This window comes from Nymphalis io, chromosome 18, assembly GCF_905147045.1.
Source record: "Nymphalis io chromosome 18, ilAglIoxx1.1, whole genome shotgun sequence".
NCBI lineage: Eukaryota > Metazoa > Arthropoda > Insecta > Lepidoptera > Nymphalidae > Nymphalis > Nymphalis io.
In genome coordinates, this window is record NC_065905.1 from 7,543,438 (window position 1) to 7,675,272 (window position 131,835).

A 131,835-nucleotide genomic window follows, 5' to 3' on the forward strand; every position below is an offset into this window, starting at 1 on the left:
TCATTAGGCCTTCCAAAACGATTTCCAATCAAAATCAGACTTTAATCGAACCACATACGGTCGAATACATATTACACTTCCAAAAACGTACATTACGGTCCCTCAAATACCAATTTCAAATACAATGCGCGCGATGTAACTTGGCCGGTTAGAAATTAGTAACGTTTGCGGACGGTACCTTAGGCTACAGATAATTACGCATATTTAAACGACATAAATCAAACCGGCCGACTTAGATTGCGCGTATTGTGTTGCCACCATTAGTCATCACAAACAATATATATTCGTGCAACCATTTCTTACTATATTTTCATATAATTTACTTAACAAGTCTATACCACTGATATGGGTGGATTGTGACAAGGTTCTAAAGCGTGTTACTTATTGAACTGTGCCACAAATATTATTATTCAATTTGATGTTTTATTTTAATCATAATAAGGCCTTAATTTATTAAGACAACATTTATAAGCAAGGTGATGTGATGATATTAAATACGATAGGACTTGCGTATTACAAAAACGTTAAAGATTAAACGATAGTTTCTTTCATTTTATACACAAAACAGACTATTACATTCCACAACATTCATGTGATGTTTATTTAATTTGAATTAAGAACGGAAAAAAAAAAACAATAATATGGAACAATCAACAGATACGGAAAAACTGAATTCGACTAAAAACTGTGTTATTTTACTTAAAAAAAACTCGGAAACATTAATTTATTTCGACGATTTTAACAATAAAAATTAAATATTAACATGGACAACATTTAGTTGCGTTTTTCGTTAACAAAAACACCACCAAATGTTGATATATGGATACTACTACTTTAAAAATTACAATTTCCATTTCAATCAATAATACGGCGGTCAAGGAACATAACGTGACCTACTTACAACCTGCATGTGTTTGACGAAATTCTGACACATGTTTATCTACCGTCCAGCAGCAGAGCAGCGTGGTGGAATAAGCTCCAATCCCTCTCCTAAAGAGAGGCCTGTACCCAGCAGGGGGACATTCAACTGCCGTTACTATCATTATTATCATTTAATCAATGTAAAAATCACACGGTTCTCGTATATATATAAAACATTAGTTTTTTTTATCAATTCATCCTATTACTTTCTTCACAATAATTTCAAATAATTTATAAATGTTTTTTTTTTTTGTTTATAATTATGATATAAATTTAGCAATTATCAACAAAAGTGAATAGAACCAGAAAGCCAGCCAGCTAGAGCCAATTAATATTTGTGCTTTTTATTTTTCCATAAATATATAAAATAATAATCATTATTCTTTATATATAATCTGTCTTCAAAATAAGAAAAAAAAAACAATTCTTAAATAAATGATATGATTCAAAAGTCTACAGTATATTATATATATTTAAATATAAATATATATATTTTAATATATAATTTAAATTAGATTTGATAGCTTTGAAGTGATGATCTTCCATTTAAAAAAATAATAGACCGTAAAATAAGGTTTCAAATATTATCGATATAATGCATGAATTATATTTTATATGCCAATACATAATTTTATATAATGACACACGAATACGTTAAATACATTTTAAATAATATTTAAAAATTAGTTTACAATAATGATGTATTTATTAAAATAAAACAAAATTACAACCAAATCAAAATAATTAACGGCCTTACATATAAAATTTTGTTTTGTTTAGTTAAACAGTTATTTCTCTGTCTAACATAGTTTATTTTACATTTGAAAGACAAAGACAGCTAATCATACTCTGAACAACATTATATAGTCAATTGCAATCACAGGAGGAGTAAAGACAAATAAACGCGATATCATTAGTCGATATCTCGAAAATGAAAAGTAAGTAGTTGAATGGATATATTATATACGAACGAAACCCGCGGCTTCGTCATAATTGAATTCTCTTTGTAAGGATAATCTTTTAAAATCAGCCATTTTAACGCACATAATGCCTATATGAATTATACACAAAAAATATTGAAATTATTAAAATGGCCGCCAACTCGCAAGAGGCAGTTATTTTGAAATTACAGATAGACATTTAAATTTTATTTATTTGTATAGAGTATGTGATATAGTGTGTATATATAAATCTAAGGTTTTTATCTTTACGCCTTCTACGATTCGAGAGAGTTATAGCCGTTTAACATGCGAATATCGTACAATCGATCGATCGATCTTACAATATTCCCTCCTTAGTATAATATAAGCAATACATGCTGGGAACATAACTTTATTTAAAACATTAAATATTAAACTGAGCTGTTCAATAATCGAATTATCGAAACACATCGAACTAAGTGAATATATATTGATTTGAAAGACAAACAATTACTTAAACGCCTTCAACAGATGTCAATAATAATCCGCCATTTTAGGTGATTGTGATTTTAAATACCGTAAGTTTTGAACTCTAGATGATGACATGCGAATATTAATAATCACTTCTCCCCTTGGCTTGGCTGTAGTCGGTTTAAAATTCGAATATGTTTTTCGACCAATTGGTTTCGAGTTCCCAGTTACGGTTTCAATCCAGGTCATCTGTCCGACTTGCCGGCATTGTGCAAATGGTTCGGCGCGTCCGCGAAAGCGAACTTCAGCCTGTACGCTTCCGCAACGAGCACGCTTATATTCGAATCCGTCCAATTTTGGGTCGGAACGTTTTGAAGAAGTATCATGAGCCCTTGGAAGTCCTTCTCTAATATCAATCTCTCTCTCCAATGTAGGAGGAACGCGGCACACACGTACAGTTGGAATGTCGCGAACCCGTCCGATTCGGCGAGGTAGGTGTCCCATAAACGTATTGTACAGGGTAACGGTATCTCCCTCGTTAGCAGATTGTTCATCCATCGGAATGAAAATTGGAGATAGTCGACTCCATGCTTCTGTAAGTGTTCGTGCAGCGGCAAATCTATACGTCTTATCAGTTCTTTCAGTTGGTTCACCTGTGGACAAGAATGGATCATGTTAATCAGTGACATATTGTTTTATAATAAAACCGTTCGGACCGAAACCCCCTACGGCGATAAACTCAGAAACTACCTATATAGACAGACAGCAGAGTGTTTCATGAGGAAGATTTTGGTAAATAATACATTAATATTTTTGTGTAAATTGGCTGAATATATAACAATAATTGTTGAAAATATTGGAAAAAATCATGACAAGAAACTTAGCAGTTGTTCTTACAGCTACTGAACTTGGATGTCTCGGAAAATCAAACAGTTTTTGATGACATCATACAGACCTTAGTAAGCTGAGCTTTATTAAATTTGATAAAACATTCTTTGCACGAGCCAAATATACGTTTGCTATTTTAGTTTATTTATTATTATAACAAGCGCAATCAATGTTGTCATCGTATCTGAACAAATTGGTCAGTAGAACTACATTTGATATTTATCAATCTCAGATGATAAAATAATGATAATATCAAATATGTCTTAAATTTATCGTTTATATGTATATAACAACACTTAATCATTAAGTGATAGTTTTAAAATGGTAACCTTATTTCATAGCCAATATGAAATATGCCAATATTTCATATATTTTAAAAAATTAATTTACATATTATATTTAGCCAATTATTTTTAAACAATCTAGTGTATAAAAGTATTATGATTCAAAAATTGTGTAAAGCATACGGCGCTGCGTTTAAACAAGTAATGTGAAACGTTATCTGAAGTGATACTCGTTCAATACTTAAGGTGAAGAGAATCTAAACGCCGAAGAGGGCACTGCACCAATTAAGCGATGGGTCATGCCAACTCTGCCGAGCATTAATCTGTTTCAAGGCAGGCGGTAAAAGGTAGCCTCATTAGGCTCCCATTTGGATGCGTTTAACTGCACCCTGTCATTCACTTCAACAAGCAGCACCTCTAATATGTCTAACAAGTAAATTCCACTCAAACTTCGAATAAGGCATATCATGCTTTATAAGTTTATACAGTTAATAAAAAAGCTTGAATAAGTTAATTGTATATTACTAGGTGCCCGATAAGACTTCAGTAACAGCCTGTAAATGTCCCACTGCTGGGCTAAGGCCTCCTCTCCCTTTTTGAGGAGAAGGTATGGAGTTTATTCCACCACGCTGCTTCAATGCGGGTTGGTGGAATACACATGAAATTAGACACATCCAGGTTTCCTGACGATGTTTTCCTTCACCGTATAGCTCGAGATGAATTATAATCACAAATTAAGCCCATGAAAATTCAGTGGTGATTGCCCGGGTTTGAACCCACGATCATCGATTAGGAATCACGAGTTCTTACCACTGGGCCATCTCGGTTTCTATATATTATATTTCGATAAGACTTCATAAATTCATAAAATTAATACAAAGATACCCCTCCCATTTTCTCTCCTCAAATTGATATTAATATTTCCAAAAATCTTTCCTTAGCGGATGCTTACTATGATATCTATTACCTATTTGGTAAATCTCAGCTTTTAAACTGAGTAGTTTTGGCTATGCGTTGATGGTCAGTCGGTTCAAATTATTTCATAAGTATTGATAATAATTAGTGAAATAAAGTAACTAATTAGTTTCTTGTTGGTAGAAAGTGATTAATAAAAAAAAACAACTACTGAGTTTCTTGTCAGTTCTACTATATAGAATCAATATTCCGAACCGAGTGTCAGCTTTTAATTTATTATATCTTTTAAAATGAAGATTATAAAGAGCTTATTCGAAAAGTATGTTTCATAGACTTCGTACTTTACTTTAAAACTGTGTAACACTTACTTTACTAAGGTGTACATAGAACCTTAAGATATAATTAATTTTCCATATAATTAAAAGTGACATTTGATTATGTAGCGGTAAGAAAATAAAAAGCACTAATACCTTGTACTGAATCCCCAGCTGTGCAAATATATAATTATCCTGTATACTATCTAGGAACTTAGATAGACACCAGAAGGAGTCTGCTTCTATGACGTCCCTTTGTTGTTCCGTCAGGCTATCCAGTGGAAAGTTGTCCAACTCCTTGCCTGGTGCTGCTTCTTGGAGGAACACCATAAAGAATGGTGTCACTAAGTCGTTGATACCTTGAACGTAGCCGGAGGCTGGATGTCGTATCGCCCATATGTACAAGATTCGTTCAAACATAACCTGAAAATAAATACATAAATATTGTAAATGTTAATATTTTTATTAGACAAAAAAACTACAAAACTATGTAATGTTAATGTTACATATAGCCTATTTGTATCAAAAGATTAGTAAGGGCAAATATACAATTTTGACATTGAAATGGTGCGATATCATTGATCGAGATCCTAAAATTTCTATAGTATATATTATGAATTAGTGAAAAAGTTAGCTAGTTGCCACATGTCATTGTTACGTGGGACATAACATCCATCACATGGTTAGTAAAGTCTTGTAAGAAATTCTGTATGCTATTTGCTAAAAGCTCTGCTATATTATGCACTACGAAAATTTCTTGGCATACATTTTTTTTATAATACTACATTATTTCACTTTACTAATTATATCTGCTTTAATTTTACTTCCGAAGTTCCGATAACAACTTTACCGACATTTAGAATGTCATATTTTCATGAATCCATAATGAATATTATAGGTAATTCCAGATCACAATCAAAGATATCACGTTAATTCAATGTCAAAGTTGTGTATTTGTTTTTACTTCTGTAGTTGGAATAGGATCTTCACTTAGCCTGTTCCAATTACCGGGGTAAAAACTGTTTCTTACAATTGGTTAGCCATCTGCCTTACAAATAATATAAGATGAAACCTGCCAATTTTGGGTATAGGAGTAAGATGTCACATTTATTCATCTGAACTCCGACAAATGGCCTAAATTGACTTTTATTACATTCTTATTATTAATGAAATTAATAGCATATATATTAAATGATTTTATCTAGCACTAGTTAGTGAATGTTACCTGTACTGTTATTTGTTGAAACAGAGCCACGAGTGGACTCATCCTGGGTATGTCTATGTGTATTTGTCTGTATGTGTCCTCTTCTCTTTCAGCGTCATAGTATTGCCGCACAAGATGCTTGTAGTCAGCTCTTTTCCTATCCAATGTTTCTGATCTTCTCTCAGCATTTGCTGGTAAATAGCCTGCTAGAAGACGCCACGTTACAGCTCTGGCCTGTAAGAATAATTAAAAATATTCTTCAAAATCAAATAATCAGTAAAAAAAATTCTAGACTATATGTAATAATAGCTCATCAGATTAGATAACAAGAACTTTTTTTTCCTTCCATTAATTTTATTGTAATTAATTAAATAATTTATATGTATATATAAATATCTATTACTAGGTTAAAAAATTATTTATTTTTATTTGAACCTAAAAAATCTACTCTTAGTAGATCGATAGAGAATTTAATACTTCCTTATAGTTACGAGCAAAAAATTTGACTTCAAAGGCATGAATAAAACTCCATAGAAATTTGTACTGTGTAACTTATAAATAAGTCATATAATAGCATGTATTATAACATTTACAAGTCAGAGAGAACATTCAAGGTTGTTACTGTAGTTGTACTTATTTCTAGAATATTAAGTGTGTATTAAAGATGATCATTAAAACAATAATTAATATTGAATTTAATAAAACTTAATATAATTTTAAAATAGAGGAATAATTTAATAAAGTCAAAGGTTATTCACCTACTATGCCTATAAACTTGTTTTTATATTGATTATAAATTATAGCTTGAACACTGTTTACTTTTATTCGTTAAATGACTCATCATTAAATAACAAATTATCATCACAATCACTGACCTTAGTTGGGATTCCAGACCAGCTTAGCTGTTTAAGTTCATTCAAGTCCAATACAGAACTTTCCAGGACTTGTTGAAACCTTTCCAATTTGGATTCACTGCTTTCTTCGCGGGATGTCAGTGCCGATAGTCTCACGGGACGAGGACGTCCCGGGTACCGCAATGGGCCTGAACTACCAGGAGCAACACCAATTTTACGCACTTCATTTTTTCTTACAGCAAGCGCCTCTTCCCTTGGTTTAATACTCTCACTCTCGACTTTGACGTCATTTTTGTTTACGTTCTTAGTACTATTCCGATGAGAATTTATAACATTTAAAGCTGCAGTCTGCGATATGGCTTTTGATATCTTTGTCTCCGCGATGCCGGAGATGATGTCGTCATCCCCCAAGTCCCAGGCATCATTCACGGACGCCTGGAATTGCTGATACGATGACCCCGACATAACCTCGCCTCGCTCAACCCTCTGACACGGTCTGCCCGGAACAGCTCGCTGTGGAGTCTTCCAGAACGTGTCAGCCGCCAATCCGTTCTTGTCATATTCGGCTTGGTCGCTTTCCATAATAACTTAGATCCAGAGACATTCTAAATAACTTAACTGAACAACAAAATATTACGAAGATGTTGATATGACATATCAATTGATCATAGACAACGATAGAACTATTTAATTTGTCAATTGTCATTTGTGTTTTACCACGACTTTAAAACAGATTATATAAGATTTGATGGTTTACTTATAGTTTACTATTTTATGAATTGCATGAATACTTATTATATTCTTTTACAGATTATTACTTCAATACATTTTAATGCAATGCAATGATACACAAATTAATATGTTTGACAAGCTTGACATTTATCGTAATAGTTAAAAGGTCATATTTGCTTAATTATAAATTTTATATTTATTTTATGATTAATTAATGTTTTTTTTTTTCAAAATTATTACAAAAGCTTATTCAAAACTCACATATGGCTTTCTTCAAAATGTTTTGATTTGTATTAGAATTAAAAAAACATTGTTTCCAGGTATCTTATTTAATCAATATCAGAATATTGTTACATCTTATTATATTTTCAACTAAAAATGGCGAGTCCTAACCCTGACCCAGATTTATCTTCCATGTTTATACGTAGAGGGGATGGTAAAACTTGCAAAAGTCCTACAAAATCGGAACCATCGTCCAGAAGAAACTCCCTAAAGAATATACCTGCAGAAGTAATAACGGTTAAAGACTTCTTCGACTTTATGAAAACTGCTTATCAAGTTTATGAACACTTGGAAGGCGATGAGGATGAGGGTAATAAAATAAACTGGGAGGAATTAACCAAGTTGACGGTAATCAACCATGTCATTGAACAGCAGGAGAGAGATCTTTTATATCAAACAGCGTTTACTGAACAAAAACCCATAACTAGTAAGAGTGATACAGCGATCGAAAGAAGGAATAGTGAAGAAAGGACTGATAAACGGTACAGTTGCAGCGAAATTGAAGGTAAGCCATAGACTAATTTTATTTTTTATAATTTAAAAACTAAATTCATAAGAAGGAACTGTTAATTTCAGGAAAAGGTCGTAGGCGCTCGTTACCTCGAGAAGCAAGAGTGGAAATGCTTGGAGTCTGGACGGAAGCGAATTTAAATTGCAAACTAAATGATGTATATACGTAAAATAATAATTGTTCATTTTTTTCTTCTTTTAAAGCTCTTTTACTAAGTATAAAGACCGCAATAAATACATTTTAATGTAATTTTCAGGTGATAAATGAAGGAATATTGGATTCTATCCTTCCTTATTTGGTTGGTTATAAGAAACCATCAAAAACGACTAGTGTGTATACTCCGATAATAAAGAAGACACCGTCAAATGTATCAACTGACGTTAAAAAACCAGCTAGTTTCGGAGGTAGGGTTGTTAATTGATAACTGATAATTATTGATGTTTTTTTTAATTGTTTAATTATTTATTGCTGTAGCCTTCGTGAATGAAAAAGAATCCAGAGATCGTCTAGGAAGGCGCAAGTCTTCTGTTGTTGCAGCACAAGAACGAAGTAACCAAAAACATGAGTAAGTTTTGATATTTTAAATCTATTTCTGAAATTGTGATTGTTTAAAAGTTATAAGTAGGTTTAGGGTTTAAAGTAATATAAGTTAAATGTAACTATTATTTAAATAATATTTTTATATACTTATTTATAATTTGAATATTCAATACAAATCCGATATGGTCTAGTGGCTAGGATACCTGGCTCTCACCCAGGAGGCTCGGGTTCGATTCCCGGTATCGGAATACATTTTATAAATGTATTTTTTTTGGTATGTAGAAAATTCATCATTTTAATAAATTATTATTCTCCAAGTGATAACATTTAAAAATGACGTGTGAAATAACTTTTTCGGGCTGGATAACGGATTCGGGATATCCAACTTCTTGATACCTGATTATTGTGTTTGAGTACCTATTATTTATAACGTTATGCGAGCTGGTGGGTTAGGAGTTGGTAAAGTTGAAGACAAACCACATTTTTTTTATTTCACATATTTGTACATTGCTTTGTTGATATATATATTTATAATACGTAGATATTTGGAATAAATGCAATATTATTACTTTTTAAGCCTAATTGTACTTACCACATTATATTTACTTTTCCAAATAGCATTTTTATATAAATAAAAATATAAATTAACAGAATGGCAATTGGGCCACCTGTATGATGATAATGGTAAGTAGTCTCCAACGCTCATAGACATTGTAAAGTAAAAAAAAAACTTACACTGGCTCACTTACCCTTCAAACCGAAACACATTAATACTAAGTATTGCTTTTTGGCGGTAGAACATGTGATGAGTGGGTGGTATCTTCATGAAAAAGGCTTGCTCTGTGCTGCCGTTAGTCAACCCGCCACCTTCATTTAAAATCCAGTTTTTGTAGCAACTGACCTCTATTTGCTCATGTTGCTCATTTATTCTTTTCAGTGGTGATGTCGAAATTCATGTTTGCGATGAGGTTAAAGGCTTGAAAAAGGATTTTAAATGTCCACAAAAGCTGCTGGTGTCTAAGATGGGTTATTTTGCGGACGTGACCGCCGGGCAGAGGTTGGAGGACATGGATATATCCGTGCACTGTGATATTCAGGTTGATAATTGAACATATTTGAATTATATTGTTTAATATTTTATAAATCATTAAAAAATAGAAACAAATAAAAATAACAGAAGTTTGTGTTTGTAGCGGGAACAATAACAATAGTGTTATAGTTTATGTTAGTATCATATTAAATAAACTGCAACCCCTACAAATATTGTATATAATCGTGAAGAAAATAATTTTAGACATAAAATGAATTGATACTTAAGAGATTAAAAATAATAGTTATTATTATTTCTATGGGGAATTCGTTTTTAGATCTTCGACTGGTTGATGCGATGGGTGAAGCGTGATACGATTCTGGTTGCTGACTGGCCGCTCCTGGACCCTCATAATGTTGTACCCATTCTCGTTTCAGCTTCGTTTCTGCAGGTTTGTCAAATATGCAAGGTTTGTTTAATATAACATTTACAATACAATTAATAGTCAATTTAACTATACCTTTGTTTTCATATGTTAACGATTATTTTTGGCCTTTAATCTTAACTACTAGAAAAAGATTTTGTATTGGGAAAATAATTTGCAAGATCACCTTCTTAGCGTAATATGAAAGTTATGATGATATTTGTATTATTATTATAGATGGAACCACTTCTGCACGACTGCCTCATCTATTGCCACGCCCACATGAATGATATCGTTAAAACTTCAACCAATCTGGCGTGCCTTAGTGATGCACTTTTGACTAGGTAAGGATAATAATTTGTTTTGTGCAGTGTAAGAGCATTATATAGATATTATTATCAAATTTGGAATCTACAGTCGCCTCTGCATAATCGGATACGGTAGACGTCACGTTCGAAAGTCATATTTTCGCAAAATTAGCCCCAGCAATGTTCTCAAGTATAATCATCAAATAAACTGCTGCTTGTAAAGCATTAAAACTAATGAGTATTTTTAAATTATTTTAACAAGTAGAGAGTTCTGCGTTAATCGTGAGCTCAAAATGTTATCTTCTTTAGCACTCAAATATTCGACGCCAACATCAGTCATTGTTTTACGTGAACAATTTCGTTGGATTTTTGAGCCTCAGCATTTGGGGCTGGAACAAGGAAAGGCAAAAAACTGCTTACTTCAACAAACTCTAAAAAACAATTGAGTAAAAGGAACGGCGAACCGCGAGTAAAATTTCTCTAATAATAACTGTAAACTTTTGAATCGCTCGAAGATCAGGGCCTTAACATTAGACATATTTCCTTCTAACTTCACTTACAACTCCTAGATTGGCCGCTATGTACACCAACGCCGAGTTAGAAGCTATCCGCGACCGCAAAGACAAGATACAATCCCGTTTGTATTGCAAAATGATCCTGTCTCTAGCTGAACCAGTGCCGGAGACTCTACGAGGACATTACGCAACTTTAGCCACACTCTTTAAATGCAGCAAGTAAGCAAGGGACGACTTTATTCTATAGTTGCTCGAAATAGTCACAATTAAATCTGCAGAGTTCCTGATAATAATCCTGTCTTATATAGTTGTTGCTTTTTAACAGTTCCTACTATGCCGCACATTATAAATTATTGTGTTATAAATGTTTAATTACGAATATTTAATATGTTCATTTTTGTTAAGCAGTCGATGACCTCTAACTTTAAGGTCCATATGTTTTGCCTCTGAATGCCCAATCATAATTATTATCTTCTCAACTCCAAATGCAGTCCAAATCTTGTTCTTTAACAGATGCAATAAATTGTTGGGTCGTCACATCGCGGAGCAGGTACCGTGTCAGCCTGCCAACATGCGCATAGACAGGCGCGGAAACGTTATTTCTACTCATACCAAGTTAGTACAACATGTAAAATATTTTTTTTTAGATCTTGATCTTTCGTTATTTGATTTTTATAAATTTGGTAATTATAATTTACTGAAAAGCAATTTATGTGAAGTGATCAAGGGCATAATCAAGCTTAACGATCTGACAAAACGAACACCCCTACTAGCAGATTTGATTAAATGCCTCAAGAATATATCTAATTTTTTCCTATTTATTTATTATAAAAACTTACATTCTCAGTGAATTTTTATTACATACCTATCTATATTCATCATAAACGTCTAACTCTAGGGACTTATCTTGGAGCCTTAATGAGTACATAACCTGGTTGTACGGTGAGCTGCGGTCGTGGCGACGCGTCTACTGGCGGCTGTGGGCAGATTGCCACTTTCTTCGCTGTCAACTGTGTGACTCATATTTTCCGGCATACCAGGTCAATGCACATCATCGGTACAATCTGTTCAACAGGATATTGAAAAGACGGTTTTGAAATTGGATTTATGTTGTAATAAATCCGACGCCATATGTGTTATTAGTGTCTGTCAAATTAAAAAAAAAATCGCATTATACAAATATTGGTGTAGTTATTCGCATATGCAATCAATTTGTGCTTTTATTGCAAGTGGTACATGTGCAGATGGAGTGGTGCTCGCAGCACGGTGAAGGCGCGCACGCTTTGGCCCTGGAGGGGCGCGCGCTGTCCGCCGCACGGCACGCGTGCTGCGGGGAGCGCGCCTACCGCTTCGAGACCATCCCTAGGAACACGGTCAGATATTTATGGTCAAAGAATGGAGATTTTATTTCCAGTGACCAGTGAATATAATAATAAATATTCTTCGGCTTTTAACAATCCATTCAGTTGCTAATACAAATCGGGTTAAAACTTTTAGACGATAGAATAAATTACTACAATTTTTTTTTAACATATTACGTAACAGCTGGTAATATGTACTAAAACACATCGATTCTATTCTCCAAACTCTTAAGTTACGTTATTAACTATGTCGCGTATAATATTTGTATTTCATGTTCCCTTTTAAGTTTTAAAGATAACTTTAATAAATTATTAAATCAATGAATGTCAATTTTTCTTGCGTAATAATCCCTTTTTTTGTATTTAATTTTAATCACTATTACCAACTGGTTGATTTTGTACATAATTGTTTAAAGTTATTAGTGAAAACTTGATTGGTATTATTTTATTTTTGTGTTATTGTACTGTATAATTACCGAAAAATTAATTAAATAAATAATAATCTAAAGATAAAATCAGGGTTGTCAGTTCCGCGAACACGTGCCGGACGAGCGGCTGGCTTCCGATGGAGCTGTAATGGAACTGTACAACAATTTCCGAGACATCATTGCCATGAGACCTCCTCAGCTAATGTTTCCAGAGAGGCTAACTAAGCTCGTACCAAGAGGTAAATCTGTACACTTTACAGTCCGTTCCAATTCGAAATGGTCCAGCTTATAATGAACGTGACTTTAACTGAAAAAGGCGGGTACAAATCGAGGTAAGCTCCAGGACGTTTGTCGTGATTGGCGGATAGAAAAACTTCTTGAGGAAACACGCTGGTGTCGAATTTGTTTTAATTTTTAAACTCGAAGCCTAAAAAAGCCGAGATGGCCCTGTGGTAAGAACGCGTGAATCTTAACCGATGATCGTGGGTTCAAACCCGGGCAAGCACCACTGAATTTTCATGTGCTTAATTTGTGATTATAATTCATCTCGTGCTTTACGGTGAAGGAAAACATCGTGAGGAAACCTGCATGTGTCTAATTTCACTGAAATTCTGCCACATGTGAATTCTACCAACCCGCATTGGAGTAGCGTGGTGGAATAAGCTCCAAACCTTCTCCTCAAAAAGAGGAGAGGAGGCCTTTAGCCCAGCAGTGGGACATTCACAGGCTGTTACGGTTACGGTTACGGTTTAAACTCGCTATTCTTAGGGGTTCTATCCAAGATCAATTTTTTTGATAAAAAGGTCACTCTAGGCTCTATTATGTATTAATATATAAAACTGTTTAAATATATATTTATTAATGATATAAGGACATATCACATAATATTCCCACCTCTCTGGCGTACTGCCAAATATATAGATACTTCTTCTTATAGGTTTTGTCACAGATATTAAGATAATTGCATAGACAGTAAATGAAATAACTGAGCATATTCCTAACACAAGTCAATCTTCTAAATGTTTAAACACACGAGGTATCGTATTAAACTACAATTCTACAGAAACCGGTGAAGATCCAAGCGGTCGTCTTCAGTGCAGGGAGGTGTTCTGGTGGGAGGGTATCCAGCTCGTACCATCTCGACAGCCGCTCGGCCTACTTGGTCGACTCTATACTAGCAACACCAAGTTCAACCGTGAGAATGACAGAATATTTATTTATTTAAGTGTTTGATGACTTGCTAATGACTTCTTGACAATAGTTATTTATCCATTGTCGATGAAAAAATAAATAGGATAAGAGATAAAAAAGGCTTTTATCGATTCGGTAATGATTTTAAAGCGTTTAGTTTTTTTTAAATAATTTTGTCGGTACAAATAGTCTGAGTTTTGGGATTAAAATATAAGTAGTATTTCAAAAAGCATTGAACCATGCATAATTATTGCTTATTTCAAATGTGTTTTTTTACATATTATCGTCATAAGCAAGTCGTCGCTGTAGTATAAATATTAATCTTAGGTAATTAGTTTACAAAGCCAATAGAAGACCGCTGTAAATACGCTCTCCACATTGGCAGACGTAGTTCCATTCATGACGCTTGTTGACAAAATTTCAGCCTCGTTTTTTGAGGTCTTTTTTCACGGCATTGCGATATAATTTTTTTTATTTATAAAGCTGAATATACTATTTTATTAATTATACGAAATCTATTGTATATGTCGTACCGATACTAAAAATTATGAGATTTTTTTAAGTTTTCTCACGGGAATGCATGTGAGAAAATACCTCTATTGATTGGTTCAAATTCAAAGATGGAGAGGATAATTGGAGATAATCCAGTAAGTATCACAGCGGATCATTTAGAGGCAAAGATGAAAGCTAGTTAATTCATAAAATATTACCATACCATTATACAAATAACACTAAACAACAATGCGATCATTGCAAGACAGCATTAGTACACGGATTGCGATAGAATAACGCATCCATCCATACCGAATCGTGCGCAGCGAACGCGCGTCCTGGCTCGCCCGTATTGGGTGTGGCTCGCACATCAGTGCAGTCGATCTCTGGGAATGGCTCGACTGTTACGTGCACGTCACCAGAAGTTCAGGAAGCGAAGCCAAAAACTCCAGTTAAGGAAGATAGCCCAAGAAAGGTAAGTCCGGCTCGAAGGACCATTCTGTGTTTAGATAGAAAATGCAACGGAAGAGTTATGATTAGAGATAAGTACTCGTATATTATTTATGTTCAAGGTTTCTATTCCTACTGCGTTTCTATGTCGAAAAGCATCATTAGTAATCTGTATTTAATTAAAATAGAAGAAAACATTACCTACACTTTTCTAAAGATCTTCAAAATAACCAATTACCAGAAACGCACTATGAAAAGTCATTTATGTCAAACGCACTTGTAGATTTTACAAAAAAACAACAAAACAAATACAACAGCAAAAACCCATATATTTGCTTTGAAAGTAGATAAAATATGCACAGAATCATGCTTTTCATAAAAACCATTTATCATTAAAACCTATTGTGTGATTGTATTTTTCACTTTATATAAGTTTGTAGACCCATTTGTGTTGTTAATGTCCTGTGTTGTTCAGTGTTCGTCACGAAGATTTATCTAAAGCTTAAAAAGTAGTTATAGTAACTTTTTAAATTACTATTGGGAATATTCATCGAACGTTATATTTATTTTCGGCATTTTAATAAAAAAATATTTTACCTATTGATGTGGACAATATCGATTTGATCAAGGTACGAACAGATTTTTGTTTCGCTTTTGCTGTGATGTCATTATTATGTCTGTGATTTCGATGAAAGCACAATAATTTTTTTACCCTAATTGTTATCAGAAAAATGTTAAGCTTTATGTTTTTTTATATTATTTTATAAATAGAGTGTTCATGAGAGAGTAATAAAGACAATAATTACCTTAATTAAACAACGATCTAATTTATATTTCAACTTGGCCGTGTTGCAAAGCAAGGCGCGGGCAGCGGCGAAGGTGGAGACGCTGAGTCTAGTGATTCCAGCGAACAGAGCTCGGACAGCGACCGCAGTGAGGAGGACGTGCCTCGACGCTCCCGTGCAAGAACCAGGGCCCCACCCCCGCCCCCAGCTTCTAGGAACAAGTGAGCTATGACTTAGGAATATTAAATAGATATTGATTAGAAAAGGGAAATCATAATTACTAAAAAAAAGGCATAACAGGGTTGCCAAATAGATTTAGCTAATATTCCTTAAAAATACCTATTTATAATAGAATTTAATATTGGTGTTAGTGCTCGTCGTGGTCGCGTGCAAGGTCGTGTGTGGGCGGCGACTCAGTCTGCGCGCAGCAACCAGGATGGACAGCGACGTTTCGAAGAACGCGCCGCGACACACATGCGCGCCGCACTCGCACGCAGGCACCAGCGTACCGCTCGCCATCGTGACCATCCTGGTCAGTTTTATGAATACAATAATTTTGTCAGCAAGGCATTCTTTTTCTCTGTAGGATACCTCCTATGACTGTAGAGCTAGCATATAAGACCAAAAATTTAGGTCTGGTAAATAACAAGCGATCATGTATTTCTGTTGAAAGATACGTGTGCATTAGAATGACAGATCAGCTTTAAAATATTACCAACATTTCAGAAAATGTGCTCTGAAATTAGGCAGTGTTTTAACTCCCGCGCCTCAGAAAGCATATAGGTAGGTAAAACCGATGGTCTTGCGAACTTTTGTCTTGTCAGATTTTCCGCCCCATCGGATTACAAGAGTGAAAGAATAGAGTACACTTCTGTTTGCGCACACCCAAGTTGCTAATCATCAACAGACTATAACGTGAACCATTCAATATCGTTTACTTAATGAATAATATATTTTATCTCAAGTATTATAACTTTTACTGAAATGAAACTTGGTGTAATATTTTTTATAAATACAAATATTAATCACCAATTCTGCCGCAGGCGGCGCATACGCGCGTCTGGAGGCGGAGTGGCGCGAGCGTCACGGCGCACGCGCTCGCCCCGCGGCCTCCGCGCGCGGCCGACCCGCACTCAAGTACAAGTGAACGTGCTTTCACGAGATTTAGAGAATTATGATCATTACACGATCTTAGTAGTGATGTTATTTGTTTCATTAAAACCCTTAATACAATTTAATCATGGCTGTATAGCTATTACATAGTAGTAACAGCCTGTGTATGTCCCACTGCTGGGCTAAAGGCCTCCTCCCCTCTTTTTGAGGAGAAATTTTGGAGCTTATTCCACCACGCTGCTCCAATGCGGGTTGGTGGAATACACATGTGGCAGAGTTTTAGTGAAATTAGACACATGCAGGTTTCCTCACGATGTTTTCCGTCACCGTAAAGCACGAGATGAATTAAATTCACAAATCAAGCACATGAAAATTCAGAGGTGCTTGCCTGGGTTTGAACCCACGGTCATCGGTTAAGATTCACGCGTTCTTACTACACGTATGTACATATGAGTATATAAATAAAGCACTAATATCATAAAGAGGTAAGTAAGTCTTGTTTGTTTTTCCGCATTTAGGAAACACTACTAATCCGCTTGATCTGGTTTTTTCAAATATAATATACACAATATTGAAGAGAAAACTTTGAAAGATTTGTAATCTAAAAGTGACCACAAATATCCGCGGCCAAGGATAAAATCGAGATTTACACTTACATTGCCGTCGACTCTTTAATAACTGACTTTTTTAATTTATTTCTTTCGCTTAACTGTATACAATTAGGTGGTACTTACACGAACACAATAAATAAGAATAACATAATTAATTGTATCATATTAGATGTAAATACAGCATGCAAAAATATTTAAAATAACACTCTAAGATGTTTGTTTTCATTACTTGCCGGAATTCTCTCAAAATATTTGTAATGTTATATTTAAAAAAATTAAGTATACCGTATCTTTTTTATGGGTGTAAACCTAAGATTAAATATTAATTTTGTCCAGCATTGCAAATGGTTAAACAAAGGACAATGTAGTTTCTATATCCGGTTGGTAGATACTTGCCTTTCACGCTGAAGGTTGTGGGTTCGATTCCCACCCAGGACAGACATTTGTGTGCATGAACATGTCTGTTTGTCCTGAGTCTGGGTGTAATTATCTATATAAGTATGTATTTACAAAAGAAAAGTAGTGTATATGTTGTATATCAGTTGTTTGGTTTCCATAGTACAAGCCCTGCATAGTTTGGGATCAGATGGCCGTGTGTGAATGTCCCAGGATATTAAATAAAATATATATATATCCGTTACACTTACACGATCATCGCATAATTTTTTTGCGCCTAGTTTTACTAAATGAGATTGGCCGTGAGTATTTAACGACAAAAACTTTCTTTATAAATACGTCATAAAAACTTGTTAACAGAATAATATATATTTAATAAATAACGTTGTGGGCTTGCCTTTGTAAAAGTTTTATTTTAAGATTTCTTTATATCTCAATATTTAATAAAGTAAAATTAAAGTTCACCTTAACAAAATTATGCCCACTATTATTATATACAAAAATATAAGATATGTATAAAGCAGGCGTAATATGCAGAGGTAGATTTTTTTTATTTTATTTCATATATACTAATTCGTTTGACGTTTAATTTTATATCATAATATGAAATACATTTAACTACTAACTCTTAAGTCGCAGGTCGCGTGCATTGCTCGAAACAATAAAACAGATAGTTTTAGTCAAAGTATTTTATTGGAGTTAACTAAAAGCGCAGACGGTGCGGGAACTGGCTTGAGCGGAGACCGAAGGCTGCCTTCAAGTAACCTCTGAGCACTTTCTTGTCTGTGCGTTTGCCGATGGCTTTGATTACTGCCTCGTCCACAAGCTTTTGGTCTGCTTTGCGTTGTTCAGATGGAACATATTTCTGGAAAACAGATATGTTTATTAAGTTAGATAAAAAATTATATGTGAAGTGTAAATGTTATCAAAAATATACATTTACTTTAGTTATAATTTGTAATAAGTCAACCGAAATTTCATTGACAAAAAATATGTTTTCATTAAAATAAATATTCAAACAAAATCATTTAATCATGATTGTAATTGCAATTTCAAAAACTTTGTAAAGATAATTGCAGTGGCCTATACAAACAACTTCACATTGAATGAGAGATCATCTCTTGATCAATTATGTTGTAAACAACCAATGGTATTCATTACTGATTCATGGCAAAAATTGTATTTTGAATATCACAATTAAAGTGGATAAGTTGTTCAGTGAAATAGTGTTGTATTATGTGAAATAAAGGTATATTAATCTAAAGTTTGTTCGTCTATACTCTTCATGCCATTGTAATATATAGATCAATCTGATTAACTAGAAGTTGCTGATATTTTGTTGATTTTAGTTATTTTCACACCAAAGAGATGATTTGCATAGTTTAATAATTAGTATCAACCAATTCAAAGTAGCATATTACTAGTTCACTAATACTATCAAGACTTTTCCAACAAAAACTTTACCTCTTTTTTGGTTGCGAAGATGTCTTCACCCTGCTTGCGCTTAACACTGCGCTTGGTGCTCTTCTTATTCTTCTTGAAGTAGGTGTCGTCAAGGTGTGCTGGTAGCTTGAAATCACCTAGATCCACCTTCGTGCTGGTGCCAATCACGTAGCGTTGGGGAATACGGCGTAGTGGACACGAGTTGAACTGTAATTCGAAAAAAGAACATATTGCAAAACAAATATTCGCTGCACTCGCTAATAAGCAGTATAGGTGAAAATCATCAATTTTCGAAATAAAAAGTTTTAGCTGGGGAACTGCTGGGGAGCGAGTCAAAACTTAAAAGTAAAAAAAAAAAGTAATTTATACAAAATATGAATATGCATGATAAAATTATTTTTTTATTAATCATGAATTTTATTCGTTGAATTTGAATTAAACAACTGAAATGTTAGTTTGATTTGATCATAGTAAACTTACAGCGAATGGTCCAGTCACAAGCAACAGGCCACTCGGCAGGATTCCAACGAGCACAACACGTTTGCCAGAGTGTCTGCCTGCCAGCAGGATGCAGACAGTACCCACAGTGAGGTTAGGGCGTGTTCTTCTGATGTGCTTGCTGAAGGTCTTGTGGTGAGAGCGAGTGCGAATCCTAGAGAGTTAAAGAAATTAAATAAAAATATATTAATTTTCTGACTCATTGCTCTAGTTACAGTTTGTACAATATAAAAAACATATTTGTTAGGTTAAATAACTTAACATAGGAATTTAATATTTGGATATTGCAAAGTTACATAGCTTCAGAAAACATGTAATGTCAAATTGCCATCCATTTTAAACGATAAAATAACAAAAATATACAAGATAGAGTATCTTTGAAGAAAAATTTAATAGAATGGATATTAGCTTTACATTAAAGTTAAACTTGTTTAATTTTTGTAAGAGTAAAATAAGTCTGTTTTTAGAACACAGGGACAATTTTTTAATATTTAATTAATGTTATTAATAATAGTTCAATATCAGTAATTCCTACATTTCTTTCAATTATTTATTAGAATGTAAAACATGCAATATAAACAGTATTAGTATCAATGTATCCTTGTATTTTATTAGCGTAACTTAAAGGTACAAAGTTAAATAGAAATCTGTCAAAATGTATGAATCAACACAATTTATAATAGTTTCTCTCAGATATCTAATGTTACATGCATTCACGTGAAGTGAATTAAAAAGAATCTTAAATTAAATATAAAATAACAATATAAAATTTAACATAATATAATAATAAAAAAATTAATATAAAATAATAAATTCTTAAAATTATATTTTGTAATATTTAAAAACATATATGCCATGGTGTGGGTGCCAGTCTTACATATTTTTTTGATTATTATGACTTTCAAGCTATTTTGCTATTATTAGAATTGTAAAGGTTAGTTTTCATTGTATTAATATGCACATAATTCTCCATTTTAAATTAAAATACCTTCAATTCTAATATAAACATTTTCAGGAAACAATATCAGGTCCCATACTTTTTTCATTTCATGTTTTAAATTGTGAAATTAAATAGTGATAATGTTTACGCACTTATCCTGAGTGGGATAGAAGGACCTTCTGCTGCGTAGCAGAACTTTACGGGTGCCTCCATTCTTTTCACCTCCAATGGGCTTCACCACAACTGCGGGCTTTTTAGGCTTGGGTGCCTTTGGGTGTTTCTTGCCAATGAACTTGTACTTAGCCTAAAAATATATAATATATTAGTTTACAATAAATCTATACAAAATCTTCGTAAGAGTGAATTGCAAATGAAGTTTGAGATCCATTTTACATATTTTTAATATTACAATATTTATTTTTTAATAATATTATTATTGAACTAACCCTAGAGAACATGTATTTTAAGAATTATCTTTAACATATTAAGCATATTATACTATCTAGCATACACCTATAAAATTACAGAGCATGGTTTTCAATGCTTTTTATATTATCATAATGATATAAAAAAATGGTACATTTTTATTTTCCACCAAACCTTTAAACTAACAATTGAAAGATACAGTTTATGTGTTAAAGGATATCATAAGAAACCTGTCAAAAAATAGCTTTCACTTTTAAGTAAGATCTAATTACATGTCTTTTAAAAACATATACCAAGTATTATGAAAACATGTATAATATATGATATTTATAATAGTTGTATATTTTAACAAACCTGACACAATAAATTTATGAGCTTGTATTTGAGTATAATTGAACTTGACTATTAAAAATAAGGCTTATATGACTAAATCAAATGAATAAATATACCTTTTTGTGGAACATTTTGCTCTTGGAGAATCTAACGACGCCGTTTCCCAAGTCATAATTTCTCGGTTTGCCAACCTTGGCCTTCTGGACTCCGCCCGCTGGGGCTGCGGGGGCCTTTGCCGCCGCCTTAGGCTGTGGTGGAGCCATACTACAAACAGAAACAACCTCTAAAAAATCCAACCATCTGACTATGTTTACAGGTTATCTTTACGTATGTTATCCTTTCCATACAAACAAGTGATGACATTTAATTTATAATTTAGGATTACTAAGGCTCATCGTGAGACACCGATTTAAAACAACCACTAGAGAACCATCACCAATTTCTCGCACGTCAAACTTTGGTTATCATAAATAAAGGATTTAACTCCGCGTTAGGTGAAAATAAAGCACATCGTCACTTGATTGTAATATAATAATAATAATTCATACGTTTAAATAATTTAATCTTCTAATATGAAACTTATATTATTGGATTTATTTTATACAATCACAACATCAACTCACATTAGAACCGGGATCAAGAAAAAGAAGTTGACATAAGCTGACACCGGTGTCGCCAACACTTAATTTTTTTTGCCCTGAAAATTCAGCTGAAAATCGTTCTATTTCCCTAAAAGTAATTTAGAAGATACTCGAAATTACCCTAAGTTGACTATCACATTCGATATCACTTAATAATTTATAAAAAAATATTATTTACAGTTAGTTCTCATTTTAATTAAAAGCGATATTTTACGACTATTTATTGGTATTATATTATATATTCAGTATACACATAAGGAAATGTGAGTTTCCGTTAACACATGTTAAAAATATAATACTTTCGTGTAACACGTATTTTTCAGATCAAACTATGTTTTACATTAACATGAGGCCCCAACTCTCAAGCATCCATTAAACTTTTAAAATATTCAGTAAATGCTACTGGTATTGGAGTATGCGAGTTGTTTAATGTGAACGCCGCTTAAATTATGAAAATGAACATTGTTTGTTTCATTAAAGTAAAACATAGGGCCAATTTTTGTCAGGCTTTTGTCTTTGGTAGTTTTAAATTTGTCAATCAATAAGTAGGAGTAATGCTTTTATAGTAAATAAAGGATTTGACATGATTTGATTAAAAATATCTTTATTCATCCTTAAGTGCTTATACACAATAGTGTCTTACTCAATTTAGGCGAAAATCCTTATTTTAGCTACACTGACTGTCACAGATAATATGAATTTTGCATCTAGTTATTATCAATCTAAACAAACTTCCAAATATTATAAAATGGAAATATATATTTGAATTAAAACAAGCTGTTTTGTTATTGTTATAAGCTCATTATATTTAAAACTGATGTTAAAAAAATCTTATTAAAATATTAGTTGTAGAACGTAATACAATATGTCAAATAAAACATATGACACTGTCAGTCAAAAGTCAAATTAAATTGTTTAAAAAAATCAGTACTCGGAAATGGCTTCTTTGAGGAGCCCGTCTTCTCCGACCGACGGTTATAAAAGATTCAGTGATGATTTTGCAAACACCAGCATCAACAATTACGGCTCCAACGTCACAAGTAAATGTGAAGTTAACATTTTTCAATGCACAGTAGCCGCCGCAATAGTTGTACGCTTTTGTTGTTAACAATACATTTATAACACATAAAACATTTTGTTTAATTTTCTACCTTGAGCATAATATCTTTCGCATCTTAACGTAGCTAGATCGATTAATTAATGCCATAAAAGGGATACTGACGTAAACTGTGAGTCATTAGCGAAGTCACTAACCTATACACAATAAACATTAGTCTTAAAACGGTCGACCCAAATCCCTTAGTCGGCTCGAGTAAATAACGTTGCGTATCCTTGCATGTATACGCTTCGCCCGCATGCTGCTATAAAATTCCACGCATATCACTAAGCACATAAAAATATAATAGTCTGCTGTGTAGAATTAAGCAAACAGAGCTAAAATAGAGCTTTAAGATTATATTAATAACCATGAAAATATTTCTCCTGTGGTGACAGTAATTGCTTTATTAACTAATTTATGAGATTTCTGGTTCAGTCTGGTTGAAAACCACTTTTTACTGTATCTTTTCATTGGTCTATTTGTATGGATTGGATCAAGGCTGTTCTATGTATTATCAAGTAACAATGAGATCCAGTCTATATAAATGATCACTAAAGTTAATTGATATTGCAAAATTAATAACTATTAAATAAAGTTATTAATATTTTTTTAAATGTATAGATAATCAATTGTTAATATAATTCTGAAGCAAGTGATTAAGTGTTGCTTAACACAAAAAAAATAAAAAATTTGATTACCTTTTATAATAAAAATAAAATGGATATAATTATAGACTCAACTAATATGTAGATGATATAATATTTTGTTAGTCATACAAAATATTGTCCACTGGTAGTTGCGTTATTTGGTAAAAAATATTTAGTGTCAAGTTAATTTCATTTAGTGCTATGATTATGTGTTAAGTTCATACTGTAGAAGTATGCTAATCCGGTCAAATTATGTGTGTCTTTATTATTTATCCCCCAATGTTAATTATCTTAACATATTTTTTGCTTATTAGAGTTTGTTTTTGTAGTTAATCAGTAAATGTTTCCTTATTTATAAAATTACAATTAATTTGACAACCAAATGTTTCAGCTTATTATAAAAGGTATGTCTATAATAGATCATAATACTAGAATGTGTCAGTCTAGCTGTATAAAAGGTTTGTTCTTCAAATAAATAAAAAAACCATGTTGAACAGATGGGTTTAAAAAAATATTATTCTTTTTTTAGTAACAAACAATAGTAATATGCATGTTTTAATTATATTTAACAGTTTAATCTGGGTTTTCTTATTTATAATATACATTCTTAGTATGGCAATAATGAAAAAAGTAACAAAACTGATTTAATTACAAATACTGTTTGTTTTTTTAATCTTTTCTCATATTTTATGCCATAAATTATTGATTTGTATGCCAAAATATTAAAAACACAATTTGGTTGCAGGAATAAAAAAAAGTTTGAATGTTGTGTGTATTCCCAGGCAATTTTCTTAGCATCCAGAATTTCAGTGATAAGTTAGGGTTCAGTCAAACACATTAGTAGGATATTATAGCCAGTATTATTCAATATGACATGATATGAATAATATAGAGAACAGAGAAGTCCATGTAAATATTGAATTTTTTTTTAAGCTAGTCAGTTTCCGAAATAAACATGTAAAAATGTTATCATTTGTAACAAACTTGATTGACAACCATTATTTATATCTTATCTTTTGTAATGATAAGGTCATCTGTCATCTTCCACCAGGTTTTGAATGACTAACAATTTATAGTTTAATATTTACAGTGACAATAAAATGACAAAATTAGTGAGTTTCTCTGATAAACTATATGATTCAATTAAAGACCGTTGGTATAAGCTGAACTTGTGTAAGTTCTAAATTATTTTCTGCCTATTATATAATTAAAGTCAAAATAATATAAAATAATATTTTAGAGTACTTAAAATATAATACTTAATATATATTTATATGTAATTTAATAATGTTCATTTTGCAATTTTAAATACTTTGTTAATTAGCTACAATGCTAATGTTAATTAGCTTTAAAACGATTGCGAGGATAAGTTAAAATAATTTGCAAGCTAATACAATATTCTCTCCATCATCTCATTGTGTAAACCACTCGTATTATTTCAAAATGCACGTTTTGCACGTTACCTTATAAAAGCGTTAAAATCAAGGTCATTGTAAAACAATTGCGTGATCGACGTTTCCCAATCCTACGCTTAACGAACTATATTATTTCCGCCAAAAATAAATCTTTTCATGTAACAATTAGTTGTGGTAGTTATTTGTATAAATTATGTAAAAATATAGTAGGATAATATCCTAAGACTAATAAGTCACAATAACGGCGAGTCGATTGTGAGATTATATTGAAGTAACAAAGTATCGAACATTTGAAAGCGTGGCGCGCCTAATAAACGTTAATAGTAATGAAATACATGTCTCGATATGAGACTCATTGCTATATAAAACTAAAATCTCCCAATAGTTATTTATCTCATACAAACATGTATACATTTTTATTATTTTACGTAAACTTAATGTCACTGGATTCATTATTAGTGTTTTAATTTGAAGTAACGTCATATCAGATTTTCGATTTTCAGCTCAGAAGAGGCCACGTTTTTAAGTTTATCTTTATACTGTCGAAATTTCATATCATATACTTTATATCTACCGCAATTATTAAGAATCCAAATTGGTTTTTTTTTCACGTCAAAATGCACAGATATAAAACTTGCATTGCGTGATTACCTTGAGTCACTTAATATATTGCAGTGAAATTATGTAAATATAGGACACAGCAAATGTTTATATAAATGATAAGAATACTGGTGTACAGTTAACAAAAAAAGGATAATTAAAGTAATAGACATAGTCATTAAGGATAGTTTTCTTAATAAATTAGACCAATTTTTATTAATATGGTATAACAATAGGTTTGATTTATTAAAGCAATTATATTTAAATATTTAACTTTATACATGATGTGCCAAGAAACTAAAAAAACAGCTTTACTATCATCTAAAAGTTTTAAAGTAAGGCACTCTGTTTATGCGTGTGAATTTTATACATTTTTTCTATATTTTTGGACTTTCTCCCTTACTGCATGAATTATGAAGAAAGTACTTTTTTTTAATGGAAAGTATTGTTTATTTGTTTTTGCATTAACTAATGGAAAAGGAAAAAAAATATTAATCATTATATAACAATATATCATGTAAAGCCATATATGGCTTCGTATGCATGGTGATTATGTTTTGTAAAATTCAAATTATTTCGCTACTCGTTTTAGCACAGAAAAACCTTCAATTTTGTAAATTTAGTATATAAAAATGTAGCTTTGAGCAGCATTGGGATGATTGTCGATTGTTTTTGACCCAAATAGAAAAGTGACCATGTTGTCACTGTGTAATGAAGTCAATAGTAAATCTCGATGTCTGGTTGGGCCTTTCGAGGATGCCAGTGAACCTGGCAAATTGATTTTAGTGCCAACTCAACGCGATGGAGTATCAGGTCTCAATGATCTCGGTATGCCCAAAAGGCTTGCTAGACGACCACGTTTCTCTGCTTTACTCAGAAAACATTCCGAAACCGCGGGTTTGAAATCAAACAGTGGCATGAATTTATTTTCATTAGCTCTTGCACCATAAGCCATGCGTTAACCATACACAAATCTGTTATATGAAAGAAAATATGAAGCTACAGCTACAAAAGCGGGAAGAATCATATTCTGAAAAACCTGAACGAAAAGCCTTAGTGCATACGAAGTCATATGTGATTGACAATGTTAAGCGGGTTAAAAAATCAAAGCAAAACAAAAATAAATATAAATAATACTCGTTATGTGGGATGATTCAATTATTGCACTTGCAGTTTTTTTTCGGAATTAGTTGCAATTGACCGGCTGGCCGCGCTCCAAATATGGTCAAACTTATATTGACTTACCATAGATTAACTATGTACAAAAAAGAATGTTCCGTCTAACGAAAAAATAATGACTACAATACAATTTTCACTTTTCTTTTTTAATATTAAAACGAACTGTAAAAAATAGAAACTTTGAGATAAATGAACCATTATTTTTTGTCAACCATACTTTTAAATTGTTATCTTTAGTTTAGAAATTTACATTGCATAAATGTGAGATGTAAATTACTTCAAGTAGGATGTTAATACTGATATTGTTTTGATAAAAATCGGAAGCCATGAAATTCGAAGGGATATTACATATAATGAAAGATACTATAAATCGGAGTATTTATTCGTCTTTTTCTGATAGTCTAGGTAGGTAAACCTTTTAAATATTGTAAATGTTTGTTCTATAAGCTTATTAATTATGTCGATATATATGCCAGGCTCACTGTTATTGATAGTAGGTACTACGTTTTAAAATAAGCGTATTCGAATTCGAGAGATTATATAAAGGAAAAACTTCAACAAACATTTGGTTCGTACTATAAAATATTTAGTTTGAATTCTTAATATAAATACATTTCTCGAACTCATTTCAATACCTGTTTTTTGTTTTATAAATCATTTTATATAAAATATCTATTCCATAGACGTAGGACGTTATCTATGATTTGTTTATTGTGAATTTAGATTAACTCGATTAGTGTAATGCATATTATAAGAAAATGCTGAATGGTGTAACCCAGTTTAAAATTTGTCTAGAGAAACACAAGTTTTTGTAAAATAAATACATAATATTTTTGTTTTAAGTGACTAGTCAATATAAGTCTTCTATTTTATTGATAATACTTATAAAAATATATAGGTACATTAATGCACACAGTACTTAAATGATTTTTAAGGTATACCTACTTATATAAATAGCTTATAGTTTTTAATTCATAAAAGCGTTCACATTATCGAATGACGTCATGATAAATAGTTGGCGTTATTTCTAAATTCTGACGCGGATAAATTATTATTTCTCATTAAGGAGGTCGGTAACCTACATATTATATTTTGTGTAAAAAAACATTTTGTTCATAATTTATTTCACGATGCTATTAACTTTATTGTTAATTATTCGGTTTCCGGAGGTACAGTTCTCATTATCATGGGGAAGGTGCGTCGAAATCATATGCCATTGAGGACTCTCCAACTTTATGTGAATTATATACCGGCTTATAATAATAAAAAAAAAAAGAAAAAGTCGAGATGGCCCAGTGGTAAGAACGCGTGAATCTTAACCGATGAACGTGGGTTCAAACCCGGGCAAGCACCTCTGAATTTTCACGTGCTTAATTTCTGTTTATAATTCATCTCGTGCTTTTCGGTGAAGGAAAACATCGTGAGGAAACCTGCATGTGTCTAATTTCATCGAAATTCTGACACATGTGTATTCCACCAACCCGCATTGGAGCAGCGTGGTGGAATAAGCTCCAAACCTTCTCCCCAAAAAGGGAGAGGAGGCGTTAGCCCAGCAGTGGGACATTAACAGGCTGTTACTGGTTACTGGTTATAATAATATAATGAAGAATGTCAAAGCTAGATTTAGAGGACTGCAGACTCTGAGCTAAAGAAGAATGTCAGGCCCCTAATAATTTTTCAAACTGAAGCCAAAAATCATAAGTTTTTTTTAATAAAAAATAATATTCGAACTTAGGGATAAATAAATCAAGCCCGGTAGTTAACGCGTCAAGTGGAAAGTGGTTATTGTGAACGGAGAAGTTGAATATAAACAATTTTTTATTGCTTCCAGATAACCGTGCTGAAACAGATGGCGGCGGAGATGCAACTTTGGATATGGGCAGTCGCTCGTCCCTCCACACTGGCTTGCAAATGTCGGAGGATGAGCATTGGGAGATGAATTATCATGAAGCAGCTATTTATTTAGAGGTAGATACTATTATATTGAAGTAAAAGTAAAGTAACAGCCTATGAATGTCCCATTGCTCGGCTAAAGCCAACTCTACTTTTTTGAGAATAAGGTTAGAGTTTATTCCACCAAGCTGCATTGCGGGTTGGTGGAACGTATATGTGGCAGAATTTCAGTGCAATTAGACACACATACAGGTTTCCTCACGATGTTTTTCTTCACCTATTAAACTTAATTATTAAAACATATTAAACTCACGTTTGACTTTATTATTACTACTATTTTATTATTATTACTATATATATTAAATTTGGTTGAAATGTTAAAATAACTCCGTTTATTTGAAAGTCAAAAAAGGCGCGGCAAGGGGAGTGGAGTTGAAGGCCACCACCATTAAATAATGACTGGTTAAATAGATACCTTTTGCGCCATTTACTCTGCAAAAACTTAAAAAGAAACCTTCCAAATAATGTTACTCTTCAAAGTACTTATAAGTTGTTTTTTTGTACCAAGCCTTCCAAAGTCTCAAGACTCAAATTTATGTTCATGTATCTACAAGTTCAAAAAACATTTTATCAAAGGTGAGACAAAATCTTTTGTTCCATTTGCTACACTGCATTAAGAGAAGTTTATTTTTTCATTCATTAAAAGAAATTTAAAAATCGCAATAGCGTGATTTCACGGTTTTGATACCAAAGAACAAAAACGTAAGAAAAGGTTAAAGAGTTTTTATTATTTTATTTATTTTCAGGAAGGATTAAATAATGAAAAATTTGATTCTCATCCTTCGAGCCCAGAGGAGCTACCGGCTTATCTTAGAGTTCATAACCCTTGGTACCACGGGCTGGACTTGCTGGCCTCGCTGGTTTTAATTCTTCTGGCATTTACTGAAGATCCAGCTGTTCCAGCTTTTGAGGTGAAGATCTAACTTTTAGTCTTAAGTCTAATAAAATGTCTAAGTCAATGATAATGATTAATGTATATAATGTTTAGTCATTCCTACGAGGCACATTTTTTTTGGCAAGATTTTCCTTTGTTTGTAGTTACACTGGCTCACTCACCCTTTAAATCGAAACACAACAATATTAAGTATTGTTGTTTGGCGGATCAGAATATATAATGAGTGGGTGGTACTTACTCAGACGGTCTTGCACAAAGCCCTACCACCAATTGAATTATTTTGAAAAATATAAAATAAGCTATTTTGACGAGAAATATTTGTTAGTAAAATATCTAAATTTTCTTTAAATGTCTGTATTAATTTACTTTTACATTCAGATAATTTAATCACTTAATATTCATAATTTTGTATTGTGTCAGTATAGAATTTTCAACTCTTTCTTTATGTGCAAAGTAAAGTTACAGCCCGTAAATGTCCCACTACTGGGGCTTCTACTGCTTCTATCTATTAGAGGTCAAGATATGCAGCTTATGCCTCTAAGCCATTTCAATGCTGGTTGGTGGATGCACTTGTGGGATATTTTTGTCCGAAACGTGGTGGTTTTCGACCGTTTAATATCATTGCTGAGCACGATCTCAATTAAAAGGCGATCAATGCTCAACACGAAAACGTTTTTTTTTTTATAGGGTAGGAATGCGGACGAGCATATGGGCCACCTGATGATAAGTGGTTACCAACGCCCATAGACATTGGCCTTGTAAGAAATGTTAACCATCGCTTACATCACCAATGCGCCACCAACCTTGGAAACTAAGATGTTATGTCCCTTGTGCAATTACACTTATTCACTTACCCTTCAAATCGGAACACAACAATACCAAGTATTGCTGTTTTGCGGTGGAATATCTGATGAGTGGGTGGTTCCTCCCCAGACGAGCTTGCAGTTGCAACGGTGCACATCATACCCGTATGTAACATTATGAATCTCGAGTAATGAAATATCGTTTGCTGTATTTGCGGAATGTTTCTATTTTTTTTTTTTTTATTTGTCCGGGATGGCAAATGACTCTACTCCACCTGATGGTAAGTGGTAGTAGAGTCCAAACGCGACGACGGCCAGTACAGTCGGGAAGAATGTTCTGTACTAGCCGTCACCGCCTTGCCGGCCCGCAAGATGCCCCTTCTCGCCTCGTTTGGAGGAATCCGTTATTTATATTTGTTACAGCTTCCAGTTTGGGCACATGGTACGATAGAACTGTTGGCGTTATCTGTGATCGGTATAGAATTACACCTTAAATTAAAATGGATAGGATGGGGGACGATTTTTAAGCATAAGAGAACAATGCTGAAGGTAATACTTTTAAATATTTTTAATAGGATAATTCTTTTCTATTATAAATGATTAAACTCTAAAACGGCATCTTATATTTATAAAAGGAAGAGCGAGTAACATACTCGCTTTTCCCTCTGGTACCTTCTTGTGTCTTAAGTTATGGTATTAATTTTTTTATATCATCTTACAACCGACAAGTTTATCTTAATCAGATATTGCGAGTTAAATACCTGTTTCCATTCTCATTCATATTTAAATGTGTTGTTTATTCAAGAACATCATTTTAAACTTATATCTTTATTTTTCAGGGAATTACACTCTTAATAATGGTATTAGAAGCAGTTGTAGTGCTCTGTAGACAGTCATCCCACTTCAGAGTCACAAGAGCGCTCCGACCCATCTTTCTGGTCGATACCCGGCATTGTGGGGGGGTCAGACGATTTATTAGACAGATCCTGCAATCTTTACCACCTATTATTGATATGTTAGGTTGGTATTGTTTATTTATTATCGATTTAAACGCACAATTTATTCTTACTTTTTAAATATGTATAAAATATTGTGCACATATGCAATATTCCATTTATTTTAATTTAACAACAATGATACAGTAAATTTTATTTTATGGCAGTGGCCCAATGCCATCGTGGTTATTTGCTTTTTTGGTTGCTGTTCAAAGATTGAGTCAGCTATGGTAATACGGTTCAAAACGCATTGACAATATAAGGTATAGCTAAAATTTCTCACGTAGCCAATGTCTAAGGGAAATGTTGACCATTTACCATCAGGTTACTGATAAGTTATTATTACTCTTTCGATGCGATATAGGACATTTCGGAATCAGAGCACCACGAACGCTACGTTTAGGAATCAATTAGAAACCAGGTAAAATCTAGTTTTGTATATGATATTAAGGACATTCTTGGTTTTTCAGGTCTTCTTATGTTTTTCGTAGCCACGTATTCCCTTTTGGGATATTATCTGTTCACTGAGCACGTGGATAATGGACATTTTCAAACGATCAGCGACTCATTTGTTAGCATGTTTGTTCTGCTTACAACGGCCAAGTAAGTGATATTATTTTTGATAAGACTTGTGCCACACAGTTCGATCCATTCGACAATTACTAAATTGTTACTTTTTTTTTATTTATTATAATTTATATGTCTCTTCATTATTATCGTAATTATATAAATATTTGTTTGTTGTATGCTTATATTTGCTCATTATTATCGTAGCCTATGGTTTATTTATTTTATTTTGTATTATTCGTAATATATATTCTACGTTCCATTTAAGGTTGGCTGGAAGAGAGAATATCAATTGATATTATTTCTACTTATGCATAATTTAAGTCGCGATGGCCCAGTGGTAAGAACGCGTGAATCTTAACCGATGAACGTGGGTTCAAACCCCGGCAAGCACCTCTGAATTTTTATGTGCTTAATTTCTGTTATAATTCATCTCGTGCTTTTCGGTGAAGGAAAACATCGTGAGAAAACCTGCATGTGTCTAATTTCATCGAAATTCTGCCACATGTGTATTCCAAAATTCCGCATTGGAGCAGCGTGGTGAAATAAGCTCCAAACCTTCTCCTCAAAAAAAAAAAAGGGGAGAGGAGGCCTTAGCCCAGCAGTGGGACATTTACAGGCTGTTACTTACTTACTTATAATTTATACAATTTCATTAAATAAAATTAAATCGCAAATATTTGCTTTCTGCGTGTGAGCATGTCTAGCCATAAGATCTTGTATTTTATGGCTCTTACCTTTTATCTTTTTGTGACTGACGTTTTCAATCTAAATCTTCACGAGATGACTTCTGTTTTGATCGGAACTTAAGTTAGATTTTATAGCCTATGGTTATATTCTAAAGTAGGCGTTTTCTTTATCTTTTAATATATTTTTACAGTTTCCCAGACGTTATGATGCCGTCATACGCCAAATCGAAGTGGTACGCCGTATTCTTCATCCTCTACATTATAACCGTTCTTTACGTTCTTATGAATTTGGTAAGTTATATAAATAATAAAAAAATCGTATATTACAATTTACTAAGCACATAGTAATAATAATAATTTTTATTATTATATATATAGATAAAATCAAATTAAATTAAATTAGATTGAATTAAATAATTTAATTAGATTAAATCACATTAAATTAAATAAAAAATTATGGGATCTACAATGTGTGTTTATGTGATAAACAAATATTACTCGGAATAGAATTTTTTTCCAAAATTTAAATGTCCACTCGCTTACTGTTAGGGTCACACATTTAAGAAATAAAAAAATAAATAAGTAATCATTCAAATTTCTTCTTTGACTTATTTATGTTAGAAATAAAAATTACATTAAATTCGTTTTATTACGGTGCGAGATAATATGCGTCGCACTGGACGAACGCTGCCGTAGATGCTGGCCGTGGTGTACGAGACGTTCACCCGCATCGAGCGCGACAAGTGCCGCGCGCTGCTGCTGCACCGTCGCGGCGCGGCGCGCCGGGCCTTCCGCCTGCTCGTGTCGCGCCGCGCGCCGCGCGCCGTGCGCCTGCGGCACTTCGCCGGCCTGCTGCGCCACTACGCGCCGCACTACGGTACGCGGCCGGCCCACGCGACGCGCTTACTTTACACGTCCCGCTGACCGTTTTGGGTTGGAAATTAAGTAAAAAATTTGCACCAGATGCCTTTGCCGGTGCCTTTCGGAGATGCGAGATATCTTCTTTAAAAATTTTTGAAACTCGAATATGACAATCTCGAACGCGTTTTTGGTACGGACCAGCCGTAGTTCGATTTCAAATCTTTCGGCGACCGTATCGAAAAGTTAACCCGAGACGACGGGGACAGAGACCGAGAATGAGAGCTCGCTCGCTTGCAGGCGGCCTGGACGTGTACCTGATGTTCAAGCAGCTGAGCCGCTCGGGCGGCGGCGGGCTGTCCCGCGCGGAGTTCGCCAACGTGTACGAGGTGTTCGCGCTGCGCTGGGCGGCGCAGGCGGCGCGCGCGCCGTGGTACGGCGCGACGGCGCTCGAGCCGCTCGGCCGCGCCGCCGCCGCCGCCGTGCGCTGGCCCTACTTCGAGCACCTCGTGTGTGAGTACCGCACCGACCGCTCCCGCCAGGGGCCGACGGGCCGCCAGATGATGACTCAAACATCATGCGCTCTGTAGTTAACGCTGGGTCCGATAGATATGACCTGATCGATTTCGGTCCCGGCGGTCGTTCTCGAGAAAGACTATCTACCCGAGTGGGACATATTTTAGTGCACCAGTATGAGCGCAAATACTTGTGCACTCTCTATTCGGCTCTCATAATCCGAGCACCGCAATCCGACACGTTTGGAACGAGTTCAGGCGTTATACCAAGGAATTTATGTGCCGGGAGCGTAAGCAGTGCCAACTTCCAAACTCCGGGCTGTTACTGCTAATTTCTTAACAGAAAAAACCAATAACTTCTTATTGGTCCGAAAACGACGCGCAATTAGTTACAATGTATTTTACTGTACAGTACAGTAACAGCCTGTGAATGTCCACCTGCTGGGCCAAGGCCTCCCCTCCCTTTTTGAGGAGAAGGTTTTTGGAACATATTCCGTATCTTACTAACTCAATTTACGACCGAACGGCAGCAATATATAGTAATGAGATAAGTTGCCGTTGTTTTTCAGATGCAATTATTATCGGCAATGGCGTATCGATGATCCTTCGAGTGTGCGAGGCGGCCGGAGACCTGCAGGACAGCGCAAGACTCCTTTGCGCGTCTTGGGACACCTGGCTATTCCTTATATGTGAGTTTTCACATTTACTCAATATTATTATTCCATTAATGTTTATAGCAAGACTTGGTTACTCGTAATACACGAATCTCGTCACGTAGTGTTTTTAATTTTTTTCGAATCGTTTCTATACTTCACACATTAACAAGATTTTATTGATCCTATTAATTTCATATTTGTGTCGTTCAGTTCTAAATGCTTCATAAAATATTTGTTTTAAATGTATTTTTATCTTCTAAAAGGTTCACAGGTAATTGTTATCATATAAAGTTAGTTACGAGTAAACAAGTGGTGGTAGCGTGTGTTCCTATTTGAAATTTTTATTACGTCTCTGGGTATATAGAGCTGTATTCGATGTTCTAGATTGTTTATTTAATCCATAACATACATAAATAACTCGTAATTTCATTTTATTAGATTCTGTTTTGCGTAAAAATTTGAGAGACTTAAAGTGACTCTTGCCAACCGAAACTGTAAACGACCAAAGCTCCCGAATTTAAATTCCGTGGTCTACCGTGACGAATACCGTGCGGTTTGCGCTTTATAAAACTTTATACGTGAATATTTATTTGAGATCGTCTCGATTGTATATTTCCCTTTGATATTCATCGGATATTTTTTGTAAATTATGACATAAATGAAGCGATATCGACGCTTCGGTGATTTTTATGTCAAAATCCGCTGTATAAATACGGATAATACACACTTATTACGATAAAGGGCTCGATTTTGTTTTATTAAGTTATTTAATAATGTATCTTATTATCATTTCGTGCAGTTCAGCTGCATACAAAGCCAGAATCAACCATCGTACTTTGTATTATGAATCGCTTATATTGAAAATTATTACACATAGCTGACGGATAAGTTAAATAAAATTGTAATTAAAAAATAAATATTAAGCAACGAAAGCTTTTAAAAAAAATGGATTTGGATGGAATGAAATAGTAAGGTACATTTTTAATTTTGCAATATCCTCAGTGTTCCTCCTGGAGGCAGCTTTGCGTATAATGGCGTCAGGTCTGTCCGTGTATCTGGAGAGCGGCTGGAACGTGTTCGACCTAAGTGTGACGCTGCTGGCCCTGCTCGGAGCCGTGCTGCTCACGATAGCGCCTAAACTCTTCATTGTTGTCATGTTCAGACCGCTCAGGTATGTTCTTGCAGGAGGAATATCACCTCATAGTAAATTTACTCTGTTCATAGCACTATAAAATGGTCTTTATCCAATCGATACTACCGCTTTCAAAATGCGGTTTAACCAAACAAAAGCACTATGATTTATATATTATTGTAATTACAACTTCATGAAGAAAAAACTTGTATAACTTATTATTGCTTCCCGCTTGTGGTAGGATAATTTTGTTGCGACACCTTTCAAAATATAGAAGTCGGGGCGTTTTTTTTTCAAATATGATTGTGGAGTTTATGTCGTTATCAACCAGGCTAATGCGCTTGTACAAGCTGAAGAAGCGCTACCGTGACGTATTCGGTACTCTCGTACTACTATCTCCTCTCATGTCCTCGGCGGGCTGCGTGATGCTGGTCATGTACTACTTCTTCGCCATCATTGGGATGGAACTGTTCGCTGGTTACGACTTGAGGAATTGCTGCATGTGAGTAATTTTGTTATTGTTTTGGCTAGTTTTTTTTAACATTAGCTAAATTTGAGTCCCGATTTAATAATTCATAAAAAAATCATTTAAGCTATTCATATCATTAAATGCGAGATTGTATAATTTATCGAATGATTGTTGTCGAAGTCGTGACATTTTGCTTTGTGTCGTTGCAATCGTGCGGACAATTTTGTGTATCCTCTAGTTACGTTATAACTAATTTTATCCAACTCTCTTGTTAAAATGAGTTTTTCCTATGTCATTTTCTTAATGTCGAGAATTTTTTAGCAGTTATGAGAAATCGAGAATAGAGAGTGCACTAGTATTTATGCACCCAGGAATTTCTCACTTAACTAGTTTCATTTGGGAAAAACTATCGTGACAAAGTTTCGGTCATCGGAAGTAATCCATTTCTGTTATTTAAAGATATTTGGATCAGCATGAGCTCTGCATATCCTATTTAAACACTCGAACACGACATTGCATAATACTAATAAATGTTGTACATTTTTGGGTAGCAACACAACCGTGGAAGATTTCTACAAGTACTCAGAGAACAGTTCGACCCCTCTTGGCTACTACTATCTCAACAACTTCGAGAACATTCTCACGAGCGGCGTTTCGCTGTTCGAGCTGACCGTCGTCAACAACTGGTTCATACTCATGAACGCCTACGCTACCGTCGCGGGACAGTTCAGCAGGATATACTTTATGGTGAGTTTAACAAGATGCACAATTCGAATAAGCACTCACTATTGCTGTTGAAGTATTAAGGACTCGTTTCTCACAGCTTTATTAAAAATGGGAGGAAGACCCCGCATGTAGCGCGTTCTGCCGCACATACGGAACGCTTTTATTTTTTTGTGAGGTGTTTTATGTCCATGGTAAGCATGCTTAGGAGGACCAACGTTTTATGTTCATGGTAAGCATGCTTAGGATGCGAGAATTGAGTCTTTAATATTATTGTAATTTTATTATTAGGATTTAATCTGAATCAAATCTATATTTTATAGTCAAAACTGATAGCACACATTAGTTTAATGCAGTACAGGAATTATCTAAGTTAACTTGTGGATGCAAAAAATCAATGCTTTTTTACCTGGCAGGTTTTCTACCTATTCACAATGGTGGTACTGACTATTGTGGTAGCGAGCGTGCTGGAAGCGTTCCGGTTCAGGATACAGTATAAACGCAGCACCACTAAGAGAGACGGTGAGTACATTGTATTCATAATCTTTCCAAACGAAGCCTAAAAAGAAACCAGCGTTAAGTTCAAACCCATATAAGTAATAGAATAGTATAAGTAATGGAATTAAAAGAAGGAAGACAAGCGGACATTTCGTACTAGCTTTCGCCCGTGTGTTAAGAGGGGGGGGGGGGGTGTCTTCCGTTGGGTTCAAGCTTTCTTCATACAAAATTTAATCAAAATGGTTGCAGTTGTTTAAAGGTGTAAGCGTGTAACACACAGGCAGACAGAGCTACAATCGCATTTCTAATATTAGTATGGATCTATTTATTATGTAAATATACATATATATACAATTCATAGTTATTTATTTTTAATATATGATATAATATTACTATTTCGAGCGATAACGCACGACACCTGTCTTATTATATTCAAAAATTCTTATATGTATATTTTGAATATTTAAATTAAATACAAACTTTAGTTGCCGGTAGAATATTATTTTTTCTGTTCCATTATAAGTTGTATAACTATATCTCTTATACTACTATATATAAATCTGTAAATACTTTTGTTCAGAGGAGAAACTGCTGCATGAAGAGGTGCACACGAGCTGGGAAGAGGCGCAGAGGTTAGGGGCCAGCGGGGATTTGGCAGAGGAGCTGCGCGCGCACTTACCTCCCGGGGTATATTGATTTTAATGCGCTAAACTTATAAACTTACCTTATATAAAAACATAATATTGGTATCTCCATTAGAGATTAATAGATTTTGAATCTATTTGACCGAGAACTTGAGTAGATAGATAGTAGTCAATCAATCAATGGTCCTCCTGGCTGGCCTAGGCCAGTCTGGGTACGGGCCTCGGGGTTGCCCCCCCTACCCGGGATGGTCCTCCCCGACGGTTCAACCGTCGTGTCGATTCTTTTAGGCCCATAGGGCCAGGGTCGTTGTGACCCAGTGGCTATCTTTCTTCAGTGGTAATGTTGTTCACTGGTTATGTCGTCCTACCGCGTCTCCAGATCGTCGTCTTCCTCTTCACCGATGCCTGCATCGGCGCTGATGGTCGGCGACAATAGGAGCTCACGAGGTAACGGACGCCCCTCAGGTGGTCTGGCATGAAGTGGTGCTATACCGTGGAGGTGTACGCTCGCACTGCTATCTGCCTTAGCAAATAGCGAGCGAGCGAGCTTGCGGACGAACTCCTCCACGGTGGGCGTCCTGGTGTCTCTATGGATGACATCATTTCTGACGTACCTCGGAGCTCCTACAATCAAGCGTAGGCATCGGTTCTGTTGGATCTGAATCCTCCGCTTCTGGTACGCTGAGCAGAGTGCGTACCAGGCGGGGGCCGCATACGTCAGGCGCGAGCGGACGTAGGCACCGTAGACCCTCAGTCTGGTCTTTAATGGAAGCCGCGACGTGAAGAGGGTGTGCAGCTTAGACCGGGCAGCCGCGGCATGACTCACCACCTTGTTAACGGTGGGTATCATGCGCAGCCTGCGGTCCAAGTGACACCCCAGGTAGCAGACTGAGGTCTGCCATCCCACGTCCTGGCCTCGAAGGGTGAGCCGACGCATCGGCTTGTCAGCACCGACAAGCAGAGCGGCCGTCTTATCGACGTTGACAGCCATCCTCCACTTGTCTAGCCAATCCGGTATCAGATCCAACACTCGTTGCATCTTGTTTATTGCGACGATCTGGTGGTAGGACGACGAAAAGAATGCGCTGTCGTCCGCGTACAGGGCCAGCATCACATCCTCTTCACCCTCACGCAGATGGTCGCGGAGGGTAGGGATGTCGTCCGTGTACACCGCGTATAGACGCGGTGACAGGCGGCTACCCTGGGGTACTCCGGCTCGAATGGGGCGCGGCTGAGAGTCCGCGCCTTCCACCGAGACATAGAAGCTTCGGCCTTCCAAAAACGACGCCACTACTCGCACATACGCGAGAGGCGCCGAGGTGTTCAAGAGCTTAGCCAGGAGTCCGGCATGCCACACCCGGTCGAAGGCCTTCTCCATGTCGAGAAAGACCCCGACGGTGGGATGCCCTCTGTTTCGCTCACTGGCTAAGTGGCTAAGAACTCTCGCCAGCTGGAGCGTCGTTGAATGGTCGCTGCGGAATCCGAACTGCTCCTCGCGCAGGGGCAGATGAGGCGCGAGTCTCCGCAGCAACAGACGCTCGAACAGCTTGGCGATGTGCGAGAGTAGCGTGATAGGCCGATAGCTTGCCGGGAAGCGACGATCCTTCCCGGGTTTAGGGAGGGCGATAACCTTCCCTCTCTTCCACGCCTCGGGGAAGTGTCCGGTCCGGAGTATCCCGTTAAAAGCACTCGCGAGCGCTACGAGGCAGTTGTTGGGTAGCTGCATCAACGCGGCGTTGGTAATTCCGTCGGGGCCTGGCGCCTTCCTCTTCGGTAATCGGAAGACGGCCTTCCGCAGCTCGGATAGAGAGATATAATCGTCTCCCTGGAGCGGCGGGATTGGGGCCGACAGGAATACCTCCACTTGCCTCTGGATCGCCGCGTGATGATGGACGACATCGATCTTTGATAAGTCCGGTGGGTTGGGGGTGAATTGACCCTCCAAATGTTCCGCCAGGATCTCTGCTCTGTCGCTGGCGGAATATCTTCTGTTACCCGCTCGATCTAGGAGCGGGTAGACAGGCGAGTCATGTCCGGTAAGCTGTTTGCAGAGGTGGTACAACGTAGTGTCGTGCTCGGATGCTCGATCGATGGTGGCCTCCCAGTAGTCATCCTCGAGAGCTACGAGCGCACGCGACACTTCCTCTGCAATCCTATTGAGGTCACGCTTCACCCTCGGGCAGCGCGTTCGCGCCCACAGTCGGCGAAGAACTCGTTTCTTCCTCAGCTTCACTCGGAGCGAGCTCGGCAGCTGGTCCTGACGACTTCTCGGTGTGCTTCCTTGAGAGGTGGCTGCTTCTTTGGCTTTCTGGATCGCCTCAGAAATTTTAGAAGCAGCTCCTTCCACATCTTCAGTCGTCGCGATCGGGACCGTGAGCTCAAACTCCGAGAGCTCTGAGGAGTAGCGCCCCCAGTCGACCCGCAAACGAGGGGAGCGGGGCACTGTAAAGTCGCGCTGGAGGGCGATTGTGACCACAATCGGCAGGTGCTGTGTGTTGAGGTCGTAATTCACCTCAACATCGATGGGTGCGTCTAGTCGGTGGTGCAGCACGATGTCCAGGACGTCCGGCTGGTACGAAGGGTTAGTCGGTATGTGGGTCGGCGCTCCTGGACCCAACACACCGTAACCCTGTCGTTCGCTATCCTCAAGCAGGTGCCTACCCGCCTGGGTGATGACGCGCGAGCCCCAAGCGTGGTGCTTCGCGTTCAGATCACCCACGATCAGTGTAGGCATCGGCGAGTCGATAAGCGATTGGACATCGGTGCTGCAGAAAACCTGTCCGGGTGGCTTGTAGGCGGCATACAGCAGCAGCTCCGTCTCACCAGCATGCACACGCACCCCCTGCGTACGTAGGCTCACAAAAGGTGCATGTGCAAGTTCTTCGTGTATGATATCCCTCCTCACCAGGGCTGCAGTCCCTCTGAATGGGCAGCCCCGGGGAGAGACTTCATCTCGCCGATACACGAAGAAATTCGGGATTCGGAGCTCGATCTCAGCCGAGAGCTTCGTTTCGCCCAGGAGGATTACGTGAATATCCTGCGACTGGGCGAGTAAGGTCAGCTCCCGGATATGGCCACGTATGCCACCTGGGTTCCAATATAATATTCTCAGCTGGAATTGAGCTTCGCAAGAGCGGCTATTCCAGCTGAGATGGCAGGTATTATGTCCTGGCCCTGTGTATAGGCGACCAGGATTGCCGTCAGTGCCTCCATGAAGACCCGGACGATGATGGTGGTGTCCAGGCCTTTCGCACTGGCCGAGGTAGTCATCTGCGCAGGGGGAGGCACTTCTTGCCTCACCACCGGACGCGTGGCGGCAGCCGGAGCGGACTTTGGCTCCGTCGCTGCCTTCCTGGGCTGCGGCGTCGATGCCGCCGCAGGCTCAGTCCTGGGAGGCCTAGCTGCCCTCTTTCTTCTCTTCTTTTTGTTAGGCACCTTTATAGGCTGGTCCCTGGCCGTCGGCTGGTTGGCTGGAGGCGCCAAAGTTGTTGGGGGCGCAAGCTTGGCTCGCACCTCCGTGGCTTTCTTCGCAGGGGGTGGCTGCTTGGTTCGCTGGTCGACTACTATCGTCGCTTTAGGTTCTGCGACGATAGGGCGACCGACCACCTGCTTAGGTGCTACCGGGGGGACACGCTCCCTGTCCCCCTTTGGCTGTGCTCTCGGTCCGTTCGGGTGAGGGGCGGGCACGTTAATGCCCCTCCTTCGTGCTTCTTTCTTAAAGACCGGGCACCTCCGGTCCTTTGCTGTATGCGCCTTAGCGCAGTTTGCGCACGTCGGTGGTTCCGAAAGAGGTCTCGGGCAGTCCCGTGCCAGGTGTTCGCCGGCGCAGCGAACACACTTTTGTTGCCTATGGCAATTGGCCGAGGAGTGGCCAAATGCCTGGCAGCGGTGACATTGAGGCGGGCTCTTCGCGCCTCTCCAGGCTTCAATCAGCAGGCCGGGCATGCACAGGAGCTCAGTAGTCTTGTATAGTGACCTGAGCTCCTGCTCCTTCAGGTGCACCAGCTGGACGAAATAGGTGCACCCATGTCGACCTCTTCCGCCTGGAATCGCCTTCGCGCTCTGCGCAGGGAACCCTAAACTGCGCAGGGCGGCGATCACCTCTTCCGGGGGTGTGTCGAGTGGTAGCCCCCTAATGGCCACCTTGGTTGGCAGTTCCGCGGCTGGGCTATAGCAGAACCAGGATATAGTCTTATCCTGGTTCATAGCCTCAGTCAGATGGCGCTGGATGACCCGAAATTCCTCCGCGGATCCGGGCAAGAAGCGCACTCCCTTTCCCAAAGGGCGTGCGTTCGGGGCGTGTCCTAGCTTGTTTTTAAGCACCTCGAAGTGCCTCGTCCAGTTCGGTAGGCGTTCCGCCGTGATCGGCGGGTAGCTTGAACGAGGCGTCGCTCTTGGGGCTGGTACCGGTGCAGGGGCTCGACTCCTGGGCGACGCTGGAGCGGCAGCGGCCGCCGCATAGGTGACCCCTGACGGCCCCGGTTGCGGTGAAGTGGGACGGGAGGCTGTCCTCTCCTCGACCGTCGATGGCAGTGCCGCGTAGCTCGTCGAGTCACGCGGCCAGGTGTCTTGCGACCCCCCCTCCATTGGGGAGGGGGATCGCGGCGGTGGTAATTCTTTTGGCCGTCCTTTTTCGCTTGCTTCGCCCATTGTAGGCGATGCCGCGCGCGATGAGGATGCCGAATCCTGCGGCGATCCGTACGGCGGTGATGCAGTGGAAACATCGGTCTTGGGGCGCTTGTCTTCCCCTTCCATCGACTCCGGCGAAGAGTCCGGTCTCGGGCGCTTGGCTCCTTCCGCGCCTGCTGTAGACTCAGCTACAGTGGCGGCGAAGTCTGCTTCAGCAGCCCGGTGGACGTCCTCTCCACCGGTTTCAGCATGCATTATGCGTATACGCGGGGCGGCGGCGGGGGTGAGGGCGACAGGCACGGTCGAGTTGTCGAAGATGTCTCTTCGAACAACTGACCGCGCGATGCCGGACCTGCCACGGCCACGCTTGCGTTGGTCTAAGGGGGGGGGGCTCCCCCCCTTCAGACATGATGGTGGTGTCGGATTGCTGCTCTTGATGTGTATGCACGGGCACCACGACCTCGGCGCGTGCAACCAAGCCAGGTGAGACCCCTAGGGGAGGCCCAGCTAAGCGCCCGCGAGCGGAAGTTCGGTCCGTGCACACCGGTATCTCTGTTCTTCAGCTTTCCTTGATTTCGTTGATCCTGCAGGATTTTTTGATAACCAAAAAAGTGCAGGATCTATTCGTGCGCTTCTCTTCACTTGAGCAGGCAGACTCCTGGCAACTAGCACCGGCCGTTTCCTCAAGCCGACGTCGGAGGACGCGGCGAGTACAACTGGCACCGGAGGGGGTCGTTGCGGGGAGCGGGGGATGTTCGATCGGAGAGATGGCACGTCTTACATATACAATAATCTCACCGAACACAATATGAGAATATTCAGAGAATACCCTCGATATATATATTCGATTCGATATATTATATATATAGATAGATAGATAGATAGTAGTAGCATTTATACAATTCAATTTGATGTAAATTGTCGCTAGATGGCGTTGCAGGAAATTAACTTCTAAAGCATTCAAACGAAACGATAGCCATGATTTTTAGTATAATTTACAAACAGGCAGGATGTCTGCCAAGTTTAGTCTTAAATATAAATGTATATTTGTTTTTTTATATGTTTCGCGTATTGTTAAACGGAGTTGAAACATACGGTACATCCTGTAAATATCCCACTGCTGGTTTAAAGCCTCCTCTTCCTTTTTTGAGGAGAAGGTTTGGAGCTTATTCCACCACGCTCTACCAATGCTGTTGGTGTTGAAAAACAAAAAGTTTTAATTGTCGTATTATATCGCTGTCGCTTTTATCTCTTAAGGATAATGTTTAGTTCTGTTATTTTAAATAAATGCTCATTACTATAGGAACACTAATGACAATGTTATGATAATATTATAATATTATATCTGTAGACCCATAAATAATCTTTGTCGTTGGCCGGATGATAAGTGGTCAACAAATAGATCAATAGATAGATTGCTTACTAAATCCTTCGCCTATAACCGAAACACAGAAATATAAAATAATGCCGTTTGGTGGTAGAATAAATAATGAGTGGGTGCTAGACAACCATATGTGTCAGCAAGTCATACGAGAATACAGGATAAAACATTAAAAAATTGCTTATGTCTGGAATGAGCATCGAAGTATTTTTTCTATTTATTAAATAATTTGTATTTCGACTTTGATTATCGAATATATTGTTATTTTTTCTTTGTAGATGCAAGTTACTTTCATAGGAACGAGACCTCGTACTAAAGAGGTGTTGCAGAGAAGGATGTACCAGGCGGATATACAGAAGTGGCTTGCTGAGGAGGATGACAGCGAAGGTATTGTTTATATATGTTTGCAGATATTCAAATGATTGCAATCAACTTTTAAATGGTTGTCAAGCGTACTGCAACTGCCTTATAAGTTAACTGAGATTTATCAAAAAATATCCTTCCAGTAGTAGTATAATATCCAATAGTCCAGGCGTCGAACGAAAATGAATATTTGACAACATCCGCGTTGTAATATGATTGAACATTTTTAGCGAAATCGTAAATAAAAAGTGAAAGTAAAATATAAAAATTCTTTGTTTATTTACTTATCAGCTGACGTTGCACGCATAAACGCAAAAACGTCTCTAAGCTGATTTATCTGTACGTCTTTGTTTAAAGTGTAATTTATTTTTATCGTTTCATCTTAACACAAAAACATTTAAAATTTATTTTAGATGCTCCTCCATCAACCACGGTGACATCCAGTGAGGATCCCCTCTCCCCACCAATTATCCAGCAACCGGATTCAGAAAACAACCACCAGATAAGAACCGGTTATCAATTGTAGAATTTAATACTCCGCGTCCTCAACAGCAGACTTTCATTTATATGGGACGTAATAAATAACTTATGAAGTGAAATTAAGTGACATCGGAAGTGTCTTTGATGGATTAATGTTATAAAAATATAGTTAGCTAATTTTATTATTTGCAAAACGCAATATAAATAGATAATAAACAATATTAAATTATAATAATATAATGCAACGGTTAGATCTGAGTTTGCAGCTTCATAACAAAAAGCGTAGATATCGTTGCTGCATAGTTTTAATCGTATATTATATCTAATTTATTCAGCATTATTCGATTTAAGTAACAAAACCGCTATTAAGTGATTTAATTTATTAAAATAAATATTCTAATAAAGTAATATTTTATACAATTGAACATTCATGATCTCTAGTAATTCCATAGACAATAGATATTGAAACTTGAATATTTTTCACTAGAATTTTGATATAGTTAATTGGTACTAAAATTTTTGTCATCGTAAGTGTAAGATACCGTAAGTGTCCAATTGAATGCAAGCCAAGCGTGCCACTTTTTTACTCTACATATCTATTTAGTCAATGAAGTTTTTTTTATGTTTGCTTAGCTTTTATGGTAGTAAAGCCAATCAAAAACAGATTGCTAACAAAATGTGCATTGTAGACACAAGTAAATTTGGAGAGCTCGCGTTATCTATCTCCATTAATAACTTCGATGACAACATATAAATTAATTGACAGAACTTGGACGCTACGTTCGAGTTACAATTGAAAGTGTTACCAAGTGAAGTAAAATCGACAATAGTATAGGCTAGGGTCACACTTGCAACAAAGTAATATTACCAAAACGGATTTTTCATAAGTCGTTTTCACTACTGGTGAATCATAATCCACGATCAGATATATTAACTTCCAAGAGTAGATACAATTGCCTTTTTAATGTGTATATTACGATAAGACCAAGGTACTTGATATAATTTAATAGACCTTTGGTAACGCTTTGACGATGTAAAATATATAAAATGTTTTGACAGAGGATCCCTTGATATCGTCACGGTAACATGCGAAAGCGATCCCGTGACGCTCCTCGTTAAGACGGAAAGGGTACCGCTAGTTTTTTAGTGGGTATTCCGATGTTTGGGGCGCACTCGGCGCTTTGGACACCGGTGAGCCCCACATACCCCCCACTGACCCCGTGGGAAAAACGCGTAACGCGTTTTTTCAGCGTAAAAAAAAAGGATCCCTTGATATCATTCACGCGCTCGTTTTTTATAGGGACCTTGTGAGAGTAATACTTCTGCTGCTAAATACATATATAAAAAAGGGAAATTTATCTTGTTAATTCTAAAAGTACGAATAATAGTTTTTATGAATTGTATTATATAACATCTGTGATAGATGCTTGAAAGAGTTTATAAGAGCGGCTATTTTTATTTAAAAAAAAAAATTGGGTCATTCTCAATACACCAAAAACTTTTTGGTTATTATTTATTTTTTAAATTAAATAGTTTTAATTTTGAGTATTACTAGAATACTAGTTATAAAAATTAATAATATAATTATTAAAATCTTCCATTATATACAATATGTTTTTATTAAAGTTAATTTATTTGATAAGATTTATTTTACTCAAATAATGCAAAAACGTTGAAATTTTAGGAAATGTTTACTTACCACAACTTTTTTAATGGACAGCTAAAATTGTTTTTTGCTTATGAAAAAAAAAAATACTATATATATATTTTTTTCATTACCTCTTCATTATTCTATGAGTTTCCACTTCAGTGACCGTAGAATAAATAAAATTTGTAGAAAGATTAACTACAAGGAGGTTGCAGGCCCGAGTATGATCTCTTAAAATATTTAATCTTAGCTTGTTTTAGTGAAACAGTATTAAATTTTTTCCACTCAATTAAAAGTATATAGTGAAGTATAACGGTCTTATTGAAAAATAAAGAAAGCAGCTCTAGTTGAGTAGGGTTCAGGTACGAGGCCTTATAGTATTTAATAGGTATTTATTTATGTAGGTGGTAGAGGTTCTATAGTATTGAACGATTTAAGTGTGGCAAGGTAAGGCTTCTGTTTAAATTGCTTACAAAATTATAGCATTCTTTCAATCGTCGTAGATCTAGTTGTTATAAGATATTGAAACTTAACGTTAAGTATCATGGTAAAATGAGATATAAATATATTGAGATTAATTCACGTATTTTTTTTTCTATTCAATTTAAAATATAAATGAGATGGTGCTAGACTGTTTTTACAAATTTCGTTTAATATTTTTTAACCGTTTCTTCGAATGCATTGTTATAGTTAAACTATTTCCTAAAGAATACTCCAAATCGGAATAATTATGGCAGCTAATTTTAATATATTATATAATCGTAAGTTTTATTTAAGTACATATTTTGTAGATTATGGCTTATCAGCTTATTAAAATAATTTATTAAGAAGTATTCTGTAAAATCAATTTTTAAACTATAAAAATATATGTCAACGTTTTGTTTTTTGTGATTGTTATTTTACAAAATTATAAAAAAAAAAAATTTAAACAGGAAAATGGTTTTAACTGGTACAACTATCTATAGTTGTTAAAGGTAATTATTACATTTATCTCAAAACATGTAAAAAAAAAATTGCATCTGGCAACAAAATATTTATGTATCTACTTTTTTATTAATATAGAAGTTTTTAAATAATTTCTTTCCAAATATTAAATCATTTTTGTTAAAAAGTATACATTTGATAATCACGTTATTGTAAACATGAGAGATAGGTACACGTCCCACAACTCTGACACAGTGTTTTTGTTTAAGTATCATTTTATTTTATTACATATTACATTGTGTCTAGATAATATAACATCCTTATCTGAGATTTTATTTTTCGAATACTGTGATTGTTTTTATAGTTTAATTGAATTATTATTTATTAGATATGAATTTAAAAATAAGTTGAGATGCGCTGTGAAACATTCACATTAAAAATATTATTTAATTGCATAAATAGAACAAGAACGTGACTTAAGGTATTTCTCCGTAACAAGTCACGCCTCGATTTTAGGGCAAATTTTGCTTGCAAACTTGCTACGACTGGATTACAACTTACTCAAGGAGGAGTGTTTTTTATGCGCTTACTCTTGGACAGTTATTTGCAAATTGTACATTATTATTATTTATACCCTTGGTATTGTAGTAATCGTGTGTCTCAGAGGCTGATTCGTTTTTCTTTTTATTCCGATTTCCATTGCGTTCTTTTAGAATTCACTGACTACTTTCGGAGCTTAGGAGCGCTGCTGGCAGTGATGGCTAATGACAATGATGTATAAACCACTTTTCCCTATCTCTACACTCCATAATACCAATGCATCTCTACAATTTTATTTTTTAATTTGTTGCATGGCATATATCGAAATATAAATTAATACAGATACATAAAATTATGTGATAAAAATATTAATTTTAAACACAATTTTTTTCATGAGAAAAGTGTAAGAAATAACGGTTTAATTTGTCTTTTTTTTTGTCACAATAAATTTGTTATTTAATAACATTTGATAATAAATTTACATTAGATATAGATGATTAGATGAAAATGCCTTTATCTAGTTAGGACGTGTTGAAATTTAGCCATTTTTATTCATGTCATTTGACACGAACATGTTAGAGCGTAGATTAATCTATAGCTGATTTTTGTGGCACGGGGAGGTTAAAGGTAAATAATCAACTTCGAGCTTGAAGATTATGACACCAGGTTGAGATCTAAATATTATGCTTTCCAAAAAAATGGCGTTTCAAATACCGGCGAAGATCTTATCGGAATATTTGACAATCAAATTATAGTGGATAGTAATAAATAAGTGGTGCAATCGAAGTGGTTAAATCCAATAGTTTATAGTGCATAATGTAACAGAGCTATTTGCAAATCGCATGGAATATGTATATCTATGGTTTGTTTACCTTTTCTCCTCCTGCCATTAGAATACTTTTTATTATACGTCATTATGCGTTGCACTGTAAGTATTTTAGTTAATTCTGTTATGATAAATATTCAAAATTGAAAGTTATATAATTGGTAATATAAATGTGCGGTTAGCATTGCGTATTAGCGCGAAGCACAGCTATACACAGTATATATATAGTTCGCCTTACTGAGTAGCGATCGACGCTACGTGTAGTTCGCGTTGGTATCCACGCACCGTATAAATGTAACGATTAAGTTCGAATTAATACGGACACCGCGGCCTGTGCAGTTTCGCGCTAGCACGCATCTTTTAACCGCACATTTATATTACCAATTATATAATCAATTTACTAGATATCTATGAAATCATTCAATATTAAGCGAGGTTTAACGTTTGAGTGTATATATATTCATTGTAAAAAAAAATTCTAAACTGATTCAAAATTCACTGCCAAAAATTGTCTTAGTACTAATATATCAAAACGCGTCTTTATAATGCAACTGCATATCACGTACTTGACATTAACGATGAACAAAAGAAATGTTTGTAGTTATAAAATAGAGATTTAAACTAAGTCATGAAAATGCAAACTTTAAAATAATTGAAAATTAAAATATCAAAATTGTGTAAATTAATATGAATGATACGAACAAACTTCACTTATTAAGTTATTATTTTATTATTCATCGACATTGGCTTACTCTGTCTAACCTATAAGATTAAACAGCATGAACAAGACAGCATGGTATTCATTTTTATAATAATTTTATTTTTTTGTTGTTTGGCAATGTACCATAATGAAATAAAATTTCATTTTTTTTATCATTATTTATAGTAAATAGTTTTTATGTGATAGTTATTAATTTATTAGAACATCTATTTGTTGTTTAACCAAATGTATTTGTGATCTTGATTTAATTTGTCGACTCACTTTACAGTATTAATATTATTTCAGATGTGTTTATTTTAATTTCATTTTATTAATTTATTATAGGAGATTAATAAATTACAACAATATATTTTCGTGTTTTTTTTTCAAATATTTATAATCCTTCACTTTATTTTACAAGTAACTTCGTTATATTTAAATTATAAGTAAGGCGGAGTGTTATTAAAATTTAACTTATATTTTCACATGTTGCAAAATGAAAACAATAAACATAATAAGTTTTTTTTGTATTATTTGGTATACAAAATATGATCTTAAATCATTAAACTAATTAGTTATCAATTTAGGTTTTTAGAGTTCCCATTTACAAAGAAAGGAAATTTTTAGATTTAGACTGTATATTTCAAAATGGATAAAAATAAAATAATTTTTGAGTGAGAAATAACTTTTATTAAATCTTATAGTATATTATAATGACATTCAATGTACCCGATATCTTCTACTTACTAAATACTACTAAATACTTTCAAGAATTGTATATTCACCATAAAACCAACAATAAAATGCTTGAAAAGTCGCGATTTTCCATTTCCATAAAATTGCCTGAAAATTGTATCAAAAACCATTTATTTATCTATCATTAATGTGCTTCATCACTTATTCGATCGAACTCGATCGGGCATGTCGTTGACTATGCTTGTTTCGTTTAAGTTAAAGTTGCAAGTTACACTTAATCGATACGTATTATGTGTTACGTAAAACAATTGATTTGAATCAAAAACTACGTCATTCAAGATCGATCGATTACGTGAATAAGCGACTTTAAAGTTCTTGGAATTAAAACAGATGTCAGAATATGAAATAACCACCACTAACATAAATGCAAAATATATTTTATAATATTAAAATTTCGATTTGAAATTTATTAAATGCTGACTAACTAGTTAGTAAATAAAAATTAATGCTTCCATATATTTAAACTTATATAATTACATCAATATATATTTTAATTAATTGTTTATAGATAACTAAAAAACGTTATAAAATGTCATGTAGCATGAAACAAATTAAAAAAAAAACTTAATTCCAATTGTCGCTTGTCAATTTCTGTCATTTATAAGCTTGTGTGCGTAAGAATGCGTATGTGTCAACACTATATCAAGTACAACTCTAGTCTACCCAATCGAAATAAAACATTTTGATCCTTTTAAATTTTTATTCCGTATCTATTATTGTGTTTTATTTTCACTTGTATATGAAATCACAATAAATTACTGAGATAATAAGCTATTAGGTATACACACGGCTGCACCCAGAGTTAACAAATTAAAACTGAGTTAAAAATTAAAATCTTCTGATATTTTACGATACACAGGCACGATTAACAGCTGCCTTTTAGGTATTAATAGAATACAAATAGATTATCATTAGATAATATTATGTCCTTAATAAACATTACTGATGATAACTCACTAATTTTTATTACGGCCTTTTCAATAGCTTCTCTTAATAAGAGACTAGAGTTTTGCTAAAGTTACTGAGATTCTGAAATATCGTGTTGACATTCCAAGCCCTTGTACACGGCTAATCCAGTATACAGTAACAGTAACAGCCTGTTAATGTCCCACTGCTGGGCTAAGGCCTCCTCTCCCTTTTGAGGAGAAGGTTTGGAGCTTATTCCATCACGCTGCTCCAATGTGGGTTGGTAGAATACACATGTGGCAGGATTTCAATGAAATTAGACACATGCAGGTTTCCTCACGATGTTTTCCTTCACCGTCAAGCAAGAGACGAATTATAAACACAAATTAAGCACATGAAAATTCAGTGGTTCTTGCCCGGGTTTGAACCCACGATCATCGGTTAAGATTCACGCGTTCGAACCACTGGGCGATCTCGGCATCCAGTGTAAATACTCTTATAATATTAAAACTATTCTGAAATTATTATGCATGTTAATTCTAGCCGATGTCGTAGCACTCGAGTGTGATAGAATGACACAAATACGTTTACAGTTGAAATGTAAAACCAATGCACTAATATGTATGTAAGTATGTATGTAATAAGCGGTACGGAATGTTTCGAATAATGTTGCAAGTAAAAGACACTTCCCGCAAAAAGTAGGAAAATTGTTTCATTTACTATTGGACTAAATGATAAATAAAAATTGAGGTTCATACAATATTGTGTAGTCAGTTAAAATGTTGTAAATTATAGATACTTTTTATAAACTATTAATGTATTCTATAAGAACGCCAGGGCCTCCGAGTTGTGTGTCGCTAACTGTGTACCCTTTGTCCTTCAGTTCGTTGCTTAGGGCTTCGACGGTCGGCTGTTTAGTTGTCGGCGGTATTAATACTATTGCGTATCTGAAAATAATTTGGGATAGAAAATTAATATATAAGATAAATGACAAAAGACGACTTTTCTTACTTTTTTTATGTGAGGAAATCCATATTTCAAGGTGAAGGATATAGGTCGATAATAATTTAAATTAAGGAATAGTAAAACGGCTAAGCTGCAACGATAACGCTTCGATTCGATTGCGATAAGGCAACGATTTTTTTTTTTCTTATTAATATAAGACTATTTTTACGTGTAAGGCTGTTTTTTTTTCAATAAATTATTATTAAATTTGTTATTCGAATTGGAACCCACTGTTATAAGTCAAATTACTCCTAAAACGTAATTACAGACGGGGTACCCAAAATTATTGTGGCTATTAAATTAGAACATTTAAGATTTAAGATCTAACATAACATTTAAAATACTAGTGAGATTTACAAGAAACTTTTGGTTCATTTTCTGTGTTGGTCACAAAAACATTATAAGGTAACCTGTGTTCCTTAAACTGATGTGTTTTCGTGAAATTATATGGTGAAACAAATCCGCTGGTGGTTTGGTGTATGAAAGTTGAAATTTTTGACGTGATAAGTTTGTCAAAAAAACTTTTCGATGAATAAAATTTTAAAATTGTTTCTTAGTTTTATGTATTTATGTGATAAAAATTGTTAAAAAAAAACTCACCCTCCACCCCCTGCTCCTGTGAGCTTACAAGCGAGTCCATGTTTCGTGGCCGATGCTCTGATATCCTCTAACGATGGATGGGAAACGCCCAAAGACGCTAGGAGACAGTGGTTCATGTTCCATAACTCCTGAAATTGTATTTGGACACCATTTTTAGATTGGCTTTAGTTCATTAACAATAAACTATTGTCAAGAAAAATGTATTGTTATTAGAGCATCATTTCATTCTCATAAAAAAGAGAATTGGCGTAAACAGCCCAGCGGTGTGACATTTTACTTAGAAGTATTAATCTATATTCTTACTGATAGATGGTTGTAGTGTGTTTCAGAGTCTTCTGGGTCACACGTAGCTAGTTTTTCCATAATCTGTAATAAATTTGAAATAAGAACAAATTTCTTCTAGCTTCAAACAGAGTTATTCTGCAAGGTTTCGAATTTCTCCATTTTTAAGTGAAATGCCACATAAACGGCAGCTTCGGCAGGATGGGATTTCAGAAACTTCAGACATAGTTCCTTACGTCGTGAATGAGCACTAGCTGCTCACCATGTTAATAATCTCAATCATGTGTAATGCATGAACACAGTTATTCATAGCATAAACATATATTCTAAATATGAATAACACGAAAAAATTAAGCAAGTCATAAATAAGAAATATCTATAATATCAAATTTGGTTCGAGTCGATTAATATTTGTCCACGGTTTATGGATTCAAAATTGATTTTACTGTCAATGTCAAAATTTTATCCGTTAGCAGCGAGTGATTTTTTGGTTGCACGTAATTTTGAATAGGTTAACTCGACTGATGTTGTGTAAAAGACAAATTTAATCTATATTAAATGGTATGCCTTGGGTAACTAACATATTTATCTACATAAAGCTTTATAATAATTTATTGGAGAAAATGGCTTCGCAATTAACTTATAGCTATTTACCAATAATAAAATTACATTTATTATATTGTAATAAATAAATATAGTTATTGTAAGTTTTAATTAGAAGTTGAAATATATATCTTAAGGTTTAGGCAGCATTAGCCATTGTAAGCACACGAAAACAGTTTATTGGATAAAACAACGTTACAGTTCATTTAAATTACAAAATACAACAATTTGAAGTAAATTACCTCAAAAGCAGTGGTCGCGATATGATCACAAGCATCCATAATACAATCCACGGCCTTCTGATTGCGCTCTCTTAGCAAAGCTGTTTTTGCGGCTAAAATCTTAGTCTCTCGACTAACTTTAGTATCTACTAAGAGTATTCGTAAATTGATCTGGAAAGACGGTATAGTTGGTCCGTCTCCTTTTCTGAATCCAACTAACGATCCAAGTGCGCACGTTGAATTATCTATACCTGGAAATATAATTCTATTAAAAGCAATTCGAAGTCTTGAGTGTATAATCTTTTATTGCTATGGCTGAACTTTTAAAATTGTAATTACTTTCTTGCACAAAGCACTTGTGTGAAAGCATTGTTTTATTTATTTATTTTTTTATTTATGTACCAACAGAGTATACAGAAAATTATATAAATGAAAAATGTGTACAAAGGGATAACTTATCTCTAACAAGAGATCTCTTCCAGAAACCCTGAATCTAGTGGAGATTATTTGTAATACATATTTATGGTGTAGGTACAATATCAATTAGTTTTATATTATAAAATTCAAGTAGACTTAACGATAAATGAATATATTACACACTAAATACAAATAAATATATTAATATATACCATTATCTATAACATATACACATTTTTTTTTCTTTTTTTTTTTTTTTAATAGAATAGGAAGGTGGACGAGCATATGGGCCACCTGATGGTAAGTGGTCACCAAACGCCCTTAGACATTGGCATTGTAAGAAATGTCAACCATCGCTTATAGCCAATGCGTCACCAACCTTGGGAACTAAGATTTTATGTCCCTTGTGCCTGTAATTACACTGGCTCACTCACCCTTCAAACCGGAACACAACAATATCAAGTATTGCTGTTTTGCGGTAGAATATCTGATGAGTGGGTGGTACCTACCCAGACGAGCTTGCACAAAGCCCTACCACCAGTACCACATTCAACTTACATAGATACAAAAAAATATATATACATACATATAAAATAAATTAAACTTAAGTGGAAAGAATGTGTTGATTAACTCTGATTTTAAACGATCTTATTGTAACATTATTATGGAAATATTATCTGGAAGAGAGTTCCATAGGCGAGCGGCAACAACGGAAAACGAGTTACCAAAGGAAGTAGTATTAAAAAATGGTACCTCAAGAGTTTTCGACGCCACACATGCGCGTAATGGTCTTTCACGAGCAAGACAAAACAGAAAACGCTCATGTAGGTAATCAGGGCTACCATGGTTTAATATATTAAAAATAAGCGATAATATGTGCAAGCTCCGGCGGAGTCGGATAGGAAGCCACTTTAACTGACGTCGATATTGAGAAATGTGATCAAATTTGCGCAGACCGTAAATGAAACGAATGCACAAATTTTGAAGTCTATCTAGTTTGTCAAGTAGCTCTTCATTCGCATCAAGATAGCAAACATCAGCGTAGTCCAGGAAAGGAAGAAGAAGGGATTGTGCAAGTAAAATTTTTGTTTTGAAAGGAAGGAAATTCTGCAAACGTTTTAGAGAATGCAGAGAGAAATGGACACGTTTACTGACTTCGTTAACCTGAGCTCTCCATGATAAATTGCAATCTATGACTAACCCCAGATTACTAGCTTGGTCACTATATGCAATTTGAGTTCCATCATAGACAATTGATGGTACAATGTCCCAATTAATCTTGCTACGTAACTGTCTGGTACCTATTATCAATGCCTTCGACTTCAAGGGATTAACAAGAAGCCCAAAGGATGCAGCCCAGTTCTTAATTTTTACAAGATCATAATTGATATCATGTATGGTCGAACACAGATTTGATAAGGTGACGTGTCTATAAAGTTGTAAATCGTCTACATAGAGATGGTAGTGAGAAGAAATAACTTTGGTAATTTCATTAATGAAGATTGAAAACAGAAGAGGAGAAAGTACGCCGCCTTGCGGAACGCCAGCAGAGAGCATTGTTGCCTATTTAACTCACTCACACTAATAACTTGAAAATATGAAACGGCCAGAGAAATCAAACACGGAAAAACGTATTTAAACTGTAACCGTACTACGAAATTGTATTTAATAACTGGGTTCTTAGCTTTTTTTTTAAATTAAATATGAAAAATAGCATAATCTAGTGTCCAAACTATTTGTTGTATACTTAAATAGAATAAAATTAACAAACCTGACGGTGAGCCGTGCATTATCTTTTCACAATTGTAAGCCCATGCCGATATTAATATTTTGTCTTCCGTATCAAAGTCTTCATATCTTTTCCCACTCTTCAATTTCAGCAACTGTATTAAAGCACCCGCCAAACATACTGCGAATGACGCTGAGCTTCCCGTTCCTGCTCCCACTGTTAGCCCAGAACGAATGCAAATATCGAGGCTATTATTCAAGGAATTTGTGTCGCCGAGAATTCCAGAAAGTAGATAGAGCATTCCACGCAGCGCATTATATTGAACACTGTTCATGTCGTTGATATTAACATTTATTGATTGAAGGCATTTATCAACATTGCTTAAGTGGCTTTCGTGGTCTAGAGTTTGGGGGTTTTTCCACAATAACTGACTGTTTGATGGTTTGAATAAATGACTCTGAATATGATCGAGGGATAAGGTATTTTTGAGATTCACGGATGGCAAATCTATATTGACAAATGATCCAACAGAAGACTGTACTTCCTGAAAATAACATTGAAAAAATATTTATTTGTAAATTCAATATATTACTAAAAAAATGTTAAATAAATTAATAATATAGAATACAGAGGCTAGATCTTAAGTAGTAAGTATATAAATTAACATACCTTAACGGATATATAACTTCTAAGTCCAAGACTGCCCGCAATAGCGAACTTTCCGAACATCACAGAATGTTCTCCATGCAAAATCACCTTACCCGGAGCTGAGACTTTGATTTCCAAGAGGGAACCCATATTAATGATTTATATTAAGCAGGGAAGGTCAATAAAACAACGAACGGACTAGAACATCTGTGTAATAATTAGACACAATGTTATCACTGGTTTTGAGCTTTCCATTGGTCAACCGTTAGTGTCTTTAGAGTGAACGCGTGAATTGTTTTCAGTTCCTCTTGCAGTACTGAGTTTACTAGCCTGTGGAATAATAGTTATTTAAATTACATATAACTGTTCAGGCATGTATTAGCACAGATGTTCCGTAGGTATCGTTTTTTTTTTACTTTTACTTGATTCATTCGGCCACATACGCCACTAATAGGCCTGGATGTAAACTTGACGATTTTCTTGGATATCATAGTCTAGATAGGTCTGAACATCACCCTCAGGGGCAGACATGATCAAAGAAAGTACCATTTACCTATTTAATAAATTTGAAACGATGTCAGTTATTGAAAAAACAATAGTAGCATACTTACAAAAAATAATTATTATTAAATAAGAAAAAACACAAGTGTGCTATGTCAGGCAATCCTGCCGGATTGATGCTATTTTGACGTTTATAATTGCTACGGAACCTTAACTTCTCTAGACCTTCGTAACAGATAAGAGTAAATAATACGATTGAACAGTTCAAAGATCAAATATTATTCATATAGATCTTGGCATATTGTTAGTCTCATAATTCATTCATTCATGCATTCTATTTATGTTGATATTTTAGTAACAAAACAGTTAAGAAGCGTATGTTTGTATCGAAATTTGTACATATATGGATCTTAGGAGATAATTCGAAGATTCGGAACTTTTTTTATAGAATAGGCGGATCAGCATATGGACCACCTTATGGTAAATGTTAACCGTCGCTTACATCGCCAACGCGCCAATAGCCTTGGGAACTAAGATGGCATACACTGGCTCACTCACCCTTCAAACCGAAACACAACAATACCGAGTACTGCTGATTTGCGGTAGAATATCTTATGAGTGAGAGTACCTACTCAGATGAGCTTGCACAAAGCCCTACCATCTATGTATTTAAAGTTTATGAAAGTTTTTTTTTCTAATAATAATACAATCTGATTGATTGACGTGATGATTTTTGATATATAATTAATCTATAGTACAGCGACAAATAAAGGATAAAAGTATAACTTGATGGTGACTGCCCAAAAGCTATTTAAAACTTTACGATAAAAACTGGTAGAAATACAGAAAAGGATTGAATTTAAATTAAAAAAAAATAGTATTTGTTAATTAGGTATACCTAAAACTGTATTTAAAATGTCTTCTTACCTATGCCTGGCTAGAAGCGGTTTCCCCTGGAACTTGTCAGAGACGATCAAGGCCACGAACTTGCCGCCACAGCCGTCACTTTCATCTACAACTTCCTGGAAAACCATGTTTTTCTATTAACTTCTCCATAATCAAATGTTTAAGGGTCGTGATTAGTGGATAGATCGTAGTTAAGGGTCACTCCTGGTACTTCTTTGTTTAGCAGAGTGGATTGTACAAGCGACCCTATGACCCAGCCTCTCTACATGGATATAAGAGGACCTGGCCTCCTTTTACTCGCGACATTATTTTAACAGACGAAATACGTACAGTACGAGTTGTTGGTGTCTACAAAATTAATTGATTGATAAATATTGATTGATTTATAAATTATTCAGACAATAATAGTATTGTTTTTGATACCAACAAAACACTATATCTTCCTGCCAGCAAAGGGTCATGTTATAACAATGATAAATATTAAATCGTACCGATTTACGATAATAATTTACATTTAAATAAGTGTGCTATAATTTGGTTTAGTATGAGGCTGCTTTAAATGGCATGGTTTTGGCGACCAGTTGACGTCACCGTGACGTGACCTTTGAACTTTTCAATCATATTCAACGTGTCAAGTATTGCGTTGCATGTTGCACCTTCTTGCTGCTTCTACATTTTTTCCACATCAATATTCTGTATTTCGTAGTAATTGGATATCGTGTGACTATAGCGCTCATCGTAGACTCTGGCTGATCGTTATCATTCTCAAAATAGTAAGGCCGCCTGATCCAACCCGAGTATGTCTCGTGCATTACATTTTGAGGATTTTCCAGATGCGGATTTTTTTTATTAACATACTCAGAGAATAGGTAATATTTTCTTTAGCTTCATTAAAAAACAGGATTTTCTTTTTCCTGTTCTGAAACCCTAATGTGCGTAAATTTTTCGCTATCCATCGTATATAGGCTAGTTCTTGGGTTGGTTGAATTTTAAATTGGTGTGAATGTTGGAAATTAATTTTTGTTTGGGGGAAACCTTGGAAAATCCGGTTTTAAGAAATTTATTTATTTGTATACTATGTATGTAACTAACTTGGTTATAGGTCATAGGTATATACTGTATAGAGATGCCAAAATTGAGATTCACTTTCAGCAATATACTTGTAATGCCTTGCTTGCTGGGTTTTTAAGAACGACGTGTTCTAACTACTTAGTCATCTCGGCTCTTATAACAACTGTTTATATAAATACCTTTGCATTTATATATTTTGTTGGTGGCAGATATTTACCCAACTTTGGATCGAACCTGCAGCTTCATCTTTGCTATGCGATCCTTATACCACTTTATTGTATTTGTTAAAGTACGCTTGTTCACAATTGTTACACTATAAAATATTGAGTATGCTAGCCTACTACAATGAAATAATGACATATAAGACATAAGATGTAATCATATATTTTATAGCTATGGAGTAAATAGCCGTTATAAAATATACTCGTTTTAAAATAACTTATGTATACCTATTTAAACAAGGTTATCTTATTATGTAACAAATTTATTGCATTATGTATATAAATAAGAAATACCTACTAAGGCGGTGTGAAGAAACTACAAAAAAAACAATTATTATTTAAAATATATTACGATAACATATTTATAATAAAAAGCAGCGTAATTATCTATACAAATACAACCACGTGTATCCTCATTGCAACATATTTAAAAATGGCGAAGCCATCGTGGCCGCCATTTCTTCTTCTTCTTAAATTTGTTTTACGTTTGTAACATGGCGAAAAAAAAGTAGCAGTATTAAAATTTGAAGCAATAATATATGTGATGATAATATAAATGATCATATAATCTTTGATACATAAATATTCCCAATATTTAAAGTTATTTTTATTGGTAAGTTGCAGATTTAATATATGACAAATAAAAAATTACGAATACACATACAAATTAATATTTTGAATTAAGTATACATAAAAATATTAAAAAAAAATTGCGGTGTGCCCTAAGTTACGAAAATTACAGAGTTGAGATATAAACAATTATTAGTGTATTAATATCAACATATCAGTGTTACCAGACCAATTGGATCCTATATATGAATCTATGTATTATATTATGTTACCACACAAATCGATAGCAGGGTGGCGCAATTGACGTCGATCGACAATTCCTACTATATTAGTTACCGAAACTATATGGGGGATCCCGTCTATTTTATATGTACCTAATAAAAATTGAAACCTATGAATACATATGAAAGTAAAAACCGTCTGAAATGTTTCATTGACAGTTCTTGATTAAAATATCTTTATTTATAGAACAAAACTAATCTACTTATATCCACTTCATTTGTATTTCAGAATTCTGATAACAACTTTGCCGAAATTTAAACCTCGATATTTTCACCAATCCATAATTATAATAATATCCTGGGTCATTTTACACACACGGCCATCTGATCCCAAATTAAGCTTGTATACAGCTTTATTATGAAAACCAGACAACTGATATATTACAAATACTACTTTTCTTTTGTAAATACATACTTATATAGATAAATACACCCAGACTAAAGACAAACAGATATGTTCATACACACAAATGTCTATCCTGGGTGGGAATCGTACCCACAACCTTCGGCGTGAAAGGCAAGTATCTACCCACGCCAACCGGTATAGAATGAATACATTGATTAAATGATTAATTTTTATCAATTGTTAGTTACTCCTAAGTTTGGAATAGGTGTATAGGATACATCTAGGTGAATTTATTTGTCGTACGTTAGTTCCGCAATCAGTCACTAGACAAATTTATTGCTACTAAAGGAATAATAATCTGAGCTGTAGTTTTTTGTTTGTGTATTTAAAAATGTTATGAATATATAACGTCTGTTTTTTCTTTTGTAATTTGATTGTTATTGGAAATGCTATTGATAGAGAGTGATCAAGAAACATGATATAAATGAAATAGAGATTAGTCGGTTACTTTTTATAACTAGTAATGACTCAACTTTATATATTGTTCCATAAATGTTTGTACAACCAATTTACTTTAAAACACATAAGACTTTATTTTATTTGATATCACATACATAAAAAAAGGTTATATTAAAAACTTGTTATGTAATCATTAATTTATTTAATATAAGAACTTTTTTAATGAAAATTTTACTGTAAATTATTGGAAAAAGAAGAAAACAATAGTTACATGATAGAAGTTTATTTGGAATGTTCTATACTAATACAAGTAGAGTATAATTAATTCCTTTTTATTTTTATTCTAATAGGTAAACAGGTTGGCAAAGATATTTGTTGATGTGTGAAGTACATTAAGAATAATATGAAATGTACACATGAATACATAGATATTAATAATGGAAATATATCTGGATATCTAGGTGGTGGTTCAACTAAAAGTGTTCCGAGGCCCAACCAAAACATCCCTTGAAGTGAGAAAAAAAAGTTTGTGCTAAGAAGCTTTAATATCACAGTGTTGTGATTAGCTGCCGGGTCGGCAGCCTTATATACAGTATTGGCATTGAGAAACGATAGAATACCATTATTTGGGTTTGATAATTTCAAAATGATACTGTAAAAACTAAAATATATTAAACTTGTACATAGAAACGGTATTAATAGACCATCTTTTAGTAACAATGGTAGCATGCTAAATGTTGACACAACTAGGAACCAAAAGCACATAAATGGATCCTCAGGCAAATGCATCACTACAGGAATAGCTACAAGCAAAATTGACTTCTCATGAACTTGATATGAAAACAGAAAAAATGCCAAAGATACATTTATTAGGCACAAAACAAATTTCTTTCTATTAATTCGAAAGAAGAAATCTAAACATGATGGTAATGCAGCCATAATTGTACACAAAATACATGTCCTTATCATTTCCTCATTATCGTAAACATATTTTAACTTAATGAAAACGTTAGCTGAGCACCATACATTCGAGACCTTGTCTTCGAATACACCTCTTTTTACAGGAAACAACCTGTGTAATACTTGGAAGACATCATCCCAAGAATTAAGTAATGGATACCAAATGATAATAAAAGTAGATATTACGGCAATAGCAAGTTTATTGAACCTATTTATTACATGAGAATATCTCCCTTTGTATGGTACCCACAAAAAGCATTTTCTGAATAAATAAATAAAAAAGGGCAATGCATGATACAGTTCCATTTGTTTATAATTAAGAGCTAGAACAAAACAGATTGTAGCCAATGTATCATTCTCTATGGCAATAATAAAAAAGGATGCCCATAAAAATAAACCTAGAGAAACACAATTGTACTGAAAATGTCCATGATCAATAAGTATTAAGCCTGGATATAATAAAAATAAAGTTGTACTCATGTCTGTGCGTTTAAATACATTCGAATGATGTTTACCCATTATGCGTTCAGCATCTATGCATATACATAAAACAGCTGTGACATAAAAATACAAGTCACTTAAAAATACAGTCCATCTCATAAATGTTTTGTGTTGATCACTTTCATAGCCTCTAGATGCAAATAATCGTACAGATTCAGGGTCGAGCCAGTCTGCCACTAAGCCAATGAGAAAACTGTGATACGCCGTTAGCGGTGGGTAGTCCAGACCCCAATATTGCAGGTCGTTTTGAGTAGTATTCCGATACCAATGTGCTACCTGAGTATGCACGGTTATCTCTTGCCAATGTCTTTGGGCCTCGTAATCTCCGTACATAGGAGGTTTTTTGTACCCTGAATAAGGATACGCTGCAACGCTCCATCGTACGAATAAGGCGAAAAATATCCCAGAAAGTAAAGCTTCTTTCGTAACAGTAAATTTGTCCGGATCTGCTCTTTTCGACATTGTATCCGATTTTGTGCACTTTAAACTGATTTGAGATAAAGTTCATTCATATTTATGATAGGTAATACCTATATACATTAGCGCGTACGTGTAGACATTTTAAATATTTGACAGCTCATACTTACAACATGAACGGCTTCGAGTTCTTTGGTAAGTTTTTCCTTGAGATACTCCTCTGTGTACACCATATTCAATACAATAACGGTAACTTGAGAAAATATATTCAAAACGCCAAATGGTCAAAGATATTATTGTTACTACAAGCAAAATAGGTTATTTTATTTTTTTTCTGTCACAAGCAAAAGACGAAGGAAAAACCAATAAGATCTTAAATATAACTAATATTGCTACATTGTTTTTGTTTAACTAATTGAATACCTATGTAAAGAATCCTATTAATTATTCACAAGTTTTTTTTTAATTTTACCTTCCACAATGTAAAGGTTGGTACTATTTATAACATTATGTGTAGGTACGCCATAATAATAATTTATTTTTAAATTTAGAAATATATAAATAGGTTTAATAACTGAAATAACGTTTTCAATTATTTAATCTTTAAAATAAATTATATGTTTTTTACTACAATGAAAATGGAAGGAGAATCAACATTGTTAAAACCAAATTTCACTGAGTGGAGGTTTTGTCACTACCCAAAATACATTTTATTGCCGATTGATGAAAATCATGATCAAGTCAAAAATAATGTCAAAAATGTTGTCTACTCTGAGGTTTGTTAATATTTTGCATATTTTTCTTAAATTAAAAAGTTTTATTATGGAAGATAAGTTGTGCTCTTCGTAAGTTGTATGTACGTGCTCGTTACCTGTGAAAATAGTTTTTTTACACACGAAGTTAAAGTAATATGTTTTGTAATAACAAGGTATTAATTGATGGTTCTATATCTGATGGATTACAGGTTTATAGGTTACACATTTGAGACTGCAAAAACCACTATCAATTTAATGCTAAAAAATATCTGCCTAAGATACAATAATTGAGCCTACATAGTTTCTAAATATATTGTTTACATTGATATTTTATTTTTTTATATATATATATATATGTTATATTTTATTAGTCATATTCTATATTAAAAAAAGTTTTACTGTAATTGATTATTAATTTTCAATTCAGGTAACACCAAGACCCTTAGAACGAAATATCCGCTTGGTGTGTGCATCCGACGATGCCTTGATAAATATTTTAGATATGGATCCAAATATAGTAGACAGTCAGGAATTTGTCGATTTCGTCGCTGGCAGAAAGCTACCGTATGGAGCGTTGCCCGTCGCTCATAGGTTAATAATGCAAGTCATTTAGTATTTAGCTGTTTAAATATTAATCATCATTGTTTATAATTTACTAGTTTGCACTCACAGCTTCGCCCGCGTGTAAGGATCGGCCTGTTCAGATATTAGATTAGGTTAGATTTACATATGCCAAGCGATTTGTTAATAGTTCTGCTATATAATGCAATACAAACAGTTCTCAATTAATATATCTTTTAGAATTCCAACTAAACTACATATAGACAGTTGCATAACACTTCCTAATTTCTAATAACAACTTCGCCGATTCGAAAGGTCATTTTTTGCGATAGCGAACCAAAGATTATTCGAGATCACAACCGATGATATCGGGTCAATTCAATGTCAAACTTGTTGATTTGTCTTTACTTTTGGTTCGAATGGACTGTCCGAGTATAGACTACCCTCTAAACACGACGCATTACTCAACATTCAATTGGATCACTTTAACTAAATGATCTTTAAGCGTTTTAATTTTTTGTTGTATTTATTCAGTGTAAATTACCTACAATTTGTTTTCTTGGTATAAAAATAAAATTACAATGAATTTATTTTAATGCATGTAATATCATCAAAGCAATTAAAGTATTTACGTTTTATTTAACACAATATCACTTCATGCTTAAAAGTTTAGGTAAGGTACCGAAAACAAAAAACGAGCTGCACGTTACTAGGTACTAACTTAGCCGTCTAACATTCAGATACGGTGGCCATCAATATGGTTTATGGGTTGGACAGCTTGGTGATGGAAGAGCACACATCATTGGTGAATATGTAAATAGGTATATAAATTTCATAATGATTTGTCCTATGTATTGGAAGAGTTGTTCTACTCATAGGTAATATTAAATTCGGAATTATTCTAACAATAAGGTATTAATAGTTTTTATTACTGCGGTCCTGTATAGTGGAAGTCGAGTGAGCCAGTATAAATTACCAAAAACATAATTTATTAGATCTCGTGGTTGATATTTGTATGTCTTTTACTTTACGAAAAATTTTGTACGATTTGCTAAATGTACTTTATACGATTTACGATATATGTACGATTACGCAGATTAAGCAAGCGTTGGCAGATTCAGCTCAAAGGTTCGGGACAGACACCCTACTCCCGTTTATATGATGGTCGTGCAGTTCTTCGCTCTTGTATACGAGAAATGATAGCTAGTGAGGCTATGTATCATTTGGGGGTACCAACAACTAGAGCTGCTGCTGTCGTTGGTGAGAAATTGCTTATTTTAAATGTTATGTTAAGAATAGGTATACTATAATATGAAGGTATTCAAATTCATAACTCTATATCAAACATATCTTTATTGAAGTCATTGGTGATTTCAGTTTTTTTTCTCTCCACGTTCTAATGTAATTAACTATTGTGGTTAGTGATCAAATTTGTGTACGAAATCCGAACAAAATTTTTGCATATCTATGACAGATGACTTTAGAATGATTATAAGTTCCATTCCTTTTATAATAAATATTAATTTGAATATTCACGCATCTAAAGTTTAATGAAATACTTTAAAAATGTTCTATTTAAAGCAAGTGTCAAATTAATTTTGAAGTGATTTATCAGTGAGCGATGAAGCAGTAGTTCGAGATGTGTATTTTACGGGAAGTCCACGTCGTGAGAGAGCCGCAATTATATTGCGATTGTCAGAGAGCTGGCTCCGTTTCGGTTCCTTCGAGATTTTGGCAAGAGGTGGAGAGTTGGGTGTGTTGAGGCAGCTTGTAGATTTTGTAATAAAGGTTAGAAAAAGTCTCCATTATCGATAATCAAGGTTTATATATTATATACTTAATACACAACAGATTTTAGATAAATATAAAAAAAACATCATATAAGTATACTACTTATATGATGTTTTTTTAGTTTATAATATAGGTCCTTATCGTAATGTTTTTTCAGGAACATTTTCCAGATATCCAAGTTACAGATGATAATAGATATATTAGAATGTTTTCAGAAATCGCTCATAGAACTTTGGATCTCGTTGCTAAATGGCAAGGTAGGTTAACAGCTTACTCCTTTTATCCCAAGATAATTACAAAAGACTAGTTACTGAAAGAAAAAACACTAAACATTGATTGTTATTTTAAGTCAGTAAGTTTAATTTGCTTTCATGGATTTTCGTTAAGGAATATAATGTAGATAATTTCCGAAATATTAATTACGTAAGTAAGATATATAATCTAATTAATATTTCGGAAATTAAAAATAAATAAATAAATAAAACCATATTAAATATTTAACCAGTATTTTAGGACGCAAGAAAGGGTCAAGAAAGGTCACGGGGAGAGTACCATGAGTTATATTGATTTATATTCCCGGATAAGCTGGCTTTATCAAAATTTGTTCTATATTTTAGGTTTGGGATTCACTCACGGTCTGTTGAACACAGATAACATGACTCTTCTCGGTGAAACGCTTGACTATGGACCGTTTGGTTTTGTGGATTCCTATGATAGTGGTTTCGTTGCTAACTATTTCGATGGTGAAGGACGATATGCTTTGGGTAAACAACCAGATGTACGAACTGAAATTTTGTTTTTTTTTTTTAATATTGCTTTTCATAACTTTTGTATCTTTTTGATTTTAGACGGTAGAGTAATGTCATAAGTAATGGCGGCTATGTAATCAAGTTTTTTTTAATAATCTGTACGATTTAAATAAATTAATTGTAGTCTCAGAATGCAAGCAAAACGAGTTTAAAATCCAGTTGTAGTTAAGTGTCCCTCAATTATTCCCCAGGTCTTGCGACTTTGAATCTACTTCTGGGTATAGGTTTCTGTGAACATCCTTATAGCGTACTAGAAATTTGTGCTTAATATAATATAAAGAACCAATTTATTTAATAGTCTTAGTCTAAGACTAAAAGTAACTGAATTTTTTTTTATTTATGCTTAGGTGGTAGTATGGAATATAGGACAGTTAGCGATTACCCTGGAACCTCTCCTGACTCAATCACAGCAAAGTCACCTGTCTCATATATTAAAAACCTTGGACACCTACTGTAAAAATAAAATTTTGTATGTCTTTTCATTTTTAATGTCATGTATTGGTAGACTTACTTAAAATCTATCTTACACTCTTATTCTTATTAATCGATAACAATGTATTTTGATAAAGCTATAAGTAATCTAAAATTTAATAGCGACGCCTTAAATATTGTTTTCATATTTATTATTCGGGTATGTTTTGTTATGATACGGGGCGGACGGGCGAATGGGGTAAGTGGTCATTATTGCCCATATACATTGTTGTAAGATATATTAACTACTCCTTACATCATCGTATGCGCCACCAACCTTGGGAACTATGATGTTATGTCGCTTATGGCATTAGTGTCAGTGGTTCACTCACCCTTCCAACCGGAACACAGCAACACTTTGTATTGCCGTTTGGCGGTAAAAGATGTGATAAGTGGACGGCACCTCGGGGTTAGATTATAAACCTACATTTAATTATGGCAGTCGTTTCGAGTTGCATCTAGAACCAACGTCATAGGTAGCTGGTCAACTCATGACTACGATTCGTGCAATTAAAAATTTATGATTGTTATTAATAATAATTTCCAGGGAGACGTTTTTGATGAAGATTGGACTTAAGAAAGAGCGGTGGGGTGATGAGGACTTGGTGGAGAAATTACTTGACATGATGCAACAAACTGGAGCTGACTTCACTGCGACCTTTAGACAATTAGCTGAAGTAAATGTTTAGTATATATGTGTTTATTTTCAATCAAAACTGATTAGTATGCCTAGATCATAGCGACGGATTTCGGTCACATCAAGAATAGTCGACTGCGCAGGATATATGGTACTGAACAAGTGTGTGCTAACTGAAGTGCTCTCTACATATCATTACGTTCTTTCCAATTCCGACGCACACACTTCCAACTTCCAGACTCGAAAGAATTTCTCGCTTTCGGAGATTTTAAGAAACACATGTGACATTTTCATTTTGTTACTTATTACTGTGTATAAATTGACAAATATCTTTCCAATTTTTGTTTCTGATTGTGACTTGTTCATTTCTGGTTGTACTTAGTATTATGAATGAGACATTTTTTGCAGCTGCAACCTCACGAATTGAGTAGCGAATTGAAATTAGCTGAGAAGTGGTCGATGAAACGTTTAGCTTCGCATTCCTGTTGGGGTTGCTGGGTCGACCAATATCGTACTCGCTTAGACAAAGAGGCGGGTAAGTCTTCAAAAAGTGGTTTTTGTTCACTACATTCAGCTTTCTTTCTTTATTGAACTAATTAACTAACCCAAAATATATAGAATACAATGTAAACTTTCTTTAGTAGCAGGAGTCGACTGGAGGAGTAAGTCAATTATTGCTTCCATTGAAGATTTGCTATCGACAGATCCAAAAATTTAAAGCCTAACGTAACGTCACGTGGCCATAGTTACTTTGGCCTTGTAACAAAATTTTATTACATTGCAGTGACTAAAACTCTAAAACGATAAAATTAAATAATTTCCACGATTATGTAAAAACTATCTAACCTTATATATAGCGTAAATATGATAGCAAGATTTATTTCATATGTATCTACTGTTAGTAAATAAATTACTTAAGCTAATTATTTATCATAGTGGACACGAGTAATGCTGCCGGTCTCTTTGAAGACGAGCGCAAAAGACGTATGCTGAGTGTGAACCCAGTCTATGTCCCCAGAAACTGGCTCCTTCATGAAGCTATTATTGACGCTGAAAAAGACGATTTTGAAAAGGTAATTGATAAGTATCAACCCTTATGAAAATTACCGGTCAGGCTAAACCACGTCACATATGAACCTGTATTACATAACGTGTTGTTTGTAACTGTAATGTTGTCTGACAACATCTCGCAATTTATCTGAACATTTAACTGGCATAATGATTGCTAGGTGAGTTGACTTATTTGAAAATAACATTAGTTATTTGGTTTAATTCGCTGTTCCTTTTTTAAGCTCATTTGAAGGAGAAGATATTTAACAGAATTTAATAACGTAACTTTTTGCTTTTATTTAAGGTTCGCTTTTTGCTACATGTGATTCAAAATCCGTTTGAAATTCAACCAGAAGCAGAGATCCGTGGATTCTCTTCTCAGCCTCCGATCTGGGCGTATGAATTGAAAATAAGCTGTTCGAGTTGATTCACTTATAACAGACTACACTTTCTGCAATTAAAAAAATGGGCCGGTACATTTATCTCGTCGTCTGCGTCAAATTTGTTATATTTTCATATACCAAGAGCTCATTGGCTTATTCAATGTCAAATTTCATTCTGCTTGGTTCAACGGCTTAGCCGTGACGGGACATGTAGGTAAAGTTACCTCCTCATATCTTCAAATTGAAGACATTTTTTAACAAAAAAAAATGCAATACCTTCACTTCGGACTTCATTTTCATTTATGTTCATTTGATATTACGGATCATATGACTATTGTAATATGATATTTAATAAAAAATCTATACAGTTTTACATGAGTTTTATTTACATAAATGGTGATGAAGATTGAACTTCAAACATATAACAGTAAAGTCAAAGTTTTTACAGGATTATTTATTTGAAAATCCTACGAAAACGCACGTATCAATTAAATGTTAATCAATTAACTAATTAATTATATTCAATGTATCTGATTTATCTTCGAGATCGGAGTAGGTCCAGTCAAAGTTGATCCCAGTATTTTTAAAGAGCCAATCCTGGTAGTATCCAGGACGGACGTACGCTGCGAAAGAATAAAATAATGATTCATACATATATTCCACATTGACGGTACCTAATTGTAAAATTTTAAATGGCATTAAAGTGGTTTCTTTATTTTTTGTCTATAAAATATTCACACTTTCTGATTTATGTAAAACTTTTTTGTTAATTATTAATCTTTAAGCGTCAATGTTCGCTGATGATAAATTAGGTTAAAACCTTCAATAATTAGGTTAAAATTTCACTGAAATTCTGCCACATGTGTATTCCATCAACTCGCATTGGAGCAGCTTGGTGGAATAAGCTCCAAACCTTCTCCTCAAAAAGGAGGGGAATCCTTAGCTCAGCGGTAAGACATTCAAAGTGATTTAGTTTTATTTTATTGTTATATTTTTTATTATTGTAGAATTTAATAGAATAGAAATGTCAATTTTACCGAGTTAAGTTTTGGCCTTTTAAGAGATAGTACCATAGTCTGAAAACAATTTGAGAAACAATTACCTGTGGGCCAGTAGCTGGTGCATCCTCTCCAGGAAGCGAATTGGACTAAGCCTATCATAGTGGGCTTACCGTCTCTGTCTACGATAGTCAGAGGACCGCCGCTGTCACCCTATAATGTTTTAAATCACAGTTTAATGTAGACTTTTCTCTATAAAACAAAATATTAATAAATATTTTACACATTTATATGTTGAAGGCATAGACAATATTATTATTAACAAATGTATACGTATATAATTTAAGAATAAGCATGTATTTTTTCTAATAATGGAAGAAAATTGAAAAGTAATAGTTATTATAAGACAAAACTAATTTTAGTTATATTATATTATTAGTTAAAAAATAAGAGTCGAAGATCGGGCTTAGATGAGACCTTTGTCCAGCAAAATACACGGTCTGATGATATTGAGTAATAACAAAACTTATTAAAGATGGGTGACGTAATTTTGTGAATTATTTACTCATTATTGTTATTATTTATTTATTTTATGTCAATAATTTTAATACATGCAATGCAAAATTTAATGTTAGGAATATGTCAAATTAATAAAAAGTAGTAAATTGTCTATAGTTTCATCTTATATTTGATTAGAAGATTTCCAGTATGCCACCAGGCTAAGTGCGTGGGTATATGCTGGATATCTGTGTTTTAACACGTATAATATAGTGAATTGGTAGATAAACAAGGCAAGACTTACATGACAAGCAGATTGATCGGTATGGTTGTAGTAGCGAGCACAGACGGTGGATGGGAACACGCTGGTGAAGAAGGTACGGCACTCCTCGTTGCTCAGTCCACGGAGGTAAGTCCAGAGGAGGTTATCGGATAGTTGACCACCTGGAAAAAGAACATTATTTAACATACAAAGAACATAAACAATGTCTATGTCAGTATCATAATATTTTAACATTAAAAAATGTTCTAAAACAGTTTCGCTTATCTATACTAATATTATAAATGTGAAAGTAACTGCCTGTTTGTTAAACTTTCACGGGTAAACCACTGAAGCGATTTTGATGAAATTTGGTATGAAGCAAGCTACTCCAAGAAAGGACATAGGCTCCTTTTTTACCTAACACCTGCCCCCGCTCAAGCACACTGGCGAAGCTGCGGGCGAAAACTAGTAATATAATAAAACATAGTGACATTTCAAATAGCAGAGAAGAAAAAGATCAAATAAAAATATATACCAATAAAACTGTAGTTTTGTAATTTGCATTATATCAAGTGCTTCAGTTTGCATTATACAAGCATTTGACATGACAGCTTATTTGACAAATTTAATTTAAATTGTTTCTTAATTCTTAACGGATGTATAACAATGATATAAATTGCAATGTTATTTCAGTAGATTTTACTTCATATACTTCATAACGTGAGCGGAATTATATTTACCATTCCATGAATCGTCGTCGAATCCAAAACCGCTGACTACGACAACTTTATTCTCGTAGTTGTAATCCTTCTGTTCTGTGCTCTGAATACGAATAGGCTGGATGGTGGCTGCAGAAATACGACATAATGTACATACAATATTATTGAATAATATTAGTCAAGCAAGCCTTCTAACAATTCTAACTTTTTGTGATTGATCAATTCTCTTATCCAAATAACTTTGCTTATTAAGACGCAATTATATAATAAAGACTTCAACTTCTTAAGTACTTACGCCCGTACGAAATGGTCATCCTTAACTTCAGTAAAGCTATATCATCGCGTTGCACACGATTGGCAATGCTTAAATTGAAATTTTCGTGAAGAATTGCGTCACTGAGTGAAAGCTCCATCATGTACATTGGGCGAAGAAGGTCTGTGGTACCCAGGCGAACTATGTATGATGGACGGCTGTTAATAGAATTAATGGATTTGAGTGCAGTTATACCAGAAATATTTGATTGTATAGATTCTGATTTCAGTGAAGCCATTAAAATAATTCAATTGTTAATATTACATGCTCTTCATTAGATAATATCAGTTTTGGTTATAATATTTGTACCTATAATATTATAAAGATATTAAGGATTTTTAGCTACGAATTCATAATCCACAAAATTTATGGTGACTGGCGAAAGAATTTCATATACTTGGTAATACACCAGAAACGATTAATGTTAATTCTTAGCATCTGCTTGTCGGATGTCCATTAGTTAAATTCTAAGGTATGTAAAATATTATAGACGTGTGGGTGTCTGTAAGAGATATGTCTATGTATTTTGCTTACTTGGCGAGACAGTGAGTTGCCGTGATGATCCAGTCATTATGTATGACGGATCCTCCACAGGACGTGACAAGTCCGTCTAGTGTCACTATACGGATATTGACTTGGTGTGGAAATTGACCTTCTTTAGCCGGCACACCTCCAGAAACACGGTTTGTACCTGATAATTGAAGTTTCAAATATAACAATTGTATATAATATATTTTGAAGCGTCAGTGGTGCAATGGGTTAAGGACTGCATAAAAAATATAACATTAAGGTGTAGGCTATGTAAAGTTTCGATATATAATAATATAATAAATAGATAATATTCTTTGTGTATTGTTCAACAACATATCTCCATAATTATTAAAATCTTACAAAGGAAATAACTAAACAGTTGCTCAATGCAAAATTTAAAGGTAAGGTAAGAATTAAACATAATTATAATAATAATTAATATATCAGTTAAATAATCATGTTATGCGGCGAGTTTCGAGGTTATTTTTTATAGAATAGTTATACTGATGTTGAGCTCAATTACTATAAATTAATTCAATAAGATTTGATATAGGTACATACCGCGTTTTATGTCTTCCATAAAACCAACCGGTTCATCTTCATGTACTGGATTAGCCTGTAATACATAAATACAATTAGTATATACGGTAAATATGTGTGCAATGATCACAGATCTACCACTCGTACTTATATTTATTTATGCTAGGAACATGTCAAAATTACAAAAAGCACTAAAAAATGGAGATTGAATTCTGACAGTTTAATATATATCTATATCAATCATAAGTATTGTTGCGTTACGGTTGGAAGGCTGAGAGAGCCATTGTAATTATAACCACAAGTTCTTTATTCATTGAGTAAGTCAATATACATAGGTACGTGAAATGAAAATCTGTCACGTATGTAACCACCAAACCACAGTTAAGCAGCCTGATTGAATAAGCTTAAAACGTTCTTCGTATGAGGATCCTTTACTCTCCTTTTCCCAGCAGTGGTACAGGTACAGGCTATTTACTTTAATTTACTATATAATATCAAACTATAATATTTTTAGATCTAGTGATCTAGTTTCGTTAAGGACCACATTTAATTTGCTTGCACGACGATTGTGAAAAAATAATTTGCAAAGCAAAAGAGTGATGACTTGACTATTAATATTTACGTAATTCCTAAAAAAATATGTTATCATAGCATAGTATATAATGCTTTTATCTTGAGAACGGATGTACGACCCAAGATACGCTGCTTATGATTAACGGATTAATATAATCAATTTTATTTTAACGAAAAATGTGTGAGTGCGTCTATAACAAATATATATATAAATATTTGTTATACATATATAGATAGATTTATTATACATATACGTCTATAATAAATATATACAATAATTATGTATATTGCAACTGCTTAACTGTTTTTGTTGTTATTATTTCAATTTTTTTTTATTCAAATTTGACTAACTAAAAAAAAAGATTTTCTAAAACGCTTAAATTTTAACCATTTTTACTCTCTATTTACAATGAACTCACACTGTGAAATGTTAACATGAATTTGAATATTTTAATATAATTGAACGCTAGTATTACCAAGTGGGGCTTAGTCCACGAAAACACACAAGAAACAAGTACTTAAGTGCTTATTTTTAAAAATGTATACGACCTCATTTGTTGTGATATTTTATTACACCTTGAACGGGTCAAGTTTAGAATACTGAGTGTACCGATATTTAATCAAAATTTCGCAAAATCCATTCTTAGTGCACAGATGCATGCGAAACTATTTAAATACATAATGCATTTATAAAATCTGGGGACAAGCTATTAATCTAGGAAAAAAAAGCCGCTAGAAAAAAAAGGAAAAATCTGTAGAAAAGACCTGGTGTATCTTGGACCGTACCAATTATGCTTGGGAGAAATGAATATAAAAACTAGCAGTTGCTCTAGTGATTTTTTTTATCCTAGTGAGCTAGATGGCCTAGTGGTAAGAACGCGTAAATCTTATTCGATTATCGTGGGTTCAAACCCGTGCAAGCACCACTGAATTTTCATTTGCTTAATTTGTGATTATAATTCATCTCGTGTTTGAAGGTGAAGGCAAACATCGTGAGGAAACCTGCATGTGTCTGATTTCAATGAAATTCTGTCACATGTGAATTCCACCAATCCGCATTGGAGCAGCGTGGTGAAATGAGCTCCAATCCTTCTCAAAAAGGGAGAGGAGGCCTTAGCCCAGCAGTGGGACATTCACAGGCTGATACTACTACAAATGCTTGGTAATATCAACATCCTTAATCAACTATTAAAACTAGAGTAAATAGCAATAGTTCAATAACAACATTATCATAACTAACCGACTCTCGTCTTTATTATATACCAAAACAAACGAAAAATAATTATATAAAGGTTTCAATTTTTCCTCAGTAAGCTCTTTTTCATGCAGCATTGGCCAGTGGCCAAGTTATTTAGCTAGTTGGGGGTTTGTATAATATCGCAAGAATTACCTAAATATACTGACGATAATAATACAATGCAAATAACAGGTTTTTAATCAAATTTGAATTGCAACCGTCCAAGGTACGATACTATCCAACATACAAAAGTCCTCTATTGAACTTATTGTTTACCACACACAACAAAAATAATTTAAAGAACTGAGAAATACATTAAATCTTTTATAAATACCTGAACTAGTCCGAGGACCAGAAGTCCGAACACGTACTTCAGCATGGTGATACCCTGTCTATTGCGCCATGTGATTTTTTGGCACTTATATAGTGATAATTATTTAACTCGCTAACTCTTCAACGTGAATTCACTTCGTTTTATTACACGTCTTGAACAAAACAAAATTTATATTTCAATAATGCGTTTTTCATGTGTGTATTTTTATTTTGTACGATTTTTGATAGTTTGTTTTGAATATTACGACAGAATTGTTAAGAATGGATTAGAGAAATTGTAGAGTAGAGAGAAGAAACATCGTTACATTACTTTGCTATGGAGTCTGTGTGCTATTTCTGTTTTGAATGAAACGCAGAACATGATTTGAATATTCTCAATCCAATAATTTTAATCAGCAATACTTAGTATTGTTGCGTTCCGATTTCAGTGTAAATGCAGGCACAACGGACATAACATCTTCTTTCCCTAATTTGGTGGCACATTGACAATGTAAGGAATGGTTAAAATTGTTACATTGCCAATAACTATGAGCGGTGGTGATCACTTAACATCAGGTGGTACATTTGCCAGTCTGCCTAAATATAACATAAAGTTTTTAAGAATATGGAAACAAATTACAATAGAGAAAATGTTTCCTAAAACGAGCAAAGATTTCAGCAGCAAGTTAGCTCGACGGTAAGAATTGTCAGATATTTTTTCCTTGACGGTATAAATTTTGTTGGCCTTAATGGCATACTGCATCTAAACGTCAGAATCATAAATAGAGACGAGCTTCCACCACTACGTGACATTGTCAAAAACAGTTTAACAATTCTTCACTAAAAATATTTAAATTCGAAACCCTTACAGCATAAAAATTTTGATCTAAAATAAATAATAAACAAAATTATTAAATTTAATATATCTGTTCGTTAGATAACATTTTGAAGATCAAAATAAATCAAAATATAATATATTATTTATTATATAAAAAAAAGTTTAATCGAAATGGCTTATTTTTTATTATAAAAATAAATTGTATGTTTGAACAAACAGAAGCAATTACAGCTGCTATTTATATACATTACACATTTATCACGAATTGTTAATGAGGCATAAAGTGAGTTTAAAACTGATTTGAAGATTTAGATTTCATAAGTTTTTAATTGATATCGAGAACGGTATGATTTTTAAAAAATGTATTATACACCACTTAAAACGAAACAAAATTACAACGTTTACCGATAAATGTCGTAGGGGATGATTAGTTAAATAATAATAATGCCCCTTGCTCGCTCAAATGTTACATCATAGATGAAAGAAAGATAGAATTAGTGTTTAAACAACACATAAGGACATAAATTAATCTTTAAATCAGTTTTATGCCTCATTAATGACATATTATTTATGATAAAAACGTATTGTGTTCTTAGTAACAGCTGTAGGTACTCCTGTTTATATAACTTTATCAACTCAAATGACGCTTTCAATGATTCCTGCGTGTGGATGCAATTCTGGCACATCCATCAGACTCAACTAGAACTCGGTGAAATAAGCCAAAAACCTTCTTCTCGAGAGAAGAGAGAAAGAGACCTTTACGGACTTTAATTATTATTAATCTATTTATTTTAGCTATTAGGTGAACAAGTGTTAAGGCCTGGATTATGATAATGGTTCTAGTACTTAGTTTTACGTAAATTAATATCAGGAACTTTCGTTTTAATACTTTCCTCGTTTTAATTCCGAAAAAGCATTTCGATTTTACCCTGTCTCATGTAAGGGAAATAATATCAATGACAAGATTGGAAAGAACTGTAGAAGCAAAAAGTTTCTTGGTATTGAATTTTAAATACTATATTTTTTCTTATCCCAAATTTTTACATTCAAAGAAAAAGTGCAATAAATCTAAAATATATAATTATTAGCTAGAAGATTAGGAATTGTATTCGTTTCATCGTATTATGAGCGGAACACAGCACGTCTGGGCCACGTATTTGATATATCGAAGTGATTTCGTAGCATCTTCGTTCCGTATCAAAGCAGTCATCGAAGGGGTCTCAGTGGGTAGGAATTCCACGTAAACTGATTTTCCCTGCCAAAACCGGGTAACTATAGGATGGTTTCTCTGCGTAAAGAAAGGAGTCAGTACAAATAAACAGCAGTTCAAAACGGTATTTTCATATAAAACGTCTCACCTTAAAAATAATAAAATAAAATTTCTATAAAAATTACCACAAGACAATTCGGTGTTATCTTAAAGCAAGTATATAAGTATATTGAATAATGCTTCTTATATTAAATTAATAATTAAAATTAATAATTAAAATTAAAAAAATGGGTCTGCTGCAGAAGGTTTCTTGTATTAAAATATATAAGACTCATCATACCAATCTATTTCTCATCTCGATTACGGGACAATCGCATAAGTACAAGGACCATTAGAGAACACACAACTTCATCTATATCCTATTCCAATTAAACAAATTAGTATATTAACTTAGATATATACATTCCATGAGATTTGATAATTGTTCTGCTGTATTATACGCTACAGACAGTTCTTGGTTAATGTACCTTTTATTTATAATACAACATTATTCCACTTAACTACATAGTTATAACTTAACTTAAACTTCCAAACTGCTTTACTTTACTTTAATTAAACTTCCAAAGTTCCGATTTCAAACCCCCAAACTTCGCGGACTTTGTAAACGCAATTTTTTCGCGAATTCATAGTGAATATATCTCAACGTTGTTTTTTTGTCTTTACTTCTCTTGTGGTTGAAATAGCCTATACATACGCCTACTTTTAGTATGTTTGAGCACGCAAAGTTTATTCATGTCAGCTAGATTGTACATAGATTGTGACAGATGGTGTGGACATGTGTGGTGTGCGCATGGACGACTTTCGTTTGTCTAAAGCTGTCTTTTATTCGGAGTTAGTTAAAGGCAAACGGAAGCATGGTCAGTATTTGCGATACAAGGTAGTGTTTAAAAGACACCTAACAGCTTGTGACATTGACTCAGGAGGGAGGAGCTCGATTCCCAAAGGTCATCTTGGCGTTCTACCATCTGCAAAAAGATCAAGACGTTTGAAGAAAACTGCCTTCACGCACTAGAAGAAAAGCGCCAGTTAAGAAAAGAGACACGTAAGCCATCCTACACATATACATACAACTCTGCGGGCCAAATGTATTGTAACACGTATCGTAGGGTTTTTCACACCCACGCGAGCGGGCCACATTAGGGCTCATGCTAGAAATAACAATTAGTTTCTAGGGTCACCGTCATCGAAATCGAATGTGAATGTGAATCATAATGTAATTTCAGTTTACATTTCTTCTATAATTTCGGCCTAATAATAATAATTTATTTATATTCAGTTTAATTTTCTAGATAAAAAGTGCAAGTGTTAGTAAATATGTAGTAAATGCATTTTTTAATTATACACCAAAATGTAATATTGATTTACTGTCTGAGCCTTAAACATAATATCTGAACCTTAAACATAATATCTAAATATTAGACAAAGACAGTTTAAAGTTCCTTTATTAGCTGTTTGTAAATCGTGTTTTATTTCTTTGATCAACGATATTTAGTGTTATGAATAAAAATCGCATTTAAGAGTACAAAACAAAATAACAATATAAATATATTCCTTAAATTTTCACTAATGATTATGGTTGAATTTCAACCACTGCGCAAACACTGGTATAATGGTAATTATAATAAATGCCGTATACTATTTATATTTATTTATTACATTACAAAATGATGCATAACGTAATAAACGGTACATTTTATTACGTTTATACGAACTATAAAACTTTATTTATAAATCGCGCACTGAATTTATTTATTTGTAATTACATTAGTAGTATAATGACTCGGGTTCAAGCTCAGGTTCTGGTTCAGGCTCAGGCTCAGGTTCTGGGTCAGGCTCAGGTTGAGGTTCAGGTTCAGGTTCTGGCTCAGGTTCAGGTTCTGGCTCAGGTTCAGGTTCTGGCTCAGGCTCAGGTTCTGGCTCAGGCTCAGGTTGAGGTTCAGGCTCTGGTTCTGGTTCAGGCTCTGGCTCAGGCTCAGGTTGAGGTTCAGGCTCTGGTTCAGGCTGAGAAGAGCTGCTCCAATCGAAGTCGATGCCTGTTACATCATAGATCCAGTCCTGGTAGTATCCAGGACGGACGTAAGCTGTAAACAATTAGAAAAATAGTTTTAATTAAGTGTTTTTGACTTATTTAACAAAAAATATTATAATCTTTTACTTGGTAGGACTTTGTGCAAACCCGTCTGGGGTGGCAAGACCCAAGGCGTGGAGCAAATACAAAAAAAATAATACAATGAGCAAATCACAAATGAAAAAAGGAGAATTTACCTGTGGGGAATAGGCTACTACAGCCCGCAGTGGAGCCAAAGCTCACAATGCCAATCATGGTGAGTTTACCGTCCTCATCTACCATTGTCAGTGGACCACCGCTGTCTCCCTGTAATATAATTAATGGATTGCCTTTATATGTTAACTTATATTAATGCTAAATATCATTTATTGCACGTTGCAATCAATGTTCTTCTGTAAAATTTATGTAGTAATCTAGTCTAGAGATTCGCTACAAAAAGCACATAAGTCTTAAGATTTATAATGTTACCTACTTATGCGACTTCTAATCGATTCACTAAAGCAAAATGAAATGATAGAAGTGATTACAGTAAAATATTCATATTATTAATATAGTTAAGTTTTCGTCACCCATTTGACGTCAGAATATAAGGTGATATCTTATCACGTGGAAGAACAACTAACTTTTTAGTTTAGTTGATTGGTAGGAGGTAGCTACAAAATTCCGGAGTGGTTGTTGATTTTTTCTGTCAAGATATTAAAAAGTTAAAAGCGTTAAACTTCTGATATTCCTCCGATTGTCTTGAACTGCCATCCAATCGAATTATAAGAGCATCAGTCTGCGAATACACTTGTGAAATAATACTAAGAGCAGTTAAATATAATAAATAGTCGGGTGGAATACTCTTCTAAAACTGTGTACACTGAATTTATTTACCGAGCAAGCCGATTGAATTGTGTTGTTGTAGTACTGTGCGCAAACAGTTTGCGGGTGAATGGAAAGGAACCAGCGCCGGCATTCCGCGTTGCTGATGCCTCGGTTGAGGGTCCACAGGAGAACTGGGGATGCGGCTCCACCTGCATCAGATTAACAGTATTAAGTCATGTCTATGATATGGTTACCAAATATGGGGATTGTTCAATTTATTTAACATCTGTAAGAGCGCTTACTCCAGAGAAACTCCTAGCAAATTTCAAATTTACATATGTAGGTAGTTTTTGCTTATTGAATGAAAACCTTAAATATCTATTCAACGTTATTGTTGGCTCGTGCGATGGGTATCGGTTAGTTATTAAAATGTTAAGTTTCTAATATCCTCAATATAAATACCATGCAAATACCCTTGTGATGTGTATTTGCAGTGATATAGCAATAAAATCAATAAAAGTTTGGTCTATTGCCATATAATTTGTACTTTTAATCTTAATTCATATGGAATAAATACATACCATTCCAAAGATCATTGGTCAAACCAAAGCCGCTCACAGTGAGAACTACATCGGTGTAATCAACGTCTTTCTGTTCAGAGCTTTGCAAGCGAATCGGCTGAATATTGGCTGAAAATGTAAAAAAATATTTTAAATGAGTACAACTTTTGTTTTGTGTTTATACATTTTTAATTCTTCTTGTGTTTGATTGTAAAAAAAAAACATAGTGAGGAAGCCTACATACATGTGTCGGATGAAATTGTGAAACATTGTATTTAAAAACCTGCATTGAATCAGCGAAAAAAGCTCCAAGATTTATCCTCTAAAGGAGACGATGATTTAGATCAGCAGTTGACATTTCTGGCTGTCACTACTAGTCGCCACAAAACTTTATTGTTCAACAAAATTGACTATAATACGTATATTATACGTATATATCAATGCAGTCATTACTCTAGATCCTCTCACTTTATTGTTCATATATGAAATAGCAAATTAACAAAATCTGAACTTACGTCCGTAAGGAATGCTTTGACTCAATTGAACCAGAGCGATGTCGTCTCTCTGCACTGTGTTGACATTCACGTTATAACCAGGATGAATAAAACCGTTACTTGCGTCCTCCTCAATGATATACGTTGGACGTATAACTTCCACAACTCCAAAACGTATCACAAATGTAATACGGCTGCGATAAATATATTTAAATTATTATTTTTATATTCACACTTTTATGATATATATTTAAAATGGAATATCTATAATTGTATCAACATATGTTTATTTAAAATTATGTAAACACAGCAGTTTTTTTTTTCAATTTAAAATAATTTAAATTGAAAAAAAAAACTGCTACATTTTCTAGCACTACACATGAAGGGTGGTTACCTAATGGTGACTAATTGCTACCGATCATATATATTGGCATTGTAAGAAATTATAACCGTCACTTACGTGGGCCATGGTTCACCAACATTGGGAACTAAGATGTTATATCCCGTGTACTTGCTGTTTCTCTGTCGAACCTTTTAAATATTTTAACAGTACGTAACTATTTAAAGCAATTAATTTTCAATTAATCAACATTTGCTATGAATACTTAAGAAGTAAAGCAGAGGAGACACCAACGAGCTACAATTTTAATAACTTGGCCCTTTTTAGATGGATTAATATTTAAGAAGATAAATAACAAGGTATAGTTTTATAATACAGATTGATTTGAACGTACTTAGCGAGGCAGTGAGCCGCAGTGATGACCCAATTGTTGTGAATAATAGATCCTCCACAAGAGGACACTGCACCAGTCGCCGCTACCATACGAATGCTGATCTGGTGTGGAATCTGGCCTAATTCAGCCTCCCATCCTCCAACGATACGAGTACCTGTTGGAAAAATCGTAATAGTTTACTTAAAAGTTCTTACAATATACAGTTGCAGCCTGAAGTTGAAACTTCATGAAGAAATGGTAGAGTGAAACTAAAATCAAGTATCAAACAACATGGAGTACCCAATTGTGCACGAGATATTTCTGTGCAAAGTGTGTGTGCAAATTACGGATGCAGTTTATTCCCTCAATCATATACTTCGATGCGAAAGATCAAGCGGTTGATTAACGTGCTATCTGAGGTACGGGAATCTAATGGTTTCGGGCTGTTACTTAGAATTTCTTATTCTTAATAGAATAAAAAACATACTTTTTAATATTTAGACCCTGGGTTTAATAACTAATAACCGATGTTAAAAGATGGTCATTGGTTCAAATAGTATTTAACTTAGATTTTTGTAATATTTTTTTATTATTAAAAATAATTATTATTTTATATTCTGTGTGTGTGAACCCTGATCACTTAGAGGATAGAATGCATAGTAGACACGTGGATATTAACCTGCTATTATTCTTAATGCTACTTACTGGAACCTTTGATGTCTGAAATGTAAGCCGGCTCGTTCTCTATTAAAGTCGGATATGCCTGCAATTTAATAAATATATATATATTAATTTAAAAACTATTTTTTCGCGATTAAATAAACTTAAGCCAAATAAATTTGATAAAAATTATCACATTATTTAATAAAACGAGGAAAATATTTAATTAAACATTATTATTACAATAATTTGAAGCGTTTTATGTTCCTTACAATAACATTTTAAATATTTTGTATTTTTCTATATTTAACTTGTAGTACGATTCAGTGCAGGTACGATTAGGATATGTCAGAAAGTGATATATGTAATGTAGTAAGTATGTGGTAATGATAGCATAATTACATTGCAACATTAAAGGTACAGGCATTAAAATAGCGTATTAAAATTACTATAACTTGGTTTTCAATATTTCACGAGTGCGATACAAAATGAGCTCACTTCTCACAGAATTTCACTGGTGTTTTCATTATTTGTGGTCATCTTAAAAGTTAGCTCATAAAATTCATGTACCAACTATTTATTTGTCCTTTTTATTTGAATGATGTTAATAATGCATTGATTTATTTTGTTGTCGGATCCTTTTTATTGAATTTATTTAGTATTTACTTTAAATATGTTTGCTCATTAACTTTCAAATATTAGACATACATTTAATAATATACATTTTGCATGAATTAGTGATATTTTTTGATTATATGTTTCCATTAAGCAAATTCGTCGACTTACCCTAGCTCAGCTTTATTATTAATAGTAATTATTAAATCAGTGCGATTATTACGTTAAGCTCGGATTAATGTTATCAATCATTGATAAACAATAAGCCATTGACACATAGATAATGTTATCAGAAACTGGGAATTTTAGACTTGAAAATTTACAGAAAAATAATTAAGGAATAATTTTATTACAACAAAATAATATGGAAATTCTTTAATTCATTTTGTATCACTGTACAATATTTTAAAAATGTATTTTTAATTAACATATTTATACATTAAAAATGACAGTTATTTAGAAGATTTGATATATATATATATATATATCAAATAATCAATAATCAAATCAAAGAGTGACTTACAAGCACAGTGTATCAAGCACAGAAATCTGAATAGTCTTATGTTAAGTGACTTTTTTTTTATTTTAGAAACTATCAACCAACGAAATTGAGTAATAAAATTACTTGGTGGTAGGGTTTTGTGTAAATTCGTCTGGGTAGGTATCATCCACTCATCAGATATTCTACCGCTCATCAGCAATATTCAGTATTGTTGTGTTCCGGTTTGAAAGGTGAGTGAGCCAGTGTAACTAGAGACACTAGGGACATAATATCTTAGTTCAAAAGGCGATGTAAGGAATGGTTGGGGGCAGTGGTGACCACCCCGCATAAAGGATTTTTGTTATATTTAAATAGGTCATAGAAAATGGGCTGCCTTATGTAAGTGATCACCACCGTCCATTGAAATTGGATATGTTCGAAATATTAACTATTCTTTACATCGCAAATGTGTCACTAACCTTGGCAACCAAGAAATTATGTCGCTTGTGCCTTTAGTTGCACAGGTTTACCATTCAAACCGGAACACAATACTAAATAATGCTTTTTAGCGGTGAATAAGTGATAAGTTTATGATAAACAAGCTCTATCACCGAGTATAATGGTTAAAGTCATAAATATTTTTTTTATTTTTTTTTATCCTGGGACATTATTCACATACGGTTATCTGTACTATGGAAACCAGACAACTGATATACTACAAATACTACTTTTCTTTTGTAAAACATACTTATATAGATAATTACACCAAGACAAAGGACAAACAGACATGTTCATGCCCACAAATGTTTGTCCTGGGTGGGAATCGAACCCAAAACCTTCGGTGTGAAAGGCAAGTATCTACCAACCACGCCAACCGGCCCGTCTATAGTTTATATGACCATGTTCCAACACATAGCCATCACATCACATTTTTTAACTTTATATCTTAATATGAAGTTAAAAAACATATATTTTATGTTAAGTATATTAACCGAATCTTTTTAATGGATTTTAACACTGAAAATTAATTAAATTAGAATTACAAAGTTACTGACTTATACATTCAATGTTAGCTATTATTCTACTAGGTTATTGGTTATTAGTTTTTTTTTAATAACTTAAAATGTTACCTGCGCAAGTCCGAAGACGAACAGTAGCCCCAACGCGTAGGCACCCGCCATTTCAGCTAATTAATGAAAAAAATTTTATCTATGATTCTTTTATACTGCACTTATCGCATTATTTAATTAGATTCGTTTTTTATCTTTCGTCGAATTGATTTAAACTAAATTTAAACTTTTTTGAATGGAATGGAAAAATTTTTTAGATACACGATGTACGAGTATTTGTTTGCTTCATGACTAATCTGTGATTACACACATATCCTGTCATTATGATCAAGTGGTAAAAGCTATCCCTCCAAATGCGATCGCTTGCATAGTAAAGAGGTATTTTCTCCATGTGGTCGGATACCTGGATCGACCATATCTCATGACTTTTTACCTACAATTTTGCATGACATATATTTTTTATGGTTCGCTATGGATATTGCAAAAGCAGGGCTATTACGTATAGCTGTTGCAGAATTTATAGTAAATAACTAAATAAATGGCAGGAAGGCCGGTCAGTTTTCGACCGGGGAATCGGAATTTCAACTCGAGGGAGAAAGGCTGTTAGCATTTTTGCGACCAACCTAATCTGTCATGATTTATGCCTTAATTGTTTTTTTTAATTTTCCTTAAAATCTTCAAGTAAATTTTAGTATTATGTATTAAATTGTTTATAAAAATCTATTAATATATATGACACAGACTTAAAATAGTGCTCCTCGTACTTTCAAATGGGATTTTTCTTGGAAATCTTATTACATTCCGTATACTTAAAATATGTACACTGCATAATCTACCTTAATAAGAGATCTTTGTCAAGATAAAGGTAATTTTAGTCATTCTTCGAAATAAAAATAAAATAGAGTTTAATAAATATTTATTAACATTAAATAAGTACAAACATTCATTTAGGTACAAAATATCACAATTACACAAAAATATTTACTACATTCTGTATTACAAATATATTTAATTGAAGTACTAAAAAAAACATACAAAATATGCGACAATTATTGCACAAATAATTTATAAGCATGGCGACTATTAAACAACTATTATTGCTTTAATATTAATACGTATATATATTTGCCATTTGCATTTCATTATCAATTTGCTATTATTAAGCAAGGTCGTCGCAAGAGCGCGAATTTTATTTTCAATGTTAAGATCCTCGCTGCGTTAAAAAACTAATTAGTTCTCATTTTGTTCAATTATATTCCAAAGCTATTCCAATCACAAGAGAAGTACGAACAGGACTTATAAACAACTTTGACATTGAATTGTTAAAGAAGTTTCAGTTAAAAAATATATATACAGCGTCCAGAAGTCAAACTGATTTTATAAAAACTTCTAATTGGTCTTTTTAAAAATAGAACACCAAATCATATATCACAATAATAACAAATCGCGTGGAATATGTAAATCTATGGTTTGTTTATATCTACTCCTTCTTTGATTGGAATTGACTATAAAAAATATAGAAGTAAGGGTATAGAATAATTTTAACTCAATCAGTTGGAGAGACCTTGTGTAAAATTAAGTAGCAAAATTTGACCTAAACGTACTAAACTGGAAAAGTTAAATAAAAATATATAAATAAATATAAACTTCGACTACTAAACTTCTCATATTATCGATGTTTTTGTGATAATAATTTTATTATTAAATCCGCTAAGAGAATTCATTCCTGACATCTGTCAGTTGATTATGACAAGCGGTAAAAACACTTAATAATAACAATGCAACAAGGCAATATGTACCATAAAATATAATCTTTTCTTTAGAATTAAATTAAATTGACATACTTTACATTAATCAATGTTTTACTTAACAACGTTTATAAGTAAAACATTGATTTCTCTAAATATGATTAGTTTTTTTTCTCTTAAAAAATTTTTTTTTTTTCGTAAATTGTTCGCCACGTCAAATTTACGTCGTCCGTTCGTTCGCCGTTAGGAACACATTCTTTTAGAGACCGGACCGAAATATTAATATATTTTATGGACTATAAAATTGTTCGTTTTTAAATCGATGTTATAAATGAATAATTATGTTTAGTTCTATATTGACTTATAATAATTAATAAATAGGAGCAAAATTATCTTTTTAAATAGTTTTTATTTCTTCTAAATCGACCGACCAGTTGGTCGACTTAATGATAAGTACTGCGTCAAAATTATTCAAATAAATACATACATATACATATAAAAATGAATCATGTTAAATTATACACTTTTAAAGTAAGAATCCTATTGGATCATAGTGGTTTAAAGTTTCGCTTAAATTCGATGTCTACATTCGATTTGGTTTATAGAAACAATTTATTTTATTTTAAATTCGAATTATTACATTATAAATTTCATTTATATTCTTCCAATAAAAAATATGAGATATAGTTTTACGCCAATGTGGCTCATTACTTAAATAATCGAATAACAATTTACAATTACTCAGTTTCACTTTATTTATTTTATAAATAAATCTTCAATAACACTAATACAGCCTATATAATACTATATATAATATAAGCTAATATTATTCTCACTGACAAAAAAATAATTCTAAGAATTAATATTTAATTTTTCTAAGGCAACGTATCTAGTGACGTTATCTTACAAGATTTTTAATTAAGAATGCTCATCTGTAGTATTATTCAATAAAATTCATTGTTATTCGAAAGCCCGACCGCTGAGAGAATGCATTTTTAAGCGTGTTATTGAATTAAAAAAAATAAAAATTAAATATTATATTAAGCTCAAAATTATAAAAATTTGCTAAATTAGTTAATAACATTATTCTTTTTTAGGGCAAATAAACGTAACGTAAGGGCAAATAATAGTAGTATTATTATCGTGAGTTCTTCCCCATTTCAAAGTGACGTCCATTCTCTCAGCGGCCGCAGATAAAATTATTAACATAGCATCACTCAGACCACTACATACCTTATATACCTCCTCTCAATTTTGTAATAAATTTCAATAATATAAAACTAATAAAATTTTCTTAATTACATTTCATAAAACCATTTATATTATTATCAAAAAGAATTCTAAACATAATAAAAAAAAATTACTGACATATATTTTTTCAAAATATATACATCGGCTCAAAAGAGACCACTGTGAGACAAAATAATTTAATTTCACTTGGTTCAGAGTGTATTATTTAAAGTCCTGTATTGTGTTATGTTTATTGTCCGTGCATATAAGCTTAAACATTATATTTACGATAAGTAAATATGAGTTTTATTGTACAAAGCATAGGCCTCAAAATGCAATGAATCTAAAACAACATCATTCTTTATGTTTTACTACATATTTGAACTCGTTTATCAGGTTTGTATAGTTATAGATGTATCTTTCTTCGCTTCTAACATTTTGTAGTAGACGACAGCATCGTGGACGGTGGGGAATGTGTCCAGTTGCAACTGTTCGGTTTCTAGAGAATTGTATCGTTCAATCATTTCTAGTACTGGTCCTGAGAGACACAAAACATATGATAATATGATATTATGGGTATGAAAGTTGTTGTTTTAATATCGGACACAGTTTAAATTAAATTATATTTATTTAAGTAGCCATTTTGAAACTCAACTTTAGAGAACGAATCGAACAGAATTTATAACGAAAAAAAAACATGAAGCTCTGTGCTTGTAATACTTTAAGTTACTCTTACTAACTACTCACTGCAATAAATTATACTTGCCATATTTTTTTACTGTGGATTATGCTAAGTTACTTTTTCAAATTCATTTTTAACTTATATTAAAGATGTTGAATAAAAAAGTGATTTGAAACTGAACGATGAAAAAAAAATCTGAGCTACATAACGGATAGGTTTTAACTAATTACTTGACAAACAAAAATAGAGGCGACTTTAAAAAAAAACACAAATTTGTATTATAAAAGACCTACATACCATTAGCTCCTGCAAGTAGAACTGTGATGCCGTTCGAAACTAGTTCCTTTTGTGCTGCGACGAGACTTTTTATACCTGGCGCATCTACATATGATAATGCAGTTGCGTCTATAATAACACATTGTACCTAAAACACATAATAAATTAACTTTAGTTAATATTTAGCGCATTATCGACAATTTTGTTGTTGCTAATGTAATAAAATAACATTTACTGCCTCTAGGTGTTAAAGTTACCTAACAGTACAGTACAGTAACAGCCAGTTAATGTCCCACTGCTGGGCTAAGGCCTCCTATCGCTTTTGAGGAGAAGGTTTGCAGCTTATTCCACCACGCTGCTCCAATGCAGGTTGGTAGAATACACATGGATGTTTTCCTTCACCGTCAAGCACAAGATGAATTATAAACATAAATTAAGCACATGAAAATTCAGTGGTGCTTGCCCGGGTTTGAACGAGACGGACGGACACGGTATTCCACCACGCTGCTCCAATGCAGGTTGGTAGAATACACATGTCGCAGAATTTTAATAAAATTAGGCACATGCAGGTTTCCTCAGGATGTTTTCCTTCACCGTCAAGCACAAGATGAATTATAAACATAAATTAAGCATATGAAAATTCAGTGGTGCTTGCCCGGGTTTGAACCCACGATCATCGGTTAAGATTCACGCGTTCTAACCACTAGGCCATCTCGGCTAACCTAACATACTATATAAATAAATTTCTTAATATATAAACAAACCTTATTGTTTATACTCGAGTCCCATTCAAGTGTTTCACTCTTATCGAGATTGCTTTCGTCATCAGCCTGTTGCTGCTTCAAGTACCCAATCTTCCTGAACAAAGTCACACGGAACAGGTTCTTACTGGCGAAATTGAGACCACCACAATAGTGGAATATTTTGATACCTGATATTTCTTCTGCCTGGAAAAGGAATAAAAAATATAAACAAATATGGTTACTACTAACGTAAATCTAATAAATAGAAAAAGTACACCGAAGGTACAATACATTCCCGTAGAAATGCTAGGTTAAAAAAAATAGGTCTGGTTTTTTAAAAATAAATATATATTTTATTTTTATTTGTAAATATTATAATATTAGTATTATCGATATACGGTGAAAATAATACGATGAGATAGAATATAAATCAAGACCAAGTCTAATAATACACTGTGAGTCAGTCGGCTCATTGTGTAAATTATATATATTGATCAAAATCTTTAAAACTATTTTGATTATAGGTTTATAGTTTTTTTTTATTATTATCTATGAAAGTATAATAATTATGTCAAAAATGTCAAATTTTATTGTGACATTATAAAATGTAAATTTATAGTTGCTATTGATATGAATTTTCTCGTCTTATTAATCCCCTTTTCTACTAGTATTTTACTTTATCATATGTGACATTGGCAGAATATATTACGCCTATAATAAAGAAAAAAAAAACCGTGTTGAAGTACCATGAGTGACAAATAAAATTGACAAAAAAATATAAATTTCAAGATGAGATTATTTGCGGATAAAAGATATCCATATTCTTTGCACTACCAAATAGGTATTTGTGACGTTGCGCGATGGTGGGTTTTCATATTTATTAATATTTTGTTTATGTATACTATACAGTTTGTTATAATCTCCGTTTATTACAATAGAGAAATGGAATGGAACAGCCGTGGTATGCTACCATCGGAAAATTAGTTATTTTTCAAAACTTTAAATTCAATATATTTAATAATCAATATAATAGGATTTTAGATTATTATTTATATTTTTAAATAAATATTTGTAAACATGTGACAATAAATTTTATACATAATAAATATAAAGTGAGATTTAAATGAATGTTTTTTTTTTTAATCAATTCTATGGCAAAGTTTGACAGCTGTCAGACAAACTTATTGGCAGTACTACACTTGGCGCAGAATGTTTGTTTTTGTTTTGCTTACTCTGAGCGAATGAGACAATATTTAGGGGTAATAAATTTTGCCGTTTACTTTTTCGACTTTGTAACGTTACACATACTATATTAAAAAAGTCAAATATATACGTTCGCCGTCCACACATTGTTTAAAAAATACTCCGCTGTTGCGATTTATTATATTTTCTTTATTTTGTATTTTCTTATTTAGTTCATTGATATAATTTGAGTGTATCATTATTATAAAATGTATTTAAAAAAGTAAAATAAGTAGCATCATGTAAATCCCACTGCTGGACTTGTCTTCTATTCAGGAGAACGTTTTGAGATTATTCCACGACGCCGCTCCAATTCGGGTCTGTCACCACACAGTTCCCTCAAGATGATTTCCTTCACCGCCATAATAAATTTATGTTAACGGCCGTTGTGGTGAGTCCTACTGAACTACTATTGACCTATTTTTTTAAATTATTTGTAAAATACCGATGCTGTTTCTTGCATCAATTAATAAAATGAGAAAAGTGTATTGTTTTGAGAGTGTATTGCAAAACGTCAATTTATAATAATAATATGAATACAATACTCACAGCTCGGTACCTCTTTATGTCTAGATATAGATCGGTATCTAGGACTCGTCCTAAGAGACACGTGTAGGGCTTCTGAGAACGACAGAACAATGCCGCTACACTTGCCAGTAATCCGGCTCCAAGTCTAAAAATTAATTTAATTGAAACCTGTTGATTTGCTAACCTCTATACTATAACTTATAAACTAATATTAACCACTGAACCAATTTTGATAAAATTTGATATGAAGCAAGTTTGAACCCCAAGGCCCTTCGTTTTTAAGGTCATAGGCTACTTACTATATCTGAGACTGAGACTGCTTTTTATATGTAACACATGCTACCCCCTCCCTCTCACACCGGGGTGATGCGGGCAAAAACTCTTTAATAATATATTTTTTTATTATAAGAACGACAATACAATTCTGATTCAAACAAAAGTGATTCAAAATATTTTAGAATAACCATTCGGCCATTATTTTTAGGTGATAAAGTAAAAAATCTGTATGTACGGTCTCACTCACCCAATATCAATGTCTATTAACAACGTGATCAAGAATGTTACGAGCCACACGATTGCGTCCAATTTGCTCAGCTTCCAAAATCTTTAAAGAAATAAAATGTATTAACAAACTTAATTCTTCGTCTATATACTAGGGCATACGTTTCATTCTCTGTTCAATAAACCGGACTACAAGGACAGATGGACCATGGATCATAATCAAAGAATGTGGGTTTAAATACAGATAAGCACAAAACATATTATGTGCTTAATTTGTGTTTATTTCGCGCTCGTTGAAGGAAAACATCATACGGAAACTTGGATATGTTTAATGATAGTAAGCTATATGAGTATCCCACAAGACATATTGGAGCTTGGTGAAATAACCTCCAACCCATCTTGATGAGATTGCTGAAATGACGTTTGATAAAAAAGTACTAAAGGAGTCAGTCACTCCTTAAACAGTCAGGACTCAATATTGTTTACGAGGTTATTAAAAAATTAAGCATGTCAAAATTTTATGTTCTACCAAGATATGAACTGATAGTAATAGGGTATTATTATAAATGTATAAAACAATACGTTATTAAAATAAGGTCACTCACTTGGCCAGCTCCTTGACTTGCATGAACATGCCCTTGAGGGACACGACGATGATGGAAGCGAGCACGCAACGAGGCAGCAGCTCGAACAAGGGCCCCACCCAAAGCAGAACGCACAAGATTAAGGAGGCGCTAACCACTGAGGTTAGGCAAGTCTTGCTGCCTGCCTGTCACAAAAATATACGTTATGTTATTGTTTGTTTTCCATAAAATGATTATTTGTGATGTAGAAATATTTCTAATTGAAGAGTTAAAGTTGGCAACTTTTGTATAAGACCTTGCCAATAAGCTAAGTGCATTTATAGTATAGCGGTAATGTTGCCATTGAGAAAATGATTAACGTTACTTCTTTTTATACATAAACTTAACAAAATATGATATTATTTTAGAAATGTATGTATGCACTATTTGATTTATTTTGTTCCGTAGCAGACTTATACCTATTCAGAATTAAAAAAAAATTTTAATTTTTGTAGACGCAACATCGCAGAAGGTAGCTATTTATTGTCAAATTAAATATACTTCATTCAAGAATGCTCTTTTGAGCAATTTTGAATAATTTAAATTAAATTAAAAGCTACCACCGGTTCGGAATGTGGATTCTACCGGGAAGAACCGGCAAAAAACTCATCAGTTCCTTCTATTTGACAATCAAGTATAATGTTGGTAAATTTGTTTAATAACAACCATAAGCCAGCCATTGGACGTATATATTAATTTTTGTTTGTATTAAACTAAATAAAAAAATCTTTATCTAAGGATTGCATTAGATATCTGCCTTAGCGATAAGGCTGGAGCACTTGTTACAACTTAGTACTTCAGTTTAATCTTTACACTTTATTTTTAGTTAATTCGAGTTTTTTTTTACAATTAATAGACCAGCGTTTGACCGTTGACTTATGTTAAGCATCGACACGGTCTAGGATGTAGCACGCTTGCCTATAAGAAACCTGTTTACTCTGGATTTGAAGACACCAACATTGTACCTATCAGGAAATACTCTGCCAGAGTTAATTCGAGTGCAGTGAAGAATAAATAAATATATTATAACACACCTGATACTGGATGTAAGATCTGGATAAACTCGCGCAGAGTGGAGCGCAGCCGAAGAATGAGCCAAACATATTGCTTGCGCCCTAAAAAAGGACATTCCATTGAAAAAAAGTAACAGCGACTAAATAACACACGTGTATTATTTCATCATATGCACGTGACCAAATGATACAGGTGTATTATTTCATCACGTGTCATGTTTCAAAACGGGATTCGGGATTTACGTGTCAGATTTTCATCCGACACATTTTCCTCACGATGATTTCCGCCGCTGCACGAGATATTTATTGCTTTATAAACATAAATTGGAACCATGGAGACTCAGCGGTGCGTGCCCATGCCCGCAACTCATGGTCAATATTGTTAACCTTGGCCTAGTGTTTCTATGGCCAGCTCGCCTTTCCATTACTGGAGTTTGACTTAGGCATAAGTTTGGAAATTACACAAACCCGTTTAAAATGCGGCACATACAAAATAACATAGTGCTTTTTATTTAGAGACACATATGGCAACCCTTGTTTAAACCAATGTATTTTATGATCAGATCATACCGCCTCATGAATGACAGTTAAATTAAAATCCTTACCAAAGCCAGTAGCTCCTGATTGGCATCCACCTCGTACTTCTCCTTGGTTGCGAAGATCAGTGCCATGGACATGGATATGGTGTATGTTACCATGGTGATGGTGAAGGCATCCAAGGCTATCGTAGGCATCATTTCTATAGCTGGCACTTTCGGGTCTGGTAGACTAAAATAATTGATCTAATGTTATCGGTAATATAAATCGTTAAGAAGCGAACTATAGAATTGATTTCTGATACTATTATCAAATTGATTATGTCTTAATCCCTGAAGATAACTTATTATGATACATGATAATTTTATTGTGTTATTTTATTACTCATTTAGTAGTTATTAACATATTTTAATCGTAATATGTTCAATTGTCTGTTTAGTGATAATTGTTAAAAAAATATTATATTACACGGCTTTAATAGTATAGCCAAAATATATATATAAAAAATGTTTTTAAATCGATGTAAATATTTAATATTATATTTATTTGGTCATTATCATAAAGTAAATTATAAGCATTTAATTTTCACAAAATAGTTATAATATAAACTTACCCAGTGGGAATAGTTCCGACTAAAGAAATTCCATATAATTCTTTGAGATTGCCAAATTTAGAAGCTAGAGTTCCGAGTACGATCGCCAACAGCTCTATAGGCACTGGGACGCGACTTATCTTGCTAACACGAGGCTAAAATGTTAATACAACTAAAATTTCCTTGTTTCTTATTATTAATAATGAGAATGTATGTTGGTCTGTCCTTCTAATATTTTATAAGTAGACAGATCAAAGAATCGTTGACGAATTTAGTATAAAGCGAAGTTAAAGTAGTTTTCTGTATTTGGACGTAAAGGATAGAAACGACTGGAGGTCACGACAAGATAGTTACATAGATTTGTCAACTTGTGCGAGAGAGACAGAAATACATCGATTTGTCAACTTGTGGGAGAGAGACAGAAATATATTTTACAATGCATTGCCAATGATGAAATCCAGCTGTTATTTCCCTCATACCAAGTCAAGCTGGGTAATTCTTACAACCGGGACACACCAATACATACTTTGGTTTGGCGGAAGGTTATCAATTCTTGGTAAATTGATTTGTACCCATTTCACAAAGCCCTAACAATAAGCAATACAGCGCCAAGGCAAAAAAAAAGTTATTCTCAGGAGCAGCTAAGAGTACAGAAGTTGATGTTACATTGCCATGCCCCTGAAAACACTTAAATTTGTTTGTCTTGGAATTGAACTTTCTCCAGACTTGTCAGATTTATAAACCCATCGGATTATGAGAGTGCAGGGAATAGAGAGTGCACTTGTGTACATTTGAGCAAGTGTTTGCGCACACAATTGTACACTATACTTTGAAAATGGCCACCGAAATCGATCATTAAGTCGTCATAACATTGAATTAATTACACCTTAAAATGTTATTAAATTAAAGCATACCTTTAAAATTTCATTGTTCAAAGCAATTATAGTGCAAGCGACCGCTGATATTCCGAACGCAACCCAATTCGCGTTTGTTATATTCTTGGCGATTTCGATAGCAGTCTGAAATTGAAAAAACACATAATGACTACTGTGGGTGTGTACCACGGTTTTATCTGCGTTGAATTCGTTTTTGTAACAAATATGTGCGGAAACTGTTATGTTGAAAAACTTTGTTATAAGAATATTAATATCAACATTTTGTTATTTTTACTCTTAAAAAAGTAAAAAAAAAAATAAAAAAAATTATGCTATAGTTATATCTCACTCATCTTTCAAACCGGAACGCAACAATACTGAGTTGTTGTTTGGTGGTTGAATATCCGATGAATATCCGAATGTGGGTGGTACCTACCCAGAGGCTTGCACAAAGCTGTACAACTTATTTTTTGGAAATCACAGACAGACGCTTCAATTATATTTATTTGTATAGACATTTTGCCGACGTCGGCAACTTTTTACTAAAAAAAATTAAACATAGAATACACCGATGCGATCCATCGGATAGAACGAGTCAGTCTTAACCGAGAATCTAGGCGAGCACTTTTCAGTTTCCATTTGCTTAATTTGTGTTCATAAATCATCTCGTGGCTGGAAATCGTGAGGAAATCATGTTATGTCTTATGTCAAATGATATTTTGTCACATGTGCATCCACCCCACACTAGAGCAGCGTGGTGGAATTAGCTCCAAACCTTCTTTTAAGAAGAGCCTTTTTCCCAGCAGCGGGTCATTTACGGATTGTTAAATTGCTACGAGCATACACCCATTCATATATTTTTAATATCTTTTACTTACAAATAAAACTTTGTAATTGGATCCCAATTTTGGTAATTTGACCCCAAAAAGGTCTTTCAGCTGGGAAGTCAGAACGTGAAATGAGGCAGCGGTCGTAAAACCAGAGACGAGAGGCTCTGAGAGCAGTGTGGACACCGCGCCAAGCCTCATCATCCACATTATAACCTGAAAGAATCAATATAAGCTTGGGTTTACTTCGATTTAATCACTGCAAATCGACTGCTCATCAAAAGACCAGTAAAAATGATTGTCCTTTGGTTTCTATTGAGATAACTGGCAAATCCGACTTTTGCAATTTTGTAGAAAGTTACAACCAGTTGCACAACATAGTACCAATCGTTGATAACTAAAGTTAATTTCAGAATTTTTTTGTATCCAAGGCGTATTGCCCACAAACAATTCCAATTTTCTTTTAGTTGAGGCAAGGATTTAACAGAACAATACCTCTAATAATTCCAGAATCAATTTTTTAAAACATTTGGGTCTTAGCTAAAGCCTAAAGGCCTTGCGTTTACAATCGTCCAAGTAACACTGACAATGGACTTACGAAAAACAATTACAAAAATGGTAGGCTAATGTTAAAATTTAGTATATATTCTCTGCTAGCTAACTATAAGGTATACAAAATTAAAATAGCATGTACTATATATGTACAAACACACATATATGAATACACAAATACTAATACTTCTGGATTTAAAAAATGGGATTGGGACGATAAGACCGAAGCCTCTGAATAAATCCCATTGAGGAAAACTAAAGTTAAGTTTAAGTTCAAGTTTTTATATAAATAAATGATTGTTTATTTAAATGTTTTATTTATTACTTACTTGCATTAAGCCTATTGTTAAGGAAAGTATGCTGAGGATTTCTACCGGTGAATATCCTCCAGTCAACAAAGGGGGCCCTGAGGAATTAATAATAATTAGAGATGGCCGACTCGTTAGAACAATTAATTTTCATGTGGCGAAGGAAAATGTCCCACTGCTGGGCTAAGGTCTCTTCTCCTTTTGATAAGAAGGTTTGGAATTTATTATAACACGCTGTTACAATGCGGGCAGATTTTCTTACAATGTTTACCCCCTCAGCCGAGCACGAGATAATTCCCCGGTTTTGAACCCATAAACTTCAGTGAAAATTTACTTATTGTAACTAATGAGCTCTAACCACTCGCGTCATTGCATGTATTTACTAAAGAAGTTTTAAACTTAAATAAAATTATAGTTACCTTCTGAAGTTGTAACGTTAACAGCAGTGACCAACTCCGCATGAGATGAATGCTGTAAAACTACCTGAAAGAAGGATTATTGACCTTTAAAGTAAATTATAGTATATCTTTATATTGATGAATTACATAAAATAATAAAAGTTTAAAAAAAGTTTCGTATTGTTAATTTGTGAAGTTAGCAAAATAATCCAAGCAAATTAAGCTATAATTTTAAATGAATCTAAAGGACCCATACTTATGTTTATTTATATAAAAACATTACATAGTGATCCTCGCATATTGTTTCAGCCTCTGCATTATTTACCAAGATTTAAATGACAATTACCTTTCCCGCCATAAGGCAGGCAACCGCGAATGTTCCCATAGACACATGGGGCGATGTGCCAAATATCACATATATAAGTACTGGGAAAAACGCCATGTATAGACCGACTATAGGAGGCACTTCAGCTAACATCGCGTAGGCCATACCTGAAAAAAGAAGGTTTTTTTTTTATAGAATAGGAAGGTGGACGAGCATATGGGCCACCTGATGGTAGGTGGTCACCAAACGCCCTTAGACATTGGCATTGTAAGAAATGTCAACCATCGCTTATAGCCAATGCGCCACCAACCTTGGGAACTAAGATTTTATGTCCCTTGTGCCTGTAATTACACTGGCTCACTCACCCTTCAAACCGGAACATAACAATATCAAGTATTGCTGTTTAGCGGTAGAATATCTGATGAGTGGGTGGTACCTACCCAGACGAGCTTGCACAAAGCCCTACCACCAGTAAATTTCATTATTTCTGTAATTACAAAAATGAATAAATCCATATCATACGCATAATGTGAATTTTATTAAGTTAGCGTTCTAATATCTATATTTAGTATCTGAATTAGAATCTGATTTATCTGAGTTAGAATATCTATATTTTTATAAAGCCAATGGATATGATATCGCTGCTTATTGCTTATTTCAATCCCGTTACCATCCACAATATCAAAATGTCGATAGTATATACTTAAATAACTTAATAACCTTGTGGTATGTGCATGACTGCAGTTGTAGCGCCGGCTACCAGGTCTCCAACCAAATCCCTCTTCACATTGTATTTCGGTAACCATCTCGCAATTGGTAGCGAGTTGAGGAGACAATCGCCGAAGCCACAGTTTTTAACTACCCTCTTGCATCTATATCCCACTAGAATTATAAAGTCAGTAAATATTTTACGATCTTTTTAAACAATATTTTATATGTTATAATGTATGTACGTATGCATTGCCTTATTAGTATAGTGACTCGCCTATGATTCCGAGGTCTCAAGGTTCAAGCCCTGGGACAGACGAATAAAAAGTTGATTGGGTTTTTCTGTCAAGAAATTCTTAGTACCATTCCAGAGTCTGAGTTGAAATTGTTTATGCTACCGCGCCTCGGAAAGCACGTAAAGCCGTTGCTCTTGCACCTGAACTCATTCCGGTCATGTCGAATTTGCCGTCCCATTGAATTATAAAAGTGAAGTAAAATAGAGTGCACTTGTGTTACACACGCTTGTATACTTTATAATATCTCTTATTCACATTATCTTATTTCATTGTTGGCTGTTGGTTAGTCTGTCTAGAGAATGACCACCGTGATCAAAATTGGTAAAAACATTAACATTATATGTATTAATATGCTCAATAGCGGAAACATACATCACCTAGATTTGCCTTAATTAAATATTAAATAATATATTTCAAATCAATGTACCGCTTTCCTCATTTATATATTTTTAATTTCTCGTTTTTTAACATAAAATTATTGAAAAGATATTGAGTGACCGCGATGATATAGCTCCTTACGTGGTTTTTCTGGAACCTGATAATCCGCATCCTTGTTGAGTGCATCCTGCTGGTAGACCCGTCGTATCACGTTGAACTGCTGACTGGGTCGAGACTGTAGCCTGAAAAAACGTACATCTTTAAACTATTGTACATGTGATTATAGTTTTAAGATTGAAGGAAGATGTTTATTTTACGACAAAAAATGTAACAAAAAAACACAGTTTAAGAAGTAGTCTGACCTACAGATATGCTAATATTTTAAATAACTTGTTGTCTAGAGAAAATAATCATATGCTTTGTCAATAAACAAATGCGTTGAAATGGAAAACTGGCTCGAATAAACTCCAACTCCTAAGTGGAATAAGTGCGGGATACGTGCTTTTTTTATAGAATAGTTAAATATTAATACTATATATTCTATAAGGAATCCCTACAAAACAAAGGATACGGCAACTACAAAAGATCCAACATCCTTACAGTATATGAGGCATAGAGACTAAATAACGAAACGGTCCTTCTCATAAATTGTGTGACGAAAAAGCTCCAATTAAATTTATTTTTTTATTAATTGGAAAATGAATTATCATCAACGTGTACAAAGCGAACGCGTTATGAGTTAGTTATGTTAATTATAATTCGAATTTTAATTTTAATAAAATGTCACGGACACGAGCGCTTGACATTCTAAATATAAACTAGATAGAGGTGTAAACACAGCCATGCGAAATGCCATACCTCTACCATACCATACTCTTTTACTAGGACTAATGCCCAGCGGTTGTATAATATACGCGTTTTCAAGTTTAAAGTTTATACTAGCCATTCGTCTTCACGTTCCAAAGAGCCTCGTAACAATGGAACCTTTTCGTTGTCATCGTCGTCGTCACGTGTAAAATCACTTTCGAATAACAATAACGTTTTTTTCATACGCATTTTCACACATTGTCAAAATAATATTTAACCGATTTCTTTTTCTATAATATTGTCATTATTTTCCACAACACAACACTTCCGAGGGCTTACTTGTTTGTGATCGAGATGTTCCCTTAATTATACTTTTAATACTTTGCAATTAAAGTAATTTATTATCTGTTTAAGTTTTATCGTCTGCGTAAACGATTGGTCGTCTTATTACTGGGGCAAGAATCACTCTAAATACATTGTATGGCACGGTATCGTTCAAAAAACAATTGGTAACTGATTTGCGTAAATGTTACAGAAAACTTTCGACAACTCATTTTATTGGAGACTTTTTCATAGTATTTGTCATACCGACCAATCTATTCTTTTCTATCCGACTATGTCACACAAAGTAGAGTTATGGCTTACATTGTTAAGTCACTATATTATGTATATAATTCATAAAGTCACACGAACTATTTACGACAATACGACGTCATTTAAATTAAATATGGTAGACAATTTTCGCCATCCTGTAAAAAATATTTTTTATTATATAATGTTTAACATTTATATAACAGATGCAAGATTATGTAACGATAAGAATATATTATTATTGATAATATATGATAATAATTTTTTTACAAGAAAATAAAAAACCACATGTTATAAAACTCTGCCTCCTTATCGAACAATAATTCCAGATATCTTTCACGTCAATACTTTATAGTGTACAAACTTAAGTGGTCCAGTAACCTCACCACAATACAGAGATAACGTTAATTTCCTCGTAATACACTACTCATTATATTTGTTAATAATAATAAATAATAATAATGTGCAATGTCTTAACCTAATTTACGGCCATAGTAGCCAACATCAAAGATCAATCATTGCTGCCACCTGGCCAGTTTTTTATAAAGCATACATAGCGCTCTGAGCATTGTCGCTGTAAGAAATATCAACCAGTCCTTATATGATCAATGTCACCAACCTCAGGAACTGAGATGTTATTTCCCTTGTTCCTGTTTTACATTGGCTAACTCAAACTAACGCTAAGACACAACAATATTAAGTATTGCTTTTTGACGGTTGAATATGTGGGTGGGTAGGACCCAGATGGACTTGTACAATTCCATACCACCATATAAATTTTGTTGCGTAACAAATAAAAAGTAGAACATGATTTATAATATATAAATTTAAATATTTAAAGAATATATCTTGTAGTAAATATATATGCGCATTCCATGGCGGGCGCACAAAAACCCGATAAACACGTACATAGATTATTATCAGAAAGGTTTTTTTTATATATATACAGCCTCTTTCGTAGCTAAATTCGTTACATAAACGTTTTAAATTATTTACCATTAAATATGAATGTCAAGTGTACAATTTTATTGGTTTAAATTGTCTTGACATTCTTCAATGACTTATTTGTAGACATTGAAATTGTTTTTTTTTTTTTAGTATGTACGCAGACTGGCTAATTGGCCACCCGATGGTAAGTGGCAATCACCGCTTTTAGACATCGTCACTGTAAGAAATATTAACAATCCCTTACATCGTCTATGTCACCAACCTTGGGAACTAAGGTATTATGTCCTTTATGCCTCTGCTGTCATATTGCTATGTAAATATCTCAGAAGTAATGTTATTATCTTTTCAAGTACATAAACAATACAAGTATATATATTGAATTGTATACCACACTTTATTGTTATGGTTACTAGCTGTTATCAGATCGCTATATTTAAATTTAACTTTTTATTTATATATCCGTCCGTCCGTAACAGCCTGTGAATGTCCCACTGCTGGGCTAAAGGCCTCCTCTCCTCTTTTTGAGGAGAAGGTTTGGAGGTTATTCCACCACGCTGCTCCAATGCGGGTTGGTAGAATTCACATGTGGCAGAATTTCAGTGAAATTAGACACATGCAGGTTTCCTCACGATGTTTTCCTTCATCGTAAAGCACGAGATGAATTATAATCACAATGAATTATAATCACTTTATTTATATATAAAAAATACAAAAATAAATACATATGTCATTTCCTAAATCATGGTATGCTCATCTGTACCAAGTGGTATTCGATATCGTCAATTATGGTTATTATGGATATATGACTGTTACACGTAATGGGTTATGTGCCTGGTCCAAATTGAACCACAAAATGAGCAATCAGGGCACTTCCATGCACAGATACTTGTGCTCAATAATATATATAATATATTCTGTGTAAGTTCTATTTTTCGAGTCGAAAATCGGTTAGGAGAATATTATGCTGTTTATTTTTATATGATGGATTATAATTTAGATTTGTAGACAAAATAAATATTTTAAAGCTTTGTATGAACGTAGTTGCTGTTCATATCAATAGGTAAGGAACGACAGATGTTACCATTTCTTTTATACGGTGACCAGTTGTCATTATTATACATTTGAAATAAACTTTTAACGCAAACAAGTTTAACCTTTGACGGAGACTTAGATAGAAAACGTTGCAACGAGGCAATATATTGCTATATACCCTTTTTACAACGCAGTCAAAGCTTAGGAAGCATCTTATTCAATCCACAGTATTTTGTCCTACATTTTAACGTTAGTCAGTAATTGCAATTCTGTTTTATATTTATTTTGATTTCATCTTAATAGACTCAGAGCCCCGGGTATATCGCACTTCGATTCCGCGACGCATTAAAGTTCGAAAACATCGAACGGCCATCGATATATAGGCCGAAAAGTTACATAGGCTTTGCGCGGTGAATAAAATTATAATGAAGTCTCTTGTTAATATAAAAACAAAGGAACCGGGAGAGAATAGGCCGAACCGTATACAAACGAAACATGTGTATATATGTAAACTAAATTTTTATTATTTTTTTTTTATATTATTTTATTATCTTAAGGATTAGAAATAAATAAACTTGAGGTTGCTTTGTATCCAAAGAAACGACATTTAAAGTTTATTATTCCGTTTTTCCTCTCAATTTCTTATTACTTTTTTTACTAAATAATTATTTTTTTCAAACATCAAATCTTTTGTTAAATGTCATTTCTAACTTTTTTTATTATCATATATAAACTATTACACAAAACTTAAAGGCCAGTATCAATGCAAACTTATCAAAATTAAAGAAATATAAATACAATTATTTCTTTACATATATATATCTTACGAGTAACGGCAAATTAAAATTCTTGCGAAAGAAAAATTATAGTGGTGGTCAACAGTGCGATGGCCAAGTAGCTATCGCAAAGATTACTAATGTTCCATTCACATGTAACATTTTTACTTGTTATATCAATTATCACATATTCTACCGGCTAAGAATATATTTACTATTGTTATCCGGTTTGAACACGTTTGAGCCATTGTAACAAGGTTGGTGGCGCATTGGTGATGTAAGGGATGGTTAATATTTCTTATAGTGCCGATGCCAATATTGGTGGCGTTGACCACTTACCTATTAGAATAAAAAAAAAAATAACAGGCCAACTCTTTCATGAGGTCTGTCATAATGTGAGACGAATGTCCGATGAGCCACCACTTCTATGTGTAGAAGCCGTAGACAGAACCTAAGAATATAACAACAAATCAACAAGAAAAAATACGTGTTCTACTATGCTTAATGCATATATTTATTATATGTCCTTAGCAATGTATGGGCTGTATGGGCAAATAGTTCGATAGGCGAATGTTTGTATTTGAGTGATTAAAAAATATACGGGTTAAAATCCTTATTTTACCCGTACGAAGTCGGGACGGGTAGCTAGTAGGGTAGGTTGGAAGCTCACTTAAGGGCTCAGAATACGCGCGTCCTAAGGGCGCCTCCTGTGAGGACTTATGACACCGTTGACGTCGGTGTACAGTAGTGTGCAATGATCCCGTCATACGCCTAAGCACAGACGAGTTGTAATAAAAGAGAACCCCCCTCTGTAACATAACAAGTGTTTATTGTCAGATGTTATGTTATCATTATGGGCGTTAAGGACGTCTTTAGGACGCCTACGTATCGAAATAGAAGTTATAAATACTAAACACTTACAAGTGTTAAGTATTAACGGATTCGAGTGCCTGGAGGTTCTAGAAGTTTATTATTTAGATATACTTCATCACCTTGGAGATGGAGTCGAGTTGGATGTCTGTATAGAGATCTGCGTTGCCCATATACTGCAGACAGCCCGAGGCCATGCGTAGGAATCGAGGTTTTGCAGCCTCTAGTGGGCTATATTGTGCTCGCTAGTGTGTGCGAATGCGAGACTAGCGTATGAGAATGGGACGGATGCATGCTTTGTATAATGTCACCTTATGTCTAAGGGACATTTTACAGTATTTACATAGCATCAGATATTGTCTACTTAGAACAAAGTAAGATTTGATCCTTACATGTGCGATGTGAAGTCTAAAATTGAGCTTGCAGATAGTATCATGACTCCTAGGACTTTATCAAGCAAGGGACGGGCCTACCGAATAGGGTTATTGACCCCGAACGGGTACGGGGAGAGTATATTCCACTGCTACCCCGACAAAAGTACACTGCAGTGCTTTTATCGGAGTTGATTATTTATTCCAGTTCCGGAATCAAGCGCTTTACGCGTCAGCCGCGGCCTGGAGACGAGAAGTTATGATAGTACTGGAACCAGATGATGTGTATATAGCGGTATCGTCCGCGAATAGGGCTAACTCTGTACTTTTGTACATCTGGATGTTCGATGTGTTTAAGGAGTAGAGAGTGATGAGATGAGTGATGATTTCCTCGAGGAAAACCGGCGCAAATAGGGCGAGTTTTACCTAGAACATCACTTACTTGATAAAACAGTCGTATTACACTATATAACCTATTTCACCATGAACTATTCACAATACCGCACACTTGAATAGCGAAATTGACTACTTTACGCAGTGAATATAAACGCCGGACCGAACTAGTACACTCCCTACGCTGAAGATACCTACGATACGCAAGGAACAAAATCATACGAGCACTGAAACAATATATGACGCAACAACCGTTAGACCGTTCGCGCGAAAACAATAAACACTGCGCGCCCTCTGGCAGGACGTTTTCGCTGCTTTTGAGTCCGGTGCACTTCACTTATTGTTTATGTCACTGACCGATAAAATACTTAAATTATTTAATAATGTCGACTCGCATAGGCAAATATATGATGGCGGATTACCGACATCCTAGCGAACTCGATATCGGAATCGGAGTGATTTTTAAAACCGTTAATTTTATTCTTGAATACTAAAGAGCAATGAAATATCACATATTTGTCAATGATTATGAAACTATTGGCAAAACGCGCATCTATAGTATTATTTTTGATGTAAAATTTGACCTTGCGCTACTATTAAGAGAATTTCAATCTTAATAATCTTACAATCTCGTGGCAAGAAACTGCCTCGTTGGTCTAGTGGTTAGATGTAAGGTCGCAGACCCAGAGGTCGTGGGTTCCGATCCCAAGTCGGGCCAATAAAAAGTTATTGGATTTTTCTGTCGAAAATTTTCAGAAGCAGCCCGGACTCTGGAAGTTGGAAGTGTGTACATTCCTGTGCCTCGGAAAGCTCGGTAAGCACGTAAAACTGTTGGTACAGCGCCTGAACTCTTTCCGGTCGTGTCGGATTGCCGTCCCATCAGATTATGAATGAGTGAGGGAGAGTGTACCTGTGTTTGCGGACACACCTGTGCTCTATAATATATCCCGCGTAGTTGGCTTGTCTACAAACGGTCAGGCGGACAAAAAGATTATTTAAATACGAATAGTTCCTTTGAAATAAAGTTGAATGAAGAAAACAATTTGTTTAACTTCAACATGTTCTATGTATTGTCACCGGAGTTTTTTTCTAAATTACATGTAATGTCTTACCATCCATTAGGGTTCAACTTTTCCTTCTCGGAGTCTTTGCCATCACTACCGGTCCTCATTGTTAATAACTTCCGTACACTTTAATCTTGGTTCACAACATAATCACTATATTCACTTATTAAATTAAATATTTTATTTACGAAATGACTGGATTTATTTTTTATCTGTGATTTAAATGTATTTTTTTTTACTACCTATCTATTTATTTAGAACTTATAAATTAGATATTTTATTCAATTTAATTCAAATACAATTAATATAGTAAACTATCAAAATTCACCCTTGCTTTTCATTAAAATCTTAGTATTTAGTTTTTATTACCTACATTATAAAATTATAATTTCTAAGCTAACCTTTTTATATTTAGATTTAATATAATAAAAATATCGATATAATAAAAATATTAAAAAAAAAACTAAAGTGATGCGCTTTTATCTTCCTATAGAATTTAAAGTATTAATTTTAATTAAAATATATATATTATTTCGTATCATAATAAACGACTAATTAAATGACTTAATGAACAGTTGGATGAACCGAATCAAAGAAAAGTTTGACTAAATTGAATAAAATACACTGTTTTTTTCACTAACCTCAAAAGTGTACACAAAGTATCGGCTTAATCATCACTCTCATCACTAAAGTTACCAAAAAAAAAGTAAAGAATTACTACATAAGCTTTGTAATTTACCTATATTATTTAATAAATTTAATTCACCAAAACAAAAAAATACTGGCAGTAAAATTTAAACGGAAATTAAAAAAAAAAAACTACACTGTCTCAAGGTTCGATCCATACTGCGACAGCATATAGAATTTATCGCAGTTTTTTATTGCAATAATCTCCGAGATAAATTTTGGTGCTTGTTTGCATTGGGTCTTAGCGAAGTATGTAACGTCAAACAAAAAAAATCTACTACATCTAATTACTTTTGCTTAACCAGAGAAATGTCGATACCCACACAAGCTCACGGATAAGTTAGCATGTGTGCATACTTTTTGTATGTTGGATTAAAGCTTAGATTTCCGTACGAATACGCTATGTATGTATGTGTGTGTGTTAGATTCGCTTCATATATATGAATTAGCATCGCGTTTGTGTCCCGTTTTTTTTGGACGATGATCAGCCATTTTTTTGTTGTACATGTACGTAGTTATTTTATAGTTTTATTTTCCTGCATTTATAATAAAAAGTAGAAAAAACTTACGAGATGTATTCTTGGGTAGATACGACACACTCATTAATTATTTCACCGCCAAATAGCAATAATTCGTATTGCTGTGTTCTGGTTTGACATAGGACAATGGATATAGCATCTTTGATCTCGTGTAACCGTAATATATAAACTGCGCAGTTTATAAATTAATTATATCAATGTTTTCTTATATGTCATTGTATTCTATTAGATGTGCTGAACACTTACCATCGAGTGGTAATATTATAAATGCGAAAGTGAGTTTGTTTAATTGTTTGTTTGTTACGTCTTAACGACTCAACCAATCGTCATGAAATTTTGTATACACATCGCCAGGGGTACAAAAAATGACATGAGGTACATAACTTCATTCTAACACGTGGGCACAGCCACTGGTAGAATTTAGTAATCAATATAAAAATATATAGACATTATTAAAATAATAACATATAATAATAATATCCTGGGACATTTTTCACACACGACCATCTGATCCCAAATTAAGCTTGTACAGAGCTTGTACTATGGAAACCAGACAACTGATATACTACATATACTATTTTTCTTTTGTAAATACATACTTATATAGATAATTACACTCAGACTCGGGACAAACAGACGTGTTCATGCACACAAATATCTGTCCTGGGTGGGAATCGAACCCACAACCTTCGGCGTGAAAGACAAGCATCCACCAACCACGCCAACCGGCTCGTTGCACCTAAACACTACACTTGCTAAAAGGTAGCTTAATCACAGGAGTTTGATATATTAAAAAAGTTTATAGAGTCCGAGATATCTATGAATGAAGACATCAAAGTGGGTGGAATCCAATGTAATAATAATATAATGTAATCATATATTTTAATATTGACATTAAAACATTTGGCAGATTAATTCAATTGGTTAGTAATTGTCGTTTCAATTTTAAAATCAACGAAAACAGAAGGCGAATATAAATGAAAAGAATATTACGTAAGTACATTGATAAATGTATCATGAAGATTGATCACACACTATCATTTCCACATCGGGATAGATATCAACGTCAATCAAAAACCGATCACGGTGCGCGTGCGCATAATACGTAAGACATAATATACTAACAGTATATTATATAACCGAATTTACGTAATTACTGTGTATTTAATTTATGAAAAATAGCGTTAAAATAGATTTTAAATGGTACAAACAATGTAGATTTATTGCAATATAATTTCTAGTTTATATATTATATCAGTTTATTTTGGATTATATTTTACAAACATCGATATAGTACTTTTTTATTAATTGTTTTCATTAGTACAGTAACAGCCTGTTAATGTCCCACTGCTGGGCTAAAGCCTCTCCCTATTTGAGGAGAAGGTTTAGAGCTTATTTCACCACGCTACTCCAATGCGGGTTGGTAGATTACACATGTGACAGAATTTCAGTAAAATTAGACACATGCAGGTTTCCTCATGATGTTTTCCTTCACCGTCAAGCACGAGATGAATTATAATCACAAATTAGGCACATGAAAATTCAGTAGTGTTTGCCCGGGTTTGAACCCACGATCATCGGTTAAGCTTGACGCGTTCTAACCACTAGGCCATCTCGGCTTTTATTATTGTTTTCATTATTGATTTAAAAAGCAACTTAGCAAATTAACTTTCAAAAGTTTGCAATCGTTTTTATCTTGGTGTAGTACAGATTTTGTTATGAGCGAATATATTAAAAGTAAAACAATGGGCACAATACCGATTGATTTACGATAAAAATTATAATGTGCCCGCGTGCGCAACTGCTATTGTTTTCGATAATTGTAACGTTGACAGAAAAAAAACCCAAACGCTAACCTATCACTGAAAGTTTAGACCTCAAGCTTTGCGCAACACGTTTCAATAAGATTAAATAAAAGTTTTATTTTGTACTGTAATTAATTGTAAACTACATTAACGAACTAATATTTAATTATATACTATATAAAATGTAAATTATTCCGATCATGGAATGATAAAAGTAAATTTTTATTTATAAGCACAGTTTCGGCCCGGGACCTCTACCGAATGTGAGAAGAGTTTGTGAGAATGTGAGAATGTTAAGTACCATATTATGCGAGGAGAGGAAGATGCGAACCATATTTTTGTCTGTATCCTTAAGGACATGTATGTAAATTACATAATAATGTTGAGTAGTTAAGACGGGGAAGTGTAACAAACAACCTCATTTTCGTATGTATAATATTAGTTAGGATTACTTTAGTTCTACCGATTTCAAAACCATATCCAGCAAAGCTATTATGCAAACAATAACTCTACAGGACAAGGAAAAGTCTAGAAATTCCAGAAGACCTAGTAATATCAAAAATCTGATTCGTGAGATGGACTTTAATTTTTACATATTTTATACACGCATCAAATGAGCTGATCACGTCACAAAGCACTTTTCAGAGGAGCATCGATTATTAGACAAAATTTGAGTTTATTAAACTTAAGTATTTTATTTAGAATCGATAATTTATATTTATAAAAAAAACATAATTACTCCTTATATAACAAGACCGCACGACGATAACGCGATTTAAAATACAACTAACGCCATCTATTGGTTAAATATATGATACATATATAAATATATTTAAAAAATAATTAATTAATAAATACATATGCATACAATATAAAAATACTTATATTATTAACAATAAATTATTACCGTAAGTTTTTCAACAGAATTGAGATACTTATTTACTTAGTGACTTCTTATAGAATAGCGCTGCATATTCCTTGCGGCATAAAGTATATTACAAATAAGAAGACTCAAGTGTTAAACAAACCTACACGACTGTTGTAGTTACCGTAATATAACCCTGTAAAATTGAATATCTCACCATCAATTGATCACGGGAATATCTTGAATTTAGTCGTAATATACCTAATATATTATTTTAATAAATCGTTAACATAGGTACTTGAAGAATAATATCGATAAAGGTTAAGAAAGGCGTTACATGAAAGCGAATTATATTTTTAGCTAGCCATCCGTCCAGGCTTCGCATGGTTAGGTTAGGTTAGGGTATATATAAAATATTTATATCATATTATTATAAATATAACTCTATTGGTTTAATGGCGCACACGAGAAAAGTATATTTCAGCATAAGCATAGCTGAAATATTATACATCTAACTCTCCTCATTTCACTCACTTCGTCGATTGATAAAAGTCGTATGAAAACACGTTCGATAGCTATCGAAAAACTATAGTTTTTGAGTTTATCGCGTTTAGACAGATAGACGCGGCAGCAGGACTTTGATTTTGATATGGAACTTTCACAATATAATCATTTTAAGTTTCAGAACCGATATAAGCTATACTATATAAGCATGGTTTGCAAAAAACTATTCTTTTTAGCGTTAGCGAACTAAGATGTAATGTCCGTTGTGCCTGTAATTACACTGGCTCACTCACCCTTCAAACCGCAACACAACAATATAATATAAATATACATTATATAAGTATAAAATAAATCAATATTAGATAATAAAATAAATTAAAAGCTTGTTATGTTCAACGAGATATTAAATTTAATTATTTTTTTAAACAATCAAATTTATTTTTGTAAAATTACCTGATATTTTTTACTATTTTGAATAATGGTATTTTTTTTTAATTTACAGAAATAATAATCTGTAATTACTACATAATGCCAATTTTTTTTTTAAATTAATTTTATAAAGGCTAACGAATAAATGAACTATTTCAATGCGCCGCTAAAGACATGGTTTAAGATGTCCCGTATGTCTGTAGTTACACTGTATCCTTCGTCCTTCAAATCGAATGTTTGACAGTAGAATAATGGCAAGTGGACGATAACTTCCCAGATAGGTCTCTACAAAGCCTACACATAAATTTATAAAATAGAATTAGGAGGATTTCTACAATCTTGTTGTTAATAATAAATTAAAAATAATAAAATTATCGCATTATCCGATGCTTACGTGTAGTGTGAACTTTACATTCAGAGCTTCGATGTCCAGTTCGTGATTGACGTATCTAATCAACGTACGGTCATTTCCATTTGACCTAATATAATAACATATTGACTAATATGAATAATTTACATAACAATAATATACATTACCTTATATTATAAAGGAGAGTTTGTATTATTAAAACGGCTAATCTTAAGAACTGCGAAATCAATTAGTGTAATTATTATTGGATAGATATTTAATGGTTTGCTTGTTAGGGCCGCAAAATATTTAACATTAATGTCAATAGGGTAAATAGTATGAAACAGACAAATAAGTCAACAATGGTTATAATTTAACAACAAAAAAAAATTGAGCAGCTCGTCTGTTTTCAAATTGTGTAAATAAAATTTCATATATTTTATACCAAAAAGAGTTATATTCGATAAAGTTATTTACTTCTTCTATTACTATAATAATTAGGAAGAAACAATAAACTTAATCTGATGTTAGTGTAAAATAATTTATACAGCTTTCTATATATTTTAATTATAGTGTTATAAAATAAATTATAAAAAAAAAATTAACACTGGCAAGTAAAAATATACAACAACACATAAATTCATAGTAAAGTAATTATTTATAAAAAAAAAAAAAAACACTTAAAAAAAATGAAAATTCTGGGAAATCAAATTTTTAAAGAAATTAACAATTCACTCACATTATTTCTTTCATGTCAACTACGCAAAGTTCATTTGGAAATTAAAGAGATTGGAGAATTTTTATCTTAAGATAAAAAAACATCATATTATTTTAAATAAATAAAACGTAATAAGTCAGATTCAAGATTATATTATTTGCATAATTTAACGAATACAATTTGTTTGTACTTCAAGTTTATTTAGTATTAAATAAATTGCGGTATGATTAAATACTGTCTTTTAATTTAACGATGAAGGACTACCTTATACGATTAATACTAAGTAAACGCGTGCCTTCGAAATTAGCTCAATTTTTTTTATAATAAAAACGCCCGACTTCTTTTTGCACATTTATTGTAGTAAAACATAAATGTGTAGTATACTAAAAAGCGTACAACTAATTTTTTAACGATATATTGAAATACGATCATTATTAAAATCCTGTCGCTTTACCTTTACCAACCGGTTTAATTAAATAACATAAATGATGTTCGTATATCGCAATATGAAAATTTAAATTAAGCAGTTAATGAGAAAATTATATATATATATTTTTTTATAGAATAGGAAGGTGGACGAGCATATGGGCCACCTGATGGTAAGTGGTCACCAAACGCCCTTAGACATTGGCATTGTAAGAAATGTCAACCATCGCTTATAGCCAATGCGCCACCAACCTTGGGAACTAAGATTTTATGTCCCTTGTGCCTGTAATTACGCTGGCACAATCACCCTTCAAACCGGAACACAACAATATCAAGTATTGCTGTTTTGCGGTAGAATATCTGATGAGTGGGTGGTACCTACCCAGACGGGCTTGCACAAAGCCCTACCACCAGTGGTAACAATAACACTATATAGTAATAATAACAAAATATAGTAACGATAAGATACATATGAGAGAAATGGCTTAATAGGCGGGAAGGATTTGTTTTTTGTTGTTTGTTTAGGAACTAACTAAAAGCATATACCTTAGTTTTATGGAACTCGCTGTCCTGATGAAACCATGAAATACAAGAGATTGAACTTACAAAATATTAAATTTTCGACTTTTTAATATATATTATTAGATATTAATATTTTATTACAAAACAAACCGATATCCGTTTTCGTTGGAGTATCAAACATCACAATTTTGAAGATTCAATGCGAATCCGGACGGATTGCGACTTGATATGAAATATAGCTTCATCATTTTTAATAGGGTGCCAATTGCCATGCAATGGACCTAAAAGGGCAAAACTTTCGGTAGAAAATTTAAAACAACAAAATGTGCCAAACAGATGGCTACAGTTTTTTTTTAATAATTTAATTAAATATTTGATTATAAAAGGTACCAGATATTAATTTTACATATTATTAAGATTGAAACAAGCAATAAAGGAAATATAACGAGGAAAATGGATAATTATCCTATACATGAGATGAGTAATACTTTGGCAAAACAGCGCGTTTACATTGACCATCGTTTATCAATTACCTTATAAATCAGACTTTTCCTAGCGTATTTTATGTGTTTCGAAAATTAAAAATATGCTTATTAAGCTAAGGAAGCATGTTAAAATTTTTTAAGACAATAAAGTCAAGCAGGCTGTTCCTAAATCTTCAAAAGACGTAACAAAATGTTGAAGGGTTAGAAAATATATGGTAAATATAGGAATTGAGGGTAATATTAAGAAAATTGCGCAATTTATAAACTCTTCTCATATGCACTTTCGTTATTTTAAATTCTTGTTCTTAATAATAAGTCGTTTTTTTAATAATATGTCATAATATAGCACTTTATAAACATTTCAGTACTGTTTAATTATCATGTTCTCTAAAATTATAATCCTTACAAATATTATAAATGCGAAAGTTACTTTGTTTATTTCTTTGTTACGCTTTTACGTCTGAACTACTCAGCAGATTATCATGAATGTTTTGAGCGCATACATCGTAGGTTACCTTCGAAAAAGAATATGACAACGAATACGAACAGGAAAATACCAAAACATATGTATAGCAACGTCATCATTACCATACCATACACATCGTATTTGGTTTGTATTTAACAATTTTGTGTAACTAAAAGACTATCAAACGAACGAGACTAGAAAACAAGTGACGTCAGGTGGGATTATTCATTTTTATATTTACATGTTCTTATTTAAAAAAAAGCCGAGATGGCCTAGTGGTAAGAACGCGTGAATCTTAACCGATGATCGTGGGTTCAAACCCGGGCAAGCACCACTGAATTTTCATGTGCTTAATTTGTGTTTATAATTCATCTCGTGCTTAACGGTGAAGGAAAACATCGTGAGGAAACCTGTATGTGACTAATTTCATTGAAATTCTGCCACATGTGTATTCTACCAACCGGCATTGGAGCAGCGTGGTGGAATAAGCTCCAAACCTTCTCCTCAAAAGGGAGAGGAGGCCTTAGCCCAGCAGTGGGACATTAACAGGCTGTTACTGTTTACTGTTACATTTTAAAAAAGTACATTTACCGAAGTATATATTTTCAACTACATACATACAAAAAGACATCTAATAATTTAGTTTCAGTAAAAAAGGATAACTATCACGTTTCCACTTAATGTATTGGATATTATATCGAAACATCAGTTACTTAATCTTGTTATTCAATATAATATCTGAGACATATGACGTCATTTCACTGCAAATATAACATAATATATCTGATGTGTTACTTGAAAGCGCTAAACAGTTGCCAACACAACATAAAAATTTCCACATTTTTTCATAACGTTTATGCTACAATTGTTACCACAATGTTACGAAAATCATTCAAACGAATCACGAATCAAATTTTTTCTTTTTTATATTCGCCGGGAGGGCAAATCCACCTGATGGTAAGTGGTAGTAGAGTCCAAACGCGACGACGGCCAGTACAGACGAGAAAAACGTTCTGCACTAGCCGCCTTTGCCTTGCCGGCCCGAAAGATGCCTCTTCACGCCTCGTTTGAAGGAACCCGGGTTGTAAGAGGAGGGGAACACGTGAGCTGGGAAAATATGGGGGTCCTGGTCTCCTCGGTAAGTCGTATATACGTGTCAAAACGTAGATACGACATGAGATGATTTCACTTTGACCAAGTCATGATTAAACAAGTTAATAGCTATTTGCTTTTTTTTTCGGTAAATTAATAAAACGAGATAAATTCTAATTTACGACAAATTGTTTATTTTAAGATATTTGTTCGTTATTTGTTCAACTAAATATAAATTATAGATGTTATCTTGCAAGGAAGTCAGGTGCTTAAAATGGGTTTACCGTTATTAATATTATTTTAAAGCTTAACAATGTTTGAAAGACATTCCAAGCCACATAGATATAAGGAAAGTTTTTGTATTTTAATTTTCAATTATTATAGCTAGTGAGAAGCTTAAGTGATTCCTATGATGACGTATTGGACAAATCGAAGATTAAGTAAGCCGGTGTAACTACAGGCACAAGGAACATCTTAGTTTCCAAGATTGGTGGCGCATAGGCGATGTAAGGAATGGTCAATATTTCTTACAGCGCCAATGTTTATGGGCGGTGGTGAAAATTTACAATCAGGTCCGCCAACCTATTTCGGAAAAAAAGAAAGACACAGATAGCAAATAAATACGATACAGAAACGAATAATGTATACTATTCGCGCTAAAATCTAATTAAAGTATATTTAAAGAATTCATGATGTATTTTTAAATAAAAATTGCTAATGGACATTGTCTATGTATTTGATTTTCGCACGCTGATTTTTACTTAGATAAGCAATGTCTCAATGTAATATAATACAAAGACTTTAATAAGACCATGTAACTTATTCACATCGATATATATATAGTCAAAGTTAATATTTTTAATTCTTGCAATACATTTTAAATAATATATGTATGTTAAATAAATTAAATTTATAGTATGATTACAAATTCACAGTTATAATGACCTTCGCAAGCCTGAATATTAATTACGAGAAAATTTATCTCTTTCAAATTTAAATTATTTATCGAGACTATTAAAGAAATAGAAAGTAAAAGCGACATCACTAGTACTTACTATGCACCTTAAGGATCAATTTATCTAGTCGAGTGGTGCTATACACATAACAATTCGAAACGTATATACTATTCGCTAATTTAAAATAATATTTTCCTTATTTCTATTGCAAAAAAAAAACCGTTTTAAACTTACAATGCATTTAAATCACACATTGAATACAGATTTTCTTTTTTTATAATGTATTGGATATATGTGTACATATTACTTTAATTTACATATTACGTTACAATTATGTACAAAAATAACAAAAACATAACCTAAAACACATCACTATCACAACTTGTCACTTAAGTACTGAATTATATTGACAATTTGACATACTGATAGTTGAAGGTTGAATGAAGGAACAGCTGATTGGTGAAACCCCTACAAACATTAAAAAACTACTAATTTTTTATAAAATATTTCTGTTCGCAGATTTTCCTAACATACGTACTAAGCATATCTTTATAAAATAATACATTAATCATAAACAATTATGTCTCTATGATTGCAACTACACCACAATCTTTATATAATTGCATGTATTTTGCAAGATATGTGCTAATTTTGTAAAGATAATTTTAAAATCGACGATTTCAAGAAATTGGTATAGATAAAATAAACATGAAATAATTTGTTTTATATCCTGTTTCTTGGTTTTGGTGTTTTTTTTTTAAATATAAATTTGAAAACTGTATTTAAAAATAAATTAAAAGTGATATTTTAAATATTATCTCGAATTTATTCCTCTAATATGGTAGTTTTGAAAAATGTGGCAACATTTTATTATACGTCATATAGCTATAATCAAAATTTTAAGGTCAATTGTAAAACATAAAAAAAATATGAATGTGAAGCGCGATATATAGATTACGATAAAAGTTACATATTTACAATTAATTAGGTTACCATTACAATTTTCTATATATGTGGCTTTATACCTAAATTGTGTATATACGCGTTCGTATTTTATAATTATAAAATTTTGTTGATGTATATATAATATCAACAAAATAATCTGGTGTTAAAAAATCCTTATTTTATATACTCACTATAAGCGTTATTAATTGAGGAAGCCGATGTCTTATCTACGATGATAGTCAATGTTATCCTTTTACTTGTTTAGTCTCAATGCAAGGTCTTTAATAAATATAAATTGCTAAGTCGATATGTCGGAATGCGAAAAAGATTTATTCCGGGACACTTGGGTCCGATATTTAGGTAAGTAAAATAAAAATTCAAGAAATTCAATTTTTTGGGGAAAAGTCTATTATGTTTCTCTAAGAAAGAGCGATTAGGTAATCCTTATATTACGTAAACTTTATTTTATTATGATTTTTAATAACGTAGATTAATCCTTGAATTACTTAATTCTTCAAATGAGAGTCATCAAATTGCAACAATTAAAAAAAAGCGACCAATCACCACCAACAGCTTGGTTACAAATTGAATTATCAATATCATTAAAAACATTAATGTTTCCAGAAAATATATTTAATATTTTACAAATTATTGTTTTTATTCTTTATAGTAAATTCAGAATACTTATATAAATATTTATATAAGACTTTGTTCCCGTGAATATCCTGTTACTTATCTATCTTATTCAACAAGAAATTATATTTGTGCTTTAATTATAAGTATATTTTTTTTATTATTTAATTACTATTCATATTAAGTAGTTCCATTTATTGTTTATTTTTCTAAGTTATAATATAAGAATTTGTAATTATCATTTTATAAATGTAAAATGTATTTATTATAATTACTTTTAGACTTAAAAACTCTAATTTCAAAATCATTTTTTTAAATAATATTTCTTCTTTCTTTATATACAGTTAACTAATATGAATCCATTCGGCACACCTAAAATTTTTTTTTCTCTTCCTCTTCTTTGCTAAGCACACCAATTTGTTGAGCACTGTTCATATCATAAACTAATATAAATTGACCACTAACCCTTCATTCTTAGTGATGTAGTGATCACTGAAGAGGTTCATGTCTACAGGATACGCTAATGAAGTTGGCGAGTCGTTCCGAGCCCTGGTTCCTGTCAAGGTAGTACGAGCTAGCTATGCTGTGGCGTTCGCATATGTACTTGCTGACACTGGGGACAAAAGTTGGAAAATGTTTAGAGTAAGTTTTTCATTATTTATTTGTTTTGATATATATTATATAATTAGTTAACTGAGATTACTCAGTGCTTAGAACATGTGAATATTAGTTGAAGAGTTCAAACCCGGACAAGCACCACAGAATTTTCTTGTGCTTAATTTGTGAAGTAAAATATTGTGCGAAAACCTGCTTGTGTCAAACCAAAATCTGTCTCATATAAACCCACCACCCATTAGAGAATAATAGTGGAGTGGCCTCCAAATTGTTTTTGGATTGGCTTTTCATCAAATGAATAGGAGGCATTAGCCCAGCTGTGGGACATTTATGGGCTGTTACTATTTGACGTGTCTGGCTATACTGATAAAATTTCTCTTTCTAGAAAGATGGCCGAGTTAAAAACGTACTTGTAGAAACAGGTGATGCACTATTATGGCAAACGTTGGCATCAGTCGCCATTCCAGGCATTGTTATTAACAGGTAAGTCATAAATAATATTGTCTAAATTTCTGTCTACTCTTCTGTGGGTCAATTCTACTAACAAATTGTCACTTTATCGTAATCGAATCCGAAAGTTATTGTTGCCGTTTAACCGTTTTTCTATTCTATCCGTTATAAATTAGTTGAATTGGCTCCCAGGTAAGATTTATGTGTCCTAGCCACTGTGCTTTATCGGCTCCAACCGAAAGTAAAATAGATATATTCAGGCCCCTCTTTCCCACTGGGCTCTCTGGGCATATGCTCAAGGACCCGGTATATAGCCTCCTAGTTCATTTCAGCCCATCAGTAGATCACCAAACGATAACCGATGTTTATTACCAAAAACAAATATTTCAATGTCACGGTCATAGGGGCCCCATTAGCCTAATGTACCCCGGGCTCCCAACATTATAATATGTATATACAATTATATATGTGTTTCATTTTCAGAATATGTGCATACACACATAAGTATTTACAGAAGAATGTTAGTAAAATACCAGCGAAACCTAGAAGTTTGATCACAGTGGCTGTGGGACTTGCGTCCATCCCTATCATCGTTAAGCCCATAGACATCAGCGTGACCATGTTTATGAACCTCACTTACAGGCAGTTGGTTAAAGGATAAATAATAGTAATTGATTTAACTATTTTGCAATATATAAACTTGCTCAATCAAGCATGATGTTACCAGTTAAATGTTGATTTGATGTTTTGTTTTGACCAATTTTAAAGATACTTCTTTACCATAGATATTATAGACCTTAGTTATAAACTTTGTCTCTATTTCTCGCTTCATTGATTAGACATTTCAAAGAAAAAGACAAAGAATAGTTTACCTGATCACTCCATCATTTTTTTAAAGTAAATCCTATATTTGTATGTCTATGGTAAATTATATGTATTATTATATTTCATGTGTATTGTGATTATTAATAAATAATAGACAACTAATTTAACGCAGCGGCAAAGACTTGTCTAATATTAAAGCAATATAGATAGCATTCCAGTATAATTTTGGAAGATTTTTTTTTTTTTGTAAAAGTAATCACGTCAATTAAACGCGAAACTGCCACGATTACTAATATAAGCGTATAGCTTGTGCTAGAATTTAGTATGATAATGGTATGAAAATATCTTAATTCTATCGAATCGCTGATGATCGAAATATCTCACGAAGTCGAGTCTGCAATTTTTTTTATACAGAGAGGCTAGACGGTATCGAACTTCGCTTTCGTAAAAATTATTCAATTCAATACCTACGTCATTTGTTGATCACGTGATCAATCGGATGGATATGTCATTTCCATACATTTTTTCCTTTTGAAAAACAAAAGCGACAATCGTTTGGTAGCGCAACACTAGTTTAACCTACTTCATTTTTAATTGTCTGTGGTTTACAAATGGAGTTCCTACTGATTAGCTGAAGCCAATGTGGTTACTTACTGTAGGTCTTAAGAACTGGAGATTGATAAATGACAGACTTAAAGGGCTAGGATGCAACCCACGAAAAAATAGACCAAAGGTTTTTGTTTTTAGATTGTTGCTGTCGAACGGTAGTTCTTAAATTATCCGTTCATCCGGGTAAGATAAGAAACGGGTATGCCGCTTCATAAGAAATAGGTTCAAAAGTTATTTTTAATTAAATTTTCTTTGAAAAGTCTTTAACCTTTAAAGGCTAAAAACTTTATTAAGCGAGACCTTTTATACCCCTCAGGTAAACACAACGTTAGTGCGATTTAGGATTGCGACCAAAAATTTATCTTTTAATTTTTATTTCATATAAATGCTCAAAGTTCCTATATATATTTTCGTAACAAACTGGTGCAATGACTTCTAAATTAAAATAAAGTATAAAATTAAATAACCTGAATATAACCAAAGATAATTTAGGTATAGTTTTTTTTTGTGTTTATAGATTTATGTTTTAAATTATTATGAAACATTTTTAAATATAAAATTTATCTAGTTTGGCAACATTCTCGTATATTCTTGATCTTGATTTAATAATAAATTAGGTTATTAAAACAGGCACAAATATAAAATATAAAAGGTATTTTTTACCAATAAAATAATCTGAATATTTTATTATAATGTGCAGAAACATAAAAAAGATCGAATAAGTATTAAAAAAAGAATAAACAAAATATAATACAATATAATGAAAAGAGTTATTTATCTATTTCAATTACTTGGTGTATTGAGTATATAACATTGCTTTGTTGTGTGGTCGTGACCACGTATCGTGCGATTTACTCATATACAGTCTAACCACGCACATGAAAACTCAACATTTATTTCAAACAACACAAAACTTCATGTGATTTTTTCCTCTCTTTCTCTATTGCCACATTCGTATGACAGTTCTTTCAGCGCTATCCAGTAATTTGTTTACAATCGAGGCTTCAATTATCCGTTCATTGAAAATTCTACTAATTTATAACTGTTCCATTACGTTCCCGTTTCTTTTCGATCCAACTTCATCCGAAACCTAATTGGATCGTTGCGTTAGTAAAATAGGAAAACGGTTAAACCGCAACGATTACTTTTCAATTCACTTTTCAAATGACGGTTAATAGAATTTAACCCCGGAGCTTATTCAAGGTTATCGCTATTGTAAAAACTAGATCTGAACACGAAGTCCGCAATGCTCATCGAGAGAATAGGCATGATGACAGTATTAAAGAATTAAAAAATAAATTATTTTAAAGAAAAAAATATTTTAAAAGGATTCTTAAAAAAATATCCAATTTTAATATACACATTGAGATCGATAAGATTTTTAGTAAAATATAAATATAAAATTCTGCAATCGGCCATTTTATTTGAAACATCAATCAGAGAGATTGACGTCACGTCTCAGTATCTATAACCGTTTCTCTTGAACAGTTTTTGTATTTACGCGTTTTAAAATTAATTTTGCATTATTTAATTAGTTGAGTCGTTGGTTATTCGCGTTTTTGTGAAGAAAATAAATCATCCAAGATCTATAATGATGGAACAAGGTTTTGTTAAGGCAAATTCCTCTAATTTCCCTAGGATTTGTTGATGTTAGGAGTGTTTTCTTCGTCAAATAAAGACTTTTGCTTATCTGAATTTCGAAATGTGAAAACTTCCTTGTAAGTACATTTATTTATCTTTCATTTATTTATCTTTAGTGTTATCATAGGTTTTTTTTCTTTTAGATGTAAAGTGTTACTCGCATATGAAATTGCCCTGAATATGAAGAGCCCTAATATTTTTAGCAGTAAGAACTTTTAAGACAATATTTCATTTAGCTCCACTAGTACTGAGTTTGTGAATTTACATATTTACGAATACTTCTATAAATCTAAATATATCAGAAATATGTAATTAATCTTTATGAATCTCTGCTTCAATTTGCAATTTCTTCAAAATGGTCCGTAACCATACTTTCTTTTAATTGCTTTTCACATTCTTAAAGAACCATCATCTTTCGTTGCTTACTTATATATGGTCGTTCTGCTTCTGTAGATTGTTCTTCGATCTGGTTGTCATTGAATGTATTTTTACACAGAGTTGCGGTCTACACCACTTGCAAACTTTGGAATTCATTTTTAACCTTAGGAAATACGCAATACTTTCTGCCTTTCTTCGTTGAGTATAGACACAATATATCGTTTACTGTCGTTTACTGAGGCGTGACGTCACGTGCAGGCGCCATGACACTTGCGAGTGTTTTCGAGCGAAATTCAAAATAGGTAAATGAAAAAGCAATTATTTGCGTAAACAGTTAGTTTATTACTAAAATAAAATTATTTTCAGTAATAGTAGACGTGTACCTACATTATATAAGGTTATTTCAAAATCATGCCTATTCAAGTCTATCAGTTTCCCGCCATAAAGAGTATCTGTCAATGTTCTTGTTGCCAGATTAGAAAATATAGATTATTATTAATTAATATAAAAAAATGACAGATACTCTTCAGCAACATTTAATACCAATTCGTATCACATCCAATATTATATATTACAATCTGACTTAGTCTTACACTATACATTATATATATTATACCGTTGTCTTTTAAACGTTCATTGAGTACTTCTAACAAAGACATTTTTTTAATCAAAATTAAATCGGTACAATATGGTTCATCCCCTAATGTCGACTGAATGTCTTGCTTGTTTGCTCTATTAAGAACTATTGTTTTTCCTAAAAAACGCTCTCCACTTATTGTGGATGTTCCCCCTTCTTGACAATGTTCTAAAGACAAAATGATTTATCCATTATTCTATGCACATTTTGTGTTGATTGATATATCTTACATATTATATGACTTTTATATAATTATCCTCTTGTCTGTGCCAATACATTAGTTACTTTAGAAATCTATATACCGATGACTAGAGCTATTAACCCTTTAACCGCCTAGGTCGAATTAATCCGACAAATATTTTCGGGCCCATTTCGCCTGAGTCGTATATTTACGACCAAAATAACACTGATCGTTTTATCAGCTTTTTTATTTAATTACGCTGTATTCTATCAAAAATATGTTTACATTAGGTAAATAGTTAACTAAGTAATCGTTTACAGTTTAATACACTTTAGCCTCTTAATTAGAAGTCTTAAAAATAATGTCCGAAGTTAGAAGAATTACTAACATTATTTTTAGAAAATTGTATTGTGTGTTTCGATTCACTGTGCCGGGCGCTGGGGGCACGCCAACAGATATGAAGTCGGGCGGTTAAAGGGTCGTCTGTCAATTCGCTATTTTACACTACCTTATAATAATTATATGTATAATTTGTTTATGCTTTAAATTAGCAGATGGCATCCGTGAAAGCAATTTAATTTTATTTATAAAATAAAATGTTATTTTAATTAAATAGTAAGCCAAAGCTGTATACAATTTTGTTTTTTATTCTAGACTACAATCTTAAATAACTTAAATATAAAAATTGCATACCTCACTTATAGGCTAACTTAAAAAAAAGAGAGACTATTTATAAAAACAAAACAAAACATGCAAAAATTATAACAAAAAAAAGAATATAAATATTCTATTCAATACAATTCTATTAATCTCTTTAGGAACTTATAATTTGTAGACGTAGACAGCACAGCTTGGAAAGGTTTGATAAGTGCCCTTAAATATGAAATAATGAACAAATTATTTATGCTATAATATACAATATGCTAGCTATATAACGTTTAATATAATTAATTAATAATATTAGTATTTAAATAGAGCGAACAAAAATAAAGTGCTATAATTGCAGAGTTTCAAATTTACCAGATAAAATTACTGATGACGTCACACTACGGTATTTGACACTAAACGACCGTTTAACAATGCTTTTAAGGCCAATTAATAATATGCCTAATGCCTAGGTAGCTGGCAAGTATTTTGGTATATGATTTGCTCATGTTTCATTTGGAGTAGTGTAAACATCATAATGATAACATGAGCGGATTATATAACACACCTTTTCTTTTCGTCATTATTATTATTATTATTATTTTTTATATTCGCCGGGAGGGCAAATGACTCTACTCCACCTGATGGTAAGTGGTAGTAGAGTCCAAACGCGACGACGGCCAGTACAGACGGGAAAAACGTTCTGCATTAGCCCCCTTCGCCTTGCCGGCCCGCAAGATGCCTCTTCACGCCTCGTTTGAAGGAACCCGGGTTGTAAGAGGAGGGGAATACGTGAGCTGGTAAGGAATTCCATTTTTTGGAAGTGCGACAAAGAAAGGAGTTGCCAAATTTCTTTGTTCGCGATGGAATTGATGTCACAGTTAGGCGGTGACATCGAGAACCAGCTCGCGTGGACTTAAGAAGGAAGGGGGAAGCAGGAATTAGAGAGAATAATTCCTCAGAGCACTCGCCGTGATACAGTCGATAGAAAGCGCTCAGTGCTGCTATCTCACGACGCAATTGTAAAGGTTCAAGGGTGTTTGTGACCTTTACGTCGCCAATAATGCGTACGGCACGTCGCTGCAACCGGTCCAAGGCCTCAAGTAGGTACTTAGCGGAGCCATCCCAAAGGTGCGAGCAATATTCCACGCAAGACCGTACCTGTGTTTTGTACAGCAGGCACAGTTGTTGTGACGTGAAAAAGCGCCGCACCTTGTTCAGAACTCCGAGTTTCCGTGAAGCTGTTTTTATAACAGCCTCGATGTAATCCCTTGGACTAAGGTCGCAGCGAACATCAATCCCCAGCATGGCGATTTTGCTTTGCATCACCAGCGGAGTACCACAGAGGGAGGGAGGAGGGGAAAATGTTGACTTTTTCGCCGTGAGAGCGCATACCTGTGTTTTCTTGGCATTAAACTCAACAAGATTATCAGAGCCCCATTTGGCGATGAGATCTAACGTCCTATCGAGTTCAATGACAAGATTCTCCCGCCTCTCCTCAGTTTCCGCCCGCCCAGCCACTGCGCGTCCGTGGTATCCACCATGCACTGTACTATCATCTGCATAGCAATGTATGTTCCCAAGGGAGAGCATATCATTGATATGCAAAAGAAAGGGTGTGGGAGATAGCACAGATCCCTGGGGGACCCCAGTATTCACTACATAGAATTGTGAAGCGCAACCATCTACTAAAACAAGAAGGCTACGCTTGTGTAGGAAGCTGGCAATCCAGGTGCATAGCTGAGCAGGCAGACCATATGCCGGTAGCTTGGAGAGAAGACTTCTGTGCCAGACCCTGTCGAAAGCCTTGGAGATATCGAGGTTGACAGCCAACGATTCTCCATGCTTGTCGATAGCTTCACCCCAGAGGTGTGTTACGTACGCTAGAAGATCACCTGTGGACCGTTTTGGTCGAAACCCGTACTGACGATCATTAATTAGACAGTGATCTTCTAGGTAATGGATCAGTTGGTTGTTTATGGAAGGAAGCATGACATCGCGGACCGTTTGAGAATACTGGCTGACCGATGTGGTCCAGGGTTCATAACCGTACGATAGTTATCGTACAAGTACGATAATTTCATACCTACGTACGATGTACACTGAGTACGACGATGTAGTACACTACTATCGTACGTGGATTGTAAAATTTGATAATTACACGAAACAATAACAGTTTTTATTGTCAGCGTTATGTATTGGCTTATTTCTTTGTTAGGAACATTGGCAGCCGCTTCATAACTTGGTTTGATGCGGAGTGTTGGCAGTTACAATATTTCGCGCGATCAAAACGAAAAAAAAATGTGCAGACGACATTTTTTTTTTAGTGAATTGCTGATTTCAACTGTAATTACAAATTATTTCAAATATATTGTATAATATTATTGTATTTTCATTATCTTGTTGTACGATAATGTACGATAATTTTAAGGGCCGTGGTACGATAACTGGCTGGCTTTAGTTGTGAACCCTGATGTGACCGTCTGTCGCAACGTCATTAATAGAAAAAATCAGTCCTGCCAGATACGCGCTTAATATAAATATATATAATTGTAAATCATAAAATATTCGACGTTTTCGAAATGAATCGGATCAGCGAGACAAACATCAGCAAACGATATAGTACAACCGGTTTTTTTAGAAATTCAAAGCGCTCTTAATATAAAAAATAATAATAATGCAGCGCTAACATGTTCGCAGACGCGATATCTGATGTTTCTTATGGCACTATTATCACTATTGATAATGTCCGATTATCATATAGAATTGCTCGTCAGCTCCCTAGTCATAAAGGAATATAGACGATTAGGATAGATGAAGTTGAATTAGGTCTCTACTAGTTCTAGAATATATAATATGCAAATTAGCTAAACACATTACTGCCTGAGGCTTATAGTCGGATAATTATTATGATAAATATTTTAATATAAGGATGTAGTCCTTGTGTGATTCGCAAAAACTTGCTCTAGAAGTGTTATTGTAGTGTAAATTCAAAATTTAAGCCATATTCCCTAATGGGTTGTGGTTAGGTTGTTTAAAAGTGATCATACATATAATATAAGCCGAGATGGCCTAGTGGTAAGAACGCGTGAATCTTAACCGATGATCGTGGGTTCGAACCCGGGCAAGCACCACTGAATTTTAATGTGCTTAATTTGTGTTTATAATTCATCTCGTGCTTAACGGTGAAGGAAAACATCGTGAGGAAACCTGCATGTGTCTAATTTCATTGAAATTCTGCCACATGTGTATTCTACCAACCCGCATTGGAGCAGCGTTGTGGAATAAGCTTCTCCTCAAAAGGGAGAGGAGGCCTTAGCCCAGCAGTGGGACATTCACAGGCTGTTACGGTATACATATAATATTAATAATTTATTAACAATGATATGCACAAAGTACTGAGTCAACAACCACTATTTTGTGTAACATATTGTTACGATACCCAAAAGAAGAAATAAGTCGGTGAAAATAACAAATGTCTTATTACAATAATTCAATATAGAGAAACAGTTAGTAGTTTATAGATGCTTAAGACTCTTCGCTATAGCCGCAGGTATCTTCATTTTCACTTCGCTTTTCAGATGTACTCAATATCGGTTCCGAAAGTAAAATCATTACATTGTTACGGAACTCGATACTTATATTAAGCTATTATTTTTGTACTGTGTCTAGAGTTTATAAGACACCGCCCTTGTAGCAATCGTCTGTTAGGCTTTCACGTTTCAAGTACTCTACCGAGCCGTAGGGATACAGAAAAGGATTAACACCTGTACCAAATCCCCCCCCCCCCGCACACCCGTTCGGAAACAGGAAATATATTATTAATATATGGACGTATGAATACTTCTTAAAACGATTCCACGGCAGCGCAGTATAAAGTATATATAGGTTCATGACTAGGACCTAGTATGTACAAGTTTCACAAGGTGAGATATGAAAGGCTTTTGAATACCCATTAAATGTATGTTGTAATATTTATTATATTATATTTATTAGACTTAGAAATTGTATTATTTTTTATATACAAGATTAATTTATAACGTAACTATTTTTATCCAATGTTAATATTTTATAATTATGTAAAATTTTGTTTTTATAATACTTGTAGCTATTTTAATGTTATTGTACTCATATTGATCTGTTATTTTAATAAAAGAATAAAATTTTAAGTGTTTTATTGATCTGTACTGTACTGTATCGTATATACTTTTTGTAATAATAATATATTGTAACCAGTGACGTAGGTAGGGGAGTATGGCGCTCGGCGTTGCATTGGTTGCTATTGTATGTCGCTAAAAATTTGTATTACCTTTTTTACCTCTGCTTATTTCTATTAGGCATACAATGAAAAAATGTAATATATTCTAGTTTTCTAAGTATCAACTTGATTTTATTTTTAAAATGTCGTATGTGTAGAAAATTTGCGATATAATTGATTGTTCGAGTTCAAAAAAAGAAATAACCTGGAAATTCTGTGGTTCTTGTCCGGATTTGTTCTAATCACTGGATCATATCAGCTCTTCATCCCATATAATAAGTAAAATGGATACATCGCAAGTGGTGACTAGAGAAATTACAATATCACAAATTACTTAATAACTAAATCTTTTTTGCAGGAATTATATAGTAGTGCCTGTTAAAATATAATAGCAAAATCACATTAACAACCATTGCCTGTATAATATAAAGTACCTCTGTGAAACGGACTTATCGTTTAACTATGTAAAACGACTATAACTATAAAATATGACAAAACAGTTTTCTTTTTATATCCAAATAACGATCCAAATTGTCTCTTTCATGGATGTAATGATTAATTAATTTCCGCAACCAGCAGATCGCATAATATAAAAATGTAAATGATCTAATTTTCACTCTTTATAATTTTTAGGTATATTACTTTTTAATTGAGAACCAAGCCTGTCCAAATTTTGGCTTTCCGCTCTGAATTAAACCTTTATAATTTTTAAATTAGTATTACACCATACATTTAAATTAAAATGTTCGAATCCAGTCAAACACTATACAGTATTTTATTTGCTATTGTTTTTAAAAGCCTTTCCCAATAAACCACCATGTGTTCTTTGAAATTCGGCTCCTTCTGCACCCACGACTTTCAGTTGAAGTTACATTCGCTCGGCATATTCATTACAAGTGACTCAGCGACATGTAATTTGCGTTTTATTTAATTAATCTTTGAAGGTTGACAAAACTATCGCTGCGAGTTACCTGTGCGAGGCCAAATGAGTTTATTTACATCTGATCATACGTTAATTGTTAGCATTAGGTAAACATATATTTAGATTCTTTCACCTTAAGATAAGACAGGTACATAACATAAACACGGTGTTGGGAATATATCTTAATTGCTACTATCTATACACATGAACTATTTATGTATAAAATATAAAAAGATTCCCTCGATTATGAAAAGCACGGGTAAAATGATTCTAACTTCAAAAAACAAATTAATTTCATACAAATTTATTGCTCCCTATCCTCCTCTTAAAAAAAATCCAAAATTTCGTAACTCCTTCATAGAGATATTACATTATTTTTCTCTATCTCATTCGTATTTATAATAAATTGTTTTTATCGTATTTAAAAACAAGTAACAAGACGAAGAGGCGCGTTCTGCCTTCGTGAAGAAAATATTTCACAGACCTCTGCTAATGACGCCAGAAGACGTCACGACAACCCTAGTGCTACGAGCAGAAGCGCTTTATTATGTTTACATACTGAGACGAGATGCGATATCTGGAGACTTAGGATGAACGTCATTCGAAGCCCCCTCGCTCATAACAAACGCGGGTGAAGCTTTGAGCGGAAACTGGTCACAAATGAACGGAATTAATTTGTTTTTTTTTTTATTTAAATAAATATATATCCTATGGAAGTGTTGAAAGATTTGTCACAACAATATGTACGTACATTATACATTTATTTAAGAAGAAATTGACTGTCTTTCGATATAAATAAATATTTATGTTTGTACGGCCTAAACTAGTACCTAAACTTTGCTTACATCTACGATTTTTATCAACTGTATGATCTTAACAAAGAGACAGTTACCATTTCATACATACATCTACCATTTCATATTATAGGAAGGCTGACGAGTATGGAACTGAGTACGGGAGGAATATAATGCTTTTTTTTGTAAAATATATTTAATTAATCATAGTATCACACCGTTGTTATCTATGCACTTTTGCCATCTCATAGGTAGTTCATTTATCCCTTTACTAAAAAAAACCATGGGGGCGAGAATCAATAAACTCTTTGAAAGCGGCTTGGAGTGTTGCATCGGAGTTGAATTTTTTTCCTTGTTTCGTTCCTTCCTAATTTCGGAAAAAATGGTAATCTGTTTTAGCAAGGTCATCTCATCTAACTTAGTGGTTGTTTGTTGTGCAGTGTGTGGTCTTGCGTTGTCGTGAAGCAGCAGTGGCCTAGAGCGATTGACCAATCTCGGTTGTTCAGTTCAGCAGCTAGTTCTTTCTTCATAGTTTGCAGTTGCTGACAAAAGATATCTGCCGTAATCGTTTGGCCAGATTTTAGAAAGCTGTAGTGAACGACACCGGCGCTAGTCCACCAAAGTCACAAGTAACTTTTTCTGAGTCAATTTTCGTTTATCACTTACCCCGAAGCCTGCAGCTATCTCTGAAGTGCTTTGTGATAGATCCGCTTCAACAATAGCCTTTAATTCTTCATTTTCCTTTCACTTCACTTTGGTCTCCGGCCGTCCACGGGGTTGGTTCTGAAGGTCGAAAATTCCAGAACGAAAACGTTGCAACCAAAAACGTACCGTGCTTTCTTTTGCGACACCAGCGCTGTACACATCATTAATCCTTCGAACTTTTTCTGCAGCACTGGTGCCACGGTAGAACTCGTACTCGAAAATATACCGATATTTTATGTTTTCCATTGTGCGGTAATAAGCGACGCCAAAGAAAAAAATAATGCGGAAAAAACAAATGAAAGACTAAAATGTACCAGCTAAATGAATGAAATGAATTTATAAATTTGAATTTGGAATTCTTAACCAAAGAGGAGATATTTCAGATCAAAGTGGTCAGTACGACAAAATGCTAATTTCATATGTAAGGACCTAATATATTGACATCTAATTTAAAGCATCTAGTAGTTATAATAAAATTAAATAAATAATATTAAAAATGTTGTGTACCTAGATGACCTGTTTAACAGGTTACAACAAATATAAATAAATTCCGCAAATACTTTTGGCTTTTCGAAATTGATAAAAAAAATATATAAAGATCACTCGCATTGACTATTCTAACCAAAAAGGAGTGTAGACAAATAAACGACATTGACATTGAATAATCTATGATATTCATTATGCATTCGGTAAAAACCCGTTTTGAATGTCGGAGAAGTTGTTATTGGAGTTTTTGAAGGAAAAATTAAAGCGGGTAGAAGTAGTTTTGTGGAATTGTGTTATATAATAAATAGAGATATATTCATTAGGACAAGTTTTAGTATATAATATAGCAGAGCTATTAACAAATCGCATATTAATCTAAAGCTAGATTATCTTTACGGCTTCTTCGATTAGTGAGGCTATTGACTATATTTTATTAATATCTTTTGCGCAGTCGTAGAGCTTTTGAGATTGGTCGCCGTGACCGAAATTCGGACAGGACATTGTTATAATTTTATTAAATTCTAGCTGTTAATATAATTCGAAAAATATTACTAAACTCTAAAACGAAA

General features: G+C 33.8%; 11 protein-coding genes and 1 non-coding gene across 20 annotated transcripts; 5 read left to right on the plus strand and 7 right to left on the minus strand.

The window, feature by feature from the left end:
• Positions 1 to 1,604: 1,604 nt before the first annotated feature.
• Positions 1,605 to 7,432, minus strand: LOC126775718 (TBC1 domain family member 22B). Its single transcript, XM_050497801.1, has 4 exons — positions 6,793 to 7,432; positions 5,939 to 6,151; positions 4,870 to 5,136; positions 1,605 to 2,965 (listed from the first exon to the last, which is right to left on the minus strand). Exons 1-4 carry the CDS (start codon positions 7,351 to 7,353, stop codon positions 2,558 to 2,560), a joined length of 1,449 nt encoding a protein of 482 aa, XP_050353758.1. The 5' UTR covers positions 7,354 to 7,432; the 3' UTR covers positions 1,605 to 2,557.
• A 344-nt stretch (positions 7,433 to 7,776) lies between these two features.
• Positions 7,777 to 16,982, plus strand: LOC126775708 (SANT and BTB domain regulator of class switch recombination). Its single transcript, XM_050497784.1, has 17 exons — positions 7,777 to 8,290; positions 8,362 to 8,453; positions 8,553 to 8,700; positions 8,771 to 8,861; positions 9,774 to 9,933; positions 10,204 to 10,317; positions 10,528 to 10,634; positions 11,168 to 11,332; positions 11,627 to 11,728; positions 12,012 to 12,153; positions 12,358 to 12,486; positions 12,994 to 13,141; positions 13,966 to 14,097; positions 14,912 to 15,060; positions 15,893 to 16,041; positions 16,192 to 16,352; positions 16,864 to 16,982. Exons 1-17 carry the CDS (start codon positions 7,882 to 7,884, stop codon positions 16,965 to 16,967), a joined length of 2,502 nt encoding a protein of 833 aa, XP_050353741.1. The 5' UTR covers positions 7,777 to 7,881; the 3' UTR covers positions 16,968 to 16,982.
• Trnae-cuc (transfer RNA glutamic acid (anticodon CUC)) lies at positions 9,013 to 9,084 on the plus strand. The gene has a single exon. It is a non-coding gene; the product is annotated as a tRNA-Glu (tRNA).
• Positions 16,983 to 18,614: 1,632 nt separating the features above from the next.
• Positions 18,615 to 22,313, minus strand: LOC126775725 (60S ribosomal protein L6). Of its 2 annotated transcripts, none has more exons than XM_050497822.1 (6): positions 22,204 to 22,313; positions 21,697 to 21,844; positions 20,974 to 21,125; positions 19,864 to 20,035; positions 19,405 to 19,590; positions 18,615 to 18,805 (listed from the first exon to the last, which is right to left on the minus strand). In XM_050497822.1, the coding sequence occupies exons 2-6, from the start codon at positions 21,841 to 21,843 to the stop codon at positions 18,644 to 18,646; spliced, it is 819 nt and encodes a 272-aa protein (XP_050353779.1). In that variant the 5' UTR covers position 21,844; positions 22,204 to 22,313; the 3' UTR covers positions 18,615 to 18,643. The 2 variants fall into 2 exon arrangements, with proteins under 2 accessions (XP_050353779.1, XP_050353780.1); XM_050497823.1 differs by lacking the exon at positions 22,204 to 22,313 and adding an exon at positions 22,129 to 22,147.
• An 818-nt stretch (positions 22,314 to 23,131) lies between these two features.
• Positions 23,132 to 47,883, plus strand: LOC126775709 (two pore channel protein 1-like). The gene is made up of 17 exons (XM_050497785.1): positions 23,132 to 23,261; positions 28,993 to 29,129; positions 29,861 to 30,025; positions 31,236 to 31,361; positions 31,652 to 31,832; positions 32,278 to 32,410; positions 33,255 to 33,354; positions 33,760 to 33,940; positions 34,222 to 34,434; positions 35,006 to 35,125; positions 36,095 to 36,263; positions 36,556 to 36,726; positions 37,245 to 37,440; positions 37,833 to 37,938; positions 38,495 to 38,601; positions 44,847 to 44,955; positions 45,345 to 47,883. Exons 1-17 carry the CDS (start codon positions 23,159 to 23,161, stop codon positions 45,455 to 45,457), a joined length of 2,430 nt encoding a protein of 809 aa, XP_050353742.1. The 5' UTR covers positions 23,132 to 23,158; the 3' UTR covers positions 45,458 to 47,883.
• A 2,887-nt stretch (positions 47,884 to 50,770) lies between these two features.
• Positions 50,771 to 60,021, minus strand: LOC126775719 (uncharacterized). Of its 2 annotated transcripts, XM_050497803.1 has the most exons (8): positions 59,912 to 60,021; positions 58,645 to 58,739; positions 57,238 to 57,546; positions 56,611 to 57,112; positions 54,444 to 54,673; positions 53,620 to 53,682; positions 53,317 to 53,444; positions 50,771 to 52,658 (listed from the first exon to the last, which is right to left on the minus strand). In XM_050497803.1, exons 3-8 carry the CDS (start codon positions 57,364 to 57,366, stop codon positions 52,514 to 52,516), a joined length of 1,197 nt encoding a protein of 398 aa, XP_050353760.1. In that variant the 5' UTR covers positions 57,367 to 57,546; positions 58,645 to 58,739; positions 59,912 to 60,021; the 3' UTR covers positions 50,771 to 52,513. The 2 variants fall into 2 exon arrangements, with proteins under 2 accessions (XP_050353760.1, XP_050353759.1); XM_050497802.1 differs by lacking the exons at positions 58,645 to 58,739; positions 59,912 to 60,021 and adding an exon at positions 57,828 to 57,913.
• Positions 60,022 to 61,837: 1,816 nt separating this feature from the next.
• On the minus strand, positions 61,838 to 63,613 carry LOC126775717 (dolichyl pyrophosphate Man9GlcNAc2 alpha-1,3-glucosyltransferase). The gene has a single exon (XM_050497800.1). It carries the CDS (start codon positions 63,492 to 63,494, stop codon positions 61,893 to 61,895), a length of 1,602 nt encoding a protein of 533 aa, XP_050353757.1. The 5' UTR covers positions 63,495 to 63,613; the 3' UTR covers positions 61,838 to 61,892.
• A 474-nt stretch (positions 63,614 to 64,087) lies between these two features.
• On the plus strand, positions 64,088 to 70,208 carry LOC126775679 (protein adenylyltransferase SelO-like). Its single transcript, XM_050497743.1, has 12 exons — positions 64,088 to 64,225; positions 64,632 to 64,795; positions 65,506 to 65,586; positions 65,862 to 66,025; positions 66,381 to 66,553; positions 66,714 to 66,813; positions 67,174 to 67,334; positions 67,713 to 67,834; positions 68,384 to 68,513; positions 68,882 to 69,008; positions 69,410 to 69,546; positions 69,828 to 70,208. The coding sequence occupies exons 1-12, from the start codon at positions 64,088 to 64,090 to the stop codon at positions 69,948 to 69,950; spliced, it is 1,620 nt and encodes a 539-aa protein (XP_050353700.1). The 3' UTR covers positions 69,951 to 70,208.
• A 205-nt stretch (positions 70,209 to 70,413) lies between these two features.
• Positions 70,414 to 75,956, minus strand: LOC126775680 (collagenase-like). Its single transcript, XM_050497744.1, has 8 exons — positions 75,912 to 75,956; positions 73,789 to 73,843; positions 73,231 to 73,387; positions 72,679 to 72,746; positions 72,405 to 72,512; positions 71,707 to 71,846; positions 71,009 to 71,117; positions 70,414 to 70,529 (listed from the first exon to the last, which is right to left on the minus strand). The coding sequence occupies exons 1-8, from the start codon at positions 75,954 to 75,956 to the stop codon at positions 70,414 to 70,416; spliced, it is 798 nt and encodes a 265-aa protein (XP_050353701.1).
• A 3,805-nt stretch (positions 75,957 to 79,761) lies between these two features.
• LOC126775681 (collagenase-like) lies at positions 79,762 to 85,585 on the minus strand. The gene is made up of 8 exons (XM_050497745.1): positions 85,526 to 85,585; positions 83,345 to 83,402; positions 82,661 to 82,814; positions 81,948 to 82,120; positions 81,454 to 81,561; positions 80,942 to 81,081; positions 80,263 to 80,371; positions 79,762 to 80,078 (listed from the first exon to the last, which is right to left on the minus strand). Exons 1-8 carry the CDS (start codon positions 85,574 to 85,576, stop codon positions 79,762 to 79,764), a joined length of 1,110 nt encoding a protein of 369 aa, XP_050353702.1. The 5' UTR covers positions 85,577 to 85,585.
• Positions 85,586 to 86,366: 781 nt separating this feature from the next.
• On the minus strand, positions 86,367 to 118,717 carry LOC126775711 (prestin). 6 transcript variants are annotated; one of them, XM_050497789.1, is made up of 18 exons: positions 116,777 to 116,924; positions 106,748 to 106,911; positions 99,989 to 100,089; positions 99,186 to 99,347; positions 98,487 to 98,632; positions 98,162 to 98,225; positions 97,764 to 97,840; positions 96,934 to 97,098; positions 96,095 to 96,199; positions 95,202 to 95,335; positions 94,657 to 94,819; positions 94,073 to 94,153; positions 93,021 to 93,184; positions 92,438 to 92,518; positions 91,936 to 92,059; positions 90,166 to 90,348; positions 89,423 to 89,549; positions 86,367 to 88,981 (listed from the first exon to the last, which is right to left on the minus strand). In XM_050497789.1, the coding sequence occupies exons 2-18, from the start codon at positions 106,804 to 106,806 to the stop codon at positions 88,836 to 88,838; spliced, it is 2,082 nt and encodes a 693-aa protein (XP_050353746.1). In that variant the 5' UTR covers positions 106,807 to 106,911; positions 116,777 to 116,924; the 3' UTR covers positions 86,367 to 88,835. The 6 variants fall into 6 exon arrangements, with proteins under 6 accessions (XP_050353746.1, XP_050353748.1, XP_050353747.1 ...); XM_050497791.1 differs by having other exon boundaries at positions 106,748 to 106,852; positions 116,777 to 116,922; XM_050497790.1 differs by having other exon boundaries at positions 106,748 to 106,861; positions 116,777 to 116,920.
• Positions 117,468 to 119,993, plus strand: LOC126775730 (mitochondrial fission process protein 1). Of its 2 annotated transcripts, none has more exons than XM_050497829.1 (4): positions 117,468 to 117,847; positions 118,635 to 118,762; positions 119,121 to 119,218; positions 119,669 to 119,993. In XM_050497829.1, the coding sequence occupies exons 1-4, from the start codon at positions 117,796 to 117,798 to the stop codon at positions 119,844 to 119,846; spliced, it is 456 nt and encodes a 151-aa protein (XP_050353786.1). In that variant the 5' UTR covers positions 117,468 to 117,795; the 3' UTR covers positions 119,847 to 119,993. The 2 variants fall into 2 exon arrangements, with proteins under 2 accessions (XP_050353786.1, XP_050353787.1); XM_050497830.1 differs by having other exon boundaries at positions 117,769 to 117,847; positions 118,599 to 118,762.
• The last annotated feature ends 11,842 nt before the right edge of the window (positions 119,994 to 131,835 follow it).

Coding starts and splice junctions, on each gene's coding strand:
- LOC126775679 (XM_050497743.1), top strand. CDS start 64,088: ATGGAAGGAGAATCAACATTGTTAAAACCAAATTTCACTGAGTGGAGG. Junction 65,587..65,861: donor ATTGGTGAATATGTAAATAG/GTATATAAATTT, acceptor ACGATTACGCAG/ATTAAGCAAGCGTTGGCAGA. Junction 66,554..66,713: donor TTGTAGATTTTGTAATAAAG/GTTAGAAAAAGT, acceptor ATGTTTTTTCAG/GAACATTTTCCAGATATCCA.
- LOC126775717 (XM_050497800.1), bottom strand. CDS start 63,494: ATGTCGAAAAGAGCAGATCCGGACAAATTTACTGTTACGAAAGAAGCT.
- LOC126775680 (XM_050497744.1), bottom strand. CDS start 75,956: ATGCTGAAGTACGTGTTCGGACTTCTGGTCCTCGGACTAGTTCAG. Junction 73,388..73,788: donor TATGGAAGACATAAAACGCG/GTATGTACCTAT, acceptor TTCAATTATCAG/GTACAAACCGTGTTTCTGGA. Junction 72,513..72,678: donor GATGACCATTTCGTACGGGC/GTAAGTACTTAA, acceptor GTATTTCTGCAG/CCACCATCCAGCCTATTCGT.
- LOC126775681 (XM_050497745.1), bottom strand. CDS start 85,576: ATGGCGGGTGCCTACGCGTTGGGGCTACTGTTCGTCTTCGGACTTGCG. Junction 83,403..85,525: donor TCGTCTTCGGACTTGCGCAG/GTAACATTTTAA, acceptor ATTAAATTGCAG/GCATATCCGACTTTAATAGA. Junction 81,562..81,947: donor TCAAAGCATTCCTTACGGAC/GTAAGTTCAGAT, acceptor TTACATTTTCAG/CCAATATTCAGCCGATTCGC.
- LOC126775709 (XM_050497785.1), top strand. CDS start 23,159: ATGGCTTCTTTGAGGAGCCCGTCTTCTCCGACCGACGGTTATAAAAGA. Junction 23,262..28,992: donor TTACGGCTCCAACGTCACAA/GTAAATGTGAAG, acceptor TATTGCTTCCAG/ATAACCGTGCTGAAACAGAT. Junction 44,956..45,344: donor TGAGGAGGATGACAGCGAAG/GTATTGTTTATA, acceptor AATTTATTTTAG/ATGCTCCTCCATCAACCACG.
- LOC126775708 (XM_050497784.1), top strand. CDS start 7,882: ATGGCGAGTCCTAACCCTGACCCAGATTTATCTTCCATGTTTATACGT. Junction 9,934..10,203: donor CCGTGCACTGTGATATTCAG/GTTGATAATTGA, acceptor ATTCGTTTTTAG/ATCTTCGACTGGTTGATGCG. Junction 11,333..11,626: donor ACACTCTTTAAATGCAGCAA/GTAAGCAAGGGA, acceptor GTTCTTTAACAG/ATGCAATAAATTGTTGGGTC.
- LOC126775719 (XM_050497803.1), bottom strand. CDS start 57,366: ATGGGTTCCCTCTTGGAAATCAAAGTCTCAGCTCCGGGTAAGGTGATT. Junction 57,113..57,237: donor GAAGTTATATATCCGTTAAG/GTATGTTAATTT, acceptor TGTTATTTTCAG/GAAGTACAGTCTTCTGTTGG. Junction 53,683..54,443: donor TCGCGACCACTGCTTTTGAG/GTAATTTACTTC, acceptor AATTTATTACAG/ATTATGGAAAAACTAGCTAC.
- LOC126775711 (XM_050497787.1), bottom strand. CDS start 100,903: ATGCGTATGAAAAAAACGTTATTGTTATTCGAAAGTGATTTTACACGT. Junction 98,226..98,486: donor CCTGCCTTATGGCGGGAAAG/GTAATTGTCATT, acceptor TCCTTCTTTCAG/GTAGTTTTACAGCATTCATC. Junction 95,336..96,094: donor TGAACAATGAAATTTTAAAG/GTATGCTTTAAT, acceptor TTAACATTTTAG/CCTCGTGTTAGCAAGATAAG.
- LOC126775730 (XM_050497829.1), top strand. CDS start 117,796: ATGTCGGAATGCGAAAAAGATTTATTCCGGGACACTTGGGTCCGATAT. Junction 117,848..118,634: donor CACTTGGGTCCGATATTTAG/GTAAGTAAAATA, acceptor TCATGTCTACAG/GATACGCTAATGAAGTTGGC. Junction 118,763..119,120: donor AAAGTTGGAAAATGTTTAGA/GTAAGTTTTTCA, acceptor TTCTCTTTCTAG/AAAGATGGCCGAGTTAAAAA.
- LOC126775718 (XM_050497801.1), bottom strand. CDS start 7,353: ATGGAAAGCGACCAAGCCGAATATGACAAGAACGGATTGGCGGCTGAC. Junction 5,137..5,938: donor TTCAACAAATAACAGTACAG/GTAACATTCACT, acceptor ATTTATTTTCAG/GTTATGTTTGAACGAATCTT. Junction 2,966..4,869: donor AGCTGGGGATTCAGTACAAG/GTATTAGTGCTT, acceptor TCTTGTCCACAG/GTGAACCAACTGAAAGAACT.
- LOC126775725 (XM_050497822.1), bottom strand. CDS start 21,843: ATGGCTCCACCACAGCCTAAGGCGGCGGCAAAGGCCCCCGCAGCCCCA. Junction 20,036..20,973: donor TTCTATCCCACTCAGGATAA/GTGCGTAAACAT, acceptor TTAACTCTCTAG/GATTCGCACTCGCTCTCACC. Junction 18,806..19,404: donor TCTTCGCAACCAAAAAAGAG/GTAAAGTTTTTG, acceptor TCTGTTTTCCAG/AAATATGTTCCATCTGAACA.